Raw genomic sequence first — 144,179 nt, forward strand, 5'->3', positions numbered from 1 at the left:
TTGTTATTTTTGTGCCTTTATATTATTATTATTAGGTCGGCTTGGTTATATTGGGACCCCTTAGACTCCTATATATAGAAAGGAGGTTTTGTCGTTTGAATCATCCAAGAATTTTTCATTTATGCAATGTAAAGGAGATTGCCCCCTTGAAGAGGCTGAATTATAAGGCGTTGATCTATCTTTTCTATCTTTTTGTGAGCTGGTTTCATAACATTTGGTATCAGAGCTTTGGATTCTAGGGTTTCGCTGCTCCAAATAGGTCATCGTGGAATTTTCACTATAAATGTTTTCTGTGACATTTCAGAAGTGAAAAAAAACCCATTTGAGACGAAATCGCATTGAACCTTGGGTCTGAATTTCAGATCTTTTCACGCTATATTTGCGGAGATATGATCTGAGGAAGTTGGTATTTTTGCAGACTTTTGAATTACATTCCAAACAGGCGACTTGGGGAAAATCGTCATAACTTTCTCTCAGAGCATCGGATTGAAATTTTGTAAGAAGGTACAGAAAGAGGACAGACTGTAGTTTCTTGTATATATTTTTTAGAGCCAAAGGTCAAAACAGTGACATGTGGCACTTCATACAAGTTCGCTCTTCTGGAAAGGTCTATAATCAGGTCATCTTGGGAGATTGTGCATAACTCTTCCTTGGAGAATCCAATTTGGATCAGACTGGTGGCATTGGAAAGAGGACGCAGAGGGCTACTACAGGTCACAATTTTAGAATTGGATGATCTGAAATTATAGAGATACATCATATTCAATATCAAGCTCCTACAAAGTGAAAAAAGGTGTGTAGTTTTTTTTTAAATCATTGCATAAGCTTGGTTTCAAAAATTAGTTTGAAGGAATTCATAGGGCATAGTAAAGCATTATTATCAGTAATTGATGCCCCAAGGAAAGAAAATGCAAACACCTAGTAAGCAACCTGAAAGCTCTAGCATGACTCATGAAGAAGAGGAAGAAATGCAACATGATATATCAAAATTATGAGACCAAGTGCAACAAGTGTCACTTGCACAAAAAGTAACAGAATCTAAGATGGATGGTTTAAAGAAAGATGTAGAAGCTAAGATGGATGGTTTAAAGAAAGGTGTAGAAGCTAAGATGGATTGTTTAAAGAAAGGCATGGAAGCTAAGATGAATGGCATGGACGCTAAAATGGATGGCATGGATGATAAGATGGAAGAATTAAAGATAAATATGAATAAGTTGCTACAAGAAATGGTCACTAATGGTGAAAGGGTAATAAAGGAAACTCATGAGGAGAACAAAAGAAATGTTAATCATGTTTCCATAGACTCTAATGTTGGATCTAAGACCCACCATATTCCAAAAATCAATATGAGGAAGTTTGATGGCAAGGATCCCGCAACATGGATATTACAAATGGAGCAATTTTTCGATCTCAATAATGTGCAAAACACACAAAAGGTACGTATTGCAACTTTATATTTGGAACCAAATCAGTTTGTATGGTATCAATGGCTTTGCTCTTGTAAACAAATTATCACTTGGGCAATTTTTACGGAAGAATTGACAGCACATTATGAGGATACAAGAAGCAACACTTTTTTTAGCCAATTGATAAGTCTCAAACAAAAGGGTTCAATAATGGAGCACATTGAGGAGTTCCAAAAATTGAACATAAGGGTAAAAAATATTCTAGAGGAGCATAGGATTGATGTGTTCATAGGGAATTTAAAGGATAATATCCAACATGATGTTCGCCTTTGGGAACCTGATTCATTATAGAAGGCATTCAGGTTAGCAAGAAAAATGGAAAGCAAAATTATGGCAACCAGGAAGCATACCACTCACAACTATAAAGATGGTAGTGTTGTTGCCCCTAGCCTTCCACAACCTATAAGGTTGACACCACAAAAATTGGAAGAAAAAAGAGAAAAAGGGCTTTGTTACAGTTGTGATAGAAAATACACTAAAGGTCATAAGTGTGCAGAGAAGAAATTATTCTACATAGATTGTGAAGAGGAAGAATAAAAGGAGCAAGAAAGGTCAAAAGAAGAGGATATACTCCAGGAACAAAGCCTAGATAAAGAAGAAATGAATCCGACCATATCTTGTAATGCATTGGTTGGAATTACCACTCCTCAAACCATCAAGCTAGAAGGACAAATCAAGAAAAAAAAGGTAATAGTGTTGATTGATTCAGGAAATACCCACAATTTTATTCATTGTAAGATAGCAAAAGAATTGAATTGCTTCCTATATCCAGCACCAAAGTGTCAAGTAATGGTTGCAAATGGAGGAACGATAAATTGCTCTGGAAAGTGCCATAATATCAAATTATCCATGGGAGAATATGTATTGAAAATCCCAATGCTTTCCATTCCAATAGGAGGTGCTGATGTTGTACTAGGAGTCCAATGGCTACAATCCTTGGGTACAATAGCTTTTAACTTTCAAGAACTTTTCATGAAATTTTATGTGAAAGGAAAGGAAGTTGAATTAAGGGGTATTGCAGGGAAATAGGGAAATATAATAAGCTCTAACGGTATGACAAAGCTTCTAAAAAAGGAACAACGAGGTGTAATTGCACAATTATGTTCGCTAGATGTATCCACATCGAAAGCATCTATTTCTCCAGATCTCCAAAAAGCCTTGGATAATCACTCCAAGGTATTTGAGATCATGATCATGCTATTCATTTGATTCCAGGAAGTGTTCCTCCAAACATCAAGCCGTATAGATATCCCTATGCCCAAAAGAGTGAAATTGAACATATGGTTGCAGAAATGTTTGAGGCTGGTATAATTCAACTTAGCCAAAGTTCTTTCTCTGCTCCAGTAGTATTGGTGCACAAGAAGGATGGATCATGGCGCATGTGTCCGAATTAAGGTAGACCCTAGCAAAATTAATACCATTAAGGAATGGGGAATCCCCACATCCATAAAGCATTTGCGAGGATTTCTTGGGTTGACAAGGTATTATCGCAAGTTTTTTAAGAATTATGGGAAAATAGCAGCACCTCTTACAACATTGTTGAAGAAAGATGCATTTTCATGGACTCCAGAAGCAACAAAGGCCTTCGAATATCTTAAACAGGCAATGTGCCAAGCACCGGTCTTAGCTACACCAGACTTCACAAAAACCTTTATTGTGGAATGTAATGCTTCCGGAAATGGAATTGGTGCTGTTTTAATGCAAGATGAAAGACTCATTGCTTTCGAAAGTCATCCAATCAAGGGAAAGTATTTGCACAAAGCTATTTATGAGAAGGAAATGTTGGCAATACTACATGCACTTAAGAAATGGCGACCCTACCTAATGGGAAGACACTTCAAGGTAAAAACGGATCATGATAGCCTTAAATACTTTTTAGAACAAAGATTATCCTCTGAAGAACAACAAAAATGGGTCACAAAGATGTTGGGTTATGACTTTGAAATCATATACAAAAAGGGAAGCAAAATGTTGTGGCAGATGCACTCTCAAGAAAGGATGAGGATGTGGAAGCATTGTTGTGCGCCATTTGTATTATCCAACCAGATTGGATAAACGAAGCGAGGGAGGAATAGAAGAATGATGAAGAAGTGTGGGAACTTATTCAAAAGTTACAACAAGATTCCAATACATCTGATACATTTAGCTGGAAAAATGATTTGTTATGGTACAAAGATCGCTTATACCTCTGTAAGAATTCCCAACTCAAACAAAAGATTCTTCTAGAATTGCACGCTTCTCCCTTAGGAGGGCACTCAGGATTTTTAAAAAATTACCACAGGGTTAAGAAGGATTTTTTTTGGGATGGCCTTAAATCAGATATTCAAAAGTTTGTGGCGGAATGTTTGGTATGCCAACAAAATAAAGCTGAAACAATTAAGAAACCAGGTCTATTACAACCTTTATCCATTCCAAGCCAACGTTGGGAGGAGGTTTCAATGGATTTTATCATAGGTTTACCCAAGTCTGAGGGAAAGAGTGTCATCATGGTGGTAGTTGACAGACTTACCAAGTATGCACACTTTTGTGCATTATCACATCCATTTAAAGCCAGTACAGTTTCTAGGGCATTTATGGAAACAATTCAAAAGATACATGGAAACCCAAAGATTATTGTAAGTGACAGAGATCCCATTTTTATAGGAAATTTTTGGACAAAATTATTTTCTTGTCTTGTTACTCAGTTAGCTCATAGCTCATCTTATCATCCTCAATCTGATGGGCAAACAGAGATAGTAAACAAATGTTTGGAAGGATATCTTCGTTGCTTTGTATTTGATAAACAAACACAATGGGTCAAATGGTTGCCTCTGGCTGAATGGTGGTATAACACTTCCTTCCATATTGCAACAAAAATGACCCCATTTATGGCACTTTATGGATATCAGCCACCATCCATCACATCATATTTAAGAGAAAATTCTAAGGTTCAAGCAATGGAACATCACATCGAGCATCAACAACAAGTTCTCCAACTCTTAAAGGATAACCTCGTGTTGGCGCAGAATAGAATGAAACAACAGGCATATCAACATCGCAGTGAAAGAAGTTTTGATGTAGGTGATTAGGTATTCCTACGGCTACAACCATATAAACAAATGTCCCTCAAGCAAGCTAAGAAGGATAACAAATTGTCACCAAAGTATTATGGTCCGTACAAGGTGTTGCAAAAGATTTGTACCATGGCATACAAATTGGAGCTTCTTGCAGCTTCTCGATTGTACCCAGTTTTCCATGTTTCATGTTTAAAGAAGGTTATATGCGACAAGCTCCCAGTTCAAACAATATTGCCAGAACTTGACGAGGAAGGAAAAATTATATTGGAATTGGAAGCAGTCATAGAAACAAGAACTCAACAACTATGAAATCGATCCATTTCAGAGTATCTCATCAAGTGGAAGAACTTATCCGCTGAAGATTCCACATGGGAGGATGAGAATTTTATACGGAAGCATCTAAAACTACTCAGGCGTTGAGGACAACACTTTTTTGAAGGAGAGGGGCATGTTAGGTCCCTATAATACTAGTGATGCCCCCATTAATATTGTAGTTGTATCCCTTATTAATATTGTTGTGCCCCTATTGTCCCCATATTGTTATTACTGTGCCCCATAGAATCCCTCTATTGTTAATTTTGTGCCTTTATATTATTATTGTTGGGTCGGCTTGGTTATATTGGGACCCCTTAGACTCCTATATATAGAAAGGATGTTTTGTCATTTGAATCATCCAAGAATTGTTCATTTATGTAATGTAAAGGAGGTTGCCCCTTGAAGAGGCTGAATTCTAAGGCGTTGATCTATCTTTTCTATCTTTTTGTGAGTTGGTTTCATAACAGTCATTGCTACAGCACCCTCCAAAATTTTGGCCTACATCAAATTTCAGAGCCTACCTTGGTCTTGTATAGTTTCGTCACAAACATTGAAATCCATTCCATGTGTTTTGTTTAAGTGTTTTGGTACCTTTTTCAAGAAAGGAAAAATGTTGTATTTTTGCATGTTGGTTGTCTCACAATGTGTATGAGATTGTTTGGGTGGTTTCAAGGGGTTATATTTATGAAAAGGAGTTGATATAACCATGTAAACATCTATCGCACTCATTCCCAAAGTTTTAAGCACCGTCGCACAAGTGTCGTCATGGTCGTCGCAAAGTGTGTCTCTGGTGTCACACTTGTCGTAAGTCATCACAAAATCGTCGCACTAAGGGAAAAGTATTGTTAATATGTCTTGGATGATCTATGTTGTTGTGTCATCAATTATTCTAAGTGTGTGGTCATAGTTAATTCATATCACTATTCACATCAGCTCACTAATTCCACACTTAGCCAAATTTCAGAAATTTCCCAGTAACTTAACCTCATATGGCCTTCCTCAACTACGCATTGCACACTTCCAACCCTCAAGCTGCAACCTTGCCCCTTGAAACTACGTAATGCGCAGTTCCCGCTTCCCAGGATTGTGCACTGTGTAGTTTTAGTGCTTAAGCCCGAACCTTGGTCCCCAGAATTGCGCAATCCAGCTCTCCACCCTGTCCTCAACTGCACATTGCATAGTCCTTGAGCTCAAGGCCAACCCTTGAGCTCCTGAGCTACACAATTACACAATCACTAGGTCTTCTCTGCCTCCTAGAACATCACATTTGGTTGAAATAGTGCAAAACCCCTCAGCTCGACTCATTGAGTCCCAAAATTGCGCAGTTAGTCTACCCAGTGTTAGGGTCCTATAATAATAGGATTCATAATTTTTAATTGGCTATGATCAATCTTGGAATATTGTACATATTTTGCTTTCTACAAAATGTTTTCCTATATTAAAAATAAAAAAATGTAAAGAGGGTAATTCCTGAAAGAAAAATCAAAGGACTAAAAGAAAAGGATCAAAAAAGAAAATAAAATATGAACCCCACCAAAAACAGATAAAAGATAGATTATGAAAGTGATGCAAATTCAAATGCCACTACTTTTTACTTTGCCTTGTAAAATAAGATTGTGTGTAGCTTGTCAAAATGCCACAATCCATGATGATCAAATAGTTTAATCTTGATTCATTCATGCTTTAAATTTCATGTTGGTAGATAGAGAATGAAGATCTAGCCAAACTATTTAATCTTGGCAGATCAGTAGTTAGGTAGAGAATAATAATGAGCTCATCAGTTTAATCTGAGCCATTGGAAGTTATAAGGTTAGAATTAGATAGTTTTCTTATCAAAGAAAAAGAAATAAAGGGTTAGCAAGCTCAAATGCACCCAATAAATGAAGAGAAAATGCTAGGATAAATAAAGGGTAGGTAAAAGAGGTTTTGGAATGCACAAGGTTGCTAGCTCAAATGCACCTTCATCATGCTTGATCCTATGTTTCATGTGCAGGAGGAATTATCAAAGAGAAAGGACATTCACTAAAGCTCATTCACTAATTTCCTCTCATTTCATTAAACCCCTTACATGTATAAATTATTAATTTCCCTTTATTACCCCTTCATTACTTTTCATTCCCTAATGTTTTTCCCCTTCTTGGTTCCAAAGGACCCTTCCCTCTTCATTTCCCCTTGTAATAACCCTTTCCCTTCATTTTAACCCTTTTCCCCTTTATTTCACACCTTTCCCTAGACATTACCCTTTAAAAATCATTCCCCCCTTATTAATTTCCCTTTTCCATTTAAAACCCACTAAACCCCCTTATCCTAAGTTTAAAAAGTTAAATGTATCGGGCCCCATTGAAAAACCCTCCCCGATACCCTTTTAACTCAACCCTTATGTTATTTTCTAACCTATAGTCCCGCTTTATGTATTTAACCCCCCACGTTATAATTCCCTGACCCTCACTAAACCTTTGAATATATTTAACCCGCCGCATTATTTATCCCCGGGCCCCACCAACCACACCCCGACTCAGCCCTTGCAACTCCACCACGCGATAGCCCTTCGATCACCCACCTTTAGATCCAACGACCCATACCCATATCGTGTGCTCCCATCGTCCAATCTTTAGCATCCCCAAAGCACGCGAGATTCATGGTTTTGCTCGAGCACCCTTTTGCTATGTGGCAGCCCTACGTTATATCGCGTGCTCTCAAAAAATACCACCGTACACTCAAAAGTGGTGCGATAAGCCATGAAACCGCCTGCTCGTGTAGGATGAAACCGCCTACTATTCACAAATTGATTTCGCGCCCAAAAGTTAACCACCGGTGGTTAAAAACTAAAAAAGCCACCATTTCTACCCTTTTTGGTATTATTTCATTGCAAACACCTCTGCCGACCAATTCTGAAGCCCATAAATCCCGTGCAACTGTTTTAACCAACTTTACAACCAGTAGACGTGGCAGACTCTAATTTCAAGCAACACACAGACAATTGAAGCCTCATAAACCTCCACTGCTACCACAGAACCCTGTCTACACACCTAATTGTTGTTTTTCCAAGTATTCTTGAAAGAACCAGAACGACCTTGTACTTAAGCTCTACACAGTGTTTATGAAAGGTTAATTAATTGAATTAATTAAAAAAGCTTGCCAAACTAAAAGAACCCCATTGTTCATCCAAAACCCTTTTCTTCCAGGTTGTATTCACCTTTTTCACTATTCCAGAACTCCTAACCCTACTCCTAAAGCCGGATAAAGATTAAACCAATAAAATAAGAAAAATTATGGCTTCCCATGATCCAGGTGGATGTTGGTGGCCACCCACCAACCCATTTGGACCCCCACAACTGTCTCTTTCAGTCTTTTCAGTTTCCTAAATTGTAGCACAGTTTACTATTTTTAGCAGTTTTTCGGGTCCTGAACTTCCGGAGCCGTTTTGAGGCCCTAAACGACGTTTTTTTGGGAATCTGGGGCAACATGGGTCCATGGACCCATGTTGCCTCCCAAAGTGGTAGTACTCAGATAGATCTTTCTAACGAGCTATCGTACGCGTCAAACGGAGATCATATGCCAAAGTTACGACCCCGGGAAATTGATGTACCAATTTACCCAAACGGGGCCCACACCTTGGCGTTTCATCTTCTAGGGTTAGGTTTCGGGATGTGAAGGGTTTTCCATTGTTTCTCAACAATAAATAGGCCTTCAAGCCTCATTGTAACACAGTTCGGAACAGTTCAGAGGCATGTAGCCACCACATCTCTTCTCAGAGATAAGCTACCATTGCCCTAGCTGATTTATTTCTATTTCTGGTTGTAAGCATATTTCGGTATTTTCCATTAATGAAATGAAGTATTATTTCCGCTGCATCTCTGTATTTATGGTTATCACATCTCTGTATTTGTGGTTATCTCTGTAATCTATTGCGTTCCTGCTTAAATCCGGATCATCCCAAATCATTCTGAATGAGAAACCCTGCAAAATCCTCACCTGGATATTGACCACGTTCCATTGGCCGACACAGATTTCCAAATTAAAGACATAGTTTCCCCTAGCCATCCATTGAAACTCCACCGTTGGAGTAAAGATAAGTTCCAAAACCAAAATGGTGACATTCATCTATGGGAATCAAATTTTCCCAAATACTTGTTCCCACAGGTATATCAGTTCCCTAAAATCATCCACCTATGCCAACTATGCTATATCCCAAGCCAAAGAGCCATAGTCTCTCCTAACCAGCATATTTTGTTTACAATCACTGCAGAGTCAATAAACCAAATGTTGCAGATCCAGCCAAACCCAAATGAAACCCCATTTTCCATTGAAAACCTACTTGAACTCTACTTGAAGCTGGACCTTCCTAAGAGGTCTCAAATATTTCATACTTTCATCCTAGAAGAGTCTCATACTCCTACAGACAGTCCTCCATACTCTGCCACCATTTTCTCTGAGAGGGCCAGACAAATTGTAACCATGCTCTCTTGTATTCTAGGATACACCACTGATGAGCATGTAGATGAGCCTATACTTGCTTTCCTCTCTATTTTTTGCCCAGGCAAGCCTCCAACTGCAATTTTCAATTTTGCCCAGTTCTTAGCAGATAGAATCCATGATCAATTGATCATATTTCCAAATGAAAGAGTATTTAAATACTCTTCAGTATTGTTCCACATGTTCCTATATTTCCAATCAGACAACTTTCCAGTTAATATCCAAAAGCTGGACACTAAGGGCCATCCTAGATCTGTCATCTTTTGGACACCCTTAATCCAAAAATATTCCATTGTTTTCAGCTACAAGGAGTTCATTGATTCCTTTGTTCATCCAGTTGTAAATATGCTAAGCAGTAGCAATCAACCCAGGATCAATGATGAGATAAAGAGAGTTTTGTAGTTGTCTAAGAACAGTAGAATAGGAGATTGGTATTTATACCAGGACCACACTGAAATTAGGATATATGGATGCCAGCTCACTCCCTATAAGCTGCCCAAATATCTCCCCATGAGGATATTTTCATTAGAGTATATCAGGCAGATTATAAATTCAGATGATGTAAATTTTCTATCAGCTAGGAAGAAAACACAGTTCAAGATAAAAAAACAGCTTGGTCCTTTTATCTGTAATAATAGGGAGGTTGGAGAAGAAGCAGAGAAGTGTTTATAGGAAATGAAGTTCAATAGCAGTTTCATGTGGCAATATGACCCTTTAGGAGTCATAAACAAACTAAGACTCAAGTTTAAATTGATTCCTTTTATGCATGAGTCCAGGCTAGACATTGAAAAATATGCCAACCAGTCAGAGTGGTTGGAAAACACCTTGATATATATGGAGAAACATATGGATACTAGTTCCATTCTGCATACTCCAGCACTACAAGACAAAAATGTAAAAAGGACCAGGGAAGAAGGTTCTTACTCAAACATAGATACAACACATGATAGATTTGAAATCATGTATAGGAAGAAGCCCAAGCTAAATCCTGTCAATGAGAAAGAAGAGACAGTTGAGACAGTTAAGACACTTCAAATCATGGATACAAATACAGGGGTCAGAGAGAGTACAACTCCAACAGTTTCAGAGGAAACTCATCAACCTTCCACCTCTAATACTCAAAGTATTCATAAACAACTTAGCATTGAGGTCTCATCATCAAGCAAACTAGTGGATAAGGAAAAAGACATAAAGGAGAAGTATAAAGAGATCAAATTAAGAAATGAGGCATTGAAAGTTGAAACATATGCCCAGTATTTCAAACAGACTCCTAGCAATCAGAATAGGTTAATGTTAGCTTTTGACATTAAAACTGGTAAAATGCAAATGACCTTTTTGTAGCCTACAGTCCAGTAGCCTAAGTCATCAACAAATTACAAGAAGATAAAATTTGAATTTTTGGCCAGGGATGTTCACCCTATTGATCAAATTGAATTTCATAAGCATGCAGGAGAAATGATATACTCAATGATGAACAACAAGGCCATGAGTGTTCAGAAACTTCAAAATTCTCTAGACAACATCACAACACAGTTTAAGCTAGAGAAAGCATCCTCACAGGCAAAGGATAACAGAATCAAGTCACTAGAAGACTTGGTTATTGATATTGGATATAATCCAAATGACATCAAGGCTACAAAAGAGCTCATAAAGAAGAAAAATGAAGACATTGCTACATTGAAGAAACCACTGAAGTTGCCTTCTTCTGAACATCCACAGACTAAGGAGGTCTTAGAGAGCCAAAGCCAGAAAGATGAGATGATGGACCTCATCATGTAGTTAAATGCTCAATTAAAAGAAATGGAGAATGAAATGGACAAGTTAGTACAAGAGAAGCAGGCCAGCATTGAGACAGCTACTGCTACTGCTATTCCCATAGTTACTACAGCAATTCCTTCAACTTTGGTAGCTTCATTGGCCCCAATAGCTCCAATAGCTACAACACTGCCAACTGCACCAACAACTACATCAAAAATAGGTTCAACAACAGTAGCAGCTCATCCTAGTGATGAAGCAGCTAAACTAGTCAAAGCCATGGAGGATATGTCCACCCAAACCACTAAAATAAATAGACTTAAAGGACAAATAAAAAGCCTAGATGATGAGAAGAAATTGGCTCAAATCATGCATAAGAATGAAGTTTAGAAGAAAAATAGGTTGACTGAAAGGATACAGAAGTTGGAGAAAGAATTAACACTAAAGGAGCCACTAGCCCAAGCAAAACAACTTTTATGGGTCAATATCATTGACTCGGTCAACGATATTTTGCCATCTATACAAGTGATATTTGAGCAAAACGATTTGGCCAAAGAGGCTGATGAGGCAATTCAAAGGGCTAGAGCCAAACTTGGAAATATGCTAGAAGAAGCTTCAAGAATAATCCAGTTCCTTAACTAAAAGAATAAATATGAATTGCAGGAGCTTGGAATAGCTGACAAAACTGGGACCATACTAGAGGTAAAGAAGGTAATCACCAAGAGGAACCTAATGATACAACTGGAGGAGAAGTGCCAAACAATGGAGCTAGCAATAGGCAGGTTCATGGTCAAATTTGATGCTTTGAGGCAGAAAGGTCTGCCTAATCCATTGGTAATAAATGACAGGTTGATGCCACATGAAGACTATGATAAGAGAATCAGAGAAGTGGCAAAGGAACAAGCCAAAATTTCCTCCATGAAAGGGATTCCTACAGGAAGAGTCCTTTACCAGACTTTTATGAACCTATTTTACCTCCAACATGAGGTAAAACATCGTTTTGTAAATAAGCCCACCTTTGCAAAATACACAGAAACTGTTGAAGTCTAAAGAAGAATGGTAAATATTGAATTACTAGATGTAGAGACTTGGGAAAAGTTGAATGATTTACTGTAAAAATGCAAGGTAAACAGTGAATACAGAGCAGTGAAAGTAAAGCAAAAGATCAACTAAGTCAAAGAGTATCAGTCAAAAGCAGGGTAAAAGGACAACCAACGTAGAGCAATAGCGAAAGAGAGAAAACAACATAAGATCAAAACAACCAACACAAAATCAGTAAAAGAAGGGACAAGTAGCCTTTTAGTCTCCTAGGTGTCTCTATCTTCTTGCATGAAGATATTTTATTTTCCTTGAATAATTCCTAATACAGTTTAGGATATTTTGTAACAATTTTTTGTATAAATACTTCATAATTTGAAGTATACAAGTGGATTGCTAAACATTTCTAGAGTCATATTGATCTGAAAACCTGAAGGTTTATTGTAACATTTTCAAGTCAACAAACTGGACTGAGTAATAAAGGCATTGCATTACAGGATTCATGTGTTGGGCCACTTCAGTGAAGTATCTTTCATTTGTCAAACTGTTATTTTCTTAAGTATTTCACAAACATACATGTTTTTTCCAATTTGAATGAAATAGTTGGAATGTTACTACAGACTTTGTTTAAGTACACTCTGTCTCAAACAGTTATTCATTTTTATTTTTTCTTCTGATATCCAGAGTAGGGAATTCTTCATTTCTCCCTAGTTTCGATTGACCTCTTTCATTTCACTCATTATCCGGTTTGAGGAATCCTTAACTGCTCCTTGACCTCGATTGAAAAACCATTTCACAATCCAACCCTAAAGATCTGAATTTACTTAGCTACCTTGCCCTGTGAACACTATCTTTAGAAATTGATTCAGTGCTCTTTTCTTGACATTTGGACTCCATGGCCCAATGGTAAAAAGACACTTACCTATCCATCTAAATTAATGATTCCACCACGAAATCAAATCAAAACCCAATCAAGCTTAAATAACTAGCCTAAAATCAATTAACTCAACATAGTTAAATCATAAAGAGAGAGCCCTCTCTGAGCATTAGGAAGGCTAGATCCTGATCTCAAAAGTAGGTTTGTGGTTACCTCTATTATTTTTTTCATGACAACCCTAGGGAAATTTTAGAGTGATAACACCCAGTCTAGCTCGAACTATGCATTGTGCAGTCTCAAGGATCAAGCTTCACCCTTGACTGCCTGAGCTCCATAATTGCGAAATCAATGAGCCTCTCCCTTAGTCTTCCACCCAGTTCCGACTTAGTCAGTGGATCAACATGCACCATCTTAGACTAGGAGTTTATTAGACTGATGTCGTCTCATCATGAGTGAATTGCATATGCAGGTACTCTATCACACCATGAAAGGATGATGAAGAAGGAGATGGAGAAGGGAAACATGTTGAAATACATCTTTGTAGCTAATTATGCAAGTTAATTATTCAAGAGAAGACAAAGGGACACTATTTTGCGACCACAACTTAGGACTTGATATCATTAAATAATCCTTATCTCTAAGCCATAAGGAGGTGGATAGAAGAGAATTCCTCAAGAAGACATGTAGCAAGCAAAAACTGAAGTGGATTGACATTTCCATATCATCAAGCATTCCATGTCAGTAGTGTCATGTCATGAGTTTTCATATGCCATATCATTATTGGGGATCATGTAATTTCTAATTCAAAAATGTATTGTAAAGTGGAAGTCCAAAGGACATGTACAAAATATGAAGAGTCATGTAAAGTTGAAAAGTCATAGGAAGTCAGACAGTCATGTGGGTAGTCAAAGAGTCACAAGGGAGGTGAAGCATCTCCCCATTTTTTATATATACACCCTCATTGTATGAGCAAATACTTTTCTCCTTGGCTCCTCCCGCAAGGCATAAAGAGACAAGCTAGTTCTTTTGGGGAGCAAGCAGTCGCTGCAACACTCCACTATTGGAGCTAGTGGTGTTCATTATATACATTTGTATTATATATTTTAGTTAATATCAAAATCCTCATGGCCAACACGTTATTCATGCATGGATTATGAATATTTGTAAGACTATTCTGTAGATGTTTGTAATTCATCTTTGCTTTCATCTGTGCTAAAGTAGTTGAGCTATTATAGTTATTTTAGTACTTATCATATTGAGAATGTGCTTTAATGGTTACTATTGCTGTCACATCCTTGTGGACTATTCCACTAGAGATTAGACAAATATTTCTTGTTGATTGGTTGTAATGACCATCACATCTTTATGGAGTATTCCACTAGATGTTAGACAGATCATTCTTGGTTGTGTGTGTATCTACTGGGGTGGTACTATTACCTCTCTCTTAGAGGCTCACTTTATTTTCTCCCTCAACAGTAGAAGAACTTTGACACACTTACAACTTAACACTCACTAGGCACACTCGTGTTTCGAAGGCACATTTGTATTCCTCTCTCTTACTGACAATTAGAGCCATGACAAATATTTAAGAAACTGGTAGTTGGGCCATATTTCAGATTGGGCTCTTATCCCAAACGATGTGAGGTCTAATTGGGACCACATATCGGGGAGACACCTTAAATGTTGTCGGGTCCAACACTATCAACATTTATGGTGCTAGAAGGAGGGCAACCAAATTTTTATGGTTGATAACCTCACCCACTGAAATCCTACTTTTTTCGGTCAAGGCAACAATATTCCCAACACCTCCCATGCTCATATTCCCAAAGTTGGTTATTCTTGTTAACTTGGTCTCAGATAGACTTATGAAATCTCTTATGACTAGATCTGGGCCATCTGCCCTATCACCCATAAGTTTGTAAGAGCTATTGGATTGATACTCAGAATTCATAATCTTTCCTATTTTCCAAAGAAGAATGTGACCACCCCTACTGGGATAATGGTTTCAACAGTTGAAGATTTGGTTATCGCCACCCTTTAATAGTTGGACAAAACTACATAAAACATAGAAAAACTAGAGAAACATACACCTTTTAATGGTGGTGATGATGAAAACATTGTACTCTTGGACAATACTTTTCACAGGTTAGGTGGTGAAGAAGAAGAAGAAGGTCCAGCAAATTCTGATGAAGAGGAGAAAAACAATGATGAAGGTATGGTGGACCAAGATCTGGACTGGATGACTCTGGGCCCACTTGTAATGTTAGGTGTGTTACACAAGATGTTGAGGCACCCAAAGAAGCTGTTAACAAAATATGACCCTGAAAAAGCAGTGGATGCGAAGGACCACTTGGACAACTTTTACTTACATCTACAAATGTTTGAGGTACCTTATGATGATATTGCATGTATACTTTTTCCATGTACCTTAGATGGCAAAGACACTGTATGGTATCACAATATTCCTCCAAACTCAATCCATAATTGGAGTGGTTTTAAGAAATTGTTTCTTGAGAAATTTGATGATGATAAAACCACCGCCATGCTATTAAGAAAGAGAAAGTGAAGGATTTCAATCAAAGATTAATCACATATCAAATAGATTTCCCATAAATACAAAACCTCATGACTCCATCACCATTGATTATTACACATCTACCTTACCAACAAGCATTGTGCAATTCATGAAAAGAACTGCGAAGCCAACATTAGCTGAAAATTACGAAGAAGCGATCACAGTTGAAAAGGACTTGGACACGATTGGAGTCAAAGCAGATGATGAACCAATGAAGGAATCCAAAGACATGGGTAAAAAGTCTCAGATCTCAGTAATTAAGGCCAAGGAGAAAGAAGCAACCGATCTTGAGAGCTTGACCCGCACCATCAAGTATCTATCCAATGAATTGGCAGGGTTAAAACAAAGGTCAAGTGAGACCACCATGAGTAGCAAGCCTCCTAGATTCAAAATTCTGAGAAGGGTCTAGGCCGAGGGTTGGCAAGGCAATGGTGTTGACTCATGTTTTTCTTTGAATTCTGGTTTTAATTCCTCATGGATGAATTGAACATTTTTTTCCATGATATGAGTAACATGGTCTAGCGTAACCTTAAGGTTTACTACTTCATTACCATCAGAGTCATCTACTCAATCTACATGTAACGATCCTTGAGAATTATCCTCATTAGACAACATGGGCTCAACCATTGAAGGATTAGGTAGAAATTTAACTAAATAACCCTGTTGTTCAGGAACATGGGGTTTCTAAAACTCATTCTGCAGAAGAAATGAATTCCAATCATCCCCACACTTAACTAGGTAATTATTAACCAAATCACAAATGAATCCATGGTGAAATAAGGACCTGTTGGGGTTCTTTCATTGGGGTTGGTAAGCTTTAGTCATTTTGGCCAATAATTTATAAAGAGAGTATGGGAGATTTAATTCATAGCCCAAAAACACCATAAGGAGATGAATATCGTAGATGAAAACAAAACCATAACACCCCTCACATGTAATATAATGACGAAGGAAAAGAAACACATCCTATCACTTAGGCTTCATGAAGGAGAGAAGCATACCTTTTATGTCATATATGAAGTCGTTATTAATGAGAAATTTCTTCCAAGGTATATCACGGAGCGGGAAATTTTTCGACCACATTTCTCCCTTTGCGGGAAGACAAGTTTCCTCAACGATAAAACAAACATCTACAAGAATTTCCAAGTCATAAACTCTCACTTCCTTACCTCGAATGTGGCTGCAAAATCTAGAAAAAAACCTTTATTGTAACCTTGGAACAACTTGAAAAATTTCCACCACTCGACTTGGTGAAATAATGGCAAGTACTCATAATATGTTTCAAGAAGATAAGTTCCAACAGGTTCAATCCAAATTACTGGAGGAATAGTCAAATTTATGATAAGAATTTGACAAGAATTCTGCTTATAAAAGTATGCAAAAGTAGTGACAAGTTTAAAACCCTAACATCTCACAAAATAGTCATGAGGAGGAAGAACAGAGAAATGAAACACATCAGAGGTAAACCAAAACTCTAAGTCGTGAATCAACAAGCCAAAGAGATCAAACGTACCCAGCAATTATTGTGATAACTAGTGTAATATTATGGCTCAAAACTGAAGTAGAAGTAACAGTGAGGGACAATAATAGATGGCAAGAACCATAGTTGAGAGCTGAGACGTGTCCCGCCAAGCCATCAAAATTAATGATATTTTATTCAAATAAATCTTCCAGAATGTGGTTACACTCAACACATATCATTTCATTATGCAATGGATCGAGAGGTTTTGGTATCAGACTTAATGGCACAGAGAACTTGATGTTTTATGAATAATTGTGATGGGAATCAAATCAAAGTTATAGGTTAGCACATTGATCAAAAAATTTGATAATAATCGATGGTATGGAAGGATTATAAAATGACAAGGATCGAATCATATAACTATAAAAACCTTTTGCAAAAACCATATAATCCATATACAATTCAAAGTTAATAAAACTTAAAAAATGTCGATACCATCATTTATAAAAATAGAACCTTTAATCATAATCATATAGCTGATAAATCAATGTTGTTTCAAGATAGAAAGCTAATGAAAATTCACAAAACCTATTGAAATGAAACATAACCAATATTTATACAAAGGAATAAAATGAAAATACATACTCAAACCAGAATAGGACTTTCATATCAAGTGAGTGGCTAGGTTTTTAAGATTTGTAACCACATAGGATAACCTAGGAGCATTGGTTACATTATTGCTACAAAAACAAGATAGATAACCAAAATCAACATATTAAGATAAGCATCAAATTTTGGTTAGTACAACGTGCCAGTCACAAATAGAAGGTTTCAAAAAAGTCTAGATTGGAATCCATACTTAAAATTCTAATTATGAAAACCAAAGAAAAATGCCAATAAAAAGAGAGGGGCCCATATCATCTTGAAAATGAGAGGGGAGCCGATTGGGTGCCAACACACCCAAATTAGATTTAGGTTGTAGGACTAAAAAGTCTAATGGATATTCCAAGGAATCCAAGGAGACTGTTAGATCTTCAATTACACCTTCTAATTTTATTCTTGATATATTGGATAATTCAATAATTCTAAGTATTGGTCGATGATTATGTAAAATTAAACTTTGCATTGTATCCATGATCATCACATTAATAGTTGCACCTAAGTCAATTAATGAATTTGTAATTTAAATATCATTGATAGTAATTGCTACCATATGTATTCCAACGTATTTTTCAGTTTCAATTGTTTTGATATTACGCTATCCAAGTTTCCAATGACATGAATTGTAGCCAAACTTTCATTCTTTTACCAGATTTCTTAAAACACGATTCCTTCATTGCTTTTACATAAATTGTCATTTGCTTAATATCTTGCAATAAAGGAATTTTGACAAAAATATTCTTTAGTTGATTTAAGAAATTGTGTTTAAGAGGGATCCCGACTTTTCCAAAATCAACCTCTGTCCAAAAGGAGGTGATTTGGTTGCTAGTGATTGATCCATTTAAGCTTTTGTGCTTTTGTATGACTCATTTGTGCCAATTTTGTTAGGAATTTCCTCAAATTCTTCTTCTTGTTCTTCTATTATTATGGGAGATTCCTTTTGTAAAATTTTCCTCAGCTTAAATGGATATTTTCAACAGAATCAATTGCATAAGTGGGAAGTGTTCCTTTCTTTATGTTGTATATAAGTTTTTCATCTTTACCATTAAGATTTGTCATTGGATGGGCTAGTATTTATGTAGGTCTAGGTTGAGGATGATTAGATTCTAGTTGAAGCTAATGAGGTTGGGTTATTTTTGGTACAAGAAATTATTGTTGAACATAAGAATTTTTTGGTTGATGGAATTACTAAAAAGGAGGCAGTTGTTGTTGGTATGGATGTTGGGGTATGAAAGATGATAAGGTTGTTGAATTTTGTAGGAAGATTGGTTTCCATAGGCTTTTTCTTGCCAAATTTATTGATAATATTGGGTTGGAAATTGTTGAGGAGGCCATGCATGCTATGGTATAGGAGTATTCCATGTATTTTTCATAGGGTATTAAGAATATTGAAGAAATTGTTGGGGGTCCTAAGACATACTTGTAGGTCGAGGATGCCAAGGCCTTCTTGGTGGTACACATAACAAAGCGACTCTCCTTCTCCCCCTTCATTTTTAAAGGTTTTCTTTAGATCCAATATTGTTGGGAAAATTTCCATTGAATTTTTCTCTCCATAGACTCTATAAATTTCAATACCGTTTAAAGAATATTCACCTAAAGGATGTTTGTTTCTACATTTAGGGAAAAATATAGATAATACTTCACTCTTTTCTTATTGCTTCTTTTTAGATTTCAATGTATCAATTTGAGAACCAAGAGTATTTAAGAGGCCATTTTTTTAAAAAATATTTCCAAGTTTCACTCTTGCAACTCCTCCCAGAGCTAACTTCACCACCATTGAGAGAGCCTCTCATTGTCCCTTACTAGATTTAGCTCTTCCTCTAGAGTATTTCCCACACAATCCAATAATTTGATAATAAGGTAAACAAGAAATATCACCTAGCCCCATAAGATTAAGGAAATCTGTATAATCATCTTGGATTCCATTTAAGGAAATTATTCAGTGTATACTTAGGACCAAGGATAATTTTAGGGGCGAATGTTCGCCCTTTGGCGAAATTAAGGGGTTTTAAATTTTTATGGGCGAAAATATTTTGTATCATAGTACATTTTTACAAATCACCTCAAATAGCCCACCTTATTTTAAGGGAGAGGGTAAAAAAGGTAAATTTAGCCCTTGAAATTAGGACTTACAACCTTCCATTCGCCCATTTTCAAGAATAGGTTTTATTTAAGTGAATCCATTCGCCCATTTTCAAGAATAGGTTTTATTTAAGTGAATCCTATGGGCCAAATACCATATTTATAAAAGAGTTATGGTAAATTAATAAAAATATAAATAAATGAGAGGTATGGTAAATAAATAAAACATTTTTTTATATTTACTCCATAAGTCACCTTATATACATGTAAGGGTGTAAACAAATAAAAATATAAGTAAAGTGGAGGTATGGTAAATAAATAAAACGTCTTTTTATACTTACTCAAAAGGTATGGTAAATACCCCGGATGCGGGTGGTTGTTAGACATATAAGGCTCATGGCTTGTCCACAAGGCATGTGTCCGCCCGGACAAGCCACGTATACCAGGAGGACGCGCCTTAACAACTCCGGCATGCAGCATTTAAGGAGAACAGTTATGGTATTCTGCAGAGATGTCCCTTCGACATTCACTGCTCGCCTTGAGAAACGTATCATGGCGCTTCATAGCCGGGAGTTCTCAGACATTCTCCCGTATTTCTCGTCTGCTCCTGTTCTTGTCTTGAGGAAAGTGGCGGAGGCTCATTGTCTCGGCTCTCATTCAGGCTCTGAGAGCGACTGTGATGGTCTAGAGGCCATCGATTTGGGCAATTGGAGAGCATACGGGCAGTTTGGTTGCGAACCTGGGAGATTGGCAGTGCTGCAAACCTGCCATCCGCATTCTGGTTGGGGGATTGGGCGTCCAGTTCAGAGGAACAATCTGTGTGTGCATACTCGCCACCCGCTCACATTCAGTATGCAGCGTGAACGCCTAAGGGGAACAAGTCGGCGTGGCAGCTACAGTGGAAGAGCCCCTTCGCCCTCTTCCTCAATTGAAGAATCCTCTGAACGCAGAAGACCGAGGGGAAGGCCCCCGGGCAGAGGAAGAATGGCGGAACCTCCAGAGAGAATGGATTGTGGGCACACTGAGCACCCAATGGTAAGATACCGCCTTCCATGCACTTTGTCCAATTCCACTTTCTTCATAACTGTTTCAGTGGAGCATTGCAGCAATCCGTGGGGTGAAGAGGAAGCTCCTCGTGCCAACCCTCCGCGTATTCCTGGGCTTGTTCCAACAGTGGAAATGGAATTCCCTGCCATAGATATGCTGAGGCCTGTACATGATCCTGGAGCAGGCCCGAGTGAACCTGTACAGCGCAATGCAGGTAAGGCTATACTCCAGCCTCCCGGCTGCAAGATGGAGGATGGACCGCAGACTACGGAAGAAGACTAGCATGCCCAGCTCGCGCTCCAGGTTTCACTGCACGAATTTTTCTCTATGTCAGCTCCCTTCGCGATCATATATGTGTCTGCTCCTTGTCACTATGTATCTCTGTCCATCTCTGTTATGGTGTCGGTTATCTGTTATCTCTGTCATGATGTCAATGTCCTACATGTGTCTCTGTTGTTTCAGTCTCCTACTGCTACAGTCTATGTATCGGTTACATGAGTATCGCTCTGGTTTCCATTTTTGTAACCCTGGAATGCTTACTCCCGAGTTTTCTGTCTGTCCCAGGACAAATTTTACAGGGCCTCGACCCTGTTGTAATACTGCTGATGTAATTTTGCTCTTGCTGTAATATAATAGTTCAGTCTTATGTAGAAAAAAAAAAGAAGGTATGGTAAATAAATAAAAATATAAATAAACTAGACGTATCGTAAATAAATAAAACCTCTTTTTATATTTAGTCCATAACCCTCCTTCTATTTATGAAGGCTCAAGAAAGAGGTTTTATTTAAGTGAATCCTATGGGCCAAATACCATATTTGTAAAAGAGGTATGGTAAATTAATAAAAATATAAATAAACGAGAGGTATGGTAAACAAATAAAACATTTTTTTATATTTACTCCATAAGTCACCTTATATTTACGAACACTCAAAAAATGGGTTATATTTAGGTGAAACCTATGGCCAAAATACTATGGGACAAATACCATGGACTAGATTGTTATTAATACCATGCAAAAAACCATTATTAACCCTAATATTAGAATTAATAAAAATAAAAATGGCACATGGTATTGACCCATGGTATTCACCAAAATGGCACATGGTATTAACCCATGGTATTCACCTGGAATGTAGCCTATTTAAATGGGGGAATTAAACTAGCATGTAGCCTATGCTAAGATTCACTAGGACTTTACAAAGTTTTATTATTTAGTGAAAGACTCGCCAAGATCTTACAAGATTTTATAATTAAGTAAAATATTCGCCATGCCTGGTGAGAGATTCGCCAAAAAATTATATATACATATTATATTATTGATAAAATCGCCTTTCATTCTTCCTATATACCATGGAGATTCGCCCATTTATTATATTTATAAATTTAGGGGGGGTTCTTAAAATTTTCCCTGCTTAGGACTTAGATTACTTTTCTTTATTTTTGTAGGTTATATGTAATCTCTCTAAGTAAGGCTTCTATAATTTCATCCTCTTGTTGGATCAGCCTAAAAATGTATTATTTGGAATTTCAATCTCTACAACAAGGTTGGAATTTTCTCGAAAATGTCTTTCTCATATCATCCCAATATAGTATAGTGGGTTCTCCTAATCCCATAAACCATTTCATTGCAAAACCATTTAAAGTAGCAAGGAATAAACATAGTCTTTATGGATCACTTGTGTATCCATATGTATGACATAAAATATCAAATTCAAACAAGAAAGCATCAGGGTCTTCAGTAGGCATACCATAGAATATTGGAATAAAAGAAGGAGGACTATTCTTCATTTTTACTTTAGTTCCCAAGATTGCAAGTCAAAATAAGATGGGAAATCCAAAATTAGTTTCATTATCTTGGTCTTTGTTCTTCAACTCTTGATCTTCTTCCTCCTACATTTAATCCTCTTTCATCATGTTTCTTTCTGCTTCAATTCTTGCCCAATCTTCTTGTCTTTCTTTGTCTCTTTCATGCTTTTATTGCTATTCTCTTTCTCTACATTCTTGTTATCTATATATGTATGTGATTTCTTCTTCAAATAAATTTGAAAATTGTTCATTTTAATCAAAATCACCCTCCAATGTTTTACTAGGAAAGGGAGGTTGTTCTCTCTTAGAGGTTCCTAGTTCTTCAAGGATTGGTTGACATATTGTTTTTCTTGGGTTTTCTACTAAGGAGGTTTCTAGTTCTACTTATTTCCTATTTTCTTGTTGGGCCAAAAATCATTATCTTTCTACAAGTGCCAGTTTCTTCTGTGTAGATTGTTTTCTATCCAATTGTTTAATAGTCATTCTTCCAAAAGTTGGTGTGGTTTGTTCTTCTAATTCTTTCTTAGTTTTTAATGTTCCTAGTACCACTAGAGGTTGATTAGTAGTGGGGGATTTTTGTTTTATGTACCTACCTTTATGATTGCTATGTCTGGTGTAAGAAGACATAAATAAATATAATTAAAAAAACTAAAATCTAATTCAAAATTGCATATATAAACATCACTAGGATTTGTGAAGCCTCAACTAAAGTGAATGTGTAGATTCTTACCTTTTGTCTTACCGCCTTCTCTCCTCTAGGTCCTAAATGTTTATATTTTGAAAAACACAATGTAAAACTTCAAGAAAATCTTGTATATCTGATTCTAACTCAATATGTGTTTTCATAGCAGTGACATCGAGAATGTTAGGCTAATCTATGGGCATAAATTATGACATGATAATTTAATCAATCTAGGTTTTCATAAACTTAGAAGAGAATGACTATATGTAGAGAATTAGATTTAGACTTGTTGCCACATTAAGAAATGGAAAATTATTATTTGTCATTAGTGCCAAGTTGCTTAAGCTAACTAGTATGAAAACTAAAATATAAAACTCTAAATTGGAAAAACCAAGAAAGCATGAAAAAAAACTATGATTTAACAACTCAAACAACTAAGGGAAACTAATCACACTTCTTGAAATTAAAAAATAGACTTCTTAAAAGTAAAAGCACAATGCTTACTTAAAATATTTTGGAATATCCAAAATGCACTAACATCCCACAACTCGTGGTTTCTTTGGATTCAAATCCCTTCAATGGTTGACTCTTGAGTCCTGTACTTATATATCACAGTTGTTTTCAAGTATTAAAGTAAAAGGACATATTCAAAATGGAAAGAATGTTTGAGTAAATCTAGTTTGGTGGAATTGCATTCCTTAGGGCCTTTTCCAAATGGAAGGACACTCCTCATATTTTACCCAACCCATTAATAAGTGTGTTTCTCAAGATGTTTCATAATCTATGAAAACAAGATGTATAATGCTTAGATGCAAGACTAGTTTGATAATCTATGCATGCACTAGGGCCTTTTCCAATGGATGGACATTCCTAGTATTTTACCTAGTCCATCAATAAGATTATATTCAAGGGAATTAAATAATATATGATAAAAGTACTCAATTTTTTCATGAACAAGAACAAAGCTATGATATCTAATAAATCAATAAAGCTGACAATTTAAAAACAAAGGATTATGCACAAATGTAGACAATAAAAAGCATGAGAATGATGATATGAACAAGATACTTGATATTTCACGAAAGTAACGGTTTGCTGCATAAATATGTATAAGTATAAAATGAAAACAAATGAAAATATGTACCGACATCTACAGTTATGGACAACAAATAGAAACAAGTGTACACATTAAGATCGTGGGGGGCTTCCATGCCTTAGCTTTCACATTGAAGCCTACCAATTAATGAAAAATCACAAAGTCTACATGCATTATTGATAAAGAAGCTGAAATCAAAGCTTCAATGATCAAGTTTATGAGTGCTAAGCTCACAATACAAATCTAAGAGTTTGAAAATTAAAAAGTTGTTTGGAAAGCTTCACTAGCTTTGTTTTTATACACAAGTTTTAAAACAAACTATTGAATATTTTCTTTGCAGCTAATAAAAAACTATTCTAATCTCCCTTCTTGATAAATTTGACCTTCATCATGGCCAAGATTGTGGGAAAAACCATGTTTTAGTAGATATATGCAACTTTCTCGAGTAAAAATGTGTTTTAGCAGGTAGAAGGGCTATGTTGACCATAAGTTGACCATACCTCTACGAGTTGTTTTTTGTCGAGCTAAGGGGAATCCCATCATCTCAAGATCATGGGTGACAAAACCCATGTCCTCTTTTTTACCCAGCTTGCCTACAAGTATCAAAACGAATGAGCATTTATGAAAATTTCTATTTTCTAGTAAAAATATGGTAAGGTTGATCTACAATGCACACATTTTCATGAAATTTCTAAAATTAAAAAATAATAACAAAATACTTTAGGAAGAGGTTTATTGATCAAATTGAGTTCAAAATGTAAAAATTGGTATGAAATAACTTTATTAGGACCAATATGTGGTATTTTATCATAACAAAATGTCGTCAAAATAGAGTTCTGACAATCCACCGACGAGTTGTCAGTTAGATCTAGATCTAGAAGGTCAAACTCATGTGTTATAAATTCATATCCTAAGGTAAATACAAAGTGTAATAGAATAACTTAAGGCCTTTTTTGCCACTTTGCTTGTCTTGTCTCACTCATGTTAATTCTTAACATTATTTCGATGCAACCCTTATTTTGATTTGGCATATGAACCTTTATTTAAAAGAGAACAATTCTCATTCTTATTTATTAGTCCCCACCAAGGTAAGTGATGCAGGAGCATCGAACCATCCTTCGAAAAATCAGCAAGAATGACTTCTATAAGAAAAAAATGAGAAAAACACTTTAAAAGGCAAGGGATTTGTTAAAAAGTTTGAAAGATCATATTTGTGAGGGATCTTAGGGATTATGTTGAGAGATTTGTGAAAAAATCATGTTGATAGCTTTGTGGAGAGGAAAGTGTTGAGAGATTTATGGAGAAGATCATGGATCTTGAAATGCTCCACAATATTTTAATTTCCTCTATAAATTGTAGCCTTTAGGCGATCATTAGAATGAAGATCTGGCCAGCCAAGGCACCAATAGATGTTATGTAATAGTCTAGTCTGTTTAATTATTGAAATTTGATTTCGACTTTATGTAATTATATGTGTGTGCATGGTGATTTAATGCATTGATGGCTTGATGCATAAATTTTTTGATTTTGTTTGATGAATTAATGTTACATGTAGACCACAAGGTTCTTCAGATTACATTGGAAGGAAGGATGAGCTGAATTTTTGGGCTCATAATCCACAGGTCATAAGATTGGGACCATAAGAAAAATTGAAATTATAGACCCCCATAGGTAATTTTCATCAAGTGGTATCAGAGAGCAAAATATTCTTGCAAGTCGTTTGGAGGATAAGCAACGAAATAAGGTACAATTGATCGAAGATTTGGTAAGAGATTTGTTTTCTCTATGTAGCTAAAAATAGAGGAAGGTTAGAATATTTTCCATAACCTAGAGCAAGGAGTGCTTGAAGGGTTCTAGAGAAGAGAACCAGGAAGATGCCAAAAGCCCAAACTCAGGAGAAACTTTGGTGAGGTATCGTGTAACTAGGTGGATACTTGTTACTGTAGAGGCGTGTTGCAAATCACAAGTTGGAGTTGTTACGAGAAGACCAGAAAGCATATGACTAGGAGGTCATAAAATTTTTGTACACTGGGTGTCTGATGTAAGAGCATCGACCCATCCTTCATAAAATCAACAAGAACGACTTCTAGAAGGTGAAAATGAGAAAAACACGTCAAAACGTAAGGGATTTGTTAAAAATCTTATAAAATCATATCTGTGAGGGATCTTAGGGATTATGTTGAGAGCTTTGTGAAAAAAATCACATTGAGAGCTTTGTGGAGAGGATCATGTTGATAGCTTTATGGAGAAGATCATGGATCTTGAAATGATCCACAATATTGTAATTTCCTCTATAAATTGTAGCCTTTGAGAATTGAAAAGAGGCGACCATTAGAATGAAGATCTGGCCAACCAAGGCACCAATAAATGTTATGTAATAGTTTAGTGGGTTTAATTATTGATTTCTACTTTATGTAATTCTATGTGTGTGCATGGTGATTTAATGCATTGATGGCTTGATGCATAGATCCATTGACTTTGTTTGATGAATTAATGTTACATGTATACCACATGGTTCTTTAGTTTGTAGTGGAAGCGAGGGTGCATTGAGTTTATGGGCTCATAATCCACTGGTCCTAGGATTGTGACTATAAGAAAACTTGAAATGATAGACTCTCATAAATTGTTTTCATCAGTAAGAGTATCCATTTCAATGAAAGGCCAAAATAATTTAACCATTTATTTGTTAGATTTTCTCAACAACAGTAGGTTTAGGAATAAAAACCCATGAACTAGATATTTATTTATTTATTTTTTATACCATTTGCTTCTCATCATTTTATGTTTATGTCTTTCATATATGATAAAACATTTGTTGTCTATATATTTGGTAACTACCAAAAACTATTATTTCTTCCGAAAATACAAAGTAATAATTTCACTCTTTGTTTTTATTCAAATGGTGCGATGCCATTTGAATTACAACACAAGACTGCTTAGATGTTATTATATTGTTAGTTTGTCATGTGAACTTCTGTGTTTAGCTAGAAAAAATAAAGAGAATTAGTTTAAATGTTCTATGATTTTTTTTTCTTTTTTCGTGCATAATTTCTAATAACTTCTACTTGAAATCCAACTTAAAAATATTGAAATGACATATTTAAATTGTTAAATATTTATAGATTGCATGCCCTAATGGTTTTTCAGGGCTCTAAATTTGTTTATGCATTCAAAAAAGTGTTCGAAGCAATGAAAATTAATGATCTAACTAAAAGTTGTATCATCGGATTTCCATGAGAAAGGCAAAAGACTAGTACAAGTAGACTATGCCAAAATAAAGTAATAACTAGTTGTATTGGACCTCATCTTGTTAAAATTAGAATATATATATATATAGATATATATATATATATATATATATATATATATATATATATATATATATATATATATATATATATATATATATATATATATATATATATATATATATATATATATATATATATATATATATATATAGCGAGAGAGAGAGAGAGAGTCTGTGGCTTTTCTTGTTTAGAGGAGAAGTACAAAGAAAGTGAAGAATCTATATTGTTGCATATGTTTGAACTCCCTTAGCTATTATGGGTTAGGGGGATCCTTAATTTTATGTGTGTGAGTGTGTGTGTGTGTGTGTTTGTATCCCACCTTAGTTTTTTTATTTCCTTGTATTATGTGTGTATATTCTGATTGAATGATTGCAATGTTTAAATTATAAGCATACAATTCAAAATAGACTCTAATGGTGTTATTGAGTTCCATAGGTTATCATCTATGTAGGAGATTCTCCTTCTTCTTCTTGGATACTTTTGTCCAATATTCTTATAGACATTGGTATGATGCAATTGGTTCTTATTGTTCCCCTTTTTTTATTCTCTTAGGTACTCTACTATTTTTCTTCTTGGAATTTTTTCCTTTGTTATATTGATGGCTTTACTTCATGTTCTTATTCTATATCTATTTTCCAACTTCCCAATGAGAATCATAGTGTGGAGATGTGGTTTCTTATAGGTGGCTAGTTCAAGCTAGAAGATGTGGGCTCCATTAACTTTGGGTTCTTTATTTTTCTTGATCACAAGCTTGTTGATTTATCTTATTTACTTTCAAAATATTATGGTTTTAAGGGTAGCATTGATATGATTAGGAATATTAGTTTTGTTGTGCTAAGATCCTACTCAGATTATAAACAAAATGCTATTCATGTGCTTAAGGATTCATGAGTTTATTACAAGTGAAAATGATTTTTTATGTTAATTTTATGAGCAATTTTAACATAAATAAGAAATTGAACAACAACATAAAAATGTACAGAACATCACCAACAACACATCACAACAGGAACATGATGAAGGAGTTCACCCCTCCTAGGCTACGTCTCCTTGGTCCAATTTCCAAAGGCTTGGGCCTCTCTATTATGCTCAAATGTGTAAAAATATGTGTTTAGAATGCTCAAATGCTTATGCAACCTACTTCAATGAGTCCAGAATGTCCAAACATGGCTACCTAGCCTCTTTCTGAACCCCATTTGGTAAAAAATTGGAGGAGTTATGACCCATCCTAGTTTCTCCACTATTCGCTCCATAAATTTCCCAAAATCCGTCACCGAACCCTCATTTTTGCCCAGATTCCTGCTAACGGGCCACCAAATCTGTCGAAATTCAGGTGGATTTGTCGGAAAAATATTTTTTCCGCCGAGGCCTAAAAATGCGGAAATTAGGGTCATATGAGGGTCGTGTGCCCAGGGGATAGCCCCCGACACTAACACCTTTTCCTCCGGTGGTTAGATAACCCTTGGTGGTTAATGATAGTGGTGTTCACATGGGGCGGTTACCCCGATGGTCAAGTAGTGGTGGTTTTCCCCGATGGTCGTTTAAACGTTGGCAGATTCGAGAGTGTTTTCACATGGGTGGTTAAGTCTGCTCCAACCTCCAATATTTGTGACATAACTCTTTAAATATAATCAACAGTCTACGTATGTTAAGGACTGTCGTTGCAGTGCAACAATAAAGACTGTGTGTTAGCATTGGGAGGTCACGGGTTCGACCCCGCTACCTACGCCTGACTACAACAACATTTTTGGTGGCCTCCCAGGCTACCACGTGGCAACCTTTGGCTAGGCCACATGTCAGCCTGTGGTTGACCATCATTCCAACCAATAAAAACCACTAAAATACGACTAGTCAGAATGTGTCACTTGACACAATTTCATTAGCTGAGGATCCCTTTGACCAAGTCAACATCCACATCACCTACCCAGTCAGTAATACATACTACTGATTGGGATGTAATTTTTTTTTTAAATTCACCTATTTGGGAAAGTGAACTGAACTCGTTTCTAGAGTCATATAGAGTTTGTTTCATGCGAAATGAGTTGTGCCAGATTCCGGATGATGAGCACTACGTGTTCGTCCAAGTTCCACACCAATATGAAACTTTGAAATTTGAGCTATTTTTTGAGAACCTGATCATTTCTCCCAACTGGAAGCCTTTTGGACCCCAAATGATCACTTTTCAGTTATCTAGAAAGTGAGGGTACATTTCCCTCACCTTTCCAATCTTGATCGATTTGGCCTTTGAAGGATTTGTTCCCTTGAGCCCCACTCGAAGGTAATCCACATTCCCTTGTTTTTAAGACCTTGTTCTTCTGTCAAGAATGGTGTCTTGATGTAGTTCATCAAGGTATTCAGGAGAAAAATCCTCTATGGAAGGAATTTGAACATTCTCTCCTTGATTTTCAATCAAAGGAGGCTCATACAACCTTAATTTCTCAACATTAACAACAACATAAATTTGCATATATGAAGGCAAATCCAACCTGAAGGCATTGTTACCAATATTTTCCAAAATTTTGAATGGACCATATCTAATTGGTTTTAGCTTTTTACCTTCTCCTTAGAGCCTCTCTTTGCTAATGTGAAGCCAAACTTCATCACCGACTTGGAACTTGTGATCTACACGATGCTTGTCATGCCTTTCTTTGTACTTGCCTTGGCTCTTTTCAAGTTGTTCTTGAACTCTTTGGTGTACCAATTGGATTTGTTCAATGAATCTTTTTTTTTTTCTATGTCACTGTGACCATCAATAGAAACATCTTTGTCAAAAATTAAATCCAAAGGAGACTTAGAAAATTATCCCAAACATGCCTCAAATGGCGATTTTTGAGTTGAAGAGTGCTTGGTTCGGTTGTAAGCATGCTGAATATAGTGCAAATGTTCATCCCACAACTTAGGATTCTTGCTACAATACCCACGAAGAATATGTATCATTGTTCTATTCACCACCTCTGTTTGACCATCTATTTGAGGATGAAATGTTGTACTATTTTTCAATTTGGTGTCTGTTAGCGCTTGAATTTGCCTCAGGCCAAGGAAGGCAGAATCCAAGGCAACATCAAACCACTTAGCCTCGTAGCTAGCCCTACGAGGACAGGAGAGGGCTCTCTCCAGTCTATCTCAGCAAAAAAGTTTTCTAAAAGGGGCTGAGATGACTTTAAAAGAAACTGATTTTAGGCTAGTAAATTGATAAAAAGGGGTTTTTAATAAAATGATGGGGTTTTTCTGGGTTGCATGGGGCAAAGGAACAGCTTGAACAGAGAAATGTAATCAAAAACATGGATTATCCCCTGAGGCAAGGTAGGCAAGAAAGTTTAACATCAAATTGAGTTTAAATGGAATGGCAAGACTGCTGAGGAGCTGACAAGGGCATAGAAGATGAATCCTTGTCAAACAGAAGAAAACATTGAATATGAACAAACTTAAAGGCAGAGCATATAAATTATGAATTCTACCTTAACACTTCATTTGTTCAAATGGAAACGATCATGAAATGACATGAACACATAACAGGCTACATATGAAACAAAAGAGGACACAAATGTTAAATTTCATACCACAGGAATCTCAGGGGTCAGAGCTGCATTTTTTAATTAAAATCTCTGTCAAAATCTGTACAATAGAAGCACTCTGTTCTCCACCAGCTCTCAGAATTCTCTCTCTCCCTCCACTCTTTACAAATGATTTTTTAATACCATAAACAGCTCAGAAGAAAACCGATCCATGAAAAGATGGAACTGTTTCAACTGGCACTATGAAAAATAGTAAAAAGCCACTCATCTGTTCCTAAAGATCAGCGCATACAATAAATAGACCAAAAACTTTTCCCTACAGGTCGATAAAAAATGAGCTGTTCAACTATAATTGCAAGAATCCCTCTGATGGCCGACAAACTGGAGCAAGGATCTCATGAAATCATGACTGAGGATCAAAATAGGCAAATTCGTTCCTATATCTTTGCTTATGGTTGGTATTCTGCGTTTACTTCTATTATTATTATACCACCCTCCCAAAATGTCACGACAGGTGTCTTTGCTGAGGGCACGTTTTCATGCTGCCACATATGTTCTTTAGATTAATCGAATGCCCAAATAGTGCAATGACTGCCACCATGTCGCTAATGCGCCAGTTTGTCAACCACAGCAGAGCATTTGTGCAACTAGAAGAATCCTTAGCTATTTGTTGTGGTTTATGGAAGCTTGATTGTCTTGCTGATATTCCTACCAGTCAAACTTGCAATGTTTTTTGGCACCTTCACTATACCATTTGGATACATCGATGTCAGATCCATTTACAGAGATCCCAACAGACATGCTTTTGTTTCATATCTGTATTCCATTTGCCATTGATCACTTCAGGCCACGGGAAACTTTTAAGAATGTTCTTTTTCACTCTTGCTGTCTATGAACTCACGACTTTTCAGAAATGATTTCTTTTGCAAACATATCTTGAAGACCTCCATTTTTTCATCTGCATCATTGTCCTTTACTATTCCATGAAGCAAATGTCTCAAAGCTTGTGTATTCAGATGCCGCATTTTTATTGAAGAGTCTGATCCAGCTGTGATAAGAATAGAAACTCCTGAGACATATCCACAGTGCCAAGCACCTCTCCCAATGTGCCCTTTGATGGTTGCAACATGTTTCCCATTTGAATCCCATATGCGACATGTGCAATCCTCACTGGCTGTGATAATTACCTTATCAGAGATGTAGCAATCCCAAATCCGAGAATTATGACCAAACAGAATTGGTCCAGCAATAATATCAACACTGGGAACAGTCCATGGATCATGGATATCATGCACGTTGACGTTGCAAGTCCATATACGGGCACTGTGATCATCAGAGGAAGAAATTATTTTCAATCCATCATAGGACCATGCAATGCGAAAAATTGTTTCTTCATGCCCAGTGAGCCTATTCAATAGGGCGGAATCATATTGAAGATTTTCCAGTTTCTCAAAGAACAACAACAGTCATTCGGAATGTGCACCTTTGGAACCAGCAGAACCTCCACCAAAATTGACTGAAATAAATTTCCTCTGACCTGGTTTTAATTGGTGATTTCCATGTTTGTTCAATTAAATGCAACTAGGGCCTGTAGGACACAACCTGAATATATTCAAACATCACTAATTACATCAGTTTCCTCATTGCTTCACTGACTGGGACTCTCGATTTAACTTTGTTTTAGGGTTGGAAAAAATGGGCATAGGTAGTGAAGTGGGATTCACGCCATTTTAAAAGAGAGGTGCGCGTAATGAAAATTTCTTTACCATTTGCATCATTAGGCATGTCTTCAACACCGACCCCTGACATAGTTATGGACCCCTCTTGTAGGTTTTCCATGTTGCATCGCCTCAGGGAAGGAACATCCCCTTCACAATACCGGTGCCATAGCTTTCGGTATGTTGATTCCAAACCATGAACAAAGTTATGTCCATCAGAAATCTTGGACTTCAGCATCCGTTCCCGAAGACACATCCTCAGAGATGAGAGCAAATGAATGTTAGAAGCTAACTCCAGTGCCTTGCTGACATACTCATCTTTAGTTTGAGCAATTAAATTTGTCAAACCAACTTGGTACAGAAGGCTTACACCCACATTGTGAGCATGAACAGACCCTGCCATGGGAACACATGGAACGCCCATATACAACGATTCACATGTGGTGGTCGTTCCTGCATATGGAAATGTATCCAAGATGATATCCATTAGGGAGTATGCTTGCATGTGATCATGGTTAAGCAAAATCAGAGGTAAAAGATCAACACGCAAAGACTCTAATCCGAGATTCTCCAAGGTTGAAAGAAATCTCTGCCTCACACTATCACAGCAAAAGGGCTTACACTTAACAACAAGTCGTGATGTAGGAATTGCACACAAAATCTTTGCCCATACACGCAAAACTCGCGGTGTTATCTTGGCGAGATTATTGAAGCTTCCAAAGGTGATGAATCCATTAGAAAGAGCAGGTGTTTCTACAACAGGCCCTGCTTCTGGAGATGGTGTGTAGCAGAGGAAACATCCTGGCAATCTTACAAGCTCTTCCACATGCTTCTGTCTTGTTTCCAAAGGATCTGCCAATGAATCTGTAAATCGATAATCAATGGTCGGCAAACCAGTTGTATTTGGATAACCAATCCATGTAGCCTGTACTGGAGCAGGCCTTCTTCTCATCAATTCCATATATATCTTGCCAAAGCCCACCTTTCTTCAGAACTCTTTCTCTAAACCTATGTGTCTTTGCATCTTAACAACTGCAGAATAAACGACCACCTTGTAATTGCTATAATCATGGCATGCAAGAGGTGCTTCTATGAAATATGAGACTGAATGTGTGAAGTAATCTGGTGATACGTAACCAATAACTAGTTGTCGTTCAGGATCCTTAGGATTATCCCAAGTAGTGTACTGAGGATAGAGATTCATAAACCGTTTACCCCATTCCCTGTGTGCAATTGAATACCTGCGACAGTAATTTTAATACTAATTTAAAACTGTCAGCGGGTGTTGATCCACAGTTGAGCTCCATGGAAAATTGAGCTATCTGTTTGCTGAAACTGGTGAAGATAATGCGGTGACAGAGTTGCCTTTGAAGCTGAAACAGGGCTGTCATTTGAAGAATTGGAAACTTTGAAGCATTTTGACACATCTGATGATTTCTTTGGCTGTTTCTGCAGGGATTGGAGCTACTGAAGCTACTGCCATTTGAAGAGCTGGAGAATTTGATACATATTCTAAAAAACACATTTAATGATTTCTTTTTCAAAACAGGGTTTTGAAGAAGAATCAATCTCACATTTGACATACAAGACGGAGTCTAACATCGGCTCCACTTGGGATTGCAGCTGCCGCTTTTTGGAGGTGCCAAGAACCGCAGAATTTTGGGAGAGCAGACAGTGCCTCCATCCATTGGGCAATGGAGTCCATTATTTCAACAAATCAACACAACTGAAGACTCAACTTATTAACTGGAAACTGACTTAATTGATTGAAGGACTAATTCGGCAAACTTCAAACTAAACTGTAATGAAACTGGAACAAAATGCTGCCCTTTGGCTGCTTATTTATTTACAAAATCTACCCTACTTTGCTGTAAAAACAATAGATCAGGTAATACTGAAATGCCAGACTAACCATTCAAGTAAACCTGAAAATGATGACGCCTGAAAATGTTTCCACAAGGACACAGATGTAATTGTTGGCAGCCCTTCATGCACGTAATGAGCCTGGTCACGTACAGGACAGCCTGATCTATCAATCGAACTGAAAAACGTGTCCATGTAAGTTGCCATAGGATCGCGAAAGCCAGACTCTGTTGGTTGCCCCAACTCTGCAATACATACTTCTAGCTGCACACTGTCAATGTAAACATCTGTAGGCAATTCTATGATTTCTTGTTGCGAAGGAGGAAGGATTTCCAAGAACTTTTTAGGGTCTTGGAAATCATATGACTGGATCTGCTCATCTAAATATTGAATCTCCTTCTCGATTCTTTCAACAACTAACTCGCAAAATCTAGTTTTGAAACAAGGGAACTTTGTAGATTTCAACCAATGAAGCAAGGCACTGAAAAAATCTTCATCAATTTCAGTATCTACTAACTCAGTTCTTATTTCTTCTACAGCTTCACACAGGGCAGGGTTTGCCACATACTCTACCATTGCATGAATGGATCAGCAAGCGTTGGAATGTCTGAATCGAATTGGAGTCGCCAGGTGACTGGTTTAGCCTGCATATGTGTCTGACTGTTGTCCACCATCAGCATCAGATCTACAATTTGATTTCACGTACTGGGACAAGACAATCAACAAGTCGAATGTTCTCCCCAGTATGGTCGCTAATATGTTAGCGCTCGAATTTGGCCTCAGGCTGAGGAAGGCAAAATCCAAGGCAACATCAAACCACTTAGCCTCGTAGCTAGCCCTACGAGGACAGGAGAGGGCTCTCTCTGGGTCTATCTCGGAAAAAGGTCTTCAAAGGGCTGAGATGACCAATAAAGAACACTAATTTTAGGCTAGTAAACTGATAGGGAAAGTTTGATTTCAAATTTTTAGGGTTTTGTTGGAAAACTGAGCATGACAATTTTGGGTGCGGCGATGAGACACAGTTTTTGCAAAGGTCTTTTTGGGGCAATGTAGGAGATTTTCTTGATGCCTTTGAAGGAAGTGAATGGATAGGTATGACTGGTGAGGAGCTAAGGAGAGCAAGAAACCATCAGGAGTTCTCCTTAAACAGATGAAAACATAAATATTAAGCAAACTTAAAGGCAGAGCATAGAAACCATGAATTCTACCTTAACACTTCATTTACTTAATTTGCAGAGGAGAAGAGTAGGAAAACGATAAACATAACAAACTTACAAGTACATGAGATAAACACACCATCAACACAAATCACCACAGGAATCCCAAATAGTGCTGCAAAACCCTGGTCTTTCCTTTGCCAAAATTGCAGAGATACAAAGAGTAATACAGTCTAAGCTTATCCCTCAAGAGTCCAACCATGAAAATGACTAAGAAAGTACATAATATAGGCAAGCTAACACATTTCCTTTCCTCTAGGGGTCGAGCTCATCATCCGAGGAGTTGTTTCAACCAATTCTAAACTTAGCACTACAATCTAGGCAATCAAAACAACTTGCCTCTATAAGCTAGGAAACCAATTCATTCATTAAATTTTTGCCATTTTATGAATGAATCTTCTAGAATAGGTAAATAAGTGTCATGTCAACACAAAAATTACATTAATTACATCAAGGAGGGTGAAAAATCCCACCAAAAGTCAAAACTGGTCAAATGCTGCGTTTTCCTGAGCTGAAGATGAAAAATAGAGAAAATGTCCTGATGCATAGCGCGCCATTTCTCAACGCGTAGCGCGCCTTTGAGCCCACTTTTGGGGCACTTCCTGGCATCCAAATGAGGCACAAGTGGGCTTGTTGGAAAGGTCTAGATGTCTACTCTCCAGCCCAAGTAGAATTTCTCAATTTGGTGGCCATTTGATGCTCCAAAAATGCAATCTTCCAAGACTGCTTCCTGTGTGTCCAAAAAGTGGCAGAAGGTCATTTTTTGCTTGTTTTTTGACCTTTTGGGGGCCCAAATCTCCATGAAATGTCTTGGCAGTGGCTGAGCAAGTGTAATTTGTCATGAAAAATCCAAAAATGCAAAGTTTTTGTGAAATGGACCTCCCCATCTTCAGGGTAGCGCGCGGCGCGCTACGCGTTGAGGGCAAAAACCTGTTTTTAGCAAAAAAAAATTCAAAATTGACCAAAATTGCTCCAAATTTTCTGAATTTTGAGCTGGGGGTGTATCATTGAGCACCATGCTCCTTCAAGGTGGCTTCAGCCAAAATCTGAAGTGGATCGGGCCTTTTCCTCCGTTTTAGTGCCTTGGCCAATCGTCTTTTGAGTACCTTCATTTTTGCTTTGCACACATGCATGCGGGCCCAATAATGATTCTTCATGTGGCGGAGCATATCTTTGTCCCTGTTTGCCTTGGCTATCAACTTTTCTAAATGAGTGTTCACCTAAATGAGCATAGACCCTTGCTCAATAGGTGTCAAATCACCGGGTCTCTTGCGAGCCAAGTTCCGGTCTTCTCGGATCCTTCGCAACTCATCAAGAGTGTGTTCATCCTCTAACTGTTTGTTGCGCTGCTATAAGTATTTGATTGTCCAATTTTCCATTTCCAACTTTTGCTGCAACAGGTGATTTTCAGCCTTTAGTTGCTGAATGATCTCCTTTGGCTTCGAGCTAGGAGAACTGATGTCAAGGTCAATAATATCTATGTTCGGATCACCTGATGGCCCCTCATCAATCATGGGCTGCTTGCCTCTCTCCTGTACCTGTGTTGCTGTCGAAAGTGAGGCCCCTTCCACCTGATGTGGAGATAACACTCGCTGTGCTGATGAAGAAGGCGAGACCCCTTCCACCTGGTGTGGAGATAATACTCGCCGTGTAGATGCAAATAAGGCCCTGTGGCCTCTCTGATATGTAACACATGCTGGAGTGTTGACATGCTCGGGCTCTGGAATGTGAAACTGCTGTGAAGGCCCCCCCTCATCATGGACAATCTCAGGAGGTGGCTGTGGCACCATGAAGAAGTCGCGAGAAATGAAGTCTTCCCAAGCAATACCCTGCCATGCCAACTGATGCATCACTATGATCTCGATCAGTGCATAATGATATATACTCTTGTGTTGCTGTGCGGGGTTCTTCCTTTGCACTACAGGCACCATCTTCTCTATATTTCGGCACATGAAAAATGGGATGTTCATCATTCGTACCCAGGTGAAATGCATCAACAAACAGATATGGTACGAATATAAACGTGAAAATTTGCCCTCACAAGTGAAATAGCGCATAATGAGCCTCATCAAGGGTGCATACTCATCCCTTAGGAATCTGAAAGGAAAAACAACAGTTAGGTGTCTCATGCACTTGGGTTTGATATATGGTTGATAATGAAATCTGTCTAGCTGCTAGCGCTTGTTCCACTCTTCCCCAACATTTGGTATCCCGGTGGCTTGAGCAACAATTTCAGGTGATAGGGTGAAATCCACTCCTGCAAGGTTCACATGACCATTGTGCAAATGTAGGACAAACAAGCGGACTAGTTCTCTGTGGTATCGAATTTGTGAGATCCTCTCACAATATCCAAAGCATGATTGATACTGAAAACATGTCATTGCAAGTGGACAAGCTTGCAAATGAGCAAGAGAAGTGGGCTCCTCCCTGACATGCCGACCACCCTTACCACCCTTGTGATGTCTCCTTGGCACTTCTACCTCAGGTGTTGAATCATTGTCATAACTCTGCTGATAATCTGATTCGGTTTCTGACATGGTTTTAAAGGCAAGATGGCTGAAATGTAATGCTGAGTTTGCACCCAATTAACTGCTGTTTGACTTTGTCAAATTCTGTCACCAAGGGGACATAAATACAAGGGGATTGTTAGGGAAAGGGGAACATGAGGGAATTAGGGACAATAAACAAAAATAAGGAATTTAGGGAAGGCAACATGGGAAATCATAATATTGTGGGATTTTAAGGTGAAGTAGGGTTTGGAAATTTAGTAGGTTTTAGGGATTTTAGAGAGGAAAATTATGAAATTTTATGGGAAAATTTGAAGGAGAATGTTGATGGAAATAAGGGAAAAGAGGGATCACAAATGGGCAACCTTGGACAGCAAAAAAAATTTGAAACCCTAGCACCATTAAGACTTTAAATCTTCCATAGCAATGTAGGGTTTTGACTTCTCATTTTCATGGCATTTAAACATATTAATTTGTCATTCATCTTGCAAAACCAAATCTAGCCATGGAGGAGAGGCCTACCTGCAATTTGCTTGAGAGAAAAGTGGATTTGGTAGCTTGCTGACAGTTTGTTGGGCGAAAAACCCAACGCGTAGCACCCCTCTGACGCGTAGCGCACGTGCAATTTTGCTCTGAGAAAGGCAGCCTGATGCGTAGCGCGCCCCTGACGCGTAGCGCGCCCACCCTGATGCGTAGCGCGCACCCAGCTACATAGTGCATTTTGCAGGAGGCTTTTGGAGGCCTTTCCGGTGTTGAAATCAAGTGTAGGATAGCTCGTTGGAAAGGTATTTGAGTCTACTTTCCAAAAAAACTAGAATTTTTAAATTTTGATTTCATTTTCTCTGTCAAAAATCAAATCTCCCAAGACTGGTCAAAATGTGCCAAATGAGGCTGCCTCAAGGCAGAGTGTTGTTGCAGTCAACTTTTGAATGCCTTCCTCAACTCCAAATTGAGCTCATAATAGCTCATTGGAAATATAGTTGTGTATAGTTATCATTTGACTCATCAAGAAAGTCATTTGGCCAACCACGCTAGGAGAAAACTTGATTTTACCAAGGTCACTTCAGAGGTGTATTCGATTCTCCCGAGGCGATTGTATTTTTGACATTTCTCTAAAACCATGACACCTATGTAAAAAGTGAGGGAGGTTTTTCTTTGTTGGCATGTGGTCGAAAAAAACCTCTCTCAGTTTTCTAAAATTTATCTTTTATTGCTCTGAAACATCTTTTGAGTGAAACTTATCCCGATGTGTGGAACAAGGGATTTTGTCGAAATGAAGCGAAATGAAGGGGATAAGGGGCTTCTAAATTCTTGGGGAAATTTTTGGAAGTAGGGAGGGATGTTAGGAAGTAGGGGAAAGTGAAATATCAGAGATCGAGCGAGGGGAAGGGGTCCAAAAGGGCAAAACACAGGCCTAGCCTAGAAAATTGCCAAGTTGTGGCAAGAAACTAGGGTTTGTGCAAAAATGAGGAATTTGGGGGATCTCAGTGATGGGAAGTGTTTGATAAGGTAAATGAAAGACAGGGGAAGGTGTATGAACATCTGGATACAAGTTTTGCTAATGATTTGACCATCCAAGAGAAATTTCCTTCAAAACCCTAGGAGAGGGAAATGAACCTTGCCTAGGCGCAACTGAAGCATGAACAAGGTGTAAAATGACTCATTAGACACTGATATGATAATGAAAACCCTATGAATGATGATAGACTCAGCAGAATGATGACATGGACCTACATTTGGACAACTTTAGAAGGAGTGAAAGCAAACCCTAGACCTAATGCCTAGTGACCAAATTTTGCTTGAAGACTCTTTGAAATGACAAAATTTGACCTTGACACTCTGAGACCACTTTGTAAGAGAATATTTGATCACTGGAGGAAGGCTAGAAAGACTGACACTAACAGTGTCCATGAATCCCCACAAGCTTGACAAAAAATTCCCAAAAAAGCAAGAATCTTGATCACTAACAATGGATGTGGGCAACCCAAAATGCACCCATACATGATGAAAGAACAACTGAGCAGTATTTTCAGTTGTAACTTGCTTTTTACATGGCATAAAAGTACACAATTTTTTGAACCTATCCACAACTACATACAAATAATCATGACCTATTTTTGACAATGGAATACCTCCTAGAACAATCCATAGAAACACTCTCCCACGGTAATGAAGGGACCAGAAGTGGTGTGTACAATCCTAACTTCCTATTGCTAGGCTTACTGATTGCACATAATGAACATCCTTTAATAAAACGTGACACACTTTCAAGCATATGAGGCCAATAACAATACCTCTATAGATGTGCCACCATCTTACTTACACTGAAATGACCAACAATAAGAGAAGTATGTGGCTTTGTTATGAAGTTGACTCTTTCTCCCTGTGGAATACAAAGCTTGCCAAGATGGTACAAAAATTTATCATGCAAATGATAATCCAATTCCTCTACTTGGTTACTTTGACTCAAGCTCGCATAAACATCTTGAAAGTAATTGTCTAATGCATATTTCTTAATATAAAGTGCATGCAAAACAGAGTTATGCTTGAGTAAAGTAGCTGCACTAACGATAGGCCTAGAGATCATATCATCAACTTTATTATAGATACCTTTCTTATAACTGATTACCAAGTCGAATTGTTGAAGAAGAACCATTGATCGGAAGTGCCTTGATTGTTGCAACTTTGATTGATATTGTAAGTATTGCAATGGATCATGATCAATGTGAATAATTGTTTCCTTGCCCATCAAGCAATGTTTCCACTTTTTCATACTTTTCACCAATGCATACAATTCCTTGTCATATGTAGGATAGTTAGTCACTGCACCACTGAAAGTTTCTGAATGAAAATAGATAGGATTACCATGTTGCATGAGGACTGCACCCATGGCATAGTCACTAGCATCAATTTGAATCTCAAATGACTGTCTCAAGTCTAGAAGTGCAAGTACTGGAGCTGAACTGATATTTTCCTTCAATGCATCAAAGTCCTTTTATTGTTTGCCTCCCCACTGAAATTTTTTTTTCACACTTTTCAATGCATGCAAAGGAGCTGCTATAGAAGAAAAGCTAGCAATGAACTTCCTCCAATATTAGGCTACTCCCATTTTTTTTAACCTCGGTAATTGTCTTGGGCCTTGGCCAATTTAAAATGACATCAACCTTGGAGGGATTTATTTTCAACTCACCTCCTCCAACGATATGACCCAAGTAAACTAAAGAAGTTTTTCCAAACTCACTCTTTGACATCTTTAAATACAATTGTTCTTTCTTTAAGACATCAAGTACTTTTCTCACATGCATGACATGCTCATCATGAGATTTAATAAAAATTAAGATGTCATCTAAGTAGACTATAAAAAACTCTTCAAGAAATGGCCTCAACACATCATTCATCACACACATGAATGTAGTAGGAGCATTACATAAACCAAAAGGCATAACTAGCCATTCAAACAAACCTTGTTTTGTTTTGAATGTTGTCTTCCAAATGTCTCCTTCAACAATTCTAATTTGATGGCAACCACTCCTTAAGTCCAACTTAGTAAGATATTTTGCATCTTTCAATTATTCAAGTAAGTCATCTATTCTAGGACATGGGTAATGGTTCTTTACCATAATCTTGTTCAATGCACGGAAGTCCACACACATGCGCCATGTTCCATCCTTCTTTGGCACCAAAACAATAGGTGAACTGCATGGCGAAAAATATGTCCTGACGTTCCCTTTATCCAACAACTCTTGAATTTTATTTTTAGTTTCTGCACTTTCCATCACTGACATCCTGCACATGCCAATGTTAGGAAGAGGAAAATCTTGCTACAATTGTATCTCATGTTGGATTCCTCTCTTGGGAGGCAATATTTTTAGTTCCTGAAACATCTCATCATATTGGTTAACTACATTAACCAATTCAGATTTCAATTTTGAATCACAACCTTTAAAAGCTTCATTATCAACATCATTCTTAGGTATGATAATTAGAAGCACAAGATTCTTTCTTGAATTCACTAGTATTTTCATCTGCCCCGCATTAACAAGTGAAAGATTTAGTTTCTTTCTATGATCTCTCACAATATATTCTACTCCATATTTGAACAAATTGTATTTGTTTTCATGTCTATGGAAGATAGCTTTTATTTCATAGAGGTACAGGATGCCCAAAATTATACCACATATGTCTAATGGCACAACATCAAGCTCCACTTCATCTATGAAATTTGCAGTAATGGCGAATTTCAGTTTACACTTTCTAGTAACCTGCAATTGTGCATTGTCACACGCCCATCCAAGTTGATATGGTTTATGATGTGGAATTGTTTCCAAGTTTAAAATTTTGACAATGTTTTTAGAGATAAGATTGGCTTGAGAGCGACTGTCGAAAAGTGTATCAATTTTGCTATGTTTTGAGATCACCCTTATGTGCAAAAGTTCTATGCTCTTCTTTTCATTTGGAGTTTCAATGTGTGAATTTTAAGTACTATATCTAGTAATGGATTCTTTTCCTTCATACCCATGAATGTAATTTTAGTTTCATCACCTGAATCGGATCCCAAATCCTGTTGAGTGGTTGCAGTTGTCTTTTATTTTCCCTTGTTGTTGAATTTCTTTAGTTTCATTTATGGAGGAAGCTTTGAACAATGAGCTTCATCGTGACCCTCTTTGGAACAATGTTTGCATGTTAGTTTCTCTCCTTCCTTTTTGAAAGATGCATTTTTCTTTTCCTTCCCTTTTTTTGATGGTGTTGGACCCACCAACATGTCAGGGGATCTCCTCGGTAAGAAGTCCCAATTAGACCTCAAACCGTTTGGTGTAGGATTCCCAGCAGTGGGTCGTATGCTAATGCCTTGAGCGTGATTTTTCACAGAGGCAAGTAAGATGTCCTTGTTGGTAGCAAGGGTGTGATAGCCGCGGCGAGCCAAGGAAGGTGCATGAGAGGTTCTAACACACGGGGAGTGAGGTGAGTGCGCCCCTTGGAAACCTCTAATAGTACCTGACTTGGAATGGAACACACGAGAAAAGATGCATCACTAGATCGAAAGAAAGATAATGAGCAATCCAAAGTGATGTTTAAACCAACAAAACATCTACAACAAGATTCATGCAATTTCATACAAAATAGTTCATACAGAAATGCATAAGTTAAACAACATACATTTCTACAGCAACGAGAATAGTCCAAATACAATAACAACATATGCATGAAAACGGGTTGGCTCTGTTGTATTAAGAAGTGTAAGTTCCAGTCATACAATACATCCATGTCGAACCACTAGTCCCAATAGTGGAATGTTACGTCCACAACCGCCTGCTCCTCCAAAGAGATATATTAGCTCTGCATAGTGGAGAAGCCAAGGCGCGTTACAATACTGTCAAAGCTTTCTCTAAGAGAGTCCTATTTGAGCTTGGCTGACCAAAAGCCTATACAATGAGTTATGAGTTACTATTTATAGCAAAGGGTGGGGTGACCCTTGACATTCCCTTTTGAGACCATTCATCTACCCTCATGAATATTCAACTACTCTTGAACTTCCACTTGACAATATGTTACATTACAATGCACATGTGCCCATGTGAGACAAAATGGCTTGAGCAAGCCATGTAGGACATTACTGACACTCGGACCATTGTGGTGAGACCAACTCTTTGACATGCCTGTGATGGTTGAAGGTGATGAGATGATGCTAATCTTGGTTGTTTGTGATGGTGTTCGTGCGCTCAATGGTGACATTGTTGAAGCGAACTCTTGCCTTCATTGCATCTGAGTGCACTGATATGGCTCCTTTGTCCAACTCATCTAATAGCATGTACACAATCATCCTTGTGCGACCAGAATGACAACATGTTGATTCATAGTGTCTACACTGCTCTCCAAGCATGTGCTGGTGGTCATGTGCATGAACTTGTTGAGGTACATGTTCAGCTCGAGTCAGACTTGCTTCTTGTCTTCGCCTCGGTGAGGGTGTCAAATGGGTGGGATTGTATGCGTGCGCACAATGACATGCATGTTGTTGCATTCCCTTGCATGCGATCAACAACACTGCTCACCTTGTCTGCTCCGTGCTAGCCACTGGGATGGATCTATAACTTGTACCAATGCAGTTTCATTCGTGAGTGCATGTTTCGTCCACTACTGTACATGTTCCTGCTGTAACAAATTATCTCGTCTATGCATCTCATGTTCTTCCTTGAGTTGCTGCTTCAGCACATGAAACTCCTTCTTTGTTTCATTCTCTGCCTTCATGTGATCTTCATGTCGTGGCGTCACCTCATAGCCTGAGTCTCCAAAGTTGCTTTCATCACAAGTGGATATGCTTGAGCTTGCAACTTTGTTCCACCTATGTGTTGTCAACAAACTTCCTCTTGCATTTGTTTCATCTGGTATGCTGCCTTTAACTGTTGTTGATGGTGCTGCTTGCTGTGATGTTGCTATTGTCATATCTTGATGTCCTTGTCTACGAATAAATCGATGTCTTCATGGGTAGGCAAGTTCATAGACACTTGATCGACTTCATCCCCAAGTGTGCTCTGAACGATGTCTTCAACTCTAATCTCTTGGAAACCATTGTACCTGTGCTGTTGAGAGGCATATGAACACTTGCGACACTTGGAGACATGGCAAAAATCATGGCAATAAATCTGTTAGTTGAAAACCAAAATGAACTTGAGAATTGACTTGCAACATACCTGTGTGACTGATCATGAAGGTTGCACAAGTTTTGCGGGAGGTCGGGAGACTGACTGCCAAAAATACACAAGGCACAATTAGATCTATTAGTAGGTTGACTGACCGCTGGAACTGCATAATGCACAGTCCAACCTGGCCTGCTAAGGACAAAAACTGCGCAATGCACAATTTTAGTCAGTAGTGACATGCAACCAATGTTACAGGGAAAAGTGTCTACTCAGAACTACTTATCCCACTAAGGTGTGACAGCTGCCTTAGAAACAAACAGAGTAAAGCTACTTTCATTTTTCCTTTATGAATTATAGATAGAGAGGAACAAAAAGACCAACCTCTGTCTTGCGCTAATCTCCTGATTTGATTCCTCTCTTCCTTGATAGTCTTTCGCTACTTGTTCCCTTGCATGCCCAGCTTCACAAAGTACCTGTAAGATCACAGTAGCATAGCACTATAAAAAGACATGGATCTATAATCATAAAAAATCTAGGATCAGATGTAAATTGACCATACAAATGCAGCAAACATCAATGACACAAAAGTATGGAGGAAAACTTGAATAGCTTTTATTGATAAACAAGAAAGAGCAAAGAGGAGTTACAACCAGTTGTTCTGACCCAGCATCAACCTCTCAGCAAGGAAGCCCCTCTTCACCTCATACAAAGCTTAGATCACCCAACAATCTAATGTTTGTCTCAAGAAACCAACAACAATTCCTTACAATATGCAAAATTCCAGCCTCTGGATCTCTGGGATGAGGGATCCATATATAGATATCTGTAATGGAGATGAGTCAGCTTATGATTTGATTAGTGTCTTCCCTCTGATAGTTCTTGCTTCCACTTGGAGATTGATGATCTCTTACTCATCCTTGGTCGAATTCAGAGAGGCAAGTGTCACAGGAGAAGTTTCTGGAAGCTTCCATTGCCTCTCCACCTCGCGGAATGACACTGCCATTTGTCATTTCTCGCCCATCGCACCCCATAGAAGGGATTTTTGAAATGTAACGCACCCACACAGTGCACTTAGGTGAGATGCAACGCACTTGGCTAGTGGAGCAGCTGAAATGATCCTGTTTTGACCAATTATGAGCAGTTTTTCATGGAGAACTTCTGGGAGAAGCTGTAATCTGTTGACCTTGTTCCTTTAGGGGTTAGAAAAACACTTTTAGGGACTTAGGATCCCTTGGTTTATGGACATTTCATGCTTGGGGTTGTAGTGCCCAAAAATTTCTATAACAGTTGGCCCCTAAAGCATGAGGTCGTTAATCTTTTGATGTCGGGTGAAATGCTTTATTATGAGGATCCGAAGTTCTTTCAAGCTGGGAGGAGACCTGTAATAAGATACAATACAATACATTATCTTCATAATATTTTCATGATCTAGCTGAGGCGGGCATTCCCATGCTTAGCTTTATAAATTCATTTTCATGTACATAGGACAGACAATCGTCTGAGTGTAGACTGATGATTCTGATAGATCCATCATCTCTTTGATTGGATGACTATCTGTGCAGCAATGATGTACATTTGATGTTTTTATTTTCCTGAATGTATATCGCAGCCCGGATGGATGAAACTAGATCCGGGGTCTTCAATCTCATTCGATCTTCACTCGAAGTACAAGTCTATCCATGTGAGAAATGTTCTGAAGTCGAACATGGAAAGACATCGCTTGATTACCAGCCAATGATATAAGCTGTTAACAAGCGCGAGAGGAATCACCGATAATGATAATGACCCTCAAGGTACTGCAGTACAATTCACGTGGTGAATAAAGGACTTGACGTCGAACACCACGCAAAATCTTTCGGTCGAAGGTCATTGATGTAAACCTGTCGCCGGAAGTGAGAAACTTGCCATTGAGGCATGCAAGCTTCAAAGTACTGAATGGGGTGTTCCTAGATCAACTTCTTGGATAATGAGCTGATGTCGACAAGAAGTGACCCGTCATAGGAGGGCCTTAATGAATCCAACATCAATGACACGGAACGAAGCAAATGATTTTAATGGAGGTGAAAACGATCTAGTGATATAAGGTTCAGGGTGGCGGTCATGAAAGAATGGAGTATAAATGTATTGTAGTGGGTGAGACACAGGTGAGTTCTCTGAATGACTTCTCTTGAACATATCGGCGACACTGACGTGATGGATTGGTAGCATTAACCCCAAATGTGGATGGTATGATGGGACCATGGTGATGTGACCGGTGAATGAAACAACCCAACCCGACTTGGATGCAGAGTGAAAGTGTCATGTTCAAGAGTGACTTGCTACCAACAAAGTTTCTTCAAGTTTTCTTCCCAATTTTCCCCAGTCATTGCTGACCAGTACCTCTTTATTTTTATCAAGCTTGAGGAGGATAACATATGCTTGTTTTATAATTTTCCCTTCGGGCAAACCCATTGCTATGTTTTAACGAGCCTAGCGATAGTGAAACTCGTTCTCGTCTATAGACAAGTTTGTCGCTATTGAAATTTTAACGAGTTTAACGACAAAGATAACTCGGTCCTTTTCAATTTTAGAGAGTCTGAAAAGGAACGTAAAGGAAACTCCAAAATTCCTTTTTCGTCATCTAATCCCTTAAGTCTGAAAAAGTATAAAACAATACAGAAGGGATGAATTTTCGATACTTTTAATGAGCCGAACAAAACAAGCGCTCGATCTTTTTGTGTAATAATCCCTCAGGTCCAAAAAGATTAAAATTTAGAGGAGGGATAGCACTTCCGGTCCCTTTAACGAGCTGGAGAGGCCAATGGCTCGGCAATCTTTTCATATTTTACGAGTCAGTTGAAAAGAGCTTAAAGGAGACTCGTCTTTTGAGGAATGAGTGATAAAATGGGTAGCAACTGATTGCAGGTAAGGTTTTGAATTTTCCAATCACGGCAGTGTTATAAGGATGGCTAGTGAGATCGCTCTTCGCAGCTGTTCCTCAAAATGGGTAAACAATCAAATGGAGGTGAATGACGGTGCAAACACGACCAAGGCTTTAACGACTGAAGTACTACATTCACGATGGTTATTTACCGGGGAATTTTTCATTTTTTAATGAGCTTAAACGCGGGGGGAAACATTTTCTCATGGCTTATGTTTATTTTTTAACGCGCTTGAACTATACGCTAAAACTGCTCGATTAATCCAGTTGTATAATAAGAATGTCCCATTTAAAAATGACAATTTTTAGAGTTTTGCCCGACATCCTTTCTTTATGCGAGTTAAGAAACGACCAATCCAAAAAACAGATAAATGATCGCTCTTTGCTTACATGCCAAAAGGTTTGCATGCCCCCAGGTATAAAATAAAGTTTCAAGGCCACCTTTTGTTCAAACTGACAAAACATTTGTTTTATCAGGAAAGGTATACCTCTTTCAGGTTACCCAAAGATTGTTCTATTCATAGCGCAAACAAAACACTTCTTCGACGATGTCTACCGAAATAGACAAAGGTGAGTGGAGGAGGCTACTCCACTCACGTAACTTTGACAAGAGAATCTTGTTCCAGAATAACTCCCTCTTCCAATCACGGACGGGAGTACAGACCAGTCATATATCTCTCGCGGAAACCTACCCTATACCCGAAGTTTTCCTGCCGAAGCAGACCAGGGTGCATGCCCCCTGGGTTTCAGTCATGTCCCCCGAATCACTCGCGCTCATTAGGCGGGCGGACTGGAGATTGAGAAATTTCTTGCGTGAAAAGACCATTTAGGGATGGTATATGACTATTTGCTATGCGTGAACCGAGGAATGAAAGCTGGTCTACGAGCTTGACCACTCTTCCTTCATGCAGAAAACACATTACTCTAAAGAGTGAGGAGACAATCGCTCCCATGCAATAAATATAGTCTCGTCCAAGGAGTAGATTATAATCCAGGGGTCCTTGAACTACCATTACGTTCATTTGAACGATTTTCCCTTTCAATGTTATGGGCACATTGGGAAGGATCCCTAATGGTCGACTAGTTCCTTTGTCAAAGCCTGTTAGATTTCTCACCTCAGGCAAAAGCGATGGTGAACCAAGCGCTTTCCAAGCAGTCGAGGAAAGGATACTCACAAAAGCCCCTTCATCTATGATGGTACCAGCCATAGCCATTCTATATATTTGAACAATGATTCAGAATGGTATACTAGCTGGTAAACGGGGTCTGCCTAGTTGATTCCAATAAAAGGAGACAACTAGGTTGCTTGGAGGTGGGACCGAATAGACGGCCGGGTATGACTCTGACGAACTTCCTTCCTGCAGTAAAGGAACGGGTAAATTGCCCCCATGCCCATTGGAGTCTGTGCTTATGAAAAGAATTTGGACGGTGTCATCCTTGTTCTCTTCGGTGACTGTATCATCTGAAGATGGAACCTTTGAAGGCAAGACCGGGTCCACTGCCGCCTCGACCTTTTGACTTTCATCTGGTATGGGTTCAGATGGTTTGTCTTCAATGATAGATGCTTCAGCCAACCACCTGAGCGGGCCGGCCGTATTTTCAACTAGTGACGGACTCGGCAAGATTTTTTTATATCCAGGAGGAAGTCGTAACGGTGAAACCGGACGATCGTCCAAAACTCTTTTAGCCCCGTCTAAGAAGGGACAATGGTGGATGGCATGATCGCCTTCGCACAGTTTACAAGGAAATCTATATTTTCCTTTTTGTCCTAGGGCTTCACTTTCACTAGTCGACGGTGTGTTTTCAACATGATCACCAGAGGTTGACGACACCGGGTTGTGCAAACGAGGAGACCAGTCCCTTAAGATCCGAGGGATGCAAGGACAATCTCTATGATAGTGGTCTCCTTTGCAAATGACACATGGCGATTTAGGCCTGGTCAGTTCAGTGTGTGGATTTTCGCCAGACGACGCTCGTTTGCCCCCATTCGCTTTTGGCTCCTTCTTCTTCTTCTCTTTCTTCTTCTTTTCCTTCTTCTTCTCAGGTACTTGACTTTTGGCTTTACCAGCCCCATCAAGTGAAGAGGAAGGAGGAGAGGAAGAATTAGATGAAGTAGAAGGTTGGTGGGCAACTCTGGACTCGTCTAGTTGCTGATTCGATTGTTCAGGAATTGCGGTGTTCTGAACGACAGAGGTTGAGAAGAGCCATACAGGCAAGCCGATTGTCAGTCCTGGAAGCGACAATGTGGCCATATGGGGTGCACCAACATCTCCCCAAGAGGAGAAGGGACTAGGATTTCCTCCAAGGGAAATTCCTTGGTTGGTGGATTCCATTTTCTCAACCCAAGATCAACGTAGGAAAGGGTAATGAATATTCCATTTAAAATAAATTTTAGACGCTTTGACACAACTTGTTTTTTTCAATTTTTAAGAGTCGAGAAAAAACAAAAGATGACTCTAGTCTCCTTCGATTTTTAATGAGCCTGAAGTGACAAGTGCTCAGATGGACCTTTTCTGTTAAAGAGTCTGAAAAGGAATGAAAGGGACTACTCTGGAAATCTAGGTAGAGGGATTACCAAACCAATCGCAAAACTGCAGAATACTTTTTACGGTACGACAGTCAATCTTCCCGAATGCTGTGTTCAGTGCATTGCGACTGATAGGGCGGCAGACACAGCTTCCTATGGATAAAGGATTAAGCCTATTGGGGTCTCCCAAAATATACTCGACGGTACGTGGGAGCACAAGTCCGTACTGGCAGTTATCGTCTCAAAGTGGAGGAATCACCCAACCATCAGTGAGAACAACAGTTACCAGGCTTTACGACGCTGGAATACGTCTCTAGCCTAAACTTCTAAATGTTGTGCGTTAAGTTCCAAAGCGTTGTTAGATTCATTGAATTTATTTTATAGTTGATCTTGTTTATGAAGTTTTCCTTTTAGGTTCACCGCGAGATGTAGATGTAATTATTAAAATGCAATCTAAGATGATAAACAATCTTTTTATCTTCTTTGTGCAATGAAAATCCTAGCTACTAAGGAAAGAAAGACAGAATCTTTTCACAAAGAGCAAAGAGCACACTCTAAATGCACTTTCCTAAATCAAACCAATCAGACTGTCTATATGCAAATGCACATGCATGTATTTGTTTTCGACTTTCTTAGTATATGAATGATAAGAAGAAAGTTGATGCACAAATTTGAATTTCTTTTCAAGCGACAAATATAAACAAGTTTCTTTTCGAAATAAAAAATGGAGACGATCACAACACCTTACGCTTTTGAAATGAATACTTGTTTTTGACACTAGAAAATTACAAATTCAGACCAAAAACAATAGTAACAGGATAATCGACCATCAACAGCAATCAAACTCTTTCCTATGATTGAAATCGACACTTGCAACAGTTTCAAATCAAAGGACGATAGTATGATTATGCTACTTTTGCAAAGGAGAACTGAAAATGACTCAACAAACACACAAAAACATTTACAGTTCTTTTGTACAAAGGAGGCGGAATAACAGCAAGGAAAAGGGGTTTCAAACAAACATATACTGATCACAGGCAACAAAATTCAGGATTAGAACTGGAAAGAATGAATCAGAGAAACCAACACTGCACAAAGCCTAGTCTGATCAGCGCACCTGTAACACAGGGAATTTGAAATGCAGCGCACCTTCTCCTCTCGGGAAGTGCGTTGAAGTTCAGATTCTCAGAACAGTACCTGTGCTGGGCCAGAAACGATACTTTGCTTGGGTTCCGAGTCACAGTTTGTAGTTCAGTTCATGGGTTTTGGCCGAGCAAAAGGTAATCAGTAATGCAACAATCAGGGGTAGATCTAAGGAGGATCTAAGAGCTATCACAAGGGCAATCAGAGATTTTGTGAATCAGTTGTTTAAATCATAAACAGATCCCGTAGATGGACTGAAGTAGCATTTATCTACTTTGCATTTGCTATGGCAAATGCAGTTCGAATGCTACCTATAAGTTTATGAAATAGACAACAAGGAAGATAAACAAACAAACTAATTCGTCCCCAGCGGAGTCGCCATTTTGTTACAGGGAAAAGTGTCTACTCAGAACTGCTTATCCCACTAAGGTGTGACAGCTGCCTTAGAAACAAACAGAGTAAAGCTACTTTCATTTTTCCTTTATGAATTATAGATAGAGAGGAACAAAAAGACCAACCTCTGTCTTGCGCTAATCTCCCAATTTGATTCCTCTCTTCCTTGATAGTCTTTCGCTACTTGTTCCCTTGCACGCCCAGCTTCACAAAGTACCTGTAAGATCACAGTAGCATAGCACTATACAAAGACATGGATCTATAATCATAAACAATCTAGGATCAGATGTAAATTGACCATACAAATGCAGCAAACATCAATGACACAAAAGTATGGAGGAAAACTTGAATAGCTTTTATTGATAAACAAGAAAGAGCCAAGAGGAGTTACAACCAGTTGTTCTGACCCAACATCAACCTCTCAGCAAGGAAGCCCCTCTTCACCTCATACAAAGCTTAGATCACCCAACAATATGATGTTTGTCTCAAGAAACCAACAACAATTCCTTACAATATGCAAAATTCCAGCCTCTGGATCTCTGGGATGAGGGATCCATATATAGATATCTGTAATGGAGATGAGTCAGCTTATGATTTTACTAGTGTCTTCCCTCTGATATTTCTTGCTTCCACTTGGAGATTGATGATCTCTTACTCATCCTTGGTCGAATTCAGAGAGGCAAGTGTCACAGGAGAAGTTTCTGGAAGCTTCCATTGCCTCTCCACCTCGCAGAATGACACTGCCATTTGTCATTTCTCACCCATCACACCCATAGAAGGGATTTTTGAAATGCAACACACCCACATAGTGCACTTAGGTGAGATGCAACGCACTTGGCCAGTGGAGCAGCTGAAATGATCCTGTTTTGACCAATTCTGAGCAGTTTTTCATGGAGAACTTCTGGGGGAAGCTGTAATCTGTTGACCTTGTTCCTTTAGGGGTTAGAAAAACACTTTTAGGGAATTAGGAGCGCTTGGTTTATGGACATTTCATGCTTGGGGTTGTAGTGCCCAAAAATGTCTATAACAACCAACAATCTGCATTGCACAGTTTCTGGGGCCAACAGGACATTGCCTCCAAGAATTGCGCAATGCATGCCTGGAGGTCAGTGCTTGGCTAGACTTGTGCAATTTCTAGAGGGAAGGCAGAGCCTTCGCTTCCAGAAATGCGCAATGCTAGCCAGGCAAGGCACGGTCTGGGCCAAGGCAACCCAGTCTGGCCGACGGGCGACTGAAAACATGAGAAGTGTGAAAGAATGATGAGATGAGTGCAAACAAGAGTGAATGATCATTCATGCAAACAACAAGCGCATGCTTTAGAAAACAGGAAAGCATGCATGTGTGTGAAGCGAGTCACCACAATGGCGATTGTCCATGCAAAACAATGTCATGCATTTGACGTAAGTGAGATGTGAATGAAAACTAAAACGGTGCTTCTACAAGATAACATGCATCAAAATGACAACAAGCGCTCACTAAAATCAAGCAGACAACAAGCACACAAAGAGAAACACAAGACGTGGAAGGCAGGCTTACCCCAAAATAGCTAATCTGAATGTGCCGACGAATGAAATGTGGGATGTTAGAGTTGCAAGGTCAATGTGAGGAATGAGATTTGCAACGTCCAATTCATGAGTTTTGATAAAATCGAAGATGTGACGTGCATGCCACAAAACTAGGAAGAGTGACACTTGGTGGGAGGTTTCTAAAATGATCCTTGCATGTAACCGCCAGCTGCTAAAAGTAGATGCCTAAATAATTGGATTGCTTTGCATGCTTCCTAGGGAGAAACAACCCATGAATGCAAATTGTTTTTGCTCAGCCTCGGAAGGCACATGCAACAGTCTGCTCAGCTGGGAGGAAAAAATGTGCATTTTTAGGGGGGCGATGGGATGGATACCTAGAGGGATTGCACAATTTCTGGGCAGAGCAGCTGATTACTACCCAAAATTGCACAATTTCTGGGCTGAGAAGTCTTGTTGGGAGGAATTGCGCAATTTTTCCAATGAACAGTGACAAGAAGATTTGTGCAATTCTGGAGCCCAGTAGGCTGCCAAATAGAATTGCGCAATTTCTGAAGGGAAGGATGGTTCCCCTCCAAAATTTCATAATTTCTTGAGGGAGCTACTCAGCCTACAGTTGGAGCAAGTCCAGTGAAACAACCTGTGAGGGGGATGCAACAAGTTTTGATGGACAGGCTGTAATTCTGTAAGAAAATCATTGAAGCTTGTGTACTTGACAAGGCAAGACATGCTGCTGTGAAAGGTTGGTAGGGAGGCTCCAAACAAAGCTAAGGAAAATTTTGGAGGGTGGTTATAGCCGCTACATCACTTGGCAACACATTGGTAGAACTCCAGCTCTTTGAATGGACCTTGTTCGTGAAAAGAAAGTCTAACACCTCCAAAAGTATTGTTTAGTTCCCAATTCATCTTGGATTCCACACTTGATTGATTGTAAGATGTAGAATTTGCCAAGATCTTAGTCGATTGACACACATTCCAAGCCAAGTTAGCATAGTTGTTTCGATTGGGGTTGATGGGTATATTGGTGCAAAATCAATATAGTCGTCAGAGTCTTAGTTTAATCTATGGTGTTTATCCGCTACCAGCAGGCTTGGACAGTACCCCGACGGAGTCACCTAGGAAAAAAAGCATCGCTCTGCTACCAGTAAGCCTGGTCAGTACCCCGACGGAGATACTTGCATCACCTCTCTGCGCAGGAAGCCTTTCTCTTCTTTCGCGTTATTCATTTTTTATTTTTTCAAATTTTTTTATTTTTTTTCATAATGTGCATAGAACTTATTCATTTCAGAGGTGGAAGAGGGATCCCAAATAATTGAGAGCAGAAGAGGTTTTTCCTTCAGAGAAGTAGTTTATTTTATACCTCTGACATGCCTATTAAGGTTTCCGCCCTCACCTTACTCTACTTGACTGAGCTAACAAGGGTTAACCCAAAAACGATCGGCTAGAGTAGGTGACACTAGTTAGCACGCAAGTGTTGTGTTTTCACCAAGGTTCGTTTCGAACAATACGTATTTTCCATCAATGTATCATGGAATAAAAGTAACAAGTTCTTCCTATAGAGGCAGGATGACAGATAACCAAGTAGTGATAGCTGCAGAAGGCCTCTTGTGCTTTACCCAACTTGTTCCAAGAGTCATGCATGGTTTCATGCGAAACTAACCTATGAACGAAAAGAAGAAAAAAAATAACAAAGCTAAGCAGAAGCAATTTTAAATGAAAAAGAAAAGAGAGTAAGGAAAGAAGCAAACAAAAAAAAAGCAAACAAACAAGCAAACAAAGCAAGAAAGCAAACAAGCATGCAAGCAAGCAAACTGAAAGAAAACACTACCCCTAATCCTAAGCTAATGATGCATGGGCCTGATCATTTGAAGTGATATTTCCAATGCAGCCACTGGCACATTGGTTGACCCATGTTCGTGAAGGCTTGGTTCGCGAGCAACCCAATTGTGCGAACTAGCAAATGTGAAAAATACAATAGTGAAAATAGACACACTCCGAGCTTATAAGCATCCACAGAACAAAAATGAGTTAAAGCGCATGACATGCACTCTATGGACTTGCCATTGTGCTATACTACACTGCATGCGGATGTTGAGTGTACGCATTCCCTTGACTGTTACATGCAAGAAAACATGAGAAAGATAGACCTCTTACGTTGTGCAAGTGTGCTTGCTAAGTAAGATTCCTCCAATGCATGAGCGATGGGATTGTGTAGTTCGAGTGGAGGAAGTGAAATCTAAGTGTTGGATTGTTCTTTAGTGGATATAGATGAGTGATGAGGAGCCTCAGGTGTTTGAACAATTTCTTGATCGGAAGTGAGACCAACCTCAAGACAGTGAGGGCCTGACATAATCATCAGCTCGGGCTGAAGTGCCTCAGCAGTCTGGGGGATTTCGACTTTGTCGATAGATAGATCATCATAGACCAATGGCTTATACAGATTAATAATGAATGAATCAACATTGTGATTAGATGATGAGGTAAGGAGATCACGACAACCAAGATAAAAAAACTCAGGATGTTGGTTGGCATCCTCATGATTTGATGAATCGCAGAGAGGGGTAGATGAGAAGCAAGAATGTTCATCCTCTGCATTTTCGGAAAAGATAGATGAAAAATCAAGTGGATGTTCAAACAATGATTGGTCGTCTCCATTTTCAGATGACGAATTGACATTTGGTGTGTTATGTGAATGATCAATAATGGGTGCTTCTGTGGATGGAGATACAAATGAAAAATCTGGGATGGCAAGATCACCAAGGAGGTTAGGAAAAAATGGAGGAGGTATGGACAGATAGGGATGGTCCTTTGCTACCAGTGGACATTCAAGCTCCCAGTCATATTCTTCATGAATGACAACACATGTTGGTTGTGTAACACCAGCTCTGTTGATAGATCGATCCTTGTTCAAAACATGTGTAGAGTCTGGAACGGAAGAACACAAGACAATGCAATCTGGAGGATGATCAGAATACGAGGACAGAGGTTGAGGTACGAAATACATGTGATAACCCATGGGATTCCCAACCAATATTGCACAAAAATTGGAAGGAGCGATGTTAGGAGGATGTGACAGTCGAACAAATGTGTGTTCATGATCTCCCACATCACTCTACGATGGTGGATCTGTTTGATGAGGGGACGAAGAACAGTCACTTGTGACAACGACCATGTCCATCTGTCATTGTGCAACTCCATCATCAAAGTATGTTGAGCGGCGTTTTAGCTTGAACTTCTTCTTGGGATTGACAGATTGGATAAGGAAATTTTCAAATATATCCATGAGGTGTTGAAATTTCATCTGACTTTTCGGGGCTTCAAACATAAATAGATAGAAACACTGTTACACAACATTTTGTCACTATCCCTGTACTCCCCGTTCCTTGATCCTGAAGGACCTCTACAGTGAACCCTACATGCTTTCCCTTCATGAATAAACCCCCATTGTGTCCCTCTTCATGAGCAGATCAATTCCCTTTTGCACCTTTTCCCCCGAAACTTTTTGCCCAGTTTACAAGACTGGTGCTAATGGCCCTTGTTTTCCTCGCGCCGATATGCAGGGATTAGTACTATCCCTAGCGCCGACCGGAGTGACTGAGCTGTGTTCCAGTCACACCGGTCCTGTTATGGAATTTTTTTAAAATTAAGAGCTGAAGCTTCGTAACGAAAGTCTGGTAAATGGTTTGGCCGGATGGGGTCGCGGATGTTAGTTTGGGATCCTTTCCCCTATAATTATGGAACTACCTCAAGGGATAAGACCTTCTCCCATGAGAAGAGGATCCATCTCCCATCCATTTCTCTTAAATAAACCTCCCTTCTTCCCAAGCACAAGCTAGTGTTAATGTTGGTGTGCTAGTGCTAATTAAGTTTGGAGTAAACAACAAGATATTCATAGTTGTAGCTCTCTAGTTGTGTGAGGGAGAAGTGTGATTTTGGTTTGGAGTGAAGCCTAAAGGGAAGAGCCTTAAAACTAATGTTGATTGAAGCCATCATGGTATGCTAGCAGAAGTGTGTGGGAACTTGGTCTTGTCAGAGGAGAACAACAACATAAAGACAATGGTTGTAAGCTCTTCTTGATTCAATATATATGTAACTATCAATTGATTTCCTACAAGATTTTTCATCTTACATATTCATGGCTTAATGTTTCTTGACTTGTTAAGTAGGTTGAATTATCATGGTTGTTGTTTGCTGTTGTTTACTTGTTTCAGGTGCTTGAAGAAGGAAGTGAGAGATAGCTGGAGCGAGCAAGCAAGGACATCATCAAACAGGATAAGCGTACTAAGAGGTAGGCCCTCTTAATTGGTTCTAACCTAAGGAAGTCTTCCATAAAATGTATCAGTTGTGGCTAGACCCATTATCGAGCTAGAGGAATTTGTTTGTGTCCGCACTTATAATTTTACTTCACCAAAAATTGGCAACCATACTGGGAGCCAATCCTTCTGTTTGTCTTGTTTGATATTTCATGATTTCATGTGAACTTTTCTAGTTCCACTTTTTCCCTTTGGTTCTATGTATTTTCCTCTGCTTACCAGTCAAAGTTTGAAATTCATAGTAGTAGATCTAGTCCCATCTTTTATTTTTTTTATTTGTTTTTCTTGGCTCCCTTGCTCAGTGCGCTTAATCCACTGACAGTTGTGCCGATCAGTGCGATATGCTGAGAAACAGTCACGCTGACCTCTCTCTGGCACTTTTTGTCAGTAAGGCAGTCGCACAAATGCCTGTAAGTGAAGATTAGGGTTTGTCCCAAATCTTGGCTAGTGTGTTTCTCTCTCATGATTTCGACCCTGTAAGAGTTTTAGACCATATTCTCCCTGACTAGAGAGCTTCATTTAGCTTGGTTTGTGTACTTGCTTAGTTTAGCCCACCCTCTGATGTGTTAAGTCTGGCCCTGTGTGAAGTTATTTTTTTATTTTTTCCTTTGAATCACTCGATCAGCGCTAGAAGTCACGCCGATCAGGCCATCAGCTCTAGTTGTAGTACTAGTTAGTCATGCCTATTGGCGCTAGTTTTCAGTTAGGCAGTCGCTCCGGTCTCTGAGTTAAGAAAAAACCAGAATTTCTTCCATTCTAGTGCTTGTGTGTCTTGACCCTCAGACTCTCTTCTTCCTCCCAGAAGTGACTAGGCTGCTTTGTTTGTTTCATTTTCAATTCAATGAGTGAAAGTGTCAGGCCAGGCAGTAACTCCATTAAGCAAAAACTGATTCGTGTATTATCCCATCAGGTAGGTCTTTTTTATATACAACAGGCAGTGATTGTTCAGTTCATCTCTCGATGAATGTTCACATTTCTAATTAATTATTGACATAAATTCACCCAATCATGAGGATTAGGTGTCAACATTCCCCCCCTTAATCTGAAGGGACGTTGGTGAGTCCAAGCATTGTTCTGAATCGTTCAGGCTTTTCTCTTCCAAGCGCTTTGGTGAAGATGTCTGCAATTTGCTCATTTGTGGAACAATGACGGAGATGGATTGTTTTGGCCTCATCATGATGTCGAATCAGATGATATTTAGTATTGATGTGCTTCGTTCAATAATGGAACTTTGGGTTCTTGGCAAACTTTATTGCAGAGGTATTGTCAATCATGAGTGGAGTTGATTGTACTTGTTTTACCTGCAAATCTTCAAGAATTTTCCTGAGCCACACAATTTCTTTTGTTGCTTCAGCTGCTGCCACGTATTCTGCTTCTGTTGTGGAATCTGCTGGAACTGATTGTTTGCATGATCTCCAGGAGACAACTCCTGATCCAAGACTCATAGCATATCCTGAAGTTGATACCCCAGTTTCTTTGTCTCCATCGAAGTCTGAATCAGAGTATCCAATCAAGCTGAAGTCATCCACCAGTGTATACTTGATTCCAAAGTCTTAAGTTCCCTTCAAGTACCTTAGAACTCTTTTTACAGCAGACCAATGTCCCTCACAAGGCTTTTGCATAAACCTGGAGAGGATTCCAACAGTAAACGAAATGTCTCGTCTGGTAGTAGTGAGGTAGTTGAGACTTCCTACAAGCTGTCTATACTTTGTTGCATGCTCAAATTCTTTTCCTTCAACAAATGTGAGCTTTAAGTTTTTTTCCATTGGAGTAGTAAGAGGATTGCACTCTGTCATGCCAAACTTGTTCAACAGATCTCCAATGTATTTCTTTTGAGGAAGAAATATGGACTTTGGATGTTGGGTTACTTCAATGCCAAGATAGTAATGAACATAGCCCAAATCAGTCATTTCAAAACTTTTCCCCAATTCCTTCTTTATGGATGCAATGTAGCTTTCATTGTTCCCTGTCATAAAAAGATCATCTACATATACCACAAGATATACAACTGTTTTGCCAACTTTCTTAACAAATAAAGTTGCATCATCAAGATCAAAATGTTTGAAATTGAGTTTCAGAAGATGCTCAGTCAGTTTTTCATACTAGGCTCGCGGTGCTTGTTTGAGGCCATACAAGGACTTCACAAGTTTTCATACTTTATGTTCATGTCCTTTCATAGAAAATCCTTCAAGCTAGGACATAAAAACATTCTCTTTTAGATCTCCATTCAAGAAAGTAGTTTTTACATCCATTTGATGGACTTTCCAACCATTCTGAGTTGCTAGTGCAAAGAGTGTTCGGATGGTAGCCCATTTTGCTATGGGGGAAAACGTCTCATCATAATCAACCCCTTCCTTCTGTGCAAAACCTTTTGCCACAAGCCTAGCTTTGTGCTTGTCAAGTGAGTCATCAGCTTTATACTTGTTCTTGTAGACCCACTTGTAGCCAATTGGTTTTGTTCCTAATGGAGGATCAACCAGCTTCCAAGTGTCATTCTTTATGAGGGCATCATACTCCTTTTGCATCGCTTCTTTCCATTCATCATGAGAAGCAGCTTCTTTGAAGGAAGTTGGTTCAAAATATGTAGACAAGTTCAATTCACAATCATAAGAAACATCCATATCAACAGGTGAATTAGAGTCATCTACATCATCTCCATTTTGCCGGTTTGAATTTCTGGTTCCTGCCTTTCCAACTTCATAAGGATGAACACTTTCAAGTGTCTTTGTCACCATTTTGAGGGACCTTTCTGAGATGGTCAAGGCTGCTCCGTTGATTGAGTTGGGACTGAATCAAGATTGAGTCCCCAATTCTATCAATTACATCACTTAAAGCATCATCCGTTGTTGGAGTTTCATGCGGGGGAGAGTGTTCTTCAGAAGAAGATTCCACATGTTGATCTAGTATAGGAATCCCCCTTCAAGATGTGGAATCTAATTATCAAATTCTTGAAATGATTTTGCTTTTGTGAATCTATCCAAGCGATCAAGTTGCCACTCAACAACATTGTCAGTTTTGGATGATTCAAGGAAAATTACATCTCTAGATACAACAAATTTCTTATTTACTTCATCATAGAGGCGGTATGTTTTGGAGGTGTTTGAATACCCCAGAAAGATACACTTACGACTTCTAGCAGCAATTTTGTCTCTATGTACCTTTGGTATCAAGGCATAACAGGTCGAACCAAAGACCTTGAGATGCTTTACCGAAGGAACATGTCCATACCGCATTTCATATGGAGTCTTGTTTCTTATAGCATTAGATGGACATCTATTCTTTATATATGCAGCACATAGAGCAGCATTGGCCCAAAACATTATCTTTAAATTCTTGAAAAAGAGCATGGATCGTACCATATTTAAGATTATCCTATTCATTCTTTCAGCTACACCATTTTTTTGGGGATTATAAGGCAAAGTTGTTTGACATTTGATCCCATGTTGGCGAAGATAGTTTTCAAATTCATTTGATGTGTATTCTTTTCCATTATCAGTGCGAATAGAACCAATATGAGATTGTGCATCATTTTCAATCCATTTATGAAAATTCTTGAATGTTTGAAAAGAATCAGATTTGTTCTTCAAAAAATAAACCCAACACATTCTAGTGTAGTCATCAATAAATGTCATGATATATTTATTTCCATTTGCAGAAGGAACAAGCATTGGACCACATAAATCTGAATGAATGAGTTCAAGTTTTCTATGTGCTCTTGAATGTGAATCATGAAAGGAATGTTTGCTATGCTTTCCTAGAATGCAAGCATCACATTGCTTAAGTTTCCTAGGAATTGTAGGCAAACCAGAAACACCATTTTTCTTCAACAAGCGGAGACTATCATAGTTCAAATGTCCAAATCTAGCATGCCATAATAAACTTGATGGAAGTGTACCTTCTTCATGATGAGAATTTTATGAGAAATGTTGTGCATGAGTAGAGGTTCCTTGCAGTTTGAGAAGCCTTTCTTCTTCTATTCCCCTCATGACAAGTGAGTGGTCAGATGCTTTTCTTACCTCAAGCTTTCCATCAAACATATGAATGGAGTGACCTTGCTGGCGGATGTGGACCAAGGACAACAAGTTTCTCTTGAGCTGTGGGAGATATAGAACATGATCTAGAAGAAAGTCTGGAATACCAGGCAGTTTAAGCCTGATTGTGCCAAGCCTTGATGGCTTGATTTTTTGATTGATATGCAAAGTATACTGCTCCATCAACATTTTCAGTGAAATTTTCAAAAAAATCTTTTCTATGAGTCATGTGGCAGTTGCTCCTGAATCAAGCAACCAATCATTTTTCCAAGAAGCAAGTGAAGCATTAAATAAATCTTCATTTACTCCAATGTTACATTGTGCCACAACATAGTGAGCGGATTCAGGTGCTTTACCTTTGTCTGTATCATTAGTTTTACCTTTTTGTTGGTTTCTTTTCTTCTCAATTTTGTCCCATGGTAGCTTGCATGTAGAGGCATCATGTGATCCATTTCTGTTGCAGCGAATACAGTGCAAATATGCCTTTTCTCCTTGAGAATGTCTGCCTCCCTTGCCTCTGAAATATCTTCCTCTTCCTCTTCGACCACCTCTTCCTCTTGTAGAATCTTGAGCAGGATTCATTTCTTTATGAGCAAGGCACATAGCTTCTTCAGAAGATTCAGGGGTTGTCTTCTTTCCAAAAGCTTTCTCTCTTTCAACAAACTTTTTCACAAGAGAGTCAAAGGTTATATCTTTTAGATTTCCATTTGCTTGCAATGACTCAAGATAATTGGAGTAAGTAGGGTAAAGTGCCTTGAGAAAAGCAATAAGAGGAATATCCAATTCAACCTTAGTGGATTTGATATCATGCATTATAGACTTTACTTCAGATGCAAGAGAAAGATGATCATTATTTTGCAGTTAAAGAGTGAAGAGTTGAATCATGAGTTGGACAAATTCAAGTGCAGAATATGAGTCATAGAGTTCTTTCAGCTTTTGTAAGGCTTCAAAGGCAGTTGAATATGACGAAATATGGCAACTCACCTCTTCATTTACAGATGCTGCGATTAATGCATAAGCTTTACTGTTCTTGTACCAAATGACGAGCTCTTTGTCTGAGGTAGGCTGTACTGGGTCATTGTCTCCTTCTCTGACAAACACTCCTTTCCACAACTCATTGAAAATGTGGTTGTGTTTTATCATCCGGGACCATTCAGGATAGTTCTCCTTGCCAGTGAGAACCATTCCCACCATGGATATGATTGAATGCATTCTGTAAAAAAAAAAAATAGTTTTGCTTATAGAAAAAATACTTCTGCCAATATATAGTAAACATGTACTCAAAAGGGTATTCTCAAAAGATTTCGAATCCACCATGTGACTCATATAAATCCATCATTATATAAATCCACCTCATATAAACCTCATATAAATTTCATATAAATCCACCATATAAATCTCATATAAATTCCATGTAAACCTCATATAAATCCACCAGGGTTCAAATGTCAGCTTTCAAATGTCAGAGTCTCGTTTGTTCTCTTATTTCGAGTGTCTCTTTTCTCTTTCCAAGCATAGATTACATTGCTTGGTTTGTCGATTGAAGCATTTATGTGTTTGGTTTGTTTGATTCAGGGAAGAAGTTGCTTTTAGTTTCATTTATCATGCTTTGGTTTTGATCGATTCTTGTTTGTTCGGAATTGTGAAAATTTTCATTAAAGTGCTTTATGTGAAAGATTCATTTTGCATTTTATGAAAAGAAGAACATCATTCTAGTTTACTTAAGCGAAAATATTGCATTAGTAGCGTCATTGAGAAGCTAGAATTGCATCATCATAAGCATTGGAAATGAAATGAACTTATTTTTTTGTTAAGGGAAGATTAAGTGCATTTAGGACATGTATTAGCGAAATTTTTCAATCTTTGATTGTTGCATTGATTGTGTGCTCTCTATCCATCAATTAGTGTTAAATTTCGTTGAAGAGAGATCTCTTTCTCATATAGCTGCATGTAGGAGTTTTGTCAGATGACAGCAGTAGGGCCTATTGAAACCTAATTCAAGATAAACTGTTAAAATTTATTGAATTAATCTAAGGAAGCATTGAAACTTAATGCTTACATTTAGAGGTCTAGGTTAGAGATGTGTTTCGGCAACTTAAAACCTAGCAGCTGTCATTCGCTTTGGCTCTAGACAAGGCTAGTACGAACTTGTGCTCCCCATACCATCGTGTATATAAAGGGAGACCCCACTAGGTCTACAATCCTTTATCCATAGGAAGCAAGTCTGCCACCTTGTAAACGTGATACACTGAGCACAACATTCGGGGAGATTTCCTGCCCGTACTTCTCGGTTTTCCGGGAGGTATTTTGTAATTCACGGTTACCTAGTAATCCTTTTTCCTAGAATACCCTGAGTAGTCATTTCGATCTTTTGAATCTTTAAATTTAAAAAATCATCGAGCACTTGTCCTTTCGAGCTTGTTCAAACCGAAAGAGACTAGAGTCACCTTTTCCCCTTTTATCGACTCTTAAAACATGAAAAGGCAAAGTTTTGTTTCAATGTTTTAAAATTAACTTCCCACGAAATATTCCTGGTTAAAGTTATCTTCCTTAGTGATTCTTTACGGTTGATTCAAATGGAAACATTTCTAGTGTCTACCAGTCAAGGATTCTCCTCGGATGGGAATCCTGGTCCTTTTCCTTCTTTTGGAAATGCTGGTGCTCCTTATATGGAGACTTTGTCCCTTCCTGGGTTAACCATTGGTTTACCTGTCTAGTTATTTTCGACCTCGGTGATCCCGAGTGTCCCAACTCCTGCCCCGCCATCTCCTTCATTTGAATCACGTCACAATGATTCTCAGGTTGACTCCTCGCCTTCTTCCCCTATTTCTTCACCCTCCTCTTCTACTTCGCCTGGTGAAAGTTTGAAATCCAATAACTAGGAGGCTAAGAAGAAGAAGAAGAAGACAAAGAAGAAGAAGTAGCATTTTCCAAGCTCTTGGTTGATTGACACACATTACAAGCCAAGTCAACAAAGTTGTTTCGATTGGGGTTCAGGGGTATATTGGTGCACAAGAAGTATAGTTGTCAGAGTCTTAGTTTCATCTCTGGTGTTGCTCCGCTGCCAGTAGGCCTGGATAGTACCCCGACAGAGTCACTCGGGAACACAAGCACCGCTCCATTGCCAGCGAGCCTGGTCAGTACGCCAACGGATTTACTTGCATCACTTCTCTGCACAAGAATCCTTTCTCTTATTTCGCCTTATTCATTTTTTATTTTTCATTTTTTCATAATGTGCATAACACTTATTCATTTCAGAGGTAGAAGAGGGATCCCAACTTATTAAGAGCAGAAGAGGTTATTCCTTTAGAGAAGTAGTTTATTATATACCTCTGACGTGCCTGTTAAGGTTTTATCCCTCACCTTACTCTACTTGACTGAGCTAACAAGGTTTAACAAAAAACAACCGACTAGAGTAGGTGACAGTAGTTAGCACGCAAGCGTTGTGTTTTCACCAAGGTTTATTTCGAACAATACGTATTTTCCATCGACGTATCATGGACTAAAAGTAACAAGTTCTTCATACAGAGGCAGGCTGACAGATAACCAAGTAGTGATAGCTGCATAAGGCCTCTTGTGCTTTACCTAGCTAGTTTCAAGAGTCATGCATGGTTTCATGTGAAACTAACCTACGAACTAAAACAAGAAAAAAACACAAAGAAAATCAAAAGCAAAAGTAAAATGAAAAATAAAAGTGAGTAAGGAAACAAATAAGCAAGAAAACAAGCAAACAAAGCAAGAAAGAAAACAAGCATGCAAGAAAGCAAACTGAAAGCAAACACTACTACTCCTAAGCTAATGGTGCATGGGCCTGATCACGTGAAGTGATATTTCCAATGCATCCACCAACGCATTGGTTGACCCATGTTTGTGAAGGCTTGGTCCACGAACAACCCATTTGTGCAAACCAACAAAAGTGAAAGATACAACAGTGAAAACAAACACACTCCAAGCTTATAAGCGTCCATAGAACAAAAATGAGTGAAAGCACATGACATGCACTCTGTCGAATTTCCATGGTGTTGTACTACAATGTGTGCAGATGTTGAGTGTACGTATTCCCTTGATCGTGACATGCAAGAAAACGTGAGAAAGGTAGACCACTTACGTTCCGCAAGTGTTCTTGCTGAGTAAGATTCCTCCAATGCATGAGCGATGGGATCGTGTAGTTCGAATGGAGGAAGTGAAATATGAGTGTTGGATTGTTCTTCAGTGCATACAGATGAGTGATGAGGAGCCTTAGGTGTTTGAACAATTTCTTGATCGGAAGTGAGACCAACCTTAGGACAGCGAGGGCCTGACATAACCATTAGCTTGGGCTAAAGTGCCTCGACATTCTGGGGGGTTTCGACTTCGTCGATAGATAGATCATCGTATACTAGTGGCTTAGATGGATTAGGAATGAATGAATCACCATCGTGATTAGATGATGAGGTAAAGAGATCACGACAGCTAAGGTCTGAAAACTCGAGATGTTGGTCGACATCCTCATGATTTGATGAATCGCAGAGAGGGGTAGATGAGAAGCAAGAATGTTCATCCTCTACATTTCCGGAAAAGATATATAAAAAATGAAGTGGATGTTCAAAGAATGATTGGTCCTCTCCATTGTCAGATGATGGACTGACATCTGGTGTGTCCTGCGAATTATCAACAATAGGTGTTTTCGTGGACGGAGATACACATGAAAAATCTAGGATGGCAGGATCACCAAGGAGGTAAGGAAAAAACGGAAGAGGTATGGACATACAGGGATGGTCCTCTGCTACCTGTGGATGTTCAAGCTCCCAGTCATACTCTTCGTGAATGACAACGCATGTTGGTTGTGCAACACCAGCCCCGTTGATAGATAGATTCTCGTTCAAAATAGGTGTAGAGTCTGGAATGGAAGAACACAAGACAATGCAATCTAGAGTATGATCAGAATACGAGGACGGAGGTTGAGGTACAAAATACATGTGATAACCCATGGCATTCCCAACCGAGCTTGTGTGAAAATCGGAAGGAGCGATGTTGGGAGGATATGACGGTCGAATAGATGTCTGTTCATGCTCTCCCATAGCACTCTGCGATGGTGGAGCTATTTGATGAGGGAACAACGAACAATTGCTTGTGAGAGCGACCGTGTCCATCTGTCAGTGCGCAACTCCATCATTGAAGTATGTTGAGCGAGGTTTGAGCTTGAACTTCTTCTTGAGATTGACATATTGGATAAGGCAATATTCAAAATCTGTCGATGAGGTACTGAAATTTCATCTGGCTTTTTGGGGCTTCAAACATGACTAGACAGAAGCACTCTGAAAAATCCATAGGTGATTCCTGTGGGGCCTTCTATTGTTTTAACAATTTTTTTATCAAGTATTTTAGGATCAAAATGGTGAAAAACAGATTCGATTAGATCACTGAACTGCTTGAATGAGTGCACAGAGTTATGAGGTAGTGTGCCACACCATTGTGATGGGTGGTCGCGAAGTGTGTGTGCGAGCAGCGAACATACCTCTGTTTCATTAAAATCTTCCATGCCCTCCATGAGAGCATGGAAGTCATCTAAGTGCTTAGGCCAGACCACTTCGCCTTCACCATCATACATGATTTATGACAAGTGATCCCATAAATCCCTCTCGATGTGAAAGACATGTCTGTTGGATAGACATTTCGGAGGGCGAACTATAACAAAATCCATGATAGATGGGCGAAAATTCAAAAAATATGATGAGGGCTCAACTTGTCATCTGACCCTCCTTCTAGTGCTAGAAATGTTGACGATGCTGGACCCGCCAACATGTCAGGGGATCTCCCCGATAAGAAGTCCCATTTATACCTCAAGCCTTTTGGTGTAGGAGTCCCAGTAGTGGGTCGTATGGTAATACCTTGACCACAGTTTAACATAGAGGCAAGTAAGATGTCCCTGTTGGTAGCAAGGGTGTGACATCTGCGGCGAGTCAAGGAAGGTGCATGAGAGGTTCTAACACACAGGGAGTGAGGTGAGTGCGCCCCTTGGAAACTTGTAATAGTACTCGACTTGGAAGGGAACACATGAGCAAAGATGCATCACCAGCTCGAAAGCAAGATAGCGAGAAATCCAAAGTGATGTTTAAACCAACAACACATATGCAACAAGATTCATATGATTTCATACAAAATAGTTCATACACAAATGCGTAAGTTAAACAACAGACATTGCTACAACAACCAGAATAGTCCAACTAAAATAACAACATATGCATGAAAACGTGTTGGCTCTGTTATATTATGAAGTGTAAGTTCCAGTCATACAATACATCCATGTCCAACCACTAGTCCCAATAGTGGAACGTTCCAGCCACAACCATCTTCTCCTCCAAAGAGATATACTAGCTCTGTGCAGTGGAGAAGCCAAGGTGCGTTACAATATTGTCCAAGCTTTCTCTAAGAGAATTCTATCAGAGCTTGGCTGACCAAAAGCCTATACAATGAGTTATGAGGTACGATTTATAGCAAGGGGGGGTGACCCTTGACATTTTCCTTTGAGAACATTCATTTACCTTGATGACTCTTCAACTACTCTATGACTGTTATATTCAACTATCGACACTTGAACTTCCACTTGACAAGATGTTACACTACAGTGCACATGTGCCCATGTGAGACAAAATGGCTTGAGTAAGCCATGCAAGACAATATTGACACTCGGACCATTGTGGTGAGACCAAATCTTTGACATGCTTGTGATGGTCGAAGGTGATGAACTGATGCCAACCTTGGTTGTCCGTGCCCTCAATGGTGACATATTTCTGAAGTGAACTCTTTCCTTCGTTGCATCTGGGTTCACTGATATGGCTCCTCTTTCCAACTCGTATGATAGCATGTGCATGGTCATCCTGGTGTGACCGGACCAGAAACATGTTGATTCATAGTGTCTATGCTACACTCCAAGCATGTGCTGGTGGCCGTGCGCATCAACTTGTTGAGGTACATGTTCAACTCTAGTCAGAATTTCTTCTTGTCTTCGCCTCATTGAGTGTGCCAAATGGGTGGGATCACGTGCATGCGCACAATGACATGCGTGTTGCTTCATTCCCTTGCATGTGATCAACAACACTGCTCACGTTGTCTGCTCCATGCCAGTTGCTGGGATGGATCTATAACTTCTACGAGCGCAGTTTCATCCATGAGTGCATCTTGGGCCCCTTGTTGTACCTGTTCCTGATGCAACTCATTCTCCCATCTATGCAGCTCCTATTCTTCCTTGAGTTGTTGCTTCAACACATGAAACTCCTTCTCTGTTTCATTCTCTGCCTTTGCGCGATCTTCATGTCACATTGTCACTTCATAGCCGAAGTCTCCAAAGTTGCTTTCATCACAAGTGGATCTGCTTGAGCTTACAACTTTGTTCGGCCTATGTGTTGTCAACAAACTTCCTCTTGCGTTCGTTACATCTGGTATGCTACCTGTTAACACCCAGGTTGTTCCCTATGACTCCCAAGGGAATACGGCCGGGGTAACCACTAACCAATCTTTGGATCACTGTTTCTAGCCAAACTGTGATCAGAGAGGGCTCTCTCTTTATGATTTGTAACTGTTTATGATAGGGTTTTAGGCTAGCTATTAAGCACAGGTTTTGTTTATGTTTTGGTTGAAGAATTTTTTTCAGATCTCTTGTGATGTAATATTCAGAGAGTCAAGTATCATTGGGCAATGGAGTCTATAGCAGTAGGTGTCTAGAAACCTTGAGATGAATTAGTGCAACTTACAGGGCCATTTGGATACTTCATAGAACAAATTTTGATTTATAACATGAACAGGAAAAACAAGCAGTGAGAGCATTCAAGGATTTTCACTAAATGTTTAAGTATTTTCACCAAACTGGTTATGAGAAATGGATGGATGTCTCAGGGGCAAACTTGAATCCCTGGGAATATCTATCACTGTAAAAGATATAGTTTTAAAGTGCAGCAACTAAGAATTACACTTCTTTTACTGTATCTGAAGAAAACATGGATAATAGCTCAGTTTGAGTTCAGGGTAATCGGTGATTAAATCCTGGAACTATTCTTCTACTTTGCTATTAAGTGTAAAATATTTAGACAACAAAAGAGAACAAAAGACTCGAAAACATGTAATACAGAGATTTAAGAAAACTTATTGTTTTATGAAACACTCTGGAATCCTGCAACATTCACCATTCATCACAACGCATCAAATACACCAAGCTTTGGAAATTCCATTCTCCCTTTGTATTACTTCTCTGAGAATCTTACAGCAAGTGAGAGTTCCAAAAGGAAAATAACAACAACCCCTTAAGCTTCTGTGAGGGGCCAATATATACTTGCGATTGTTTACAAAAATATCTGAGTCCTGAGTTATCTCAGACTTAATGTTCTTACCAACTTTGAGATATTATTATCAGAAATTTATTACAGCATTGAATACAAAATAAAGGCGCTTTAATGTTCTGTCAGAAGATATTTTGGCCTTTGGGATCTGCTGAGTCGGTTGAGATACTTTGATTAAATGCTGGAGAACCCGACTTTATGGCTTGTGCGCTGTATGCTGTGTTTGTCACCTGTGATTGTGACTGCTGCAGTAGTGAGTAAATAGCTTTGCTGAGTTGGCTCAGCATCTGCCTCTTCCTTGTAGATTTTATTCATCAAAATTGTGCCTGCGTATGACTGCTCATGTACTGGAGAAAATTAGCGCTACAGGTTCTGGCCTGACAAAATTATCTGTGTCAAATTCCTCCATACTTCCTGTGTGGGCAATTGATGATTTATGATTGCCCCCATAGTCTCATCTGCCTCAGTATACTTAAAGAAATTCGGTGGTGTATCAAACAGATGATCAATTTCATTCATAATAAAAAACAGATTATCCACCCTATCATACAGATTCTGCCCTGATGCTGGCCCTGTGTCTGTTGAGGTACTGGGCTGTTTTGCAATCTGTGCTACTACATGGGCATCAATCCTTTTGTTGTAATTTTCTAGGGTGAGCAGTCTTCCTACACTGCTTAAAATGCTGGGGAGGCTTCTGTTCTGTAATGCCAGGAATCTGTCCAGGAATTTGTTGATTTCAGTCTGCATGTCCTGTGTTCTCCTCTCCAGTGTTCCAACTAGGCTTCTTAGTGTCAGGACTCGTTTAACTACTGAGATTGTTTCAGTCCTGTTAGTAATTCCCATGGCAGCTAGTTGAGAGCTAGTTTTGTTATTTAAAACATTGACCATTCTGCTGGCAGCATCTGGCATGTGGCCAAGGCTTGCTCTTGCTCTGTGTATTTCCTTGTTTGCCTTGGTGATGAGTACTATTTGCTCATCCATAGTCTCAATGTACTGCCACTGATTGGTGATGGATCGACCGATGTTACTCCAGAGGACTGCTTTTAGTTCTGCTGTTACCTTCTCTAGTGCAAGCTCTTTTTCTAGTTCAGCTATTCTCTTTTTTAGAGCTTTTATCTCTCTCTCCTTTGTTGCTTCATTCTGCTTGCTTTTGTCAAATTTTTCATTCACCTTGGCCAAAGTCTTCTTGACTTCATCAAGCTCTTTCATTTGGGATTCAAGAACTTGGATCTCAGCTTGTAGCTTCTGCATATCCAGACTGGGAGTCTGTCCTGGTGTTGGTGTAGTTGTTGCTGTAGATGGTGCTGTAGTTCCCGTTTGCTGAGGAGGAGGAGTAGTTGTCGGAGGGACTTCCTCAAGATTAATTATCACAGGAGGAGGCTGGGAGGGTTGGCCCTCTTCTCTTTGCTTCATTGCTGTTTGTAGTGCTGCCTTTGCAGCTTCTGATTGTCCTAGCTGGTCTTGAGTCCTAACCAGCTCCTTGTACAGGGATACCAGCAGGTCTGTAGCATCCTTTTCCTGCCTTTGCTGGGCAACCTCGTCTGTTTGTGGGTGGATGGTGGCTGGGAGCTTGATTTTCTTTCTTAAAGCCGCCATGTCTGCATCCCTTATCTTCAGGAGTTCTTGGATACCCTTAACATCTTTAGGATCATGTCCTATTTCTATAATTACCTCTTCCAAGGACTTGATCCTGTTGTCCTTGGCTTGTGATGATGCTCTCTCCAATTCCAGCTGAGATGCTGTGTTATCAAGGCTGCTCTTCAATTTGTAGTTCTCCAATGTCTCATCTGCCAAGGAGGCATACACCATTTCACCAGTTTGTTTATGTAATTCAATCTTATCCATAGGGTGTATGTCTTTGGCCAGAACCTCCATGTTGGTTCTTAGGTAATCCGAGGTAGATTGAGGATGCAGTGTTGTGGGCATGAAGTGACTCATGATCATCTTGCCTTCACTTACATCAAAGGCAGACATGAGTCTTTGCTGATTGGTAGGAGCCAGGTTCAGCAAATGATCATACAGCTGTATTTTAATAGGATCACTCCTCCTCTTAATGTCAATAAATTGCTGTTTGATGCTGGATTGTCCTTCTCTGTGCTGGCTGGAGGAGCTGACCTCTCCTCCTATAGTTCTATCATGTTCATGCTGAAATGAACTGGCTGAAACTTCTCCACTGGGTGGGCCCATGCCCATTGCTTGCCTTACTGCTATGTCATCCTCTTGGGAGTCATTTAGTCTTTGTCTTTTCTCTCCCCGATTAATGGATGAAGTCAGGGGAGTCTCTCTATCCCTTTTCCTGGTTAAGTCCTCCTTTTGTGGGGTTTGGAGGACCGAGGTATCAACAGTAGTTTCTGCTCTAGGAGGCACCACTGTCTGAGCCTGTTGCTCAGTGGAGCTTGGAGGATCAGTCACTTTTTCTTGCTGCAAGGGCTGCTGTTCACTAGACTGTTCCTCTTCCTGTTGCTGCCCGAGTTCCTGCTGCTCCATCTCTTCTTGCTGCTGTAGCAATGTGTCCACTTGTTCTTCTGTCAATGGAGGTGGCTGTTCCACCTGCTTCCCTTTATCCTTGCTTGCTGTCTGTGGTGCTTTCTCGGCAGTTTGCTGCTGTGCTGTTGATGATGTATCAGCTGCTCCAAGTTGCTTTTTGTAGGAGAGGGGCACCTGTCCACAAGTTTCCAAGTCAGCTTCCTTTTGCATATTTCTAGCCTCTCTCTCAAGTAATTTATCAGCAGTTATTTCTTCTTCTAAGGTACCCTCTTCCCAATTTGATGCATTGGCATACTGTTCAATCTCGGGTTGTCTCTTGTGTGCATAGCTACCCAATTTGTATCTAATCCTCCTGAGGGATATAGCATGATTGGGGTCATAGGGTATCCATTCAAAGCTGGTTTGCAGTCTGAGGCCTTCCAGGATAGTGTTTGCCTCTTTCCATCCCTCTTCTTTTCTGTTATATAGGAAAGGACCCAGTTGGTTCCTTACCTTCAACTGTGACTTCTTGTTGTTGCTCTGAAAATGAAGATAGTCTGAGTTCCCAAACTGTCTGAAATATTCCAAGGCAAAAAGCCTCATGGGGACATACCTTGGCAACCTAAATGGGTTCAACTCACAGCCATATATCCTGATGACTGTGTGGTTTTGGTAGAAGTACCAATTACCAATGCTGTAGGACTTATTCAAATGGAGAATTCTCCTCATGTCATCAGTTAGTCTAGGAGGAGGAGTACCATGCAATACTGTCATGACTGGATAGATGAATAAGTCAATGAACTCAGTGTATGTGTAAGGTGATACAGAGGTATGATGAAAAACAGAAGTCCAGAACACAACTGACCTTGGAATTCCCTGGGCATTGAGTGGTTTCAAAGGAACAAAGAAGGTGGCTGGCTGATAGAACAAGAATAGATGGTATATATATGAAGTATACCTGAATAGTCTTTCCCTCTTCAAGTTCATAAACTGCTCATGGATTTTTTCTGCAATGTAGGTTGCATAGTCATAATGTACAGCTGGGGGTTTACCAGGAGAGAATATAGACAGCATTGCCATTAGACTATCATCCACATCCTCTATCCCCCTGAATCCTAGGACATAACTGATTAAATCCACTAACATCCTGCCCAATTCATTCAAATAGTGATACCCAATAGGAGGGGTTCTGACTGATTCAGAGCCTGGTCTTACAAACAACTGATTGATTTTAATGATTTGGTCATTTGACAGCTTGGTCCCTTTGTTTATCAAATTCTGCATAAAGAGGGGAGTCAATTGCTTGGCAGTTTGGAAGTGCAGCATTCCATTTATACTCTCTGGGGTAATCTGGAACAGGATTGAGCCTGTGGGGCTGATGACAGCTCTTTGGCTTGGGTCATAGCATTCCTGGCAGCTGTAGATCAGTTCTGGCATAGGATTTACTTGGGGAAGGTTGTAGATGGGCAAATTTGAGTCCCAAATTCCCAAGATGTCTGCCCCACTCAGGTGCTGGGCTTTTAACTCATTCATCATCTGGATATTGTATTTGGTTCCCATAGGGAACCAGTCCATCATTTGGTAATCCATGTCTCCCAGGGCTTTCCATGCTAATTCCTGGTGAGGAGCATTGAGGGGCTTGATATTTAGAGCAATAGGAGTCTCCATAGTTCTTCAAAGTGCAACAATTGTAGGTGAATAGTCAAAATGGAAGCAACACAGAATAGAGGTGATTCTCTGTAAAGACAGTTTGTATTTTGGATACCAGAGGGGAAATTACTCAACAGCAATTGAAATACTGTTTGTTTTTAGGAGCAGAGCTTCTCTAAGGTCTAACTGTCCCCTTCCAGCGCGTGAATTGTATTTATCAAGAAATCTGCCGGGAAATGCAGAGGGACAGTGGCTTTGAGCGAAGTTACAAGTATTAAGGCTCGGCCGGTGCTTTTTGGACTTCACAGTTACAATGGTGGACGTGCAGAGGGAAATGGGCGGTGTAAATGTAGTTTCAAGGTGTCTTAAGCCTTCTGAGCAACTTAAATTTCAATAACAGTCGTATGGAGGGCAGAACAATGGTAAATACCTGTTAATTGACGAACAGAGGTTGCGCAGGTGTGCACGGTTGCTGCTGAGGAGGTCGCCCGGGTTAAATCAACAGGTTGGCGGAAATTCGAAAGTAAACGGTCATGCAGAGAGAACAATAGCGACAGGAGAGAAAAGTGGGAAAAAACACGGTTTTTTGGGTAAATATAGACCTTTTTACCATTTTGGCGCTTTTTAGTGATGACGTCAGCATGACGTCATTGGTGGGTCAAGGTGAGGTGATGTCAGCTGACGTCATCGGGTGACGTGGCGGTAGACTATTGGTCCAAGGGGGCGATGAGGTGGCAACTATGTTAGTGGCTAGGTGGACGAATAGCGGGAGCGAGTACAGGTGGATGTGACGTGGCGATTCGTTGGCGGAAAACAGGGGGCGGTTAGGACCATAGCGGTTACGGTTAAGGTTAACCGCTACAGTTTCTCGGGGCGGTTTGGGTACGGCGCCGAATGTGTCAGGCCTGGCTCCGAGATACCTTAGCGCTTGACGCGTGGAGAGGCACTGACGTGACGCAACGTCACCTTCTCGGGCGGTAAAGGACAGCAGTGGGAGCCGCTCCGATATTAACGTGGATCGTCGGATCTTCGAGACTTGATCCGACGGTGGGCGGAGTGCGAAGATGCTCGGGTTATATGCAGGCGGAAAACTTTGGGTAGAGGGTTTTTTATTGGTTTTTTCAATGTTTTTTTTTTTATAAAATCAAACTGCGCGCTAACCCTTTGGAAATGCGCCAGAGGCGGGTTTTTGACTTTGGTAATTTTTGCAAAGGATTTGAAGGCGGAAGAGGGTTTTATAAGGGTTTTCCAATGCAAATGGTGGTTTGAGGAGCAGTTTGACTTGCAGCAAGGGGGAATGGGATGGGACAGGTTCACCAAAGTGACCAGATGTCATTTTGGTCCCTTTTGAAGAACATATGGCTATAATGCCAGGGGGAAGGAGTATTTATAAGATTTGGGGCTTTATACACCATAGTGTTAGTATTATTAGGGGAAAGGGTAAAATAGGGGAGCTATATAGTAAAATTAGAGGTTAATATGAATGGAGGGAGCAAATGAAGGGGATTTTACTGAGTTTATCTGAACTTGACTTGGTTTTGAGAGTAGATCAAAATGAAAAGATCTTAGACAAGAAATGTGGATTCTGAATGAACTAGAACCACCATAAAACCATGATCTCTCTTCATAAATCTCAGCTAAAGAAAGGGAGTGTTAGTAATGGAATAGAGGGGAAGAGGGAGGTTAGTTATGCTCCTTGCTGTAATATGATGGGATTAACCACTTTGTTCATTGATAGATTTTGCTTTGGCAAAACACCTCTTGACATATGTGTAATGGTGAAAATACCCTTTCTGCAACCACAACTGCCTACCCAGCTATTTTCCTAGCATTTTTTGTTTCTCCATAGAGGGTGCATTTGGACTTGCAAACCCTTACTTGCCTTTTCTTTTCTTTGGCTTTTTCTTTATTCTTTACTATCTACTTCTACCCTTATTTCTTCCAAGGTCCCAGATTAAGCTGTTGGGAACCTTTACTCCTCTACCTAAACTACTTGTCTGCCAAGATTAAGCAGTTTGGACAGACTTCTTTCTCTATTCTATAACTCAAAATTGAAAGATGGCATGATCCAGATTAGACTGTTGAATCATCCACAAAATTGAAATAAGGTCCTCAATACTTGAAACACTTTACCCACCTCTTGCTTTCTAGGAAATATGGGATCTTTGTGAACTCAAAGCAGAGCATATTTGGCCTTTCTCTTGCCAATCATGAAATATGAAACCTATTGGTATAGGTATCCAACAGTGGCTCCACATGGGGATGGTTTTTCTTCTGAAAGACCAAGAACAGCAGGTCAGATTGCCTTGTTCTTTGACTGCCCATCTCAATCTTTGAAATCTGCTGCATAAATGTGTCAAACTTGTGTGCTTTTTCCTTGGAGAACCTCTGATTCTATTTGCCTTTTACTGCTTGGTGAATCACTTGGGAAAACTGCTTTTTACAATCTAAGACAGAAAATAATATGTACATCTGTATATATACAATGAATCCTTGGATTCCACTCATAATGAACAGTCAAAGTAGTGCTTCAGCATCCTGCCATTGACAGGACCTTCATCCAAATCAGTTTCGGTCAAACTTTTGAGGAAGTAGGTGTTATTACCTTGCACTGCTTGGACAGCAAATGGTCCTTTCCATAAAGAATCAAACTTTCCATGTTTCCCTTTCTCTTCTCTTCTTGCATCCCACTTTAAAACTTTGTCCCCTACCTTGAAATCTTCTGCTTTGGTTCTTCTATCAAAGGCCCTTTTCAGTTTCTCTTGTAGTATCTGCACTCTGCTGAAAACTTGTTCTCTGGTCTGTTGTAAACAAATTATCTGGTTAATCCTTCTTTGCATGTCATTTGGCTCTGCTTGGCTCTCTTGCAGAAGTTTCATAACCGGCACTCCTAGTGATGAAGGAAATCTGGCCTCTAATCCATAGACTAACTCATATGGGCTGGTCCCAATTGATCTTTTAGTTGTCAGTCTGTCTGCCCATAAAGCATTTACTAGTTTCTTATGCCAGTTCTTTTTGTTCTCTTCCAGTACTTTCTTTATGATATTTATTAAACTTTTGTTTGATGATTCAGCAAGGCCATTTCCTTGAGGATAGTAAGCTGTAGAATGGCCCAAAGTAATGTGAAATTTATGGCAGAAGTTCACCATTTTCTTGGATCTGAAGGCAGCAGCATTGTCTGTTATTATTTTGTCCGGGCAGCCAAATCTAGCCAGTATATTGTTTTCCAAAAACTGAATGATTGCAGAATCATTTGCTTGTCTGCATGGGGCAGCTTCAATCCACTTGGTGAAGTAGTCTGTCGCTGTTAAAATCCACCTGTGTTGCCCTGAAGATGAGGGATGAATTTCCCCAATGAAATCCAAACCCCATTGTTGGAAAGGTCTCTCTGTTGCAATGGGCTTCAAAGGAAGTGGCAGCAACTGTCTTTTGCCTTCAAACAGTTGGCATTTGTGGCATGAGGCTGTAAATTTCTTAACATCAGAGAACATAGTAGGCCAGTAATAACCAGCCCTCAATATCTTGTCCACAGTGGACTTCCAGTACAAATGTCCACCACAGTCTCCAGCATGGAAATCTTGCATGATATTGTTAGTTTCATTCTCTATTAGACAGTGCAGCAAAATACCTTCATGGTTTTTCCAAAGTAAATTTCCATCCATTACACAAAATTTAGATGTTTTCATTTTTAGGAACCTACTTTTAGTTCTGGACAGTCCTGGGGGAGCACACAGGTTTTGTAACACATAACAGATATCAGAGTACCAAGGAGATTGTTCAAAGGCTACATTGATCTTTGGAGTCGCCAGCTCTGTTTCACTGTCCAGTTGGTTGATATCTAAGGCTTGGAAATTTGCTTCTGTCATTAATTTGGCCAAACCTTGCCCTTTTATTAGCTTTGTGGGTTTTATTTCAATGTCAAATTCTAGTATATTGGCAATCCATTTTCCTCTCCTGCCCTCTAAGTTTTCTTGGGTGAGAATGTCTTTGACAATAGGACTTGGTACATAAGCCACAACATGAGAGTAAAGGATGTAAATCCTAAAGTCTTTAATAGCTTTGATCAAAGCATAGGCTTGTTTTTCCATTATTTGATACTTTAGGGGGGCATCTCTAAGAGCTCTGCTGAAGAAGGCAATAGGTTTCTCATTGCCTTGGTCATCTTTCTGTAATAATACAGCAGCAATAGTATGCTGGGAGGCAAATGAGAAAATAATAAAGTCTCTGTCAAACTGAGGATTAGTTAACACTGGGGTTTGAGTCAAGGCCAATTTTATACTTTCAAAAGCTTGTTTTGCTTCAACAGTCCATTTGACCTTTGAATCTTTCTTTAGCATATTGTTTAGTAATCTGATTAATTCTGCTAAATTAGGGATAAACCTTCTTAAAAAGTTGATTTTCCCTAAGAATCCTTGCAACTCCTTGACATTCCTGGGATGAGGCATTTGTAGGATAGCTTGTATCCTATCTGGATCAATTCTTATGCCATCTTTTGAAATAATATGTCCTAGAAGTTTCCCTTCTTCCAAGCCAAATAATGACTTCTTGGGGTTTAAGGAAATGCCATATTTTCTGCATGTTATGAAAATCTGTCTCAAATGTTTCAAGTGTTCTTGGTCAGACTTTGAAAAGGGTGTAAGATCATCTAAGTAAATAACCAAGAAGTCATGAATCTCTTTTGCAAAAGCAATGTCCATTGCTCTTTGAAACGTTGCCCCTGCATTTTTCAATCCAAAGGGCATTTTGACATATTTGAAAGTTCCCCATGGGGTAGTAAATGCAGTTTTGTCTTGATCATCAGGGTGTACCAGGATTTGATTGAAACCTGAGAAACCATCCAGCAATGATATCCTTGAAGCCCCTACTACTCTTTGAAGAATGTGATCCATTTTGGGTAAGGGGTAGTTGTCTTTGAGTGACACTTGGTTCAAATTCCTTAAGTCTACGCAAAGTCTAATCTCACCAGTTTTCTTTCTTGTAGGGACCAAATTTGAAATCCACTCAGAGAACCTGATTGGTGCTATGATACCAGCTTTGAACATTTTCTGTAATTCTTTTTCAATGGAAGGAAGGAGCATAGGATTGATCCTTCTCAATTTCTGTTTGAATGGTTTTTGATTAGCCTTGAGGGGAATGGTGTGCTGGATGACGGAAGTATCATAGGACTTTAGATCATCATAACCCCAAGCAAAAACATCTTGAAACTCTTTAAAGAGATCAATGTATTTGGGTTTTTGATCAGGGGGCAAAGCAGCAGATAGTTTTATTATTTTAGGCTTGTCAATAGTACCAATGTTGCATTCTTCAACTCTTGCATCCAATGGCTGCATCTTTGGCTTTCTAGGGATGTCATTTGAGTCAAAAATATCCTCTAGTGGGGTAAGGCCTGCTGGAAGGAAATTGTCTTTGAGTTGTATAATTTCATCTTCAGCGTTGCTCACCTCTTCACAGTCAATTTGGTTGATTTGCTGAATGTTTTCATTGTTGAAAATGGTTGGACTGAGCAGTTGTTTTGCTGTCCTAGGTGACATTGGGTGAGCAGACTGTTGAAACTGTATTTGTGATGGACTTGCTCCATCAAGTATTTGTGATTGACATGCTGACTCAAGCATTTGTGATTGGCATGCTCCATCAATATCAATATTTAATCTTGTGAACTCTTGTTGCAAGGTTAAAAAATTGTTTATTTGCACGTCATTCTCAAATACTTGCCACTCTTTAACATTGTTTGGAACAGAAGGCCTATATTTGACCTCGGCTGTGAAACAGTTGTTGGGTTCCAATGGAAATTTGAAGGTGCTGGCAAATGTTGCCAGGCTGTGTGCATGGAGATTGTGGCCCCTTGAAATTTTTGTGATAACAAACTCAGAGAAGGTTTCTAGTATCTCAATTACAGCAGACCTGTAGGACCTCAATCTTTTGTCATTGGTGACAAAATTTCCTTTTACTTGTTGAATTACTAGGTCAGAGTCCCCCATGATGGAGAGGCTAGGTGCTTGTAATGATTTTGCTATCTTGAGGCCTAGTAACAGAGCTTCATATTCTGCCATGTTGTTAGTGCATCTAAAATTCAATCTGTAAGCCCTACCTTCTGCATAATCTTTCTCTTTATTAAGTATCCATACTCCAGCCCCTGCCCCTAACTTGTTAACTGAGCCATCAAACTCTAGCACCCACAGAATATCTTGCTGAACAGAAGATTTAAAATTCTGTTCATGGGATGGCAATGTGAGCATGAGTTGGGGTTTCTTTTCCCGTTTATTTTCTAGGACAATTTCATCACTTGTTTGACAATCTTTGACAACTAGAGGAGGGTTAATGTGTATTGTTGGGCTGATTGAAGTTTGGCAGGTGCTACTTGTTTGATCAGTGTTTTGCTCTTGTATGAGTGTTTCGGTCCTAATGTCATTGTTGGAGAGGTCTGCGCTGTCATTGAAGAGGATGAAGGAGTCTATGTCCGAATGAACAGCATATATTGGAAAATTTTGAGGTTTTTCTTCACTGCTGACCATATACTTCATGAGTGTTTCCCTATAAAGTCTTTTTGGTTGCCCAAAGACAGAGATAGTTGCATATGACATGTCCAATTGCAGGGAGCCTTGGAGCTTGGCTCCCCATGATCTTGATAACAGCATCCCATATTTGGGTGGGATATCAGCGACTACAACATCCATTAGAATAGTTTTGTTGGGAAATTGAACCAGGGACACACATAAATCTTTTATTAGGCCCAAACATTTGACTTGGCTAGAATCAAAAGAAAACAGGTCTTTGTATGGTCTTGTTATATCCAAGTTTAATCTTTCCATGACTGCTTTTGGCATCAGGTTATGAGAGGCACCTGAGTCAAACATTGCATTGTGCAGTATTTTATCATGAACATGCAGGCTGACATAAAAAGGTAAAACCCCTGTGACTACTGTTTTTCCATCTACCTCTGGGCCAAACAGTAATTCTGGAGTGTCATCTAGCACATTAACATCATCTTTGCTATTGGTGAGCTGAAGGGATTTTTTGATCTGTTGCTTATATATGTCATGCTTGGCTAGCTCTGAAAGGGGAATTGCTACCTTTAACTTGCCAATCTCTGTACCTAGGTCAAAGGGTTTGTCAACTTGGGTTTTGGAGTCACGGGTAGCAGTCCTTTCTCTGTTCATTAAATCTTCTTGTTGGATTTCATCTTGATTCCGAAACCTGCCCCTCATACTCATGTCTTGAGGGGTAATGTTCGGATTTGGGTGGGAGGATGAGTTTGCCGTGGGCTGTTGTAGTGGGGACAGTAATTCAGTGACTTCCTCAACCACTACTTCTTTTGTAGGCCAGTTTGTTTTGTCATTAGGTTCAGTGACCAAGGTTTCTTTAGACTGCTGTTTCTCTTTTGTCTTTTCAGGCTGATTTACATTCACAGTCCTACTCCTTAATTTGTATTGTTTGTGGACTTCATAGACAGCAGCATCATATCCTTGTTTAAAGTCAAAGGATTCTCCTGATTTAGTTTGGAATGTTTTGCTTTCATCCTCCTCATGGTCTTCTTGTGTTAAGAAAACATGGCTTTTACCATCCAGACCCATTAAGTTGATTTCAGGATCTTCATTGAGCTGATTGGCTGAGGAAGTTTCTGCATAGTTTTCTTGAAAAGGGGGTCTGATATCTTGGTCAGCACTTGTTTTTCCTATGTTTGGGTTCTGAGTTCTCCTAAAATTTGGGTTTCTAGGAGGGTTGCTTTGTGATGCCTCCCATGATGATTTTCTTTCAACTGATTCCACTCTCTCACCCAGTCTCTTCATGCTGTTTAGTATTGCATCCAACTTTTGATCAAAACCTGAGGGCTCTTCTCTGAAGCCAGCCTTCTTTTCCAGTTTTGCCCTGTTTCTCTTGGCAATTAGGTTCGCCTCTACAGTGACTGCAACTCTTTGGGCTTCTGCAAGGGTTGGAGGATCTCTTTCTTTCAGCTGATAGGCCATATCAGAGTCAAAACCGTCAGGGAAGTTATACAGGGCCAAATCAGGAGGGGGCCTTAAGTTCTGGGGGATAGCATTATATACATTGTTAAACCTAGCACAATATTCCAAAACTGTTTCTTGGGGACCTCTTTTAATAGTGTTATATTCACCGAGTATGTGTAGAGGATCTTTCTTCTTCTCCCATCTGTTGGTAAACTCTTGGTACAGGACCTCAGGGGTTGCAATGGAATTTGCATTCAGGGATCTAAACCAAGTTCTGACATCCCCGGTTAAGCTTTGAACAAAAATTCTCATCCTGACACTGTCATCATCTATTTCATAGGTCTCAAAGTGGTCTTGCATCTTCTTAGCATGCTGGACAGCTGTCAAAGGGCCATGGGAATCAAAGAATGAGATTTTGGTTTGGTAGTCTTGAGGTAGAGCTGGAGCATTAGCTGGTATCTGCAGAGGTGCATACCTGTTGGCCATGTTTATGGGATTTATGGGGTTGACAGGAATAAATGGGACAACAGGGATTACAGGTGTAACAGGGTTAATAGGATGGGTAATAAGCGGGGAACTGTTTGAGGGAGTATGTGCAGATGGTGAAGATGGGAGAGGAGGGCTTTGAGGTGTTGATGATGAACTAGGGGAACTAGGGGTGGACCGGAACAGAACTTTGCAGGGTGTGGGAATGCAGATAGGCTGTTCTGAAATTATATCTGAATCGGCAGGCTTCTCCTGCTTTTGCTGTCTCCTAATGTTCTTTGGAATGATATTTGGATTATCAACAATGATAGGTTGATTAGGGTCAGGGTTTGCCCTAGTGTGCCTTGGATTTCTTTTGGGAGCCAGCTTCTAAATATTCTTTTGAATTTGTACAAGAAGTTTATATATGCAAGGACTGGATGAAAATTTTGGAATGGCTATATATGTTTCAAAGCTAGGATGAAGATTCCCTAATCAGCTCTTCCCTAAAGCTGTTCCTGTGGCACAGAAACAGTCCTAAGGCCTCTTGGCTAGTTCAGGCTTGATGGTAGCTTTGGAAGATAGATAGTAATTGAAAAATCTTTAAGAATTCCCCAGTGGAGTCGCCAATTATGTTAACACCCAGGTTGTTCCCTATGACTCCCAAGGGAATACGGCCGGGGTAACCACTAACCAATCTTTGGATCACTGTTTCTAGCCAAACTGTGATCAGAGAGGGCTCTCTCTTTATGATTTGTAACTGTTTATGATAGGGTTTTAGGCTAGCTATTAAGCACAGGTTTTGTTTATGTTTTGGTTGAAGAATTTCTTTCAGATCTCTTGTGATGTAATATTCAGAGAGTCAAGTATCATTGGGCAATGGAGTCTATAGCAGTAGGTGTCTAGAAACCTTGAGATGAATTAGTGCAACTTACAGGGCCATTTGGATACTTCATAGAACAAATTTTGATTTATAACATGAACAGGAAAAACAAGCAGTGAGAGCATTCAAGGATTTTCACTAAATGTTTAAGTATTTTCACCAAACTGGTTATGAGAAATGGATGGATGTCTCAGGGGCAAACTTGAATCCCTGGGAATATCTATCACTGTAAAAGATATAGTTTTAAAGTGCAGCAACTAAGAATTACACTTCTTTTACTGTATCTGAAGAAAACATGGATAATAGCTCAGTTTGAGTTCAGGGTAATCGGTGATTAAATCCTGGAACTATTCTTCTACTTTGCTATTAAGTGTAAAATATTTAGACAACAAAAGAGAACAAAAGACTCGAAAACATGTAATACAGAGATTTAAGAAAACTTATTGTTTTATGAAACACTCTGGAATCCTGCAACATTCACCATTCATCACAACGCATCAAATACACCAAGCTTTGGAAATTCCATTCTCCCTTTGTATTACTTCTCTGAGAATCTTACAGCAAGTGAGAGTTCCAAAAGGAAAATAACAACAACCCCTTAAGCTTCTGTGAGGGGCCAATATATACTTGCGATTGTTTACAAAAATATCTGAGTCCTGAGTTATCTCAGACTTAATGTTCTTACCAACTTTGAGATATTATTATCAGAAATTTATTACAACATTGAATACAAAATAAAGGTGCTTTAATGTTCTGTCAGAAGATATTTTGGCCTTTGGGATCTGCTGAGTCGGTTGAGATACTTTGATTAAATGCTGGAGAACCCGACTTTATGGCTTGTGCGCTGTATGCTGTGTTTGTCACCTGTGATTGTGACTGCTGTAGTAGTGAGTAAATAGCTTTGCTGAGTTGGCTCAGCATCTGTCTCTTCCTTGTAGATTTTATTCATCAAAATTGTGCCTGCGTATGACTGCTCATGTACTGGAGAAAATTAGCGCTACAGGTTCTGGCCTGACAAAATTATCTGTGTCAAATTCCTCCATACTTCCTGTGTGGGCAATTGATGATTTATGATTGCCCCCATAGTCTCATCTGCCTCAGTATACTTAAAGAAATTCGGTGGTGTATCAAACAGATGATCAATTTCATTCATAATAAAAAACAGATTATCCACCCTATCATACAGATTCTGCCCTGATGCTGGCCCTGTGTCTGTTGAGGTACTGGGCTGTTTTGCAATCTGTGCTACTGCATGGGCATCAATCCTTTTGTTGTAATTTTCTAGGGTGAGCAGTCTTCCTACACTGCTTAAAATGCTGGGGAGGCCTCTGTTCTGTAATGCCAGGAATCTGTCCAGGAATTTGTTGATTTCAGTCTGCATGTCCTGTGTTCTCCTCTCCAGTGTTCCAACTAGGCTTCTTAGTGTCAGGACTCGTTTAACTACTGAGATTGTTTCAGTCCTGTTAGTAATTCCCATGGCAGCTAGTTGAGAGCTAGTTTTGTTATTTAAAACATTGACCATTCTGCTGGCAGCATCTGGCATGTGGCCAAGGCTTGCTCTTGCTCTGTGTATTTCCTTGTTTGCCTTGGTGATGAGTACTATTTGCTCATCCATAGTCTCAATGTACTGCCACTGATTGGTGATGGATCGACCGATGTTACTCCAGAGGACTGCTTTTAGTTCTGCTGTTACCTTCTCTAGTGCAAGCTCTTTTTCTAGTTCAGCTATTCTCTTTTTTAGAGCTTTTATCTCTCTCTCCTTTGTTGCTTCATTCTGCTTGCTTTTGTCAAATTTTTCATTCACCTTGGCCAAAGTCTTCTTGACTTCATCAAGCTCTTTCATTTGGGATTCAAGAACTTGGATCTCAGCTTGTAGCTTCTGCATATCCAGACTGGGAGTCTGTCCTGGTGTTGGTGTAGTTGTTGCTGTAGATGGTGCTGTAGTTCCCGTTTGCTGAGGAGGAGGAGTAGTTGTCGGAGGGACTTCCTCAAGATTAATTATCACAGGAGGAGGCTGGGAGGGTTGGCCCTCTTCTCTTTGCTTCATTGCTGTTTGTAGTGCTGCCTTTGCAGCTTCTGATTGTCCTAGCTGGTCTTGAGTCCTAACCAGCTCCTTGTACAGGGATACCAGCAGGTCTGTAGCATCCTTTTCCTGCCTTTGCTGGGCAACCTCGTCTGTTTGTGGGTGGATGGTGGCTGGGAGCTTGATTTTCTTTCTTAAAGCCGCCATGTCTGCATCCCTTATCTTCAGGAGTTCTTGGATACCCTTAACATCTTTAGGATCATGTCCTATTTCTATAATTACCTCTTCCAAGGACTTGATCCTGTTGTCCTTGGCTTGTGATGATGCTCTCTCCAATTCCAGCTGAGATGCTGTGTTATCAAGGCTGCTCTTCAATTTGTAGTTCTCCAATGTCTCATCTGCCAAGGAGGCATACACCATTTCACCAGTTTGTTTATGTAATTCAATCTTATCCATAGGGTGTATGTCTTTGGCCAGAACCTCCATGTTGGTTCTTAGGTAATCCGAGGTAGATTGAGGATGCAGTGTTGTGGGCATGAAGTGACTCATGATCATCTTGCCTTCACTTACATCAAAGGCAGACATGAGTCTTTGCTGATTGGTAGGAGCCAGGTTCAGCAAATGATCGTACAGCTGTATTTTAATAGGATCACTCCTCCTCTTAATGTCAATAAATTGCTGTTTGATGCTGGATTGTCCTTCTCTGTGCTGGCTGGAGGAGCTGACCTCTCCTCCTATAGTTCTATCATGTTCATGCTGAAATGAACTGGCTGAAACTTCTCCACTGGGTGGGCCCACGCCCATTGCTTGCCTTATTGCTATGTCATCCTCTTGGGAGTCATTTAGTCTTTGTCTTTTCTCTCCCCGATTAATGGATGAAGTCAGGGGAGTCTCTCTATCCCTTTTCCTGGTTAAGTCCTCCTTTTGTGGGGTTTGGAGGACCGAGGTATCAACAGTAGTTTCTGCTCTAGGAGGCACCACTGTCTGAGCCTATTGCTCAGTGGAGCTTGGAGGATCAGTCACTTTTTCTTGCTGCAAGGGCTGCTGTTCACTAGACTGTTCCTCTTCCTGTTGCTGCCCGAGTTCCTGCTGCTCCATCTCTTCTTGCTGCTGTAGCAATGTGTCCACTTGTTCTTCTGTCAATGGAGGTGGCTGTTCCACCTGCTTCCCTTTATCCTTGCTTGCTGTCTGTGGTGCTTTCTCGGCAGTTTGCTGCTGTGCTGTTGATGATGTATCAGCTGCTCCAAGTTGCTTTTTGTAGGAGAGGGGCACCTGTCCACAAGTTTCCAAGTCAGCTTCCTTTTGCATATTTCTAGCCTCTCTCTCAAGTAATTCTTCAGCAGTTATTTCTTCTTCTAAGGTACCCTCTTCCCAATTTGATGCATTGGCATACTGTTCAATCTCGGGTTGTCTCTTGTGTGCATAGCTACCCAATTTGTATCTAATCCTCCTGAGGGATATAGCATGATTGGGGTCATAGGGTATCCATTCAAAGCTGGTTTGCAGTCTGAGGCCTTCCAGGATAGTGTTTGCCTCTTTCCATCCCTCTTCTTTTCTGTTATATAGGAAAGGACCCAGCTGGTTCCTTACCTTCAACTGTGACTTCTTGTTGTTGCTCTGAAAATGAAGATAGTCTGAGTTCCCAAACTGTCTGAAATATTCCAAGGCAAAAAGCCTCATGGGGACATACCTTGGCAACCTAAATGGGTTCAACTCACAGCCATATATCCTGATGACTGTGTGGTTTTGGTAGAAGTACCAATTACCAATGCTGTAGGACTTATTCAAATGGAGAATTCTCCTCATGTCATCAGTTAGTCTAGGAGGAGGAGTACCATGCAATACTGTCATGACTGGATAGATGAATAAGTCAATGAACTCAGTGTATGTGTAAGGTGATACAGAGGTATGATGAAAAACAGAAGTCCAGAACACAACTGACCTTGGAATTCCCTGGGCATTGAGTGGTTTCAAAGGAACAGAGAAGGTGGCTGGCTGATAGAACAAGAATAGATGGTATATATATGAAGTATACCTGAATAGTCTTTCCCTCTTCAAGTTCATAAACTGCTCATGGATTTTTTCTGCAATGTAGGTTGCATAGTCATAATGTACAGCTGGGGGTTTACCAGGAGAGAATATAGACAGCATTGCCATTAGACTATCATCCACATCCTCTATCCCCCTGAATCCTAGGACATAACTGATTAAATCCACTAACATCCTGCCCAATTCATTCAAATAGTGATACCCAATAGGAGGGGTTCTGACTGATTCAGAGCCTGGTCTTACAAACAACTGATTGATTTTAATGATTTGGTCATTTGACAGCTTGGTCCCTTTGTTTATCAAATTCTGCATAAAGAGGGGAGTCAATTGCTTGGCAGTTTGGAAGTGCAGCATTCCATTTATACTCTCTGGGGTAATCTGGAACAGGATTGAGCCTGTGGGGCTGATGACAGCTCTTTGGCTTGGGTCATAGCATTCCTGGCAGCTGTAGATCAGTTCTGGCATAGGATTTACTTGGGGAAGGTTGTAGATGGGCAAATTTGAGTCCCAAATTCCCAAGATGTCTGCCCCACTCAGGTGCTGGGCTTTTAACTCATTCATCATCTGGATATTGTATTTGGTTCCCATAGGGAACCAGTCCATCATTTGGTAATCCATGTCTCCCAGGGCTTTCCATGCTAATTCCTGGTGAGGAGCATTGAGGGGCTTGATATTTAGAGCAATAGGAGTCTCCATAGTTCTTCAAAGTGCAACAATTGTAGGTGAATAGTCAAAATGGAAGCAACACAGAATAGAGGTGATTCTCTGTAAAGACAGTTTGTATTTTGGATACCAGAGGGGAAATTACTCAACAGCAATTGAAATACTGTTTGTTTTTAGGAGCAGAGCTTCTCTAAGGTCTAACTGTCCCCTTCCAGCGCGTGAATTGTATTTATCAAGAAATCTGCCGGGAAATGCAGAGGGACAGTGGCTTTGAGCGAAGTTACAAGTATTAAGGCTCAGCCGGTACTTTTTGGACCTCACAGTTACAATGGTGGACGTGCAGAGGGAAATGGGCGGTGTAAATGTAGTTTCAAGGTGTCTTAAGCCTTCTGAGCAACTTAAATTTCAATAACAGTCGTATGGAGGGCAGAACAATGGTAAATACCTGTTAATTGACGAACAGAGGTTGCGCAGGTGTGCACGGTTGCTGCTGAGGAGGTCGCCCGGGTTAAATCAACAGGTTGGCGGAAATTCGAAAGTAAACGGTCATGCAGAGAGAACAATAGCGACAGGAGAGAAAAGTGGGAAAAAACACGGTTTTTTGGGTAAATATAGACTTTTTTACCATTTTGGCGCTTTTTAGTGATGACGTCAGCATGACGTCATTGGTGGGTCAAGGTGAGGTGACGTCAGCTGACGTCATCGGGTGACGTGGCGGTAGACTATTGGTCCAAGGGGGCGATGAGGTGGCAGCCATGTCAGCGGCCAGGTGGACGAATAGCGGGAGCGAGTACAGGTGGATGTGACGTGGCGATTCGTTGGCGGAAAACAGGTGGCGGTTAGGACCATAGCGGTTACGGTTAAGGTTAACCGTTACGGTTTCTCGGGGCGGTTTGGGTACGGCGCCGAATGTGTCAGGCCTGGCTCCGAGATACCTTAGCGCTTGACGCGTGGAGAGGCCCTGACGTGACGCAACGTCAGCTTCTCGGGCGGTAAAGGACAGCAGTGGGGGCCGCTCCGATATTAACGTGGATCGTCGGATCTTCGAGACTTGATCCGACGGTGGGCGGAGTGCGAAGATGCTCGGGTTATATGCAGGCGGAAAACTTTGGGTAGAGGGTTTTTTATTGGTTTTTTCAATGTTTTTTTTTTTATAAAATCAAACTGCGCGCTAACCCTTTGGAAATGCGCCAGAGGCGGGTTTTTGACTTTGGTAATTTTTGCAAAGGATTTGAAGGCGGAAGAGGGTTTTATAAGGGTTTTCCAATGCAAATGGTGGTTTGAGGAGCAGTTTGACTTGCAGCAAGGGGGAATGGGATGGGACAGGTTCACCAAAGTGACCAGATGTCATTTTGGTCCCTTTTGAAGAACATATGGCTATAATGCCAGGGGGAAGGAGTATTTATAAGATTTGGGGCTTTATACACCATAGTGTTAGTATTATTAGGGGAAAGGGTAAAATAGGGGAGCTATATAGTAAAATTAGAGGTTAATATGAATGGAGGGAGCAAATGAAGGGGATTTTACTGAGTTTATCTGAACTTGACTTGGTTTTAAGAGTAGATCAAAATGAAAAGATCTTAGACAAGAAATGTGGATTCTGAATGAACTAGAACCACCATAAAACCATGATCTCTCTTCATAAATCTCAGCTAAAGAAAGGGAGTGTTAGTAATGGAATAGAGGGGAAGAGGGAGGTTAGTTATGCTCCTTGCTGTAATATGATGGGATTAACCACTTTGTTCATTGATAGATTTTGCTTTGGCAAAACACCTCTTGACATATGTGTAATGGTGAAAATACCCTTTCTGCAACCACAACTGCCTACCCAACTATTTTCCTAGCATTTTTTGTTTCTCCATAGAGGGTGCATTTGGACTTGCAAACCCTTACTTGCCTTTTCTTTTCTTTGGCTTTTTCTTTATTCTTTACTATCTACTTCTACCCTTATTTCTTCCAAGGTCCCAGATTAAGCTGTTGGGAACCTTTACTCCTCTACCTAAACTACTTGTCTGCCAAGATTAAGCAGTTTGGACAGACTTCTTTCTCTATTCTATAACTCAAAGTTGAAAGATGGCATGATCCAGATTAGACTGTTGAATCATCCACAAAATTGAAATAAGGTCCTCAATACTTGAAACACTTTACCCACCTCTTGCTTTCTAGGAAATATGGGATCTTTGTGAACTCAAAGCAGAGCATATTTGGCCTTTCTCTTGCCAATCATGAAATATGAAACCTATTGGTATAGGTATCCAACACTACCTTCACCTGATATTGATGGTGCTGATTGCTGTGATTTTGCTACCATCATATCTTGATGTCCTTGTCTACAAAAACTCGATGTCTTTGTGGGTAGGCAAGTTCATAGACACTTGGTCGACTGCATCCCCAAGTGTGCTCTAAACGGTGTCTTCAACTTTTCTCTCCTTGAAACCATTATACCTATGCTGCTGAGAGGCAGATTAACACCTGTGATACCTGGAGACATGGCAGCACTCATGGCAAGCAATCTGTCAGTTAAAAACCAAAACGAACTTGAGAACTAATTTGCAACATAACCGTGTGACTGTTCATGAAGGTTGCACAATTTCCACCGGGAGGTCAGGAGACTGACTGCCAAAACTGCGCAAGGCACAGTCCAGGTTGTTAGTAGGCTGTTTGACTACTGGAACTACAGAATGCATAGTCCAGCCTGCCCTATTGAGGACTGAAATTGTGCAATGCACAATTTCATTCAGCAGTGACATGCAACCAACGAAGTGCATTGCGTAGTTTTTGGGGCCAAAAGGACACTGCCTCCAAGAATTGCACAATTCATGCCTAGAGGTCACTGCCTCACTAGACTTGTGCAATTTCTGGAGGGAAGGGAGAGCCTTTACTTCCAGAAATGTGCACTGCTAGTGGGGCAAGGCACGGTCTGGGACAAGGTAGCCTAGTTCGACCGATGGGTGAATAAAAAAATGAGAAGTGTGAATGCATGATGAGATGAGTGAAAACAAGAGTGAATGATCATTCATGCAAACAACAAGCGCATGATTCATAAAATAGGAAAGCATGCATGTGTTTGAGGCGAGTTGACGTAACGATGACCATCCGTGCAAAAGAGTGTCATGCATGCGACAGTAGTGAGATGCAAATGAAAATTGAAATGGTGCTTCTATAAGCTAACATGCATCAAAACGACAACAATCGCTCACTGAAATCAAGCAGAAAACAATCACACAAAGCGAAACACAAAAAGTGACAGAAATGCAACACAAGACATGGAAGGTGGGCTTACCCAAAAATAGCTGAGCTGAATGTGCCAACGACTCCTAAATGCAATGTGGGATGTCAGAGCTGCAAGGTCAATGTGAGGAATGAGCTCTGTGGCGTCCGGTTCACGAGTTTTGATAAAATCAAAGATGTGATGCGCATGCCACAAATCTAGGAAGAGAGACACTTGGTGGGAGGTTTCTGAAATGATCCTTGCATGCAACCTCCAGTTGCTAAAAGTAGATCCCTAAATCAAGGGATGCCTTTGCATGCTGCCTTGGGAGAAGCAACCCATGCATGCAAATCAGTTTTTCTCGGTCCCAGAGGGAACCGGTCAACTCAACTGCACATGCAACAGTATACTCAGCTGGGAGGAAAAAATGCACATTTCTGGGGGGGAGCTGGGCTAGATGCCCAGAGGGATTGCACAATTTCTGGGTAGAGCAGCTGACTGCTGCCCAAAATTGCACAATTTCTGGGTTGAGCAGTCCTGTTGGGAGGAATTGCATAATTTTTCCAGTGAACAGTGACAGGTAGATTTGCACAATTCTGGAGCCTAGCGGGCTTCTAGATAGAATTGCATAATTTTTGGAGGGACCACTGGTTCCCCTCCAAAATTGTGCAATTTCTTGAGGGAGCTTCTCAACCTGCAACTGGAGCAAGTCCGGTGAAACAACCTGTGAGGGGGATGTAACAAGTTTTGATGGGCATACTGTCATTCTAGAAGAAAATCACTGGAGCTTGTGTACTCGACAAGGCAAGAAATGTTGTTGTGAATGGTTGGTAGGGAGGCTCCAAAATGAAGCTAAGGAAAATTTTGGAGGGTGGTTGTAGCCGCTTCAACACTTGGCAACACACTGGTAGAACTCCAGCTCTCTAAATGGACTATGTTCATGAAAAGCAAGTCTAACACCTCCGGAAGTATTTTTCAGTTCCTAGTTCGTCTTGGTTTCCACACTTGCTTGATTGTACTATGTAGCATCTGCCAAGATCTTGGTCGATTGACACACATTCCAAGCCAAGTCAACCGATTGTTTCGATTGGGGTTGAGGGGTATATTGGTGCACAAGAAGTATAGTCGTCAGAGTCTTAGTTTCATCTCTGGTGTCACACAGGAACACAAGCATCGCTTTGCTGCCAACGAGCTTGGTCAGTTTCCCAACTGTTTCTAGGAAAAATAGTATTCCTAAAGAATGCTAGCCCTCTAGGTTTGGCAGCTACCCTAGAAACAATAGTTTAAAATAGTTCAATGATTTCTTCTATGTGTAACAGATAAGAGAAAGATAATAGAACCAACTTGGAACTTCTGCTTGATCCCTTGCTTGATCTCTCTCCCCTTTGGCAAATCCTGCAACTCCTCCCCGTACTTAACATGCTTGGAGAGTACCTGCACAAGTACAACAACAAAGAACCGTCAAAGCATCGTGATCTATTACAACATAAACATTACAGAATCAAATATATAATGAACAAATGATAGCATTCACAATTGCACAATCATATGGGAGAAAACTTGAAGAGCTTTATTAATAGAAAGGAGAATTACAACCCAGTTGTTTGATCTAGCATCATCCTCCCAGCTTCAATCCTTCTTCACCTCATGAAATAGCAAGATCACACCAACAAGAATACAATGCTCTCTCCTTAATTACAAACTATGAGCACTTCCTTGCAATTCACAATATTCCAGCCTCTACATCTCCTGGATGAGGGATCCATTTATAGATGTTTGCAACAGTGTGAGTCATATATGGGTTTTGGTTAGTGTCATTCCACTTGTTACAATTGGTTCCACAAGAGAAGGGATTGGATATGATTTCTTAGATCCATTATTCATTCTTGGGCGAATTCAGAGAGGCAAGTGGCACAGGAGAAGTTTCCAGAAGATTCCATGAACAACCAACTGAAAAATGTCTCGAACATTTGTCCATAATTTCTAATCACACCCTATAGAAGTCCTAAATAGTATGCATCCCACCTTGGCAGTGTACCAAGCGGTACGCATCGCACTTTTCCAGTGGAGCAGTCAGTATGGTTCAATTTAGGCAATTTTTGGATGGTTTCTCAGATGGAACTTTTGGGGAATGATGTATTCAGATGACTATGTTATTTTAGGGTATGAAACAACTCTTTTAGGGGTTGATGAGCCCTAATACATTGACATATAAGATTGGGGTTGATGTGCCCAAATATGTCTGTAACAGTTGCCCCCTAAAGCATGAGGTCGTAAATATTCATGTCGGGTGAAATGATTTATCATGAGGATCCAAAGTTTTGAACTGGAAGGTGACCTGCATAAGTTACAATACAATACATCATCATACTATAATTTTCATGATCCAGCCGAGGGAGGCATTCCAATGCTCAGCTTTATAAATTTCATTTCATGAACATAGATCAGATAGTCGTCTTCAGATACAGACTGGTGATTCTTCAAATATAGAGTCATCAGCCATGATTAGGATGACCATCTGTGTAGAGCCTTTTTACATTTGATGTATTTATATCCCTGAATATATCGCAGCCCGGATGGATGAAACTAGATCTGGGGTCTTCAAACTCATTCAATCTTCGCTCAATGTACAAGTCAATCCATGTGAAAAGATGTTCTGAAGTCGAACATGTAAAGACATCGCCTGATTACCAGCCAATGATGTGAGTTGTTAACAGACGCGAGAGGGATCAAAGATAATGATAATGATCCTCAAGGTACTATAGTATAATTCACGTGGTGTGAATACATGATCCGATGTCGAACACGACGCAAAATCTTTTGGTCGAAGGCCATTGATGTCAACCTGTTGCCGGAAGTGAGAAACTTGCCATTGATGTATGCAAGCTTCAAAGCACTGAAAGGGTTGTTTCTAAATCAAATTCTTGGATAATGAGCTGATGTCAACAAGAAGCGACTCATCGTAGGAGTGCCTTGATGCATCCCACATCTACGACACGAAACAAAGCAAATGATTTCTGGAGGTGAAAATGAACTGATGACACAAGGTTTAGGAATGGTGGTCATGAAAAATGAAGGTAGGAGGTATTGCAGTGTATGAAACATTAACTAGATGGTGATTTCTCAACTGAATGACTTCTCTTGAACATGTCGGCGACACTGAGATGAATTGGTAGCGTTAACCCCAAAATATGGATGGTATGAAAGACCAATGGTGTGATGACCGGTGAATGGAATAACCCAACCCAACTCAATAATGGAGATGAAGTGAAAGTGTCATGTTCAAGAGCAACTTGCTACCATAAATTCTTCAAGTTTTTTCCCTTTTTCCCCAGTCATTGCTAACCAATACCTCTTTATTTTTGTCAAGCTTGAGGAGGATAACATATGCTTGTTCTATAATTTTCCCTTCAGGCAAACCTATCGCTATTTAATATTTTAACGAGTCTAGTGATAGTGAAACTTGGTCTCGTCTAAATGGACAAGTTTGTTGCTACTATTTTAACGAGTTTAATGACAAGGATAACTCATTCCTTTTCATGTTTAGAGAGTTTGAAAAAGGGACAAAAAGAAAACTCCATAAGTTCTTTTTCGTAATGTAATCCCTTAGGTCCGAAAAAGGATAAAATAATACAGGAGGGATGACATTTCCAATACTTTAACGAGCTGGAAAAGATAAGCGTTCGATGATCTTTTCATGTTTAACGAGTCTGAAAAGGGTTTAAAGAGGATTCTATGGTTTTCTTTTCATTTTTGAATCAAAGCTCGAAAAGAAGACAAAAAGTTTGCTTGGTGGTAAAAAATGTTCAATTCACTGTTTAGCACATCAGATTCTTTCATCAGTCGTTCAACCTGCTCAAAACTCCATCAAATTGATTAGAAATACATATATATGGATGAAAAATGAACTAAAACTAACATTTCACTTTGAAGTACATGAATAGTAAACATAAAAAGTAGTTTTTATATTTCATTTTCATCATTTCATTTCAAATTTGGGATTTGGAGCTCTGAAGCGATTTTCCCCCTCAAATTTCACCAGTCGATTTTGGGAGATCTTGTGGACCATTCTCCGTGCCGTCAGGACTAGGTAGGAGCTATCCTTAAGCTCTTCATTTTCATTCCATCTTTTCTCGATTTTGAGCAAGTTTTTTCACTTTTCTGGGCCCCTGGGTTTAAATATTTCGTTCCTCAATCATCGCACCTAGCTAGTATCGAAAGGTGCGATGCATACTGAGTTGCCAATAGGCCAATCAGTATGCATCTCACCTTGCTCAAAGGCAGGGTGCGATGGGCGCAGAAAGGCAATTTTATACAACGTTTTTCATCAAATTTTTACCTGTTTTTGCTCAAAATTGGATCCTAACTCATAAATTGTTTGCATTTGAGATATCTGTTGGATCAAGATGGTTGTCACATGGCATGATCGAGAACATGAAGAGGAGGATATGATTGCTTTACATGACCGGGGCATAGTGGATGCATTAAGAAACTATGGTTTACTGAAGGTTTTCTGCATATCCAGCATGAGACAACAAATTAGTTTGTTGCAGTATCTTCTCAATGCTTGCGATCCTATTGACCACGTTTTCGAGATCAGAGGTAAATCTATTTCTTTCACGATCGAGGATATCTATTTTCTGACGGGTTTGTCGAGGTGTGGTGCCCCTCTTTCACTATCAGGATTTGCTCGTGGGGGCGAATCTATGAAAGATTACATTTGTCAGTTTTGCAGGGATGGATCTCAACCCAATAGAGATGGTAAGATTAATATCCGGGATGTTACTGATCGACCTTTGAGGACCATTCTATTTACCTTTGCTAGATTGGCTGGCAGCATGGCCTTACATTTAGCGAACAGATCCTACATGCAGTATGCCTTGGAATGCCTGGAACTGAAGGTGTTCAATTGGTGTGAGGCGATACTTCTTATCATAAAAGAACAACTGTCCAAAGTAAAGAATGGAAGAACCAAGAACTTTGGTTATGGATCCATATTGACTGCTTTTGCTTTGGAAAGAATTCCACTGATGCAACCTCAAAACATTTCACTAGGATTTCCAACACCGAGGGAACCGCGGATGCAAACATGTGTGGACCTTATGGCTAGACATGCCGGCCAGTCACAACTCTCCTTCTCAGATGCCTTTTTCGAGTGGTTCAACTACCAAGAGATGGTATTTGCGGAATATCCATATGTTGGGATGGATTTCCGAGGCCATCCGGATTTGGCATTACCAGTTGGTGAGCAGTGGAGTGCTATAGGTAAAATGATTCGACCACATCTTTATTTTTTTTAGTTTTATAATGTTTTTGTGTTTTTGATGTTACTAAGACTAAACAAGCTCATATGTGTGTGCATATATTGGACTAGTGCGACCAGTGGAACGCCTAGGGAAAGCAGATGACGCTCCATCAGGAGAGGCTGTAGGGAGGACTGTCCTTCGGGATCTGGGTATATCAGAGACCTTGGCAGTGTTGTAGGATCAGATCGAGGGCCTCACTCTCGGCATTCAGGATGTTAGGATGGATGAGTTACCTTTGAGGTTACAACACCATACTACTGGTGTACTGAGTCGTTGGACTAGGCTCCTATGCATGATAGCACATGCAATGACATGCTATCACCAGTGTCACTAGTCTAGGATGTTTTTCTGCATTCATTTTGAATTTCTTGGTCAGATGACCAATTTTGTGTTGGACAGAAAACATTTTGTGAAAACTATAAACAACTATCTATTTTTGATTTTTTGGAGTTTTGTTAAGTGATGAAATCCTAATGCAAATGTTAACGTGAAATGCTTTCTTTACAAATGCTGCAAATGTCTACTTAACACATAGTTTGCTAATGAATCAGTCAAAGTGTTTAAGTTTAAGGAAATGTGTTGATAATGAATGGAATCAAAATGTCTTTCCAAAATCCTAACTCTTAAGAACATGTGATAAATAACTGGGTTTTGAACGGAATAAACACCATTAAGTTGTAGAATGATTAGTTGTGAATCTAGCCTAACAATGAGTTGGCGTATGCCATGTGAAATGGCATCAAAGAGAAGTTCAATCAACGCGCTATACTCAGCGATGTTGTTCGTCGATCGACCAATACATATCCCCCCGAAACTCACTAACTCACCGCTTCAAGTAAAGATGGCCGAGGCCGCAGAAGATGGGTTTTACGTACTACGACTAGCTCCATCGACATACCCAACAAATGGTTCCAAAAAGTCTGACATCTGTAACAAATGTGAAGTGTATTACCTAACCAAAATGACAACTCTAAAAGAAAACACTCAAACATGCAATGGAAGCATATGTATAATGAGTTTACTACACTTAATCAAGCATAGTAATGTTTAAGATACAACCCATTTCGGGGCTGCGACAGTGGAATCCATCATAATCGACTAGCTCATAGGCTCCTTTTGTCAATACACATTTAACAATGTAAGGGCCCATCCATAATGGTTCAAATTTACCTACTTCTAACTTGTCATAATCCTGATCGTAAAGCAAGACCAGGTCACCTTCTGAGAAGACACGAGGCTTAACATTTTTGTCATATTGTGTCTTGACGCGTTTCTTGTGTGCTTCGTTAGCCAACACGGTGTCATGACGGGTTTCATCCAGATGGATTAATTCCAAGAAATGAGCCTCTTCTTCATAAGTTTCAGGAAGCAGATTGATTGCAAGCTTGGGGGATGAGATTTCGCACTGAATTGGTAAGACTGCTTCCAGACCATACACCAACTGAAAGGGCGTAAATCCGGTCGCATTTCTTACGGAAGTCCTATATGCCCACAGAGTTGAGTATAGGATTAAATGCCAATTCCATATGTCAACTCCAATCATTCTCTGCAGCATGTGCTTAAGGGCTTTGTTGATTGCCTCAACTTGTCTGTTAGCTTGCGGATAATATGGAGTAGAACTATCATGGGACAGTCCTAATTTGGTAGTTAATTCGATCATCATGTGATTGTGAAAATGCGACCCATGATCCGGATTTAAACAGGAACGCAAAAAATTACAGAGATAACCATATACACAAAGATGTAGCGGAAATAATACTTCATTTCATTAATGTAAAATATTGAAATATGCTTACAAACAGAAATGGAAATAAACCAGCTAGGGCAATGGTAGCTTATCTTTGAGAAGAGATGTGGCGGCTACATGCCTCTGAACTGTGTTACAATGAGGCTCGAAGGCCTATTTATTGTTGAGAAACAATGGAAAACCCTTAACATCCCAAAACCTAACCCTAGAAGATGAAACACCAAATTGTGGGCCCCGTTTGGGTAAATTGGTACATCAATTTCCCGGGGTTGTAACTTTGGCGTACGATCTTCGTTTGATGCATACAATAGCTCGTTAAAAATATCTATCTGAGAACTACCACTTCGAGAAGGGAAAAATCATTCCATGGACCCATGTTGCCCCCAGATTTCCCAAAAAACGTCGTTTAGGGCCTCAAAACGGCTCCAAAAGTTCAGGACCCGAAAAACTGCTAAAAATAGTAAATTGTGCTACAATTTAGGAAACTGAAAAAACTGAAAGAGACATTTGTGGGGGTCCAAATGGGATAGGTGGGCGGCCACCAAAATCTACTTGGATCATTCCTCCCCCCTTTGGAAGCAATGGTCCCCATTGCATTGAGTTCCTCCATGAGATGAGGAAGCTTTTGCTGAGCTGGGTCTCTGGTGAGCTATTTTGCAATCTCTGATGTGTCCGGAAATGGTGGGAAGCATGGTTGATGATGGTCCACATTGAAAACTCGGTGCAAGTGAAGGAATGGAGGAATGCTGTGCTTCAAAGCATTGTTGCCCGTAGCCTTGGTACTGGTGTAAGGACGATGTCGGAGTGGTTTGCGTTTCTGATGGGTTCTGGTAAGGTGTTCTCTCTGTAGATGTAACCAAACTTTGTTGCCCACCTGAAACTTGTGTGGTACCCTTGTGGGTGAGGAGAAGTTTTTCCTGTGTTCTGTCATGATCATATCCCTTTGTGGTTGTTGTTGCATGGAGGAACCCTTTGCAGGGGTCATGGATGTAGCAACGATCTTCCCCTTACTTTCGGAGCGAACCAGACAGAAAATGAATTTCCTAGTCTGGGAGATGAGCTTGCTGCCTTTCTTGGCAATGATCAAAGAGGTGGCGATAGGTGGGGCTACCACTGGTATCCTGTATAATTAATTATCTGAAGAAATAATGACAGCGCGAGGCCTTGACTCATACACAGCATGTCGCCTCCACAAGTATGGTTGGTCTAATAGTACATCACAAACATCCAGAGGTGTAACATCACACACTACCTCATCTGTGAAGGGCTTGATGCTGTAGGGAAGTGGCATTGCTGGCGAACTTTGAGATCTCGTCGTTCGTGAAGCCACCCGATACTATATGGCTGCGGGATTGGTGTAGTCGGTAGGCCCAACCGCTTCACAACCTCTACTGAAATGAGATTCTTTTGGCTGCCACTGTCGACAATGAATTGCAGTGGAAAACCCTTCACCCACATCTGTGAGTGGAAAAGACGCTCCCCTTTCTTTGGATTTTCGGGCTCATTTTTCTGGATCTTGGCGGTGGGAACAGTGGCACTAGGATCTGCATCAATGATTTGCTTCCCTTTGCCATTCCCCTTGTCGAGTTCTGGCTCAGGGTCGGAACATGCATCTGATTCAAAAGCCTTCAACTCGGCCACCAACAACTGCTTGGTCCGACACTCACTTGTGTTATAAGTGGGACCCTTGTGGAACCCACACCACTTTCCTGTGTCCTTCTTCAGCTTCATGGTATTGTTCCTTTCTTGCAGCTTCGACGGGTTGTCTTGGGTCACCCAGCCTTGACTTTGTCCTTTGGGCTTCGGATTTGCAGATCCAAAGTCTCGCTTCTTCTGTTTGAACTTTTGCTCAATTTTGACAACGTATCGGTACGCCATGTTGAGTGAGGAGATGTTCAAGAACTCCATCTCTTCCTAGATGTATCTATGTAGGTTGCTGCGGTACTTGAGTACCAAATGCAACTCATAGTCCTTGATACCCAACTGTGTGTGAAGGGTATGAAAAATGTTTTCGAACTCCGGCACATCTTGGTCCCTTCCCTGCCGCAGTGTGGTCCATTTGATGTATTTGTCCTCATAGCTTTTGACAGGATAGTACTGCTCCTTGATGGCATCCCGGAAAGAATTCGAAGTGGGCGTGGCTGAAAATAGTGAGCTTGTACTTTCATCCTTTTGCTCGCAGTAGGTTTCCCACTAGTCCTTGATGTGGGGGGCTGCTTTGAGAAGAGCGAAAATAATCTTTTCTCGACTCGAAAATTCATGAACAGAAAAATACCCATCTAGTAGATTTAACCATTTATCTACGGCATCTGCATCTATTTTACCCTCGAAGATGGGGATTTCAAAATTGACTTGTACCTTAAAGGGCGTGGCGTTTCTAGAGTAGTTTTTGGAAGCTGATGCGTCGCCTTTGGGTAGCTGCCGAAGGATCTGCGCAAAGCTATCCATCATCGCGTTCCTTTGTCACTCGAGGGCTTCTTAGAGCAAGATTTTGATAAGATCTCCTGCTCCCTCGTCTTTCTTTTCATCCGCCATGGGAGGCCGTCGGGTTTTGCGAGGCTGGTCTTGCAAAGGTTCGACCAATTCAAGCCTTAACTCCTTATATCCTGACCTCGTTGGGGACATGCAAAGAAAAACAAAGAAGAAAAGCAGACCGCTTTGATACCACTGATTCGGATTTAAACAGGAACACAACAAACTATAGATATAACCATATACACAAAGATGCAACGGAAATAATACTTCATTTCATTAATGTAAAATAACGAAATATGCTTGCAAACAGAAATGGAAATAAACCAGCTAGGGCGATGGTAGCTTATCTCTAAGAAGATATGTGGCACCTACATGCCTCTGAAATGTGTTACAATTAGGCTCGAAGGCCTATTTATTGTTGAGAAACAATGAAAAACCCTTAACATCACAAAACCTAACCCTAGAAGATGAAACGCCAAATTGTGGGCCTCGTTTGGGTAAATTGGTACATCAATTTCCCGGGGTCGTAACTTTGGCATACGATCTCCATTTGACGCATACAATAGCTCATTAGAAAGATCTATCCTTCTTCACCTCATGAAATAGCAAGATCACACCAACAAGAATACAATGCTCTCTCCTCAATTACAAACTATCAGCACTTCCTTGCAATGCACAATATTCCAGCCTCTAGATCTCTTGGATGAGGGATCCATTTAGAGATGTTTGCAAGGGTGTGAGTCATATATGGGTTTTGATTAGTGTCATTCCACTTTTTACAATTGGTTCCACAAGAGAAGGGATTGGAGATGATTTCTTAGATCCCTTATTCATCCTTGGGCGAATTCAGAGAGGCAAGTGGCATTGGAGAAGTTTCCAGAAGATTCCATGAACATCCAACTGACAAATGTCCCAGACATTTGTCCATCCTCACCCACCACACCCTATAGGAGGCCTAAACAGTATGCATCCCACCCTGGTAGTGTACCACTGAGTATGCATCGTACTTTTCCAGTGGAGCAGTCAGTATGGTTCAATTTAGGCAATTTCTGGATGGTTTCTCAGATGGAACTTTTGGGGAATGATGTATTCAGATGACTATGTTCTTTTAGGGTATGAAACAACTCTTTTAGGGGTTGATGAGCCCTAATACATCGACATATAATATTGGGGTTGATGTGCCCAAATATGTTTGTAACAGTTGCCCCCTAAAGCATGAGGTCGTAAATATTCATGTCGGGTGAAATGCTTTATCATGAGGATCCGAAGTTTCGAATTGGAAGGTGACCTGCATAAGTTACAATACAATACATCATCATAATATAATTTTCATGATCCAACTGAGGGAGGCATTCCCATGCTTAGCTTTATAAATTTCATTTCATGTACATAGATCAGATAGTCGTCTGCAGATACAGACTGGTGATTCTTCAGATATAGAGTCATCATCCATGATTAGGATGACCATCTGTGTAGAGCCTTTGTACATTTGATGTCTTTATATCCCTGAATATATCACAACCTAGATGGATGAAACTAGATCCGGGGTCTTCAAACTCGTTCAATCTTCGCTCGATGTACAAGTCAATCCATGTGAAAAGATGTTCTGAAGTTGAACATGTAAAGACATCGCCTGATTACCAGCCAATGACGTGAGTTGTTAACAGACGCGAGAGGGATCACCGATAATGATAATGATCATCAAGGTACTACAGTATAATTCATGTGGTGTGAATACATGATCCGATGTCGAACACCACACAAAATCTTTCGGTCGAAGGCCATTGATGTCAACCTATCGCCGGAAGTGAGAAACTTGCCATTGATGTATGCAAGCTTCAAAGCACTGAAAGGGTTGTTTCTAAGTCAACTTCTTGGATAATGAGCCAATGTCTACAAGAAGCGACTCATCATAGGAGGGCCTTGATGTATCCCACATCTACGACACGAAACGAAGCAAATGATTTCTGGAGGTGAAAATGAACTGACGACACAAGGTTCAGGAATGGTGGTCATGAAAAAATGAAGGTAGGAGGTATTGTAGTGTATGAGACATTAACTAGATCTATCCGAGAACTACCATTTTGGGAAGGGCAACATCGGTCCATGGACCCATGTTGCCCCCAGATTTCCCAAAAAACGTCATTTAGGGCCTCAAAACGGCTCCGAAAGTTCAAGACCTGAAAACCTGCTAAAAATAGTAAACTGTGCTACAATTTAGGAAACTGAAAAAATTGAAAGAGAGAGTTTTGGGGGTCCAAATGGGATAGGTGGGTGGCCACCAACATCCACCTAGATCAATTCTTCAGAAGTTTCGGGAAGCAGATTGATTGCAAGCTTGAGGGATGAGATTTCACATTGAATTGGTAAGACTGCTTCCAGACCATACACCAACTGAAAGAGCGTAAATCCAGTCGCATTTCTCACGGAAGTCCTATATGCCCACAGAGCTGAGTACAGGATTAAATGCCAATTCCATTTATGGACTCCAATCATTCTCTGCAGCATGCACTTAAGGGCTTTCTTGATTGCCTCAAATTGTCCATTAGCCTGCAGATAATATGGAGTAGAACTATCATGGGATAGTCCTAATTTGGTAGTTAATTCAATCATCATGTGATTGCAAAAATGCGACCCATGATTTGTGACTATAGCCTGTGAAAAAAAATAGTGCAACCGTTTCATCGCTGTTGTTCAATGTCGGCATTGCCTTGGCCCCTTTTGTAAAATAGTTGACAACGACTATAATATACCCATGCCCCCCGGCCGAGGTGGGGTTACATGTCATGAAATCAATGCCCCATTTAGCGAATGGGCCAACAACAACGACTGGATGCAGTGGTGCAGGTGGTAATCTGGTTTTGCGATAAAAAATCTAACAAGCATGGCAACTTCTGACTGCAATTATGCAATCTTTGAATATGGTGGGCCAGAAGTAACCAGCTCGTAAGATCTTTTGTGCAATAGCATAACCAGATAGATGCCCCCCACAAGCACCTGAATGACAATCATTCAAAACTTTTTCGGCCTCCTCATGCGTGAGGCACCTTCGTAAAACTGTATCGACACCACAATGATAAAGTGTATCACCAACGATCAGATAATCTTTGGCTTGGTATCAAGTACGTCATTTTTCAGAGCGAGAGGTGTTAGGCCTAAAATTTTGGGTCTGGAGATAGATCAATATATCCCCGTACCACGGATCACTTGACGATATCAGAAACAGAGTCTCATCCACGATTGATGCTTTTTATGTTAAATCATTGGAGGATGAGGGAAGGTCGCAAAGTAACTCTCCAAAGACGAGAGACTTCTTTGATTTGGATTTGATGAATTCCAGATCGAACTCCTACAAAATGACTATCCATTTGGAATATTTTCCCCCAAGCAATTGATGTGACAAAATGTATGTGATAGGGTTACAATCTGACACAATGGTAGTTTTGCGAAGGAGTATGTAGTGTCAAAATCTCTGTACTACTTGAATGGCTGCTAAAGCCAACTTTTCAATATAAGAGTACTTCCTTTCTGTATCATTAATATTACGACTTAAATAATATATAGGATGTTCAATTCCATCATCTTCTTGCACTAAACCTTGATATGGTTGTTGGACATAACTAGTATAGTGTGGTTGTTGATAACCGGTTTGAAAATGTGGCTGTCCATAACCTACAAAGCCTTGTGGCCCCGGTCCTTGGTAGGCTTGATATTGACCAAATCCAGTCTGAGCTTGTAAACGAAGTCCAAACTGAGGTTGGATTTGCTAGAATTGTTGTTGTTGGTATTGTGCCAGCCACGGCTGTTGGACCATTTGCTGTTGTCCAATACCGAAAGATTGACAAGCTTATGGATTGACAATACCCGTTGGTGCCTGACTCGTTCCAGATAAAGAAGCACTAACCTGAGGTTTCGGTTGAGCCGTAGAGACAAGTGGTTGTTGTATCACAACCTGAGAGACTTGATTCTTCTGCCTCGAAACTTGAGGTTGTGAGGAAGAAGGAACAGGTTGAGGTTGAGACACAACAGGATGTGCTTATGTTTGCAACACAATCGTAATAGCAGGTGTAGTGGGAGTATTCGACACAAGTCAGATCGGTTGTGTTGAATATACAACCCTTGGTTGTTCTAGCGGTATTGGTATCCAACCACTAGATTAATTCCAGTTTGACCTGAATATTGTTGGAAACTCTCATATGGTTGTTCCCTAGGGGGAAACAATGAAAAGGCATACTGCTCTCCATATGGTGGCAGTCCAGTGTTTAAAGGTTATATTGGTCTTTGAAAACTGGTTTTCCCAAATTGATACTGGCATGCAGGATAAAATTGCTAAGTTTCAACATAAGAAAAACCATATGGGACTCTAGATGAATAAACAAGAGCAGACCATGGTGCCGAAGCATCCCCTGAGTGGACTCCAACTAGTGATTGATAACCAGCTGGAACAGATGGTGTACTGTATAAATATGACTCAGGTGTACCAGAAAACACTGTAGGAATAGTAGTAGGAGGTTCTGTCACAACTACATCAGATGGCACATTCCTAGATGTTGATGGTTGCTCAAACACGTTTAGTCTATCCAAAAGCTCTCCAAGCGATTTGACAGGAACTTGCGATGAAGGAGGATTAAAAGAACCAAACTCAGGAGTAGAAGGATACAAATGAATCCCAGTTCCCAAATGAAATGGGGTACTAGATGGGGAATCCTCTTCTATCTCCTCTATAGAAATCAGACCAGGTGGAAGAGGTAGACTGTCAGGTCCGCAAAAGATTTCTGGAGCCGAAGAAGGTATAGCTTCTACAGTGACATATAGAGGGGTGACACCTTCTGAATACTGAAACTCAATGTCCAGATGTTCAGGTAAATGAACTTCAGTCCCAAAGGGAGCTTCTTGAACAACTACTGGTACAAATGTAGCCTCGGTTTGAACTGAGATGGGTTTTGGATCAACTCTAGATGGAGTTGTTTCAGGTACAGAAGTGACTACCATTACACTAGGATCAGTTCTAATATCCTCTTGTAATTGCGAAACTTATTCTCTGAAGGCAGATGTGCGACAAATAATCGGAGTAACTGGAGTCTCTGACGATGTTGAAACAAAAGTTTCAAATAAACCAGATGAATTGGAATCAGTTAAACGAGACTGCTTTGTTTGGATTGGCATCGCTTCTGGAGGCAAAGACGGTTGACTCGCTAGTCTCTGCGAACGACGGGGTTTTGATTGACTTTCTTCCACGATTACGAATTATTTAATCAACTCAAAATTAAGGGGAAAATGATGTTATTCTGAATTCAATTAATTTTTTATGATGCTTGGACACAACTTTTCTTTTTCAGTTTTTAAGAGTTGAGAAAAAGCTAAAGATGACTCTAGTCTCTTTCGATTTTTAATGAGCTTGAAAGAACAAGTGCTTAGATGGACCTTTTCTTTTAGAGATTCGAAAAGGAATGAAAGTGACTACTCTGGGAAATCTAGACATTGGGATTACCAAACCAATCGCAAAACTACAATATACACCTTGATGATAAATTAAAGAGAAATTACAAAGGACTTATGTACGGTAGTCAATCTTCCTGAATGCTGTGTTCAGTGCATTGCGATCAATAAGGCGACAGAATCAGTTTCCTATGGATAAAGGATTTAAGCCTATTGTGGTCTCCCAATATATATGTGATGGTATGGGGAGCACAAGTCCATGCTAGAACTTGTCGTATCAAGGAGGAGGAATCACCCAACCTTCAATGAAAATGATTGCCACTAGTTTTAACGACGTGGAACACGTCACTATCCTAGACCTCTAGATATGTTGCGTTAAGTTCCAAAGCGTTGTTATGTTAATTGAAATTCATTTTAAAGTTGATCTTGTTTAGAGTTTTCCTTTTAGTGGTTCACCGCGTGATGATGATCTGAAATTCCTAAGATGCAATCTACAATGATAAACAATCTTTGTTTATTTCAGCAATGAAAATCCTAGCTACTAGGGAAAGAAGATAACAATGCTTTTAAGTAAAGAGCAAAGAGCACACACTAGTGCATTTCCCTAAATCATCTTTTCACACACAAACCAAAAAATGCTAAATGCAAATGAATGTATTTGTTTTCGCTTTCATTAATGTGAAAAATGCCAAAAGGAAAACTAAATGTAGCAAAGATTTGAAATATTTCACTCAAAATGACATTTTTGACAATTTCTTCTTCAAAAGAGAAAGGAAGACTAAAAAAAAACACTTTCAATTTTGAACAAAAATGCTTTCAACACTTCGAATGTAAACAAATCAATTCAAATGCATCAAGAAAAGTTTAATTGATTATCAAGGGGAGGAAGAATTTACGACACTTCTCTTTTCGACAAAAAATGACAATTACAACACTTTTTGTACCAAAGCGACAAATCGATTTAAACAACTTTTCGACAAAGGATTGTAAATAAGGAACAAATACATAAAAACATTCACTAATCCTAATGTAATTGAGGCTAAACTAAGTGATGCAAGTAAGATTTAGTAAAGAGGCATTGTTCATTTGCAGCAAAACAACCAAACAAAATTGAAAACAAGGTCAAAAACCCTCAATTTCTAGATGGAAAAAGAGTTCAATCAATCATCGCACCTGTGCTTCACAAAAATTGAGATGCATCGCACTTACTGCACATGGGAGGTGCTATGCATACTGAGTTACAGTGGAAGACAGTGCGATGGTCCAGGGAGTGCAACTAAAATGGGTTTTGGCTCAAAGGTGGAGCTGTTTTCAATGAGTTAAGGTGGGTTTTGATGAACAATGATGAGAAAAGTATGATGGAATGTCTTAAGAGGTTACTGAGCTACCAAAAGGGCATCTAGATGTGTTTGCAAGTCAAATTTTTAATTCATAAACTAAACCAGAGATTGACTGAAGCAACATTCATCTACTATGCAATTACAGAGCAAGAGTAGTTCGAAGGCTACCTGGCTGACTTCAGACTCTGTCTATAGTTTATCAAATTGAACATAAAACAAACAATAACAACAAACAAACATCTGTTCAGTCCCCAGTGGAGTCGCCAATTTGTTTCTGGGAAAACTAGTATTCCTAAAGAATGCTAGCCCTCTAGGTTTGGCAGCTACCCTAGAAACAACAGTTTAAAGTAGTTCAATGATTTCTTCTATGTATAACAGATAAGAGAAAGATAATGGAACCAACCTGAAACTTCCACTTGATCCCTTGCTTGATCTCACTCCCCTTTGGTAGATCCTGCAACTCCTCCCCGTACTTAACACACTTGGAGAGTACCTTCACAAGTAAAGCAACAAAGAACCGTCAAATCATCGTGATCTATTACAATATAAACATTACAAAATCATATATATAATGAAAAAATGATAGCATTCACAAATGATAACATTCACAATTGCACAATCATATGGGAGAAAACTTGAAGAGCTTTATTAATAGAAAGGAGAACTACAACCCAGTTGTCTGATCTAGCATCATCCTCCTAGCTTCAATCCTTCTTCACCTCATGAAATAGCAAGATCACACCAACAAGAATACAATGCTTCTCCTCAATTACAAACTATCAGCACTTCCTTGCAACTCACAATATTCTAGCCTCTAGATCTCTTGGATGAGGGACCCATTTATAGATGCTTGCAAGGGTGTGAGTCATATATGGGTTTTGATTAGTGTCATTCCACTTGTTACAATTGGTTCCACAAGAGAAGGGATTGGAGTTGATTTCTTAGATCCCTTTTCATCCTTGGGCGAATTCAGAGAGGCAAGTGGCATAGGAGAAGTTTCTAGAAGATTCCATGAACAACCAACTAACAAATGTCCCATACATTTGTCCATCCTCACCCATCACACCCTGTAGAAGGCCTAAATAGTATGCATCGCACCTTGGCAGTGTACCACTCAGTATGCATCGCACTTTGCTAGTGGAGCAGTTAGTATGGTTCAATTTAGGCAATTTCTGGATGGTTTCTCATATGGAACTTTGGGGAATGATGTATTCAGATGACTATGTTCTTTTAGGGTATGAAACAACTCTTTTAGGGGTTGATGAGCCCTAATACATCGACATATAAGATTGGGGTTGATGTGCCCAAATATGTTTGTAACACCAATAGAGTTACTTGCATCACCTCTCTGCGAAGGAGGCCTTTCTCTTCTTTCGCCTTATTCATTTTTTATTTTTTCATTTTTCATAATGTTCATAATACTTATTCATTTCAAAGGTGGAAGAGGGATCCTGACTTATTGAGAGAAGAAGAGGTTGTTCCTTCAAAGAAGTAGTGTATTATATACCTCTAACGTTCCTGTTAAGGTTTTCACCCTCACCTTACACTACTTGATTGAGTTGAAAAGGGTTAACCCAAAAACAACCAACTAGAGTAGGTGACACTAGTTAGCGCGCAAGCGTTGTGTTTTCACAAAGGTTCATTTCAAACAATACGTATTTTCCATCGATGTATCATGGACTAAAGGTAACAAGTTCTTCATACAGAGGCAAGATGACAGATAACCAAGTAATGATAGATGCAGAAGGCCTCTTGTTCTTTACCCAGCTTGTTTCAAGAGTCATGCATGGTTTCATGCGAAACTAACCTACAAACGAAAACAAACAAACAAACAACAAAGAAAAGCAGAAGAAGAAGTAAATGAAAAAGCAAAGTAAGGAAACAAGTAGGAAAACAAACAAGAAAACAAAGCAAGAAAGCAAACAAGCGTGCAAGCAAGAAAACTGAAATCAAACACTACTCCTACTCCTAAGCTAATGGTGCATGGGCCTAATCATGTGAAGTGATATTTCCAATGTAGCCACTGGCGCATTTGTTGACCAATGTTGGTGAAGGCTTGGTCTGCGAGCAACCTAGTTGTGCGAACCAACAAATGTGAAAGATACAACAGTGAAAATAGACACACTCTGAGCTTATAAGCATCCACATAACAAAAATGAGTGAAAGCGCATGACATGCACTTTGTGGACTTGCCATGGTGTTGTACTACACTGCATGCAGATGTTGAGTGTATGCATTCCCTTGACTGTGACATGCAAGAAAACATGAGAAAGGTAGACCACTTAAGTTGTGCAAGTGTGCTTGCTAAGTAAGATTCCTCCAACGCATGAGCAATGGGATCGTGTAGTTCGAGTGGAGGAAGTGAAATTTGTGTGTTAGATTGTTCTTTAGTGCATACATATGAGTGATGAGGAGCATGAGGTGTTTGAAAAAATTCTTGATCAGAAATGAGACCAACCTTAGGACAACGAGGGCCTGACATAACCATCAGCTTGGGTTGAAGTGACTCGACAGTCTAGGGGATTTCAACTTCGTTGATAGATAGATCATTGGCAACCAGTGGATTAGACGAATTAATAATGAATGAATCAACATCGTGATCAAATGATGAGGTAAAGAGATCATGAAAACCAAGATCAAAAAACTCATGATGTTGGTCGGCATCCTCATGATTTGATGAATCACACAAAGGGGTAGATGATAAGCAATAATTTTCATCCTCTGCATTTCTAGAAAGATAAACGAAAAATCAAGTGAATGTTCAAAGAATGATTAGTCCTCTCCATTGTAAGATGAAGGACTAACATCTAGTGTGTCCTGCAAATGATCAACAATGGGTGCTTCCTTCAATGAAGATACACATGAAAAATCCAGTATGGCAGGATCACCAAGGAGGTCAGGACAAAATGGAGGAGGTACGGACATATAGGGATGGTCCTCTGTTTCCAGTGGATGTTAAAGCTCCCAGTCATACTCTTCATGAATGATAGCGCATGTTGGTTGTGAAACACTAGCTCCATCGATAGATCGATCCTCGTTCAAAACAAGTATAGAGTCTAGAATGGAAGAACACAAGACAGTGCAATCCGAAGGATGATTGAGGTTGAGGTATGAAATACATGTGATAACCCATGGGATTCCCAACCATGCTTGGGTGAAAATCAGAAGGAGATATTTTGGAAGGATGTGATGGTCGAACAAATGTGTGTTTATGCTCTCCCACATCACTTTGTGATGGTGGAGCTGTTTGATGAGGGGATGACGAACAATCACTTGTGACAACGACCATGTCCGTCTGTGATTGCGCAAATCTGTCATTGAAGTATGCTGAGATGGGTTTGAGATTGAACTTATTCTTTGGATTGACAGATTGGATAAGGCAATATTCAAATCTGTCCACGAGGTACTAACTTTTTGGGGTTTCAAACATGAATAGACAGAAGTACTCCAAAAACTCCATAGGTGATTCGTGCAAGGCCTTTTGTTATTTTAACAATTTTTTATCCAGTATTTTAGGATCAAAATGGTGGAAAATAGATTTGATTAGATCGTTGAACTGCTTGAATGAGTGCACAAAGTTATTGTTGGGTTGTGTTATATTCTTTCCATGACTAGCATACGTAGTTAACCGGGGGGTTAGAGGGGGGGCCGAGCCCCCCCTTTGTTGCACTGATTGCACAGCAGGGGGTCACGGGGGGGGCAGAAGACCCCCCTGTCCAGGGGGTTTGAGGGGGCGGGTAGCCCCCCTCTATGGGGTCCAGGGTAGCACCTCGCGGAATTTGTTTTGGACCCTATATTAGGTCGGGTGGACCTACCTATGGTTTTGTGCATGGTTTTCGCACATGGTTTTGGACGCGATGGTTTTCGGTCCATGGTTTTGGTCGCAATGGTTTTCGGTCCATGGTATTGGAGGCTTCGGCATGTATATATATGTACTGTAACATTGAAAGGAACATAATGAAAAATCAAGCTGGTAGTCCCGGTTTTGGGATCCAGGGGAAAATCTCTATGTATATGTGTTTTATCTGTTATCCTTTCGCATTGTTTATTTTCTGTGTTTTATAATTCGTATGTGGGTAATTTCTGTGTAGGGTTAAAACCTACATATGGTATCAAAGCTGTGTTCGCTCGGGCCTGTGGTAGACCCTGTTCAGTGGGAGATCTGCGGGATCGATTCTAGTGGTGAAAGAAGATGGCGAGCACTGGAAAGATAAAGATCGAGAAATTTAATGGTTAGAGTTTTGAGTTGTGGAAACTTAGGTTGGAGAATCTGTTGGTGGATAAAGACCAGTGGATCGTGGTAGATTTGGGTACTAAACCAATGAGAGTGTCCGATGAAGAGTGGAAGAAGTTGGATCGAAAGGCAAAGAGCACAATACGATTGTGTGTCTCAGATTCAATATTGTTGAATGTGTGAGGGGAAGCTACAGCTAAGGATTTGTAGGACAAGTTAGGGACTTTGTACCAATCTAAGTCTTTGGTGAATAAACTTTTCCTATGGAAAAAGCTATATAACCCGAGGATGAAAGATGGAGACTTGGTGACAGAGCATCTAAATGCATTTAATACTGTGGTGAGTTAGTTATTATCTATTCATATTAAAATTTCAGATGAAGATAGGTGCATCAATTTGTTTTGTTCTCTACCAAATTCGTGGGATAGTTTAGTTATTGCAATAGGTAGCAATGCAACTGCCTTGCAGTTTGATGAAATAGTCTCATCCTTGTTGATGGAGGAGATGAGACGAAAAAGTATGGAGAGCCAAAACACTTATGCCTTGTTTGTACAAGGACGGTCCCAGAACAAAAACAAAAATAATTCATCGAGTGGGAGATATAAATCTAGAGAGAGATCTAAATCTCTTAAAAAATTGTAAAGGTGGTGTGTTGGAAATGCGAAAAGGAAGGGCACTACAAAAGGGACTATAAATGTAAAGCTCCTGACAAAGGAAAGGGATCTGATAATGCTCCTTTTGTACAAGCAAAAACCACCTCAGATGAAGGTGGGGACGTATACTTGGCTTCTTCAAGTACAGATGTAGATCATGAGGCATGGTTGATTGACTCAGGTGAATCCTTTCACTTTACTCCCCATAGAGAGTGGTTCTGCAAGTATGAGAAATACGGTGGTGGTGATGTCTTCTTAGGGGATGATAGGAAGGCTAGAATCATTGGTCGTGGAAAAGTAAAGTTGAAGTTGCAAGGCGTAAGGGTTAGAACACTTCCGAGTGTTTTTTCATATTCCTGCATTAGTCATAAATCTGATTTCTGTAAGCAAGCTGGATGATGAAGGTGTAAAAACAATGTTTGAAAAAGATACATGCAAGATGGTTCGGGGAGCACTGGTATTGATGCAGGGAATTCGGATTGGAACTCTGTACAAGATGCAAGGTGGCACTGTTATTGATGGGTGCAAAAATTATGTGGTTCCTGAAAGTGGAGCAGAAAATCTAGTGGTCTCTGGAGAAAAGACCATGCTATGGAATCAAAGGCTTGGACATATTGGAGAGAAGGGCCTTCAAATACTTCATGGTAAAGGTATGGTAGAAGGTATGACTAATAGCTCTCTAGATTTTGATTTCTGTGAAAATTTTGTATATGGGAAGCAGAATCGGGTGAGTTTCCCCTCTAGTGGTAAGAGGGCGAAACAGATATTAGAGCTTGTGAATAGTGATGTGTTTGGACCTGTGAAGGTTCCATCACTGGGTGAGTTTGTGTACTATGTATCATTTATAGATGACTTCTTAAGGAATACATGGATGTATTTCTTCAAGAAGAAATTTTAATTCTTTGACAGGTTTAAAGAATTTAAGGCTCTAGTCGAAAACCAGACAAAGAAGAAGATAAAGGCGCTAAGGACAGATAACGGTGGAGAGTTTTGCAGTAGGGAATTTGAGGAATTTTGTAAGAAGTGTGGTATAGCATGACAGGAGTCTACTCCATATACACCTGAGGAAAATGGAATTGTAGAAAGAATGAACAAGACATTGATGGAAAGGGCAAGAAGCATGCTAAGTGGTGCCGGCCTAGGACAAGAATTATGGGCAGAGGCAGTGGAGACTGCATGTTACCTGGTCAACAGGTCAACTTCATTAGTGTTGGAGGATAAGACTCCACAAGAGGTATGGACTGGTAAGAAACCCTCTCTTTCACATCTGAGGGTATTTGGATGTGATGCATATGTACATGTTCCAAAGGAGAAAAGAACAAAATTGGATAGTAAATATGAAAAGTGCATTTTTATTGGGTGTAAGGATGGTTTAAATGGTTATAAGATTTGGAACCCAGTAACAAGGAAGGTTGTGTACAGCCGAGATGTGGTGTTCAGAGAGGTTAGATATGTTATTAAACATAAAGTCAAACCAAAGGAACCTGAGAAGATAGAGTTTGAGCTAAAAGAGGAAGAATCAAACTCTACAACAGAAGAGGAAAAAGAAGATGAAGAGTGTTAGGTGTGGAGCATGATTATCATCCTAATTTAGAGGTCTTTATTTCAGCTGGATGAATACCTCAGGAAGATTGTATACCCCTCCATGCGGGGGGGGGGGGGGTTGCGGGGGGACTTGTTTGGGGGGGCCCATCCCCCCCGGCTGGGGGGTCTGGGGGCCAGCGGTCCCTTAGCGGGGGTTTCGGGGGTAGTGCCTCCCGAATCCAAAAACAGATGTAAAATTTCCTTGTAAAAGCATAGTAATTTCTAGTCAATCTGGGCCATTCATTAGGCGGATGATATGACAGTAGAACTTATGTTTAGTTTAGGGTTTTTTGCCTTAGAAGGCAACCCCTCTCTTTACATGAGGGCATTGTATTGAGGCTGTGTAATAGATATGTATTCTCAGAGCAAGAAACATATAGGTGAGACTGTGAGAGAAAACAGAGGATATTACAGCGGATCTGTTGTAGGTTGTGTCTCTTCATTTTGCTGGATAATAAAAAGGAAGGGCTGGTTGTTCGAGGCGGACGTAGCCCAAACTGGGTGAACCACGTATATCTATGTCTCTCTGGTTTTATGTGTTTGTGTTTTTCCGCATATTATATGTCTTGCATTTCTTTGTCACATATATAATATTTTTCTAACAAAGAGCCACAAACTCAAAGTGTGAGAAGATTAGTTCGAGAAAGAAGGCAGCCAGAAAGGTATAGTCTATCTGCTTTCTATTCAAATTTTGCTTTATCTATTACTGATGATGTTCCCAGAACTGTGAAGGAAGCAGTAGATTCAGAGGATGGAAAACTCTGGAAAGATGCCATGGTTGATGAAATGGCATCTTTGCACAAAAATGAGGCATGGGATATGGTGGAGTCGCCGGCTGAAAGGAAACCCATTGGCAGCAAATGGGTGTTCAAGAAGAAGACAAATGCAGAAGGAAAGGTGGAGAAATATAAAGCTCGGTTGGTAGAAAAAGGTTATTCCTAGGTGCCGGGAATTGATTTTGGTGATATTTTTTCTCCTGTTGCCAAGGTAGCTTCTATTAGATTACTTTTATCTGTTGCTGCTGATTTTGATTTTGAGGTAGAAAAGATGGATGTGCAGACAACATTTCTTCACGGGGATCTGGAAGAGGAGATCTACATGAAACAACCTGAGGTTTTGCGGTGAAGGGTAAGAAATAACAGGTATGCAAGTTAAAGAAGTCTTTGTATGGGTTAAACCAGTGACCAAGGATGTGGTATCAAAAATTTGATACATTTATATGGGGACTTGGCTTCACCAGAAGCAAAGAAGATCACTATGTGTATTTTAAATTAATTGGTGACTGTGTTATTTATCTGGTCTTGTATGTGGATGATATGTTGCTGCTTGGAAATGACAAAGAAATTATCCAGGATTTGAAGACCCAATTGTCCTCCAAATTCGACATGAAAGATCTTGGTGCTACAAACTATATTTTGGGCATGGAAATTAAAAGAGATAGGGCAAAGAGGAAGCTCTGGTTAAACCAGAGGAAGTATGTCGAGACAATATTGCAGAGGTTTAATATGCAGGATAGTAAACCGATGAAGGCTCCTATTCCTGTAGGTGTAAATTTATTTGCCGAACAATGTCCCAAGACACAAGAAGAGGAAGAGGACATGTCCTGTGTTCCATATGCAAGTGTAGTTGGTAGCCTAATGTATGCAATGGTCTATACTAGACCAGAAATTTCACATGCAGTGGGAGTATTGAGCAGGTCTATGTCAAAACTAGGGAAGGACCACTGGACAACAGTGAAGTAGGTTTTCAGGTATTTGCGTGGCACTAGTGATTATGGTTTTTGCTACCAAGGAAGACTAGGATTGGACAAAGGGTTGGATATTTGTGGCTTTGTTGATGTAGACTGGGTTGGAGATCTGGATAAGAGAATATCTACAAGTGGGTATGTGTTTAACCTATTTGGAGGTGCAGTTAGTTGGATGAGTAAGAAACCATCTGTAGTGGCACTATCAACTACAGAGGTAGAATACATGGCAGCCACTCATGCAAGCAAGGAATCAATTTGGTTGCAGAGATTGTGTTCAAGTATGGGGTTAGTACAGGGAGCTATAAGGATAGACTTTGACAGCCAAAGTCCAATTTTCTCGGCAAAAAACCCAGCTTATCATTCAAAGACATAACACATTGATGTTTAGTATCACTTTGTGAGGGATATGATAGAAGACAAAAAGGTGTTGCTAGTAAAGGTGGACACTTTGAAGAATACTGTAGATGCATTGATAAAATCTATGAGCTCTGAGAAATTCTCTTGGTGTAGAGAAACAATGGGCATTGCAGGGCTGGATAAATTACTAAGCTCTGTTGTGGCCCCTTGTGGAAAGAAAACAACAAGTGGGAGAATTTTGGGTTGTGTTATATTCTTTCCATGACTAGGCTACGTAGTTAACCGAGGGGTTAGAGGGGGTTCAGGATCCCCCCCTTCGTTGCACCGATTGCATAGCGTGGGAGTCACAGGGGGGGTGGAAACCCCCCCTATCCAGGGGGTTTGAGGGGGGCGGGTAGTCCCCCTCTACGGGTCCAGGGCAGTGCCCCGGGGAAATTTTTTTGGACCGTATATTAGGTTGGGTGGAACTACCTATGGTTTTGTGTATGGTTTTCGCACATGGTTTTGGACGCGATGGTTTTCGGTCCATAATTTTGGACACGATGGTTTTCAGTCCATGGTATTAGATGCTTCGGCATGTATAAATATGTATTGTAACATCAAAAGGAACATAATGAAAAATCAAGCTGGTAGTCCTGGTTTTGGGATCCAGGGGAAATATCTATGTATATGTGTTTTATGTGTTATGCTGTCACATTTTTTATTTTCTATGTTTTAGAATTCATATGTAGGTAATCTCTGTATGGGGTTAAAACCTATAGTTATGAGGTAGTGTGCCACACCATTATGATGGGTGGTCACAAAGTGTGTGTGCGAGCAGCGAATAGATCTCTGTTTCATTAAAATCTTCCATGCCGTCAATGAGAGCATGGAAGTCATCTAAGTGCTCAGGCCAGGCCACTTCGCCTTCACCATCATACGTGATTTGTGACAAGTGATCCTAGAATTGCCTCTCGGTGTGAAAGATATGTTCGTTGGATAGACATTTCGGAGGGAAAACTATAACAAATTCCATGATAGATGGGTGAAAATTCAAAACAGATGATGAGGGCTCAGCTTGTCATCTGACCCCCCTTCTAGCGTCAGAAATGTTGACAATGTTGGACCCGCCAACATGTAAGGGGATCTCCCTGGTAAGAAGTCCCAATTAGACCTTAGACCATTTGGTGTAGGAGTCCCAACAGTGGGTCATGCGGTAATGCCTTGATCACGGTTTTGCACAGAGGCAAGTAAGATGTCCCTATTGGTAGCAAGGGTGTGATAGAGGCAGCAAGTCAAGGAAGGTGCATGAGAGGTTCTAACACACGGGGAGTGAGGTGAGTGCACCCATTGGAAACCTGTAATAGTACTCAAGTTGGAAGGGAACACACGAGAAAAGCTGCATCACCAGCTGGAAAGCAAGATAGTGAGCAATCGAAAGCAATGTTTAAACCAACAACACATATGCAAAAAGATTCATACAATTGCATACAAAATAGTTCATACACAAATGCATAAGTTAAACAACATACATTACTACAACAACCAAAATAGTCCAACTATAATAACAACATATGCATGAAAACGTGTTGGCTCTGTTATATTAATAAGTGTAAGTTCCAATCATACAATACATCCATGTCCAACCACTAGTCCCAATAGTAAAACGTTACAACCACGACTGCCTGCTCCTCCAAAGAGATATACTATCTCTACGCAGTGGAGAAGCCAAGGCATGTTACAATATTTTCCAAGCTTTCTCTAAGAGAATCCTATCAGAGCTTAGCTGACCAAAATCCTATACAATGAGTTCTGAGGTACTATTTATAGCAAAGGGTGGGTTGACCCTTCACATTCCACATTGAGACCATTCATCTACCCTCATGACTCTTCAACTACTCTATCATTGTTACATTCAACTATCAACACTTGAAATTCCACTTGACAAGGCGTTACATTACAATGCACATGTGCCCATGTGAGACAAAATGGCTTGAGCAAGCCATGAAAGACATTACTGACACTCGGACCGTTGTGGTCTTAGACATGCTTGTGATGGTTGAAGGTGATGAGCTGATGCCAATCTTGGTTGTCCATGATGGTGTTCGTGCACTCAATGGTGACATCTTGCTGATGTGAACTCTTGCCTTCATTGCATCTAGGTGCATTGATATGGCTCCTTTGTCCAACTTGTTTGATAGCATGCACATGGTCGTCCTGGTGCGACTCGACCGACAACATGTTGATGCATAGTGTCTACGCTGCTCTCCAAGCATGTGTTGGTGGCCTTGCACATCAACTTGTTGAGGTACATGTTCAACTCCTATCGGAATTTCTTCTTGTATTTGCCTCAATGAGTGTGCCGAATGGGTGGGATTGCATGCGTGCGCACAATGACATGAATTCCGCTGCATTCCCTTGCATGCGATCAACAACACTTCTCACCTTTTCTACTCCGTTCCAGCTGATGGGATGGATCTATAACTTGTATGGGTGCAGTTTCATCCGTGAGTGCATGTTGCGCCCCTTGTTGTACCTGTTCCTGCTACAACTCATTCTCTCATCTATGCAACTCTTGTTCTTACTTGAGTTGCTGCTTCAGTACATGCAACTCCTTCTCTATTCTATTATCTACCTTCACGCAATCTTCATGTCACGGCGTCACCTCATAGCCTGAGTCTCCAAAGTTTCTTTCATCACAAGTGGATCTACTTGAGCTTGCAACTTTGTTCCACCTCTGTGTTGTCAACAAACTTCCTCTTGCGTTTGTTGCATCTGATATTCTGCCTCTAGCTATATTTGATGGTGCTGCTTGGTGTGATGTTGCTGCCATCATATCTTGATGTGCTTTTCTACAAACAACTCGATGCCTTCGTGGGTAGGCAAGTTCATAGACACTTGATCGATTATATCCCCAAGTGTGCTCTGAATGATGTATTCAACTTTGCTCTCCTGGAAACCATTGTACATGGGTTGCTAAGAGGAAGATGAACACCTGCAATACCTAGAGACATGGAAACACTCATGGAAAGCAGCCTGTTAGGTGAAAACCAAAACAAACTTGAGAACTGACTTGCAACATATCTTTGTGACTGATCATGAAGGTTGTGCAATTTCCTCCGGGAGGTCGGGAGACTGACTACCAACACTTCGCAAGGCACAGTCTGGGCTGTTAGTAGGTTGATTGACTGCTGGAACTGCGCACTGCACAGTTCAGCCTGGCCTGTTGAGGACTGAAATTGCACAATGCATAATTTCAGTCAACAGGGACATGTAACCAGAAAATTGCATTGCTTAGTTTCTTGGGACAATAGGACACTGCCTCCAAGAATTGTCCTATACATGGCTGGAGGTGAGTGCATGGATAAACTTGCACAATTTTTGGAGGGAAGGCAAATCCTTCGCTTCCATAAATGCGCAATGCTAGCCGGGCAAAGCATAGTACGGGCCAAGGCAGCCCAGTCTGGTCGATGGGCAACTGAAAACATGAGAAGTGTGAATGCATGATGAGATGAGTGCAAACCATAGAAAATTTTAGGGGCGAATCTTAGCCCATGGGAAAAATTTAAGGGGTTTCATATTTTAGAAGGATGAATTTTTTAAACTACACACTTTTCAATAGTTAGCCCAAAATATATTTAAAAAATAAATGATTATTGTATTTTATCCAATTAAAAATAAGGTGGATAAACATTCCAAAACCCGCTTTCGCCAGGTTTGGTCGTAGAACTTTCTTGGCATCACCCGATTTTTGGCTTGGTTGTAGAATTATCTTGGCATCGCCCTGATTTCTAGTAATGGGACTGGTTAGGGGCTATTTAGCCCTCTCCATTCCTGGGAAAAACAAAAATAGGTTGAATTTGCCTTGGATTTTAGGGCTAGGGGTTAGCAGTTTGATTCGATGAATTCACACTGCATTTGACCAGCATCCTGGGTCTCTTATAGCCTTTGGGTTTGTATTCTCATTTGATCGATGACCTTCCTTTCTCTGCGATATATGGGGTGTGATTTCTCCTTGATAGATGTTTATAAAAGAGTGTATGAGCTTGGTTTGTTCTCCTAGGTTTGTTTGTGGTCTTCTGGATCAATTTTTGCTTTTTCTTTCTGTTGTTCTTGTATTCCTTGGACCCTTTATTGATCCGTGCTCTCCCTGTGTACCTTATTTTCAGGGTTTGCACTGTAAATATGAACCCCTCTTTGTTGTTCTGTTTAGACACTATAAATTTGTATAGTTGGATATTTGTGACTCGTGAGTTGGAGATTATCTGATCCCCCTCTTCGCACTGAATTGGAGATTATCCCCCTCTTCACACTGCATTGGAGATTATCTGATCCCCCTATTCGTTGTTGAATTGTTGAGTAAACATTGAAATACTTTCTGAATCTATGGTCAACTGGGTATTGATGCTGAAACCAATGATATTGGCTACTTTTTGGTTGGATGTGCTTGTTGAAGCTTTGGAAAAGATGCAACTCACATTGGGAGATCAGATTAACCTGTAAATTTCTTCCTAGACTTTATTGTTTTACTCTGTACATGGGTAGTATTCAATTGAATAATCAGTTGTGTTTTTATTTTAAAATTACATTGGAATTTATGCAATATATTTTATGCTATGAGCAGAGTCAACAACGTCTCAAAAGGGTGAAGTATTAGCATGATCTTCAAAAATCCTATTATAGGTATAACCTAGTTGTATTCCCATTACCTATGCCTCCCCATTGGCGCCTTATTCCTTCCTCATTATCAGATGCGTGTTTAGATCTAGGCATAGGCTACACAGATTTAATCCAGAAGTTGAGTAGGATGTTGCTTCATACCTTTTTCATTTTTTTTGTTGAGGCCTAGGGTTAGCACATGCAGGGCTTGGTGCATGGGTTCAAGCTGCCGGGGAGATTCCAGTGATCAGGGATCAACGGGATAACCAAACAAGGAAGGGGGGGGGGGGACACCGTTGCCTATAATATGAATCTTGAGTTTTGGATTATTATGTTTATAATGCACACTTGACATTGTCTCAGATTTTTCCTTTCTCCATGGATGGGTAGCATCTAGACAGATCTTCAGGTCATACCATTCAAACAAAACCCTCTCAGTTTAGCTTTATTCCTTTTAACAAAGCTACTTTTCAGGCCAACTGTGCTTTTATTTATTTTAAAATTCAGTGGAGAGATCCTTGCACTGTCTCCACAGTATATTCCACGAACATTGATGATTTTTGCACATTTCATCCAGTCAAAATTAAAGGGAAATCCATCTATTCTTATCTCTAGAGCCTACATCAGGTGCTCTATTGTATAATTTCTTTATGCCTCCTCTTTGGATTGTTGAACATCTAGATTAACTATTAACATAAAATGATTTGACCTTCACTGGTATTTCATTTTCCTGTGCTACCTCAAATCTTTGATTAGCTTTTGTTCTCTAGCCACCAGATCTCGTCTAGTCCAAGAACATTTTTCAAAGCGATGTGAATAACACCTATCAAAGTGGAACAAATTTTGGCTGCTACGTGAGTGTTTCTTAAAATGAGAGCATCCTTACACAATATAGACTATTCCAAGTGGATTGCTGCAACTACTCATAAATAGGCTCTTTTTCTGCCATTGTCAATAGATCCAAGCCCATAACTAGTATTGCTTAAAATGCTGGCATGATACCTTTTTTGTTGGTCGAAGTATAATTACAAAAATTTCGTAGAGAAGGTCCCGAAGTGAGGTATACATATGGCTTCCTTAGTGTTGTTAGTAGTTGTTTCTATCTCTTGAAAAGAGTTTCCAAAGTGTTTCCATAATCCAATTCTCAAACCACTACATAGTCATCATTTGAAAGTAGATCACTTGGTGCTCGTGTGGAGGGCTGAGCTGCTATATAAGATTAGGGAATACTGCTGGTAACTTTAACGAATATAAGTGCTTTTTCTCATGCCAATGTCACCTTCAAATTCACTTTCACAAAGTTGTCACAGAGTACTGTTCAAGGGGCCTCACTACTGGAATAATATGTGATGTTGCTATAGGTGTCGTTTGAAACATATCCTGGGAAGAAAATAGGCTTAAACCGAGAAATGTTGCTCCATTCTAGTCGTAATGCAAGTAGCCTTGCATAATACTCACCTTCCAGACTTCAGGGACAGAGTGATGTCATAAATAGCTTGAAAGACTAATCTAGAGCAAGATCAAATACGCACAAGAGTGAGGAATCTACAACAAGACCGAATCATCAATATGTTGTATTGTTGCACTAAAGAAGCCATAAAATTCACCTTAGACAAGCATATAAATACTTTTCATATTAAAGATGAAGAGAAGTTGGCCCTAATTTCTCTATTGGAAACATGTCAGGTCTATTAGAAATGAGTTTATTTCAATGTTTTGATTTTTTTAGACTGATGTAGATTTACAAAAATAGGGCATTGATGTTTTCCATTTATCAAAAATTGGAAAGCAACGATATTACAACTACAGTAGACACCTTGAGCTATGTAGAAAAGTTTGCAACAATGGGCCTTTCTTATAGTTTTCTTAATGTAGAATTCAGAAATGTTCCAAGATCTTTTGCCTTGTATTTGACAAGGTACAACTAAAATTCATTAATATACATCATAAAATATTTTGCACCAGTGTTGCAAAAGTTGTACTTAACAATAACTCAAGAAGGGCTTGAAAAAATAAAATCAGGTATTAATTACCAACAAGAAATTGAAATAAAAAACCAGAAAACCTATAAAAGAGAAAATTTATGCTTATATGAAAAGTAGGAGCTTGAAACCCCATGAGGTGAGGGAAAACCTAATTCTGCAGAAGTTTGAGGCTTTGTCAACACAGGAGTGAAGACTGTGACAACAATATGGTCATCAAGAGCTGAACGTGTCACTTGTGGGAATTTCTCTTGGGTTGGAAGGTTAACACTCCTCACAACCACCCAACCTAGCCCCAATTTACAATTTTTTTTTTGGAATATATATCCTGGCACTTCCTCTCATTCTGAGGATGGTATCTAGGGTAAACCCAAATTATTTGGGGCTTGGGGAAATCAACAATACATTCATTAAGAGGTCAACATGTCACTTGTGAGAATTGGTCCTGGGTGTGGAGGGATAACATTCCTCCTCAATTGCCTGGGCTAGACCCAATTGACTAAAATTCTTTTTGCAAAATATATCCCGAGAAAACCCAGGGAACTTTGCCTCATTCTAAGGATGGCACCCGGGCTTAAGCAAATTCCTTAGGGCCAAAGGGCATATCAACATGTCATTGGCAGGAATAGAACGATTGTAGGGAGGATAAAAATCATTTCACCTAACTAGTGGAGGAAGACCCAATTGACATCGGATGTGTTTGCAGTTAGACAAAGGTGTAAGAATTTTGGAAATGAGTTTTTTGGTGTTTTTGGACAGTCAGAGATTTCTCTTATTTTGGTGTTTTTCCAGTATGCTGGAAAAGAGCAGCCATTTCTTTTTCCTTTTTACTTGAAACTTTAAAGGATCTTAAAAAATAGTTCAATAATGGTAGATGGCCCTTAGTATGCTAGCCAAACAAAACAAAGTCTTACTAACTTAAAACTTCTCCAGGAGTTCCCACCTTATCGATTTTCAAAATGGTGCAGTCCAAGATTCCTAGAAGAGCTTATCCATCCACTTGACTTTCAATGCCTATTCCAAGTTGTTGCGTCTTCATAATTCTGCTACCGAAACATGGGGGATGACCACCTGGTCCAGACCTTAAGACAACTCCTTTTCCGTTTGAAGTGGTGGCTCCGACTAGGGATAATGGGACCAGTTTCCCAATATGGGTTTTAAGATGAGAATGGGTGGTTTATGAATGTTTTTTCAAAAGAATAATGATAATCTAAGTGACTTATTCTACGATGCAATTTCTTTAACTTAACTTATTCTGATATAAACCCGGGTGTTCTTGGATGGTATGCGATCTACAAAGATATCCTTTTAACATGTGATAATAAAGATTGAACACAATTAAATGGAGATGATAATGTAAAAGATAATTCCTTTGACTAAATAGTTAGTCAAAGGAATTTATAAAATATATTGCATGTCTAATGAGTTATATATGAAAATTAAAACCTCAGTTATGGCATCAATACAGAAGTGCAATTAATGCTTCACAAAAACAATAAATATTACATATAATTCATGAAAAGAAAGTTTTGCCACTAATTAAATGTTAACAAAGTTATGCATACATGATAATAGTACCAGACGTATGAAGTCCCGCTCATTTGATGAATGACATAGACCAAATTCTTCCTTCAAATCAAATTATCTCCCAAGAATACAAAAGTGCATCAACAAAGGAAAGTAGTATGATATCTAAAAGAAAAGATCGTGTTTCATCATTTCACCAAAGTATTCACAAACTTACAATAGTGCATTCTTTGCAAATGTTTTTGATAAATTCTAGACCCTTCTCTAAATGCATGAGAAGGATATAAATACTATTCTAACTAAGTATGCAAAAATAGATTATACAAAATTTGAGGAGGTTCCAAACAACCTTCCTCATTCATAGGTAACTAACTCCAAAAATAAACAGAGATAAACTAAACATAACTAAGAGGATGAATTGTTGTCTGCCAGCTTGTCCTTTAAATCGCAAATATCGATCATCGGTTGAATTTGAGGAGGTGGCCCGAAATGAGATTTGAGATGTCCTGTAAAGATCGTGTCGGTAAGAGGTGTTAGCATACATTGAGTCGCATGGAGGGAACAATTGAGGGTCATGATCTAGCTATGTGGCTTGACCAAATAATGCTAATACGACTCCCAGTTGGTCGTAGTCAGTTTCGTAACTACATCTCTCTGTTTCCCCACTTTTTGTTGCCAGTCTTTACTCAGGGAAGTTAATTCAGGCATTTATTTCGAATTACCCTCCTTCATGAGATTGGTAGCGAACAGGGTATGATTTAATACCTTAATGATGTTCTTTGACACTCCAGCTACCCTCATGACTGCCAGCTTGGCCTGTTTTATCCTAGCATCCCAATCAGCAAAGATGATGTCTTTGTCAGTTTCCTCAATCTCGGGTAAATTGGCCTTCTTTACTTCTTTTGATTCTTGCCATTCAATGAATTCGGAGATCTTAGTGTTTAAATCATTAAAATATGTTCTCTAGTCAATGGCCTTGTATGTGAGCTGGTCGTTGGTAATCAGGTAGGGAGTGATGTGTGACAGCTTTTGGCAGAAATACTCTTTCTTCTTGACTAGAAGAGAATTTAGTTCTAGAGCCTATTTGATGAATTCCTCAGCATTGGGAACATCCTTGTATCTGTCCAAGGATTGTTGTAATTCCTGGAGCTGTACATTTTTCGCCGATAAGTCAACTTCATGGCTTATTTTCAAGACTTCCGTGTCCTGTTGCAATTGTGCAAGCTGCTCAGCTGCCTGCCTATTTGCGCTTGCTTTTCTTGTCTCGAGCTCTTGTTCGAGCTGCGCAATTCTTTCCTCCCTTTCCTTTAGCAAAGTAGACACTTCAGTGGTCTTATCCATAGTGGCCAACATGTATGCTCCTGTGAACTATGACAATCTAGTCAAGTTCTGGGCCAGATTAAAAGGCATGTCCTTCCAAACAACGTCCATTGGATCATCTCCAGGTGAGAATTCGGGTGCATCTACCGTTCTTCTTTTCCTTTGCCTTCAGATTACAACCTTGTGGAGAGGGTTGTAGAATATTTCAAGTGGAGGTATCTCTGTCACTTTTAGAACAATTTCTGATGTGGCTAGAGCAGGGATGATTTAGCATGCTAGGATTTTGTTGTTTCTTGATCCATAGGTGTAGACCGTCCACCGACAGACTTTAGCTATGTATCTTGATGATTTTTTGGAGGAGTATTGGATTCCTCTATTTCTTGAGTATTTGGAGCTTTGGGGGTGACTTGAAATTTCTTATTGAATTCATCCCATTCCTGCTTCAAACTAGTACCTTGGGCTTCTGAACTTGTCTTTGTGGCCGGAGTGTCCATTACTTGTTTTTCAGCTGGCTTCCTACTGGACTCAGTCATATTGTCTGCATCCTGAAATTTCCCTTTGTCTATTGTATTCTCAGTGTTTACCTGAGAGTCCTTTTGAGAGCTAGGGGCTGCGCTATAGATAGTGTTACTTGGGGTGGGTAGGCTTATATTTGGGCTTTATAGATGCATTGGAATGACCTGAAGCCTCTCATTCTTGAATTCCTGAAATATTCGAAAATCTTTGGGTTTTAGGTTAGCCTTTGCCCATTCAAGTGCTTGCTTGAAAGAAACTGCCGACTACAACAAATCCTCAAAGTAATTATATCCATGATTGTATGCCTTGAGCTTTAGTCCTGTAGTGACATTGTATGCCACATTGTTTGGATCGAATTGCCTTGTAGGCAATGTATGAAGCCTAAGGACTTCCATTTGTGCTGATTCCTTAGTAGCATGAACAAAATTAGCTAAAGTAAAAGAGCCACATTTGATAGGGAAAGTAGGCCATAATGACTTCTTGCCATCTTTAAGAACTTTGGTTAGGCCCTTTCCCACAGTCTGGTAGGCAATCTCCCTTGCTAATAGCTTATCAGAAACATATAAGGGAAGGACGTGTGGATCAACAGTGCTACCAAAAACCCTAATGTAGGTGAACCATTCCTCAATGAAATACTTGCCTACAACAAGCAGGTCTACTGCAGCTTCTTGGGAAAACCTAGGGGCTTTCTTATTGAAAATCATTTGGTGTAGGGGCAACACGATAGAATGAAATATCTTGTAGAAGTGAGGTATATAATGTGATTCCCATATTTGCTTATGACTGACATGGATTGGGTAAGGATCTTGTATGGTCCATTTCCAACCCATGGTTGGAAATTTCGTGCAAAAGAAGATAGCATCCATAATATAAGCACATAAATAGAAGGGAGGGAGGTTATCTGAACAGGAGGGTTTCTTTTGTCGATATTTAGTAATGGAGGTGGCTAAGTTTTTAGATAGGATAGAAGGCAAATTCATAATATAGGAATTAACACAAGAATCTATCAAGGGAATCCATTCTATTGAAAACTTAGTGTTATTTGGTAGTCCATACAGTCTACATAACATTGCTACTGCATAATTGTAGGGTTTTTCCAAACAGGATATTGCATACATACCCGATTTTTCATACTTGAATTTGTTGTCTAACATTCTCCAAGTCTGAATTAACTTGAAGGGGTCTGGATTCTTTTTGCAAAATTTCTTGTCATTGATTTCCTATGGGTCAAGTATGTGATACATAGCCTTCAAGTATTCTGCCCTGAATGATCCTACGAGCTCCATCCTTGAATTCTTGAACTGCCTATCTTCAATGATAAGATTTCAACCACCCATTTGATCATGTCTGTGTAGGGAAGGATTTTGGCTCTTGCTCCTATCCTATGAAGGAAAGAACAGGAGGCATCCTTGCATTGATGTCCTGAAGGCTTTGTCGACCCAACTGTTGCTCTCGTAACAGTAATTTTAGGACGCTCATCCTCCAGTCTGTTGTAAATTAATTCCCAAGTTGTTACATCTCCAGCTGCATCGTAGACTCTATCAACAAAGATAGGAGCCATCTCTTTATGCTCTGTCTCAACAATGGTCTTCTTAGTTTGCTTCTGCATCACCTTTCTTAAGGACACGTCTTTTGTCGCTTGCCTAAAACAGACAAGAAATATCAGCACAAACGATATCAAATAATTAAGACTGAAATCCTCTGTGAAATGACTTTGGATTTGAGAAAATTTTTATGGGATAATCGATTATAACTACCCATAACCTGGAGAACGATTATCCTCCCTCGGGCTGCTAAACATTCAATAACCTGTCAACTCATTTTTTTTCATTATTTAAAACGTAACTATTCCACACGCTTTACCTCCTTAATCACAAATCGTGGTCTTTAAAGGGGTACCGTGTAATTCTTTATCAGATATCGGGAAAAATGCGATTGCGAAATTCGCAACATCACATTTCGCAAATCATTAACGATTGTCATATGGCATGTTCAATTTTTTTTTTTTAATTTTATTTTTTATTTTTATTTTTTCTGAATTGCGAAATGCGATTGTGCAGTGACAAGATGAGGTTATTATAGCAGGAGACCTTATCGCATATCGCAATTTCTTAAAGGATTTATAAAATAGTGATGTGAAAAAGCGCAATATGTGATGTGCGATATAGGTTTCCTCCTTAGCTCATTTTGCAAGGTTTTGCTAATTTTTTCTTTAGAGTTAGGGATTATTGTCCTAGGCTTAAAAATTTAAAAGGGTTCCCATTTATAACTCAAATGCTAACAATTGTTAGATAAAAATGGCGGGGCGGGTTGTTTCATAGTACAACAATTGGCGATTCACTTGGGAGAACCAGTTATCTCTGAGTAGTTTTCTGACATTTCTAAAAAATTCAAAGTAATTGGATTTATAAGAATAATGATTTCATGAGTTATAAGGTAAACAAAATTTCTCTTGAACTACCGTTACTTGCTTAGGCCCATCTGCTTAATTACTTCACCCCTAAAATGATAGAAATATAAATGTTAGCATCATTCAATAATAGGATTTAAAATAATATAGTAGGTGCCTCCTGCAGATTAGTTTTTTGGTTTTTTACTCATTTATCATAGATAGAGCCTTTGCTATCAGCAGGTGTTCATAGCCTCAATAGGGTTACCTTTAAACCAACAATGATCCATTGTCCCATCAATATGCATTTTCAGATTTCAAAAATGATATTCGTTTGAATTGAATCTCTCTTGGACTTTGTCCCTTCTTTTTTACCTTTTGAGTGTAAGCCCTTAAAATTCATTGTCTAGGCATGGTAACCTAATGATGACAATGCCATTCATTGGTTGTAAATAAACTGAACAAGCTAGCTCTTGATGAGACCCCTTGTCTTCTGATCAAGAAGATCATTAGCTATTACCCTGTTTTGATATGCAGTATTGGTAATATCAATTTTAATTACTTCCCTATGAACATGGTAAATAAGCTCGTAATGAGACTCTTTATCTTTTAAGTTTTTTATATTTTAGAATTACACTCTGAAAAAAGAAAATTTTAACAGATGGGGTGGGCCATTGGCCTTTTTAAGGGTCTTGGGTGATAATGATAGATTTTTTTAAGATACTGATCTATAGGAAGTCCTTTCTAGGTTAAAGATTCTTTTCTTGACTGATAACAAAAACCTTCATATCATATAAAGATAAGAGTTTTTCATAAAATAAATGTTTTTAAGCAAGATCAAGTTTTTCCAGAGGGACAAAGTTTATTTTAGTACTCAAATGTCCTAATTGTTCCTTTTAACTCCAATTTTCTTATAAAAGTGAAAAATCAGAAATGTTATCAAAGACTTATTTTGAAAAGCCAGGAGTAAATACTAGTTTAACCATTATTTTCCTAAAAAGAAATATATTACAAAATTGGAAGAGGTTATCTCCTAAGAAAAGTACCTTTTCAACATTTTCCCATTAATGGGCAAAGAATCTTTCCTACTAGACAAGTCTTGTAAAAGAAACATTGATGGTCCAATTTTTTCAATAATCTGAAAAGGGCCAAGCCATAGTCTTTGGAATTTGGTATGTCTACCTTTTTCCTCATGTGCCTTGTCCCATTTCAGGACTAAGTCACCTACTTCAAGGGATTTTTTACTGGCAGAAGTTGTATCAAAAGAAGCTTTGACTATTTGTTGGTGATGGAAGTGGGTTGCTTTAGCCTTTTCTCTTTCTTCTTCGAGTTTGAGAATTTGAAATTGTCTAGCCTGGAGAGAAGATGAAGGGTTTTCATTGATAAATTGTACTAGGGCAAGAGATGGTATTTCTACATTTGTGGGAAGAACAACTTCTTTTCCATAAACTAAAGCAAAAGGAGAAGAACCAATAGAGGCTTTCTAAGTAATCATGTCTGCCCATAGAGCAAATTTCAATGTTTTTTGCCAATTCCTATGATTTTGAACAATAGTTATTTTGATAATTCTGATGAGGTTTTTGTTTGTTGATTCTACTAATCCATTACCTTGAGGATAATAATTAGCTGAATATTTTAACTTGAAACCTCGCTTAAGAGAAAATTCTACCATTATATTTCCAGAAAAGTAAGATGCATTATCAAACATTAAAGCTGAGGGTAAGCCAAACCGGGTAATTATGTATTGATCAATGAAATCTATGATGTTTTCTGTATTAGCTATATTTAATGGGACAAATTCTACCCACTTAGTAAAGTAATCAGTAGCTGTGAGGATGTACCTATGCTACTTGGAAGAGTTAGGAATAATCTCACCAATTATATCTAATCCCCATTGTTCAAATGGTTGTTGGATGTTAACTAGTTATAAAGGGAATGTTGGTTTTTGTTTCTCTTTTGACTATAGTTTGATAAGTTTTGAACTTCCTTGCATATTCATGTGCATATTTAAATATCATTGGTCAGTAATATCCTGCATGAATGATTTTATGAGTAGTGTTATTTCCTCCAAAATGTCCACCAGCTAGTCCGTCATGTAATTCTTGCATGACCTTCTCAGCTTCAGGTTTCTCTAAGCATCTTAGCAATATTGAATCATAATTCTTTCTAAACAATACATCATTGACTAGCTCATACTGATTTGACTTTAATATTAAAGCTCTCTTTGTTTTAAAATTAAGGTGCATAGGAGCATATCCATTTTTAAGATAAAATTTCAAATCAACATATTGTGATTGCATATCATTAATGCTTACCTCTGATATTTGTAATTCATTACCTTGATCTTCTTTTGATGGCAACTGTGAAGCTCCTATTAACATCCTGCAAAAACCTTGGCCCCTGATAATTTTAGCTGGCCAAATTTCTACATCATATTCTTGGAGTGCAGTTACCCAATTAGCTCTTTTCTCTCCTACTTCTCTTTGAATCAGTAGTTGTCTTACTATAGGGTAGGGTACAACTATCTTTGTATGGGTTTTAAGAAGAAAAGTTCTGAAATGCTTCAAAGTTTTAAAGACCACAAATGATTGCTTTTCTACAGTTGAATAATTTAATTCAGCGCCTTGTAAGTTAGAAATGAAAAAGGAGATGGGTGCCTCGACATTTTCATCGTTCAGTTGTGTCAAAACTGCAACATATGAAGTATCAGATGAAAAATTATATAATACAAAGGGTTTGAGAAAGTCAGGAGTTGTTAACGAAGGGGCATTAATAATGGATTTCTTTATCAACTCAAATGATTCTCTTTCATCTTTGCTCCATCTAAAAACTGCATTTTTTCTTATCATGGCTTGAAGGGGTAAGACTATTTGTGAAAAATATGGGACGAACTGTTTAACAAAATTTATTTGGCCTAGGAATGATTGCATGGTTTTATTATTGTGTGGGAGGGGAATTTTTTCTATTTCATGGAATCTGTTAGGATCGATGTAAATTCCTTTCTTGGATACTATAAACCAAAGGAGTTTTCCTTCTGGTAAAGAAAAATAAGGTTTTTTGGGGTTTAAGGAAATGCCATATTTCATGTATCTTTCAAAGATGTGCTTGAGGTCACTTAAATGATTTTTCCTATCCTTGGAATAGACTGTGATATCATCCAAGTAAATAACAACCGATTTATTTATTATACCTCTAAAGGCAATGTCCATAGCATGTTGAAATGTGGCACCAACATTTATGAGTCCAAAAGGCATTTTATGATAGGCATATGTTCCCCACTTGGTCTTGAATGTTGTCTTTAATCTGTCATCTGGGTGCACAAGGATTTGATTATATCCTGAGAATCCATCTAGAAACGACATTAATTCAGAACCTGCAACTGATTGCAGTACCTGTTCCATAGTAGGCAGAGGAAAATTATCCTTTTGGAAAGGTTTGTTTAGGTTTCTAAAATCGATGTAGATCCTAATATCATTGTTCTTTTTCCTCATAGGTACCGTATTCGATACCCATTTAGAATACCTGACAGGGAAGATTATCTTGGCCTTCAAAATCTTTTTCATTTCAGATTTAATTTGACTTTCAAGGGCTGAGTGAATTTTTCGAAGCTTCTGCTGAATTGGTTTTTCATTTGAAGTCATGGGTATGATATGTTGAGTTATAGAGGTATCATAGGTTTTGAGATTTGCATAATCCCAAGCGAAGACACCTTTATATGTTTTCAATAACCTAATGAATGATACTTTTTCTTGAGATGTCAGGTCAAGACCTAGGTTGTTATTTTTAGGTTTCTCATTTGACCCTAGGTTTACTACTTCAAATCTTAGAGTAGAACTTTGAGTTTTGGAGTTAGTAATTTTCTTGAATCTATCTTTCAAATCATAAAGATCTTCCATCTTAACCATGGAATTAAGAATTGGGTTTAGATCAAGATTATTTTTTATTTCTATATCATGCTCATGCTCGTCTATGATATGCTCTTCATTTGATCCTTCTGATGTAAGGAAATTTACTATATCTGCATCATTGTTGAACACTCTCCAATGTGCTATATTGTTAGGAATGGATGGTGTAAATATTAATTCTATTGAAAATATGTCACGACTAAAGTCTTCTGATGGTATAAGTCTAGATGACACATTAGCAAGTAAGTCAGCACTTGTGTTCTGGAGTCTAGGGATTGAAGAAATGTTGAAAGCAAAAAAATAAGAAGTCAATTTCTGAGCTAAAGATTGATAGTGTTTAAGATGCCCGGAAACGCAGTGAATTGTATTTCTCACCTATTTCACAATTATTTTAGAGTCACCATAGACTTGAAGATATTTGAAATTAACACTGATGGCTTTATATAGTCCTTGGATTAGTGCTTCATATTCGGCGATATTATTTGTACAATGAAATTCAAGTCTACAGGCCATCATAATTTTCTCTCCTTGTGCATTGATCAAAATGCATCCTGCCCCTGCACCGTCTTCTGATTTAGAACCATCAAAATAGAGATTCCAGAACAGAGATTCATTATAACCTTTATCAACTAAATTTAAACACTTGGAAGCATCTATTTGCAAGAAATTCTCAATTTGAGAAACTACAACATTATCTAAAAAGGGAGACTTTTGAGCATTAAAATATCCTAAAGAGGACTCTGCTGAATAGTTTCCAATGATGTTAATAGTGAAGGCAACAGATTCATTGCTTCCCTCAAGGTATGTGACTATATACTTCATGATTTTTTCTCGATTTATCCTGATTTGGTTTGGTTTACCGTTGTGTGGCAACCACATGTGAGACCAGTCAGTTGCAAAATAATCGTGCAACTTTTCAGACCAATCCCTGTTGAGAATAAAACCATAAAATTTAGGGATATCAGCCACCAATATATCAATTATTTGTGAAACTTTTGGATTCGAGGAAAGGCTAGTTGAAACTGATGTTATTTCTCAAAGTACCTATACTTTTGTCCTATCTAACTGAACTATGTGTACTGTAGATTATTGAGGTGTAATGTTCAATTTAGCACACACCATGCTTGGCATTATGTTTGAGGAGGCTCCTGAGTCAACAAGGTAGTTATGAACATTCTTGTTGAAAATTTCATAAGTAAGCAGAAAGGGAGGGACATGAGAGATAGATCGATCGCCAATCAGAACTAGATCTGAAGGATCTACTTTGTTTGAGGATGAAGGAGGTTTTCCCATATTGTAGGTGGCTTGAGTAACTACAACAGATGGTAGGGGAGATACTGGAACTTCTTTCAATTCTCTTAACATGATCTTCTGTTGCTGTTTAAGTTTAGTGAGCTCATGCAATGTAATGTTAACTCTGGTCTTTTTCATGTCTTCCACTATATTGTATTCGACCGTATCCGAGATTACTAATGTCTTTGAAGTAGTTGGGGAGTTTGGAGGAATAGGGTCGATTTGGCTGATTTTAGATTTCTTAGTTAATGTTTTCTCTTTTGTAGGAGTAGCAACTTTTTGATTTTGATTAGTGGTAGACGTGTCAGGAGAATTTTTCCTTTTGGCAGTTACTGGCGTTGCTTGTGCCTCTTCTTATGTTGGGAGAAAAAAATCCCACATCCCATTCAACTCAATTTCTTCTTCTATTTCAACTTATTCATCGTTTGGTGAATATTTTGTTGATTCTTGGTCAGATTCAGCATTTGAAATGGTGTTTGGAGGTTGTGATGCAGAAGAGGAGTTCTTTTTGAATGATCGGAAAGGTCTTTTGGGAGCAGAAGATTTTGCGACCTATTTTTTAATTTCTACCATTTCATTTGACATTGTTTTTAACACTTTCTAAAGGCCTTCCAGATCGAAAGGGTCCTTTGAAGTTTTCTTTTTAGAGTCATCTTTAAAAGTTACTTTCTTGGTCTTCCTTTCATCTGTTTGTGATCTTTTTTCTAAAGCTAAGATTCTTCTTTCTACAGACAGGGCTTCTTTCATGTTTTCTACAAGGGTAGCCTTATTGGCCCTATCTACAAAGATTACAATATTAGAAGGAAGAGATGATATATACCATTCTATTTGTACATCTATAGTAGGTTTACAGGCAGCTGGGATTTTGTTTAGCAATTTGTTAAATCTGGAGTTGAAGTCTTTGATCTTTTCATCTGTATTAGCTTTTAAATCAGAAATATCATTGATCAAGGATGCTACAGTTCTGCCATCACCAAATTTTGCAAGAAATACTTCTTGAAAAGTATCCTAGTCTCTAATTGAACCCGTTGGAAGGGAAAAATACCAAGATCTAGCAGATCCTTGGAAGGTGTAAGGAAATAATGTGATTACAACATCTTCATGTGCAACCCCATTGAGATTCATGGCTAACATAAAATTGTTTAGATGTTCTTCGGCTGAGAGAGAATCATCAGGATTATACCTAGGCAACCATTTTTCTGGATTTGTTGGGAGCACATTTAGATTTGCAATGAGGACAACACCAGGATTCGTCCAAGGTTGAGCAGGTTGATTGGCCATAACTTGAGTTAAGGACTGAGAAAATGGGAAGGTTGGTCTAGAAGTAGGTATATATGGTGAAGAACTTACTACTGGGTTGGTACCGATAACTGTAGTACTACGAAGGGAAGTGGATATTTGAGAGGTAGTGGATTGAGTAGAAGTGGATGAAGGAATAGATAGGTGGAAAGGTGAAGTGATCTCGCTAGTATCTAATTTAGATACTGATGAAGTGACTTTCCTATGTCGTGGAGGGATAAGGAACTCAAAAGGAGTAACCCCAAGTTTCTCACTTTGCAGTGTAGTCAATACACTAGTTTGTTGTAATAAGGAGGTAACACTTTCTTCAGATAATTCGGGTCTCTCTGGCTTTTCAGCATAAATGGATATCTGTTCCAGTTTTTGTATCAAAGAATGAACTTCAGGATATTCGGGAATATAATTCGGAGATGGTGGTTGCCTTACTACTTCAAGAGACGAGGGAGATGTTTCTACAACTTCAGATTCTTGGTTAGGGGTTTCTGAACAAGGTATAGAAGTTACAGAAGTGGTGGAGGGGTTTTGACTCTTGTGAATGATTTCTGAATGATCTTTAGGCTTATATGCCATTCACAGCTGAAGGCCCTCCTTCTAGCACCAAAATGTTGCGGCTTCAGAATTCTGCTGCCAAAACATGGGGGATGACCACCCGGTCCGGACCTTAAGACAACTCCTTTTCCGTTTGAAGTGGTGAATCCGACTGGGGATAATGGGATCAGTTTCCCAATATGGGTTTTAAGATGAGAATGGGTGGTTTATGAATGTTTTTTCAATAGAATAATGATAATCTAAGTGACTAATTCTACAATGCAATTTCTTTAACTTAAATTATTCTAATATAAACCCAGGGGTTCTTGCATGGTATGTGATCTACAAAGATATATTTTTAACATGTGACAATAAAGAGTGAACACAATTAAATGGAGATAATTACATAAATGATAATTCCTTTGACTAAATAGTTAGTCAAAGGAATTTATAAATATATCGCATGTCTAATGAGTTATGTATGAAAATTAAAACCTTAATTATGGCATCAATATAGAAGTGCAATTAATGCTTCACAAAAACAATAAATCTCACATATAATTCATGAAAAAAAGTTTTGCCACTAATTAAATGTTAACAAAATTATGCATACATGATAATAGTACTAGATGTATGAAGTCCTGCTCATTTGGCGAATGGCATAGACCAAATTCTTCCTTCAAATCAAATTATCTCCCAAGAATAGAAAAGTGCATCAACAAAGAAAAGTATTTTGATATCTAAAAGAAAAGATCATGTTCCATCATTTCACCAAAGCATTCACAAACTTACAATAGTGCATTCTTTGCAAATGTTTTTGATAAAATTCTAAACCCTTCTCTAAATGCATGAGAAGGGTATACATATTATTCTAACAAAGTATGCAAAAATAGATTATACAAAATTTGAGGAGGTTTCAAACAACCTTCCTCATTCATAGGTAACTAACTCCAAAAATAAACATATATCAACTAAACAGAACTAAGAGGATGACTTGTTGTTTGCCAGCTTGTCCTTTAAATCGCAAATATCAATCATCGGTTGAATTTGAGGAGGTGGCCTGAAATGAGATTTGAGCTGTCATGTAAGGATCGCGTCAGCAAGAGGTGGCAGCATCCTTTGAGTCACATGGAGGGAACAATTGAGGGTCATGATCTGGCTATGTGGCTTGACCAAATACTACCAATACGACTCCCAGTCGGTCGTAGTCAGTTTCGTAATTGCATCTCTCTATTTCTCCACTTTTTCTTGCCAATCTTTATTTACTGCAGTTTAGTTAGGCATTTCTTTCGAATTACCCTCCTTCATGAGGTTGGTAGCAAATAGGGTATGATTTACTACCTTAATGATGTTCTTTGATACTCCAGCTACCCTCGCGACTGCCAGCTCAACCTATTTTATCCTAGCATCCCAATTAGTAAAGAGGATGTCTTTGTGAGTTTCCTCAATCTCGGGTAAATTGGCCTTCTTTCCTTCTTCTGATTCCTACCATTCAATGAATTCATAGATCTTGGTGTTTAAATCATTAAACTCTGTTCTCTGGTCAATGGCTTTGTCTGTGAGCTGGTTGTTGGTAATCAGGTAGGGAGTGATGTGTGACAGCTTCTGGTAGAAATACTCTTGCTGCTTGACTAGAAGAGAATTTAGTTCTAGAGCCTCTTTGATGAATTCCTCAGCAGTGGGAACATCCTTGTACCTATCCAAGGATTGTTGTAATTCCTAGAGCTACATGTTTTTGGCTGATAAGTCAGCTTCATGGCTTATTTTCAAGACTTCCATGTCCTACTGCAATTGTGCAAGCTGCTCGGCTGCCTGCTTGTTTGCACTTGCTTTTTCTGTCTTGAGCTCTTGTTCGAGTTGCGCAATTCTTTCCTCCCTTTCCTTTAGCAGAGTAGACACCTCAGTGGCCTTATCCATAGTGGCTGACGCATATGCTCCTGTGAACTATGATAGTCTAGTCAAGTTCTCGACCAAATTAAAAGGCACGTCCTTCTAAACAACGTCCATTAGTTCATCTCTAGGTGAGAATTTGGGTGCATCTACCCTTCTTATTTTCCTTTGCCTTCGGACTACAACCTTGTGGAGAGGGTTGCAGAATACGTCAAGTGGAGGTATCTCCGTCACTTTCAGAAGAATTTCTGATGTGGACAGAGCAGGGATGATTTGAACATGCTGGGATTTTGTTGTTTCTTGATACATAGGTGTAGACTATTCGTTGACAGACTTGGGCTCTGTATCTTGATGATTTTTCAGAGGAGTCTTGAATTCCTTTGTTTCTTGAGTACTTGGAGCTTTGGGGGTGACTTGCAATTTCTGATTGACCTGATCCCATTCTTGCTCCAAACTAGTACCTTGGGCTTCTGAACTTGTCTCTGTGGCCGGAGTGTCCATTACCTGTCTTTCGGCTGGCTTCCTGCCAGACTGAGTCATATTGTCTGCATTCTAAACTTTCCCTGTGTCTACTGTATTCTCAGTGTTTACCTGAGAGTCATTTTGAGAGCTAGGGGTTGCGTTATCGACAATGTTACTCGGGATAGGCTTATCTTCGGGCTTTAATAGATGCATTGGAATGACTTGAAGCCTCTCATACTTGAATTCCTTAAACCTTTGAAAATATTTGGGTTTTAGGTTAGCCTTTGCCCATTCAAGTGCTTGCTTGAAAGAAACTGCCGACTATAACAAATCCTCAAAGTAATTATATCCATGATTGTATGCCTTGAGCTTTAGTCCTGTAGTGACATTGTATGCCACATTGTTTGGATCGAATTGCCTTGTAGGCAATGTATGAATCCTGAGGACTTCCATTTGTGTTGAATCCTTAGTAGCATGAACAAAATTAGCTAAGGTAAAAGAGCCACATTTGATAGGGAAAGTAGGCCATAATGACTTCTTTCCATCTTTAAGAACTTTGGTTAGGCCCTTTCCCACAGTCTGGTAGGAAATCTCCCTTGCTAATAGCTTATCAAAAACATATAAGAGAAGGATGTGTGGATCAACAGTGCTACCAAAAACCCTAATGTAGGTGAACCATTCCTCAATGAAATACTTGCCTACAGCAAGCAGGTCTACTGCAGCTTCTTGGGAAAACCTAGGGGCTTTCTTATTGAAAATCATTTGGTGTAGGTGCAACACGATAGAATGAAATATCTTGTAGAAGTGAGGTATATAATGTGATTCCCATATTTGCTTATGACTTACATGGATTGGGTAAGGATCTTGTATGGTCCATTTCCAACCCATGGTTGGAAATGTCATGCAAAAGCAGATAGCATCCATAATATAAGCACATAAATAGAAGGGAGGGAGGTTATCTGAAGAGGAGGCTTTCTTTTGTCAATATTCAGTAATGGAGGTGGCTAAGTTGTCAGATAGGATAGAAGGCCAATTCATAATATAGGAATTAACAAAAGCATCTATCAAGGGAATCCATTCTATTGAAAACTTAGTGTTATTTGGTAGCCCATACAATCTATATAACATTGTTGTTGCATAATTGTAGGGGTTTTCCAAAGAGGCTATTGCATACATACACGATTTTTCATACTTGAATTTGTTGTCTAACATTCTGCAAGTCTGAATTAACTTGAAGGGGTCTAGATTAAATTTTGTGAAGTTAGCCACAAATGTGTTGTCGTAGATTTCTCGCGGGTCAAGTATGTGATACATAGCCTTCAAGTCTTCTGCCCTAAATGATCCTATGAGCACTATCCTTGAATTCTTGAACTGCCTATCTTCGATAATATGGTTTTCGACCACCCATCTAATCATATCTTTGTAGGGAAGGATTTTGGCTCTTGCTCCTATCATATGAAGGAAAGAACAGGAGGCATCCTTGCATTGAGGCCTTGAAGGCTTTGTTGACCCAACTGTTGCTCTTGTAACAGTAATTTTAGGACGCTCGTCCTCCAGTCTGTTGTAAATTTCTTCCCAAGCAATTGCAGCTCCAGCTGCATCGCAGACTGTAGCAGCAAAGATAGGAGCCATATTTGTATGCTCTGTCTCAACAATGGTCTTCTTAGATTGCTTCTGCATCACCTTTCTTATGGACATGTCTTTTGTCGCTTGCCTAAAATAGATAAGAAATATTAGCGCAGATGATATCAAGTAATTAAGATTGAAATCCTCTTTGAAATGACTCTGGATCATAAGAAAGGTTTTTATGGGATACTTGATTATAACTACCCATAACTTGGAGAATGATTGTCCTCCCTCGGGCTGCTAAACATTCAATAACCTGTCAACTTGTTTGTTTTCATGATTTAAAAGGTAATATATTCCGCATGCTTTACCTCCTTAATCGCAAATCGTGGTCTTTAAAGGGGTAACGTGTAATGCTTTATCAAATATCAGGTGAAATGTGATTGTGAAATTCACAACATCGCATTTCAATAATCGTTAACGGTTGTCATATGGCATATTCAAGTTTTTTTCAAATTGCATAATGCGATTTCGCAATGACAAGATGAGGTTATCGCAGCGGGATACCTTTTTGCATATTGCAATTTCGTAAAGGGTTTATAAAATAGTGATGTGAAAAAGCGTGATATGTGATATAAGTTTCCTCCTTAGCTCATTTTGCAAGGTTTTGCTAATTTTTTCTTTAGAGTTAGGGATTATTGTCCTAGGCTTAAAAATTTAAAGGGGTCCCCATTTATAACTCAAATGCTAACAATTGTTAGATAAAAATGGGGGGGTTGTTTCGTAGTACAACACAAGTGAAAAAGGAAATACTATTATACTAGTAAATTGTTCCATAAATAGAGAAATGACTATGAGGGGCATGTTGGGATTCTAGTTCATTTGAACTTCACACAAGTCTGTTGCTCCCAGTGTTATTTTCCATGTTTGATGCATCTGTGAGTTGCATGTTCTCCCTTTTGAATGCAAATAATGGAATTTTTGCACTACATTAAATGATGATTTCCTAAATTAATTTCCAGTCCCCTGTTAGAGGAGGTTAGAAGAGGGCTTCTTGATAGGATTAATGATTAAGACTATGTGTCATGTTTTGGGCCTTATACAAGGTGAAAATATAAGATCTTCAGAAGTGAGGGAATTTGGGGTGAAGTTATGGGCTTGAAGAGAGGGATGTTGGGGTTTCATTGTATTGCATAACTTTTTCACAACACTTGGCAGGGATCTTAATTTGGCCAAGCATTATTGATCTTAATTAGCTCTTGTTGGCTTAGTGGGGCCTGACCCAGGTTCAGAAGTGATATAGCCAAGCAAATCCTAGTACTACTAGCCCTTTCGGCAACAGTGCACAGAGCGCGGATTGAGGTCTCACCCGAAGTAGTATGGGAGGGTGCTAGAACCAGGTTTCCGCACCCTGGGGATGTCTGATATGAGGTGATTGGTATGCGATTCAACCTTCGCACTTACTGCACTACACGCATGAGCGGGCACCCCGCACCCTGTGATACTGTCTTCGCGTAGTTCTAGCCACAACGTGACCCGTGTTATTTACCCAAGTCTTCCTTAATTAGGCTCTGTTAGTCGAGTACTTAGATTATTTTCAGATATAAGCATTCATACAAGTATTATCAATTGCACGCAGTAAGTAAACAAAGTAAAAGTAATGCATAACATCAAAATACAGATTCAAGAACAGATGTACAGAGTAAAATTCTCTTTATTAACTTTCAATCCCAAGTACAGACCCGACTCTGTCTTGCACACTCACCTGCAGACTCTATTAGGCCTCTACGCACTCAGCTGCAAAGCCTCTCCCTACTACTATGACCCAGTACACTTCAGATTCCACTCTAACCTATAACCATGCCTTTTTTATTCTATCTATCATCGACTCGCTATCTTTACACATAAAGCCTTGATCTATTTATACAATCCCATGGTCCTAGGAACATGGGTAGGCAGACACAAATTTACATTAAATTATAATATTGTAGGGCGAATAGCCCTATGACTCATCTTAGACTTCGCGCTTCGCGCTCGCAAGTCGCAGAGTTCTACACCATCTTTGACCAAAACTTGGGCTTTGAGCCCCAAAACATGCTGCGAGGGATCCCATGCCCAACAAGCCCCCAACACAATCATCGTGACTCATCCTAAGTCACTCTGCTGGTGCGGTGATCTTGGCATGGAGCCCCTCTAACTATGCCTGTGTTGCGCAAAGGTCTGCAGCGCACTATTCTGTCATCTGCTGGATCTGCTCTACTTACGGCATGCATCACCTTCATCTTTGCGAGCTTTCCTTCGATATCTGCAGTGATGAGGAAGACCTCATCAATAAAAGGCTAGAATAACGCTTTAAATAATGCCTCTTTCTGTCGCGCGGCATCCACCTGTTCCTTCAACGCCTTCGTCTGCTGTAGCTTCGCCAACCGCTGGGTTAGGAAAATTGTCTGTGTCGTTCCACGCATACTGTCATACTGCACTTGAAGCTCTTGCGCTTCTGTTTCTAGGCACTATATGGTGGGATCCTCCTATAAGGAAGTGAGGACTGCGAAGGATTCTTCCAACATCGTAGTACAGTTCTGCATTGCCTGTCCTATTTCCTCCAGCCCTTTTTGGATAGTGCCAACACATTGTTCCCTATCTTCCAGGGGTGTGGATGACTGCGTCTTTAATTGCAGTTCGATAATCTGAAGCTTCAGGTCCAGCTGTATACTTGTTGCTTCTTCCTTTGCCTCGTGGAATCCACTGGCCAATCTGTGAATTTTCACTCCTACTGGTAGATCTTCCGGGACAGCCAATTCCGGGATAGTTCTATAAGCAGTGTCCACTGCCTGCACTAGTCCTGGAGTCTGCGCAATGAGTTCATCATGCTACCAGCTGAGCTGTTCCAGATTGATCTATTGTTTGCTCAATGTTTGTAGTGCATGGCCTTCTCTGGTGCGGAGCTTGGCTATGACCCCATCTTGTAACTGGTACATGGTTTCATGGAAGGGCAGCCAAGTTTACGCTCAACCCCTTAATCCTGCTCACCACAGCTCGGTCAACTTCATTTTCTGCCACACATGAAAATGTTGGTCGCGTGGGCATGCAACATCTATTCCGCCTCTAATGTACCTTCTGCGACATATGGGGCCATTGTTCCTTTTTGAGGGGGTTGCACTTGTAGTCCCTGTAACTACGTTCGTAGCGCCCCCAACACAATGTTCTGCTCCACCATCCCTTCTTGGAGCGCATCCTTCATGACATCGCGAACCGTGTCGCCAATGTCAAAAAGATTACCTTCTGTAAGCGTGATGGGGTCCATGAATGTCTTGGATGTCGTCATCTTCTTTCTGGGGACTGGTTTCTCAGGGATGCGTGGTTGTTTCAATTGTTGTGAGGTAGTTTCCAGATCTGCGCGTTCTCCGTCAAGGTCGATGTCCTCAGCCCCATGCCCTGTGGACATTTCATGGCCCCCATCCACCTCTTTTATTGGCGTTGTTGTTGTTTTTTCTGCCTGTGCCACTGCTGCTGCATCGACCATCTTCTGCTTTGTGGCTACTTCTTGTTCCTGGTGCCTCTTTTCGGCTAGCTACGCGATGCACATCTTGGTGTCATTCTTCCTTTGTTGGGCTACGGCCTTCTCCATTCCTGCCAAGTCCGGGTACGCCACTCTGGAGGCCATGTTACCAATGCTGTGAAGATGGCGTCATTAGTAGCAATAAATTGAAGCTTTGTCCATTCCTTTGTTGGATCCTTCCTCGCCCGGACATGAATGCTGTGTATATCCACTTTAAACTATGCAAAGCTCTATAGAGTGGCATACACTGTGGGAGACAATTATGGTCTTCTATTGATCCACATCCGGATGCTCGCCTCCATCAGCACCCAAAAAACCTTGACCGCGTGAATCCGCTTTGCATCCTTCATGGCCCAGAGCGAAGCATACTTCGTGGCCTCAGGAAGGTCCTAGTTGATAGGTGGGAACTAGCTATCTGCCGGTAGTTCGCCTGCTACCAACATAATGGATAAGAGAAACCATGCGTAGTGGAAGGTCTTACCTTGCTCTTGGGCCTCCTTGCAGTTTATCAAAAATTCCTCACAAAGGAACGCAGCCCAGTTGAACTGGACCCCCTCTGTGCACTGCTCGGCCAGCACAACCACAGGCACTGGTACTTCATTGGCATGACACTTTTGCATTAATTTGTTGGACATGAGCTGGGTGGCTGCGTGCACGCCTTTGTCCTTGATACTCATAATTACATAGCCGTGCTTCTTCTTTTCCAGCTTGTATTTGGTTTTCATGGCTTCTGCGAGAGC

The 144,179-nt window shown here is 39.6% G+C and overlaps 1 pseudogene; it reads right to left on the bottom strand.

Moving 5' to 3' along the window:
- Positions 1-32,884: 32,884 nt before the first annotated feature.
- On the bottom strand, positions 32,885-106,203 carry LOC149146528 (putative UDP-N-acetylglucosamine--peptide N-acetylglucosaminyltransferase SPINDLY pseudogene; annotated as a pseudogene).
- Positions 106,204-144,179: the final 37,976 nt, after the last annotated feature.

Source organism: Pinus tabuliformis, chromosome X (genome assembly GCF_031772625.1).
Source record: "Pinus tabuliformis cultivar Carrire ecotype Pingquan chromosome X, CPIR1, whole genome shotgun sequence".
Classification (NCBI taxonomy): Eukaryota; Viridiplantae; Streptophyta; class Pinopsida; order Pinales; family Pinaceae; genus Pinus; species Pinus tabuliformis.